This window comes from Mchenga conophoros, linkage group LG17 (genome assembly GCF_057382185.1).
Source record: "Mchenga conophoros isolate Kocher_MC1m ecotype Shallow Benthic linkage group LG17, M_conophoros_male_GT1.1, whole genome shotgun sequence".
Lineage (NCBI taxonomy): Eukaryota > Metazoa > Chordata > Actinopteri > Cichliformes > Cichlidae > Mchenga > Mchenga conophoros.
The window spans coordinates 13,770,002-13,892,656 of NC_140542.1; the positions used below are offsets into that span (position 1 = coordinate 13,770,002).

General features: G+C 41.3%; 3 protein-coding genes across 9 annotated transcripts; 1 reads left to right on the top strand and 2 right to left on the bottom strand.

Annotated features, from left to right (window-relative positions):
* Nucleotides 1-9,991: 9,991 nt before the first annotated feature.
* On the bottom strand, nt 9,992-66,333 carry LOC146555174 (tensin-3-like). Of its 4 annotated transcripts, XM_085251102.1 has the most exons (27): nt 66,226-66,333; nt 61,529-61,702; nt 60,879-60,929; nt 60,673-60,795; nt 60,499-60,563; nt 59,017-59,100; nt 58,645-58,757; nt 57,702-57,762; nt 57,531-57,606; nt 56,805-56,934; nt 56,511-56,576; nt 52,027-52,131; nt 46,425-47,384; nt 42,400-42,527; nt 41,123-41,231; nt 40,968-41,036; nt 18,448-18,595; nt 17,475-17,908; nt 15,669-15,752; nt 15,393-15,521; nt 15,059-15,154; nt 14,749-14,826; nt 13,601-13,678; nt 13,340-13,508; nt 13,176-13,244; nt 12,345-12,374; nt 9,992-11,980 (listed from the first exon to the last, which is right to left on the bottom strand). In XM_085251102.1, exons 2-27 carry the CDS (start codon nt 61,676-61,678, stop codon nt 11,839-11,841), a joined length of 3,747 nt encoding a protein of 1,248 aa, XP_085107228.1. In that variant the 5' UTR covers nt 61,679-61,702; nt 66,226-66,333; the 3' UTR covers nt 9,992-11,838. The 4 variants fall into 4 exon arrangements, with proteins under 4 accessions (XP_085107228.1, XP_085107230.1, XP_085107231.1 ...); XM_085251104.1 differs by lacking the exon at nt 40,968-41,036; XM_085251105.1 differs by lacking the exon at nt 66,226-66,333 and having other exon boundaries at nt 9,993-11,980; nt 59,017-59,095; nt 60,741-60,795; nt 61,529-61,615.
* Nucleotides 66,334-67,861: 1,528 nt separating this feature from the next.
* LOC146555175 (PH domain leucine-rich repeat-containing protein phosphatase 1-like) lies at nt 67,862-90,206 on the top strand. Its single transcript, XM_085251101.1, has 17 exons — nt 67,862-69,770; nt 75,861-76,057; nt 76,743-76,868; nt 78,810-78,958; nt 81,237-81,383; nt 83,156-83,383; nt 83,722-83,924; nt 84,006-84,066; nt 84,168-84,263; nt 85,629-85,784; nt 85,903-86,103; nt 86,377-86,539; nt 86,851-86,981; nt 87,072-87,188; nt 87,298-87,492; nt 87,578-87,815; nt 88,410-90,206. Exons 1-17 carry the CDS (start codon nt 68,195-68,197, stop codon nt 89,553-89,555), a joined length of 5,130 nt encoding a protein of 1,709 aa, XP_085107227.1. The 5' UTR covers nt 67,862-68,194; the 3' UTR covers nt 89,556-90,206.
* Nucleotides 90,207-92,043: 1,837 nt separating this feature from the next.
* On the bottom strand, nt 92,044-103,032 carry LOC146555176 (MARVEL domain-containing protein 3-like). Of its 4 annotated transcripts, none has more exons than XM_085252471.1 (5): nt 102,870-103,032; nt 101,258-101,405; nt 100,539-100,632; nt 95,435-95,547; nt 92,044-93,544 (listed from the first exon to the last, which is right to left on the bottom strand). In XM_085252471.1, exons 3-5 carry the CDS (start codon nt 100,628-100,630, stop codon nt 92,886-92,888), a joined length of 864 nt encoding a protein of 287 aa, XP_085108597.1. In that variant the 5' UTR covers nt 100,631-100,632; nt 101,258-101,405; nt 102,870-103,032; the 3' UTR covers nt 92,044-92,885. The 4 variants fall into 4 exon arrangements, with proteins under 4 accessions (XP_085108597.1, XP_085108595.1, XP_085108594.1 ...); XM_085252469.1 differs by having other exon boundaries at nt 102,777-103,032; XM_085252468.1 differs by lacking the exons at nt 101,258-101,405; nt 102,870-103,032 and adding an exon at nt 101,038-101,247.
* Between the last annotated feature and the right edge of the window lie 19,623 nt (nt 103,033-122,655).

Consider the following 122,655-nt stretch of genomic DNA (forward strand, 5'->3'; position numbering starts at 1 on the left):
GACCACTTTACTCACATTTTTAGCATTTGCTCAAGAATTCATGAGTAAATTCACAAAATTTATCATAAATTTCAACAAACATGAAGAATGAAATGGTGATATTTTTTTCTGTCAAAAAGGTCAAGGGTCAGTTTCATAATAACATCATGATCTGATCATTATTCAATAATGTAACTCAAAAAACTTAGAATGAACTGTTTTCAGTTACCTTTCATGCTCCCCTTGACTTTGTCGTGACTGCAGAGACCTGCCCTTCTGAACTTGTGTGTGAAGGATGTTTTATAGGAGCCTCGACAGACTAGATGTAAACTGCAACTTGATTGACTGGCAGACATACACCTGCATGACGTTAGTTATAGTTTGTGCTCTTTTTCAACTTCCTTTGCTTGTCATCTACCTGCCTCTTCTCTGTTCCATTGTCTTTAAAAAGGCATCAGGATATTGTTTTGAAATTAAGCCCATTTATTCATAGTTACCTTACTTTACGAGGTAAGAGGACAGTCTTTTCACTCCTCTTATCACTCTTTCTGTCTTTTAACCCTGTGTTTGTTTAGTAGTCTGTTCGGTGCTCAGCCAATACCTCTGCCCTCCATCGTCCTGCTGGGCTCATTGTCGACCCGTGGAGAGCGCAGGTGCGCCTCTTCTTTTTCACCTCCGACCCTCGCCCCTCGACCCCACAAAGCCTTTTGTCAACTCTATTTACTGGCAACTCCAATGAAACTGCAGTCCATTACCAACATCTTCTCGCTGCCTTTCTCTCCCCATTTTCTACTCCTCTCAAGAAACTAATTAGCAACAATACAAGTAGGTTAGACTCTCTATTCAGAGTGGGCATTGTTGAATACAATACCAAGAAGCATTGTGAGCTAACAATTAGTGGCAATGGTGCAGTGTAGAGTGTCACTGACGTTGTTGGGAGTTGCACAAGGCTGGGATTGTTCCCAAAGAAGGACTTAGACAGGGGTGGAGGACCAGAGCGAACGGTTTCCCAGGTGCTGAATTAGCCCAAACTCAGCCCATGATCTGCTTCACACAGGACGCTTATCAGTGGCACAGCTCAGGATACAGGAATGTGTCCCTGAGAGGAAGTGTTGTTTTCTTTGGGTGTAGATGTTTATGTTAAAGGTAACTCTACCTGGGTGGGATTGCCTATGTGTGCATGTGTTCCTGAATTTGTGGCTGACTAAATGTGTGAGTTCACATGAGTGAATGTGCATCAAGTTACCTGTTTTTCTGTTTTGTTTCCTGTTTTATGTGGAAATGCAGCTGACTGTATGCAGTCATGTGAGGACTCAGGAAAGGAAGTGTTGGCTGAGGGTCTTCCCTCAACCTTCTGGCCTTGAGGTCAAGCGCATGCTAATGCTAACAGCAGGCTAGTTGCCATATTAGGGATGGTCTGCTGAGAAGAAGCTCCACCTACCAGCTGATTCAGTGTTAGAGGGTCACGACAAGGAGGTCAAGGGTTCAGGCATCATTGTTACACAGCCCATGTGCCTTCCACCTCTAAAAGCCCCCACTGCAGCATTACATCATAGCAGAGTCTGAAGGAGGAGGGCCAAATAGCACTGGGGGACAAAACGTCTGACAGCTGACACTGGCTGGGCTCAAGCTGAAGGCTCAAGTTCAGTAAAGAGAAAAGAGATTTCATCAGTTCTTTCTGACATGATTAGCTGTTCCAGGTAGGTTAGATGAGCTCTAATCCAGAAGCCTCTGATAAGACTTTCTGACACAAATTAGCCATTTCAGGAGTACATTTGGTAATTCTCAGTATTTGATTATTTGTAGTGTTTTGGTGACTCATCTTCCTGTAACACTGGATGGCTTACAGAGGTTAACAAAGTGAAATGACGAGAATAACATCAGCTGAAGATCTGGCTTGACTCATTTTAAACAACCGTTGTAATTACTCACAGTCCTGCGAAGCCTAATTTGAAAACAGTTTGTTTGTTTGTTATTTTAATTTAAAATTACAGTTGTGAAGCAATAGTTAGTGTCACAGCAAGAAGGTTCTGGGTTCAAATCTTCTTGTCAAACTGTGCTTTTCTGTGGGTTTCCTTAGGTGTTTCAATGTCCAAAGACAGGCTTGTTACAGTAGGTGAAGTGGTGATTCTAAATTGACCACAGGTGTGGATGCAAGTGTGGGTGTTTTAATTTAAAGAGTGATTTTAGGAAACACTCCAACCTAATGCAAGTATCAGACTACACACATGTTTATCTTTCCATACTTTTCCTGTGTCACATATGGCTGCTATAGTGCCAGTAGTGTAGGGATCATGACTCAAAAAAAGTAATGTATTACAAATTACTGGTTATGCTTCTTAAAAGTAATGCTGCACATTAATTACTGTTAGATAAAGTAATTTGTTACACTACTCATTACATTTCTTTCTCATTATTACATAAAATGTCCTGAAACACATTGTCTCATAATTACAGATAACAATATAAATCATAGGATTCAGTCCCACACAAATCCCTTCAGTGAAATCGCCACATTGATTCCACCATAGAAACATGTACAGGGTCAGATAAGATCAGTAAAGTCAGGCTCTGGCTGCTGAGCTAGCGTCTGCATACATCATTGTGGGTTCTTTGCTAGCTTTGTATTTGCATACTATTTGTGCAGACGCTTACAAATTTGTTTTAACAATAACGGTTCTGTCCTGTATGCAATTTGCACTTTACCATCGTATTTTTGAAATGTTGTCCACAATTTCTAACAGTTAGCATAGCAATTTACTCACAAAAAATAGTGACAAAACAAGAAACACAGATGATCAGAAAAGTTGCCACCAAGTTTCTGTAATCTGTAATTTCACATGTCTGTCCAAGGTTAAGGATAGACTTAGCCTGTAATTGCATAGGCAGGCCAACAAAAACAGTCTGTCAGGGAACTAAGTCAGGTTCTTGATTAGTTCTCATCATGCCTTAAGTGCAGAATTTGTTATGTTTTAATTAGTACTTTGCATCTGCAGAAATACAAATTTAATCAGGGGTTCCCGAAGGGTCGTTTCTCCTCAGCTCTGCTCTTTTTAACCTCTACACACTCTTGCTTGGTACTATAATAAAGATAATAATGTCCTCCCATTCCTATGCAGATGATACATAGCTGTACATATTTTTCTCTGATGGTGTACAAACTAATGAGCTCCACTGCTTGACATTAACAGCTGGATGTCTTTCTAGAACTGAACAAAGACAAGACATAAATACTGGTCCAGGTTCAGAAAGTCAGAGATAGAAAATGTGTCCATATTTATAATTTATCATCATCTATTTCTCTAAAACACAGCGAGCAGGTCAGGCACCTTGGCATCATTTTAGTCAATGATCTCAGTTCAGTTCAAATGTATTTATATACTGCCAAATACTAGTAACAGTTTTTTCCATGCACTTTATAATATAATGTAAATCCATCCATCCATCCATTCGCTTCCGCTTATCCTTTTCAGGGTCGCGGGGGGCGCTGGAGCCTATCCCAGCTGTCATAGAGCGAGAGGCAGGGTACACCCTGGATAGGTCGCCAGTCTGTCGCAGGGCTAACACACAGGGACAGACAACCATTCACACTCACATTCACTCACACATTCACACCTAGTGACAATTTGGATTATCCAATTAACCTATCCCCACAAGCTGCATGTCTTTGGACGGTGGGAGGAAGCCGGAGTACCCGGAGGGAACCCACGCAAACACGGGGAGAACATGCAAACTCCACACAGAAAGACCCCGGCCTGATGGTGGAATTGAACTGAGGACCTTCTTGCTGTGCGGCAACAGTGCTAACCACCGTGCCACCGTGCTGCCCTATAATGTAAATGCCCTGCAATAATAATAATTATCAATAATTATAAATATCAGTTTTGATAATCATATTAATAAGATTACCAGGATTTCCTTCTATCACTTAAGCAGGTTAGACTACTGCAACTTTTTATTTGCCACATTATCCGAATTGTCATCAGGACGACTTCAGCTTGTTCAGAATGCTGCCAGAGTCCGGACATGTACACAGACATTTGAACATAATACCCCCAGAATTGAAGTCACTTCACTGACTCCCAGTTCAACAGAGAACTATATATATTTTTTTTTTTTTTTTTTTTTATAAATACTTAGATTACTTTGTAATGCTCTCACTAAGCACTGAGCACAAACTGACTACATTCAAAAACAGACTCAGAATCTTTTTAATCTCCTGGTAATAAATGTGTGTGTTTGTGTTGTATGTATATTTGTATTTATACTTGCATTAGATTTCTTTGTAAAGTTTCGTTTTATTATTTTTTTTATTCTCTTATAGAGCTACATAGATTTCTTAATATCTTGTAATGATGGGCAGATTATGTTTAATGCACATTTAATGTGTAATGAAATATGCTAGATAAACAAATGAAATCTGCAAACAGAACCTGGTGCTTGTCACCAAACACATCCTTTTTTCATTTGTGTGGAAGTAGTGAAAACATACTTAAACATAATCTATTCAAGTATCTATGAAATATTTGTTTTATTTTGTTTGTTTGTTTGTTGTTTGGAAAAAACTCCAAACTCCAAAATTATGATAAGAGGTATTTCAACATCAGCTCATGTTGAGCAGGTAGTATGTATGAAGTGGTGACAGAAGGCTGAGGAGGACATGAGCTGATGTTATCATGGCTCTCATCCAGGTGGAATTTAGCGAGTGAATCTCATCTGCTTTATTAACTTAAATTTAAATAGATGTCTCCTGCCGTTCATTTTGAACACCACATTCACTCTGCAGCAGGCCACCATAGTCCTCTACAGCAGACTTCATCACAAGCTTTAATTTTTCAGTTTATCAAATATCACTAAGGGATCCTTACCTTTAAAAATAACTATCTTTTTTTTTAGTTCTTCTTCTTCTCCTGTCCTGTCTTTGTTACATAGTTCTCGATGTCTAAGTTATCTCACATTCTTGTCTCCCTGGGAAACATAGAAGCTGCATCTTTAGCTAATAGATACACTTTGCAACAAACTACACAGAAACAGTTTGTGTGTTTGCTGATATGTTTTGAGCTGTTAGAAATATTGCATTTAAAATGACCTGTCATTTAAAAAGAAAGGTTCTTCCCTTTATGCTCGCTCGTCTTCTCCAATGCTAAGTAGCTACTAAATTACCACAATAAAAGTTCTGGACACCTGCACCAAAAATAACATTCCAGATCATTCCGGCACACTTTAACCCCAGAGTATAGTACAGCACATCATCTTGGTATGTGCGATAAGTACCAATGATGGCTACATCAACAGGATTGTCTTTGTTATTGTCCCTTCTTTTAGCTGAATTCAGTTTGAGGGCTGGAAGGCATGCAGTGACATGAAACAAAAACTTCCCTTATATGCAAACCTAAAATAACAAGTTTGTTATGAAAGTGTAAGCAATAGCAAGCACAGATGATTGTGTTAAAATTTAAGGAATACAAGTTAAAAGTTGCCAGAAAAATAAATGCCTAAAGTATAGAACATATACCTCTTTTTAAGTACAGTAACAAATAGGCATGGCAATCGTAGTCACATTCCTTAGAATTGTTAATCTGCTTGGCTATCGATCCTGTGTGCTACAATCAGCTGATTTCAGTTCTTCTGCTGGAGGAGGAAATTAGTGGCAGAATCTTCAGTGCAGATATGAAAAATATTTTAATTTTAATACACAAAAGTACAAGGGCCTGACGGTAAAGTGAAAACTGCATCAAGGACAGAAACAACTGCATGATGCTGCTAACACAACTTCAGCTCTTTGCAAGCGCCAAGCAAAGACAGCATGCTAATGCTACGCTCGCCAAGAGCCCAAAGTGATTTTCGTATATTTTGTATATTATCGTATGCAGACTCCAGCACAGCAGAGCTTCAGGGGCACACAGTCTATATGTTAAAATATACATCTGTGTGTGCTTCTTAAATTTGCACAGCTGAATGGACACTGAATCAGCAAAAGTGAGTCATCGCATTTAATTAGTGATGCAATAGTGCCAGGAGAGCCGACACACACATTTACACAGTCAGGCATATGGACATAATCCCTCCCTCATTAGGCGTATTGTGGAGATGCTGATGTAATGCAAGTTAATCTGTTGGCCTCTGGTTGGCTCAGCAGCCCAGCGGGAGCTCTTTGTGTGGGACATTACCCTAGCCCCGCCCCCTGGAGACAGGTTCATTAAGACTGACGCTGATACCCAAGTACCAAACCTTTTGTGTGTGCTTGCGTGCCTGTGTATGTGTGTGAAACAGTGTTTCAATCAGTTATACTGGAGACAATGCAATGAGGAGGACAGCCATAAAGGCCCTGTTTTCTCAGCATGTGCCGGAGCTCACGTAGGCCACAAACCTTGATTGTTGTGCAAGTGGATGTATCACTTTGTGTGTGTGTGTGTGTGTGTGTGTGTGTGTGTGTGTGTGTGTGTGTGTGTGTGTGTGCGTGTGTGTGTGTAGCTCATGAGACATGGTTGTGTGAAATCTGTGAAAGTGTGCCACACACACACAAAATACTGCTGCCTGGATGTCTCAGAGTCATAAATCTATGATGCATTCATGTTCTGTGTTCATCAAATGGGAATGCAAAGGGTGCATTGCCAGTAAGCCACTGAATAAACAATATGCAGTTCCAATGACCTGGTTTGACATTTCCAGTATGTGCTTCAGACCGTAACGTCTCTAGTAGTTTAGAGGTGTAAAAAAATGTGAGACACAATTGTTTCAGCCTTCCTTTAACCTGCTAACTTACATGTAAAAAGTCAGAGCGATGCCAGGTTGCCTCCTGAATTTACTGCTACCGAATGTGCAGCCTCATGCAGCTCCAGGCAGCTGAACTGTTGAATCCTTATGGAGTATTTCCCATAGTAAGAAGTCATCAGCTGTGGAGTGAGAAAAGACAACAGTGGAAAATACTGCAAAAAAATAGTGAAATACTGAAGGTCATGTTTAAAAAGTGCTTAAGTGGCAAATCATAGGTCAAGGTTACTGGGTTTCACACTGACTGTGGATGTTGTTTTAAGATACACACTAAAACATTACAACAAGACTGTCTTCCTTATATGCATGCAAGACGCCAGTAACCTTACAGCAAGCTTCTTCTGGTGGTCTTCAGCTCACTGTACCACTTACGCTGCCAAAAACCTGAATAAGGAATGCTTTGTGCTCATGTTACCAGTATAAGGATCCTAACATCCTATAAAAGATACTAGTTTTAATTTCTGCTTCATCATTTACTCTCTACATCTACACAGTGTGGGGATGCCTCAGACAGTTGAGAGTCAGTGCTAGCAATGTTTTACATTTACAGCCGGGTTGTTTGTCCTCAGTTGCAGGAACTGTTAGTGAAGGAAACGGTTTCCAGGGCCTAATCCGTGGATCGACTTCCTTCGAGGCGTGGACGTCTATCAGCAGAGAATGTACCTTCACCTATCAGCAGAGAATGTCCCTTAGTCTGTAACACAGTCAAATATATTCTCAAGCAATATTCAAGCATGCCATTCAGCGTGTTAGTACGAGCTCGGGAGCAGCTTGGGAGAACAAGAAAACAGAGACTGCTTCAGGTTGTCTTCCCAAATTGACTCAACTTTATTCACAAGTACAACAGTTTATATAGAGGGTAAAATTCATGAGACAGCAGATTATCAGTTTAAACCAGTACAGACCAAGATAAGGGAGCGTCTTCCTGCCCTTGGGTGAAGAAGCATCCTTTGTGTAGTTTATTAGTTCAGCTACAATTGTGATTATCTCAGCGACATATTTTCAAGGCACAAAACAAAGAGTTCTTTCATTAGTGAAATCTGAAACAAACCATTTGGCCTTCAACAGGCGTCTAAAAGATTAAGAAACTAATGTAGCTGAGGGAGTGATCTCTGTGGTATTTCAACCTTGTACCAGCCTGTGATTCTCACACATCAATTCTTGGGTCAAAGAGAAAAATAACTAAAACAAAGGGGCCTTATTGAATGACAGAGTTTTCCTGCATAATGTCACTATAAAACAATATCCAGTAAATGCTACCATGGTACTAAAATACCTAACAGTTAGTAAAACCTGGACACTAAAAATGCCTAATGCTTGATTCCTCAAACTGATTAAAGACAAGTTTCTAAATATAATTCTACATTTGAATTATCAGAAAATTTAGTAAGCCAATGTTGTACATTTCTAAGTTGAATGTGTTCCTTATACAATATCTCTATTCAACATGTTACCATAGCTGTCAGATAAAAAACAAAAATAAAAAAAGTCAATATTTAAATATTTAGTCATGTTGGTTACTTGACTTTTTCCCCCTGTAATTAGCTGTTATTATATACCGTCTAATCAGCCAGGGATGATCATGAAATGACACATAAACAAAATCAGCCCATCTTTCCAGTCATCCCTGCAGGCTATATCCCTTCAGCCCTGCTCAAAATAAAAATAGGAGAGGGATTATTTGTGGTGTGGTTTTACCGTGCGAGATGGAGCGTGTGTTTGCTTCCCTGTGCAGCCAGCAGCACACTTAGCATGGGCTTTAAATAGCTAACTCAAATAAAGTGAGACGAGGCTGGGGATCAGAGGCTGAGAGGGACTCTGTGAGGGTGGCATTCCCCAACGGAAGCTGGTCTTTGGATTTCCAAACACCATTCGGGGCGAGCAATGCCAGGAATGTGGTGTCGTCCAGTAGCGGCGGCGGCGGCGGTGGTGGCTACTGTGAAAACCACCGTGCGACCAGGTGCCGGCGGGCTGTCTGACAGGAAGTGCAACAGGAAGTGCAAGAAGATGTCCAGCTGGGAAACAAAATGGCGGCAGGTGACTCAGCAAAGAGGGAATGAGAGCCGGGTTGAGGGTCGCTGCTGTGAGCAGAGTCTATGTCAGGCCTGTCAGAGTGAAAGCAGAGCCTCTATCAAGCCTCCAAATCTCTGAATTGCTGAAAAGGGAACACGAGTCCCCCTTCGACACAGCCTCCTTTTTTACACACTGTGTTAAATTTCTATTCTTTCTCATCCTTTTTACCTTTTGACGGCCTTCTTTGTGTTCAGGCTGTGGGAAAGTTTCCCGTAATGGTGAGGTCATCCACCACCAGCAACTACCCCCACCCCAACACACACACACACCATAACTACCCCAACCCCCCACCCCCACCCTCCATGCTGTCCCTCCAAGCCAGGCAGGACTGCAGGACGGCAGCGTGTCCCACTTCCAGTTCCTCAGCACTCCCCACTGAGCAAGAACTTGAATAGAGCCCGATTCAGAGCTGGTATCTGATGATCTGGCCTCCTAAAGCAAGGCGCGACACACAGACACAGACAGACATCAGTCAATCTATGAGGCCCCCTGAGACCTAACAGGCATGTAAAGCACCCTTTTATGACAAGTGTCCCAAAGATACTCCTCATCCTCTTGAGACACAAGCTTGGACACACACTGGCATCGGCTGGTTTTCAAGAGGGTGGTTCCTCGCGCATTTGTGGACCTGCTCAGTTTGGTCTGCAGTATTCTAATATGAAAACGAGTGCAGTCAGGAAAACGAAACCAAGAAACATCAGAAAATTAAGCAATACTTGAGAGTTCTGGATTCAGTATAAGATATGGCGACTGACTGCTACCATCTGTTGACAATGCTGCAAACTACACAATGGTTTTTAAAATCCTCACCCAAAATTACTGAACATCGTTTTTCACATTATATACACCAAACACACTCTTTCTAGTTAAATAAGTAAATTAAACTAATTCGGGTTACATACATCAATGAAAAATTGCTCTTCCTTTTTTTATAACAACGGTCAAATATATTCATCTATGCGCTCAACTCATCCATAAGGAGGCTTAGTAGAAATATTAATAAATAGTGAATGGCATTTAAATCACCTTATTTAATAGTTTTTTACTGCGCAACTGTTTCTGATCAGTCACTCAATCATTCTCAAAGTGTTAAAAACCAAATTAAAACTTGATTAAACCAAGCAGAGGGAACATTATTATTGCTCCTAAGAATGAGAGGAAGAGGAAGCTCTTGTGGGATTTTATCATATTGTAAAATTCAGAAAAGGAAGGACATGGAATTAATTTTGAAAGGAACTTCAAAATAATAATCACAGTTAACTAGTTTTTGCTAAAAAAGAAAAAAAAAAAGAAAAGAAATTTTAGTCAATAACAATATAGTTAAAGAAGAATGGCATTTCCATTCTTTTATACATTTCTGACACTCATCCAGACTCGGGCAGCTGTAGCTCAGAAGGTAGAAAAGGTCATCTGCTAATTTGAAGGTTGGTTCAAATCCTTCCTGCTCCGGTCTGCATGTCAAATATCCTTGGGCACGATACTAACCCCAAGCTGCTCCCTGATGCATCCATCACAGTGTGAATGTTAGATAGAAAAAGAACAGAAACAAGTGCTGGTGTGAATGAGGCAAGTTCTATAAATAAAGCGCTTTGAGTGCTCATGAGTACAAAAGCAGTGTGTAAGAATCAGTCAATTTACCACTCCACCTTCTCCAGTTTCCAGTCCCCATTTAAATCACTTCCACCTACAGTGATTATAATTTTGCAGTATGGCTCTGATCTAAGACTTCTCTCATGAGGAAACCAGCACAGGGATGACAGTGATTAACTCAGATGGAGCTAGAAAGAAGGATCTGAGGGGAAGGTGGGTTGCAAAACGGCTTGCAGATACATAAATGTAGACAGGCTACAGGAGCTTAAATACTGCGACCTAAATGAGTGAGCCAATGTGATGACACTGAGATCAGTTGATCTGAAGTTACTTTCAGCTTGCTTAATCATAAGGGGTCACTACACCGGGTAGCTCTGCATGTCTGATTGGGCAGAGTTTGAATGGGCAGATAAAACTGTCAAGGGACACGTGTCTGCTCTCAGGATCAAACTGTTAAGCTGCGGTGGACTGAAACGGTACACTCGATTTCTGGCTTTACATCAGAGCGACAGAAACAAACAAAAGTTAATCTTTGACATGCTCCAGTAATTGAATGGAAAAAACCATTTTGTAACATGGAAACAGTAACAATACATCAGAGATTCATCGACATTCATCAAAAGATCCAAAGAGAAAATTTAGGGCATAATAACTGCACACAAACCGGATCAATAAAAGACACATGAACAACTGTATATGTAATAGCTCACTGTGTAAAACATTACAAAGTATTTTTCCACAATTTGCAAGAAAACTCCATAAATTCTTAAGTTCACTTCCTTTAATGCTAATGTACAATATGTGTTAATATACAAAAAATATATGACAAATATATTTTGGGAAAATAAAGACAATGACACATCTTTAAAATGGATAAATATCTCAACCAATACATAAACATGACATAAATGATTCATCTTAAGTACAGGGAAACCAAAATATTGCCTGTCATGCTAAAATATTGTTGGTTTCACTGAACATAACAATTAGTTTACAAAAGCTGATGATGAAACCTGTTTTGACTCTTTTTACAAGTAAAACACAGAAAAATCAGAATTGAAATTGTGTTTAGAATATGTGTTTGTGTGTGGACTATCTAATATTCCTTGATTTGAAATAAGTGTGTTACAATGGGCAGTTTTCACTGTCTGCCACAAGCAAGATCAATGTCATAAGTGTGTTTAGAATAAGTTTCAAAATAAAATTTCAAGAAAATAGCCAAAATGTGAACTGACTTTCATACTTTTGGCTCCCTCTGGTGCTAGCATCCTGCAGTGCAAAAGACAAATGTACTCCGCAGGTAGGAATAGGAGCTGAAAGCGCTGGAGTGTAAGGGTTCAAAGTTTTTCATATTTATATGCCTTTTGGGCAGGATTCCTATAAGTCCAAGTTCTTTACTCCACTGCTCAAGTCTCTTTCTCGCTACTTCTTGTGCGACCCGATCATGACCTTCGAGACAAAGTTGACAATGGCGCTCGCAGGCTGCTCAGGGTCGTGCTCAGCAAACAGATGGCACACGTTTTCAGTCTCACTCTGAGATTTTCTGGCAACAAATCCAAAGATCCTGGAAGAAAACGAGAGAGACACACAAGAGAAATTTACACAACAGCAGGGAAACTTTTCACCTCTCAGAACAGAGACTTAACGCCAAACATGGATTAGATGGAAACGAGCTGTGGTCCTCACCAAAGTACAGTAAGACTCCATTTGTTTGACATTTTTAGCAATAGTTCAAAGATTAAACAAAACAACTGGATTTTCAAAAATGAGTACCACTGATATTGATCGATATTAATATTGATATAGAACCAGCTCTACAGTTTAATCAGCTTTAGTACATTTACAAAAGAAATTCATATGATTTTTCTAATGCACACTCTGATTAACTGACAACATGCACGAGAAGACCCTTTCTAAAGCTGACTTACTTTGCAGTGGAGCCGCTGTCTCGTGTCCACCTGTTTGGGACAGAAGAAATTAAAATCATGACACTTGTGTCAGTTTTTGACACAATATGTTCAGTGAGTTGAGTTTAGATAAGGTAACCCTGATGAATGAAATGAAAGTCTCATTGATGCGAAAAAGGACATTTTAGGTACAAACTGAGGATGTGTTTTTCACCACTTTTCCATGAAACGTCTCCCATTCTTCAGTAATATAACGTGTTCACTTTTTTGTACTCATTTTCCTGTAAACATTGGCCAGAGTCTGTTTCGATTCTTTAAACTCTGTGAATTCTTAAAAATTTGTTTCCTGTTTTGGAAAATACACATTCTTCCCATGCATCCATCCGCAGTAACGTTAGACTATTAGGCTTACTGAATTAAATAACAAATCGTATTTTTCTTCAATCATTTTGAGAGACATTTTCGACTTGGAAGTTATATCCATCTTATATATGCAGTTTATGGAAATGCATATGTGGATATGCACTGATATCCATGCTGCTACCATGGCGGAATTATACTAGTTGTGTTATTCCAAAGCACACTTTCTGTTCATGTTGTCTTTAGTAGCAGTTAGCATCCTATGTTTCTCACACAATGCCTTTAAAGTGGGTCATGAAGGGATGTTAACAGTGACCCAAGAAGCTTTTGTTTCACAGTTTGAAAGCCATGTTTCAGCCATAGTCCTGTAAGTATCAGACGCCTACTTCATGAGTACAGACTGAACCTGGAGAAACCTCTCTTTGTTTTGTTACACAGATGCCTTGAAGTGTGTGCAAAGCTGTATTTTTGTTATCCGTGTCCAGTACTCACTTCCTGCCCTGCGGGTCCAGAGAGCAGAATATGACAGTGTTGACAGCGTAGTGTCTCCTGAAGAACAACCTGCAGAGTCAAACAAAGAGTCTGTGTGAACACATCAGATTTCTTATCGGTGTGTGTTTGTGTATGTTTGGCCTGCAGGTGCAAAAAATGCTCACTTCCGCTGGTTGTCAGTGAGTGTGATTCCCTGCGCTGAGACTTTGAAATGTACGACAGTGGAGGGAGGTGGCGGATCCATGGAGAGCGTGACTGTGGTCGCCTTCTGGACCGCCTGGTGGCCCGTGAGAGATTCCAGCTCTACGGAGCCCAGGTACCACACATTGCACGCTACAACGGCACAAAGAAAGAACAAGTCTGACAAGCTTCTGCTGATAATAAATGAATATTCTGTGTGCACAGATTAATTTAAAATGTCATACCTGCTCCTTGTTTGAGAAGCTCAGCTGCTGAGTTCGTTGCTGTCTGTGTAGAGGAGTCATTCAGCTCCTCTAGTGGATCTGCAAACACAAGATAGTGATGAGCTCTCTTGAAAAAACTCACAAATTACACCAGTGCGTTAACAAAACAAACTGCATTTGTAACCAAGCAGACACGAGGTACGTAACTCCTGCTTCATCTCTAGTACATGGTAGTGTAAAAGTTTGTGAATATTCAGAAGCGTGGGGATAAACCATCTAACTGAAGTATTTTTCTCAGTTTGGGCTTTTTGAATATATCGTAGTCACATGTCGAGACGTTGGAAAGAGCATACAAAGACTGTACATGGCAACATTCTTTAGCCCAATTGTGGCCCATCCAGTTTTCTTTGGGCCACAGTCAGCCTTGACTGATGGAGTTGATTCAGGGTAGGTTTGGTGTAAATGAATCCCTAAAAATACAAGCGTACTGACACGCTGGGAGAATCTGTAACCATAACTGTACAAAAATATACAAAAAGGAAAACAACAATTGGTTGTTGTTTTCCTTTTGGAAAGTCTTGCTGTTTGCAAACGACGTAAAACCTACTCATAAAATTCAGTTCCTAATAACTATGACAAGCGTGTTCCAGATAAAATGATTTGGAAATCCAAGTGACTTTCAAAGACCAGGAACTAATTTGAAAATATTTGTCTTGCATATTTTGGAAAAAGTAAACAAAATGAATATATAAGAAAATATAGATGGAAATAAATGTAAGCAGATTCAGCTCCATCCAAGCAAAGTGTGGAGAGAAATGTAATGGTGTGAGATATGGCCCATGAGTTCTTCAGCAAAATGTATCAAAGCATTTTTCTTTGTGCTACACTCCATTTGGAAATGTATTTAGGTATTTACTGCACTGTTTTGTGAAGTCCTTTTTCATATACAGATGTCAAACAAAGAATGAAAACATTTAGGAAAAGCAGTGACTTTTTATGATAGAAAAAACTTGCTCTGAAAACGCTCAGGGAGTTTTGCACAGTACTGTATTTAAAGCATCTTCATTGCAGTGCCCCTTTTGTAATATCCTGTGCTTAACTGACTGAGGTAATCGATTCCCTGCTCCACTTGTGTTCCCATTCTGTGATATAAATTTATATTTCGTTACCTTTGTCAGGCAGAATGAGTTTACAGGGCAGAGCCAGTGGCGTGATGGAGTGTTGACACACCAGCGCTGTGAGACTTCCTGTCAACAAAAATCATCATGCGTATGACTATTGAAATGAGTCAGCTGCACTCCAGTGTTATGACCAGTAGGGGGCAGCATGGTGCTTGTCTGTTATGACCTGGGATGGACTATAAACAGCTATGAGGAAGCATGCTGCTCTCCTAGCTGTCGTTAGACTTTGATCAGGTCAAGGCTGTTATGTTTTACTTGGGTATTTAATCTGGATCATAGCGTGTGAAATGTTTCTCACCAAAGTAAGGCTCATTGGGGCATCCTTTAAGCCGAACACCTTTCTGTGTGCACTCTATCAGGAAGTGTCTCACCAGCTCATTAGACAGATCTCCTCCTGCAAAACATGGCCTCATGGCTTAGTTTATTCATATCTATAAATTACATCAAAGGTTAATATTTAATTAACATGAACTGTAAATTAAAATAGTGATAAAAGTCCAAAATACTAGGAAGCACACTCCCATTTAGCTGACTCACAGTGCTGAGGTTTGCACCTTTAAATATCATTTTTGCAGTGCTCTCTTGGCAGCTCACAGAAAGTTTGTGTATGCAGAACATGGCATTCAACCCACCTTTTTTGCTCTGTATCACTGTTGGAGGAGGTGTAGCCACCTTCATGGCCAAACCGTATGCGCCACGAAATGAATGGCTGTCTCTGACAATGAACGAACCCGGCTCTTTGTCCTTCAGCACCGCGATGGCTGTTCAGTAGGTCAACAGAAGGAGGAAGCAGAGATAAGCTAAAGTTAGACTCAGTCTGCATTGTACATAGAGGAAACCTTTGCACGAGGGTGTATTATCTTCTCACAAGTGGCCATTAACCACTGTGGTCCAAGACCAATATTTACCTTGGTCTCTGGAAATGTCGGGCTTGTACCAGAACTTGGAAGTGTCCTGAACAAACTTCACAGTGTCCTGCTTACTGCCAGAGTCTGCAAGACACAGATTAAAGCTCTCTGTTAGGTTTCACACCAACTTTGAGCCAAATATGACCAGACTCACAGTTAAAGGGTGAGCACATCGTGTAGCCACACAGACAAAAATATCTTCAGTTAGCCTGATTCGTGATTTTTGGTGCCACCACTTTGCAACTTAGATTAAGATTGCTCTTACTCTTTCTATAACAAAACCTAACTAGTGACCAACGGTAAGTTAACAGCCAACATGTGGTCACGTTTGAATCATGTTCCTAAAGAGCCTTGATCATTTTAACATATTATAATATAGAACATGAAATTAGCTAATTGGATTGAAAAGGCAAAAGACCTGTGAGTGACTCAGCTTTTTCTCCCTGAACTGAGTGACTATGCTGGACAGATAGTAATGGGATATCATTATGAAACAAATTCTGTCTTCCAGATTTGACTCTGAAAACAGCTTTACATTATACATGTATTATACATATATATTTTGGGCTCTTTGTTATTACATTTCAAACACTCTTACACCTTAATTAGCTAGCTGTTCAATTTAGTGATGCCTGTTTTGACATATTTGAGCTTTCGAAAAACACTTCTCATTGTAAATGAGGAGAAGTGCCCATCTTATCTTAAAGACCTCATAGTACCACAACATCACCCCAACAGAGCACAGACTGCTCTCAGACGTCTGGATCACTATTACTGTTGCTCCCTCTATTCCTATGACATTTAAAAGAAGAATGGGAGGCGGAGCCTTCAGCTTTTAGGCCGCTCTGCTGTGGAACCAGCTTCCTTTTTGATAAAACATATAGTCAGAGCTGGATCAGATGACCCTGAATCCTCTCTTAGTTACACTGCAATAGCTGTAGGCTACCAGGGGCTTTTCCTTAATGCAGAAGTGTTTCTTCTTCACTACCTTTCTCACCCACTATGTGTTTACAATCCTCTCTGCATTCATTTATTAGTTATTATTAACCTCTGGTTCTCTTCCAAAGCATCGGTTTTGTTCTGTCTCTCTTCTCTCACCTCCAAGTGGTCATAGCAGATAGCCACTCCTCCTTGAGCCCTGGTTCTGCTGGAGGTTTCTTCCTGTTAAAAGGGAGTTTTTCCTTCCCATCGTCACCAAGTGCTTGCACAAAGCGAGTCATCTTATTGTTGGATTTTCTCTCTATTATTTGTAGGGTCTTTGCCTTACAATATAAAGCACCTTGAAGTGACTGTTGTTATTTGGTGCTTTCCCTGATGTGTGCATTTAGCCTTTTTTCTCCTTTAATTGTTGTCAACTCAGTGAAGCATTTTCTGTTTTACTTTAATGTAAACAAAGATTCTTTTGATATTAGAATCCACCTTCAATCCTGAGGTGGAAGCATAAAATGTCCCACTGGATCAACTTTGTAATATAAATCTCTCCTGTTTTTACCATATCCTGTAACAACCCCAGCTCAATAAACCAAAAGGATAGCTTTGGATGTTTGATTTGACAAGGACAGTTCAAGAAAGCCAATTGGTGTAGTGCACAGTCTGATGTATCTGGTCAAGGAAATGAAAGTCATCTTCAGTTTAGGATGCTTGCTGCATTTGTGTGGTTCTGGTTCAAAAAGTTGTTAATAGTAAGACTGGGTTTGGGGTGGTGAGTTTTACAAAGCTATCTTTATAGTTTGAAATGTTCATGTCAGGATCAGAGAAAATAAATTATCAGTGACACATTCAGAGAATCTATGTGGGACTGTTTACCTGCTCCAGGTGACGAGGCCCCACTGATTCCTCTTAAGGGGTCAGGGGTCATGGAAGATGAGAAAGGGATGCTGAGACTGCTTCCACTACGAGGGCTAGAATATCCACTCAGTGAAGGGGAGCGGGAGCTAAGCTCTCCCCCTTCACCTCCCCTTCTTTTCTCAGGCAACAGTGGAGCAAGGCCCTCCTCTCCAAACAGGTTAAAACTACCAAGGCCCTCCATTGCCTCCAGCAGGCTCTCCTCCAGGCCACCATTCCCCAACAATAATGAGGACAAGTCTGTGCTGTCCCTCCCCCTGTGGGCCCCTGCGGGCCCATGAGGAGAACTGTGGGCATTGGGAGAGTTGAGAGATAGAGGAGGTGATGGCTGGGAAGGATACGGGGAGTTCAGGGAGTTTGAAGTATGGTCGTGCCACACTGGAGGAGGAGTGGAGCTGTGGGAGAGAAGGTTATGATGTGGAATTTAAAGCATACACGTAAAAAAGACAAAAGAAAAACACAAGGTCAGGCAGTGCATCAGTGTGAAGTGTTACAGCCAACATACACTATATTGCCAAAAGTATTGGCTTCTGCCTTCACAGGCCTATGATCTGGAGTGACATCCTGTTCTTAAGCCACAGCCTTTAAAATGCTGTCAACCCACCCTTTGCAGATATGCGAATTTAGGCTTCTTATCAACCAATCAATCATGTCTCAAAAGCCACAATCAGTTTGTTTACATTTAGCATGTATCGTTATTGACTATGTGCATCATGCATCAGCATGCATCAGCATGAAAATGTGCTTCTGTGGCTGGACCAGATCTGAACTCAAAAGAACACCTTTGTGCTTTTGGGGTGTGGTAGGAATGGAGACTTACAGCATTTGCAGCTGTAAAACTTCAGAAATGATTCTACCCAGCATTCATATGGTCATTCAAAACTGCTCGTTGGAAACATACCCGGTGAGTATGGGTATGGAAGTGTCTGTGTACCTGTCTGCGTGTGGGAGGTGGCTGCCCGATGACACTGAGCACATGGAGCCAAAGATCCTCTGACAGGAAGCAGGAACGTCTGATCTGAATATCTCTCCCTCTGTGGAGCTGCTGCCGTGGTTCATGCTGTCCAGGAAACTCCGGGAATCTGGAAAAAAAAAAAGGAATACAAAATGAAGCAACTGCTATTCTACTGTGTTTAGTGTCCAAAAAAAAAAAAAAAAAAAAACATACGAGGGTTCGACGTAGTTCCAGAAACTAGCCCACAAAATCACTGCTAACTGGTGCTTGTTTAAGCTTTTGTTTGGGACCCTACCTTTGTTTGGATTATAGACTGAGAGTTGAAACACACCTGTTGAGGTTTGACAGAAACTGTTCATATAAGGAATAATTCTTTAAAGTATATTAAAGTATTTATTATTTATTTATTTATTTATTTATTTGTTCTCACCTTTTATGGAGACTTGTTTAGATTGTGTAGATTTCCGTTGTTATATTTTATTCTTGGACTCTAGTAGACTAGCTTTGCATGATTCATGATCCAAAATAATTTTTGTTTGTCCTAAACTGAATCTTGCGCACCTCACGTCACACAGTACCGTATATTAAGATCACACAACCTTTAAGCCAACTTTATTCTGATTGGCTGCCTTTTGCAAACAGAAGGTATGAACAGCACTTGGTTATTTTGTTGGACACTCAACAAATCCCAGTTAGAAATCTCTGGGAGAATTCTGCATTGATAAAGAGAAAGCTGACTCTCCTTTTCTTCGCCCAAGACAACCAATTAACAGCTGAACTAGAAAAATATATGAGCCAATCACATTGTTGCACAGACACATGCACACAGCTGAGGTTGTAGTTCACAACAGTTTGGCCAAGATACATACTGTATTTGTAAATGTTCCAGTCTATAGTTGTTGTGCTAAAGATGTAGGTAAGGTCAAACTTGTGGTTTTTCTTGGTTGACTATCGATAATGTGAATTAGCAATTGCTCAGTACTGCTGGGATGGACTATCACCTTGGATTGCTAAATGGCCAGACTATCACAGAAAATGAGGAAAACATAACAGGCCCACATGGCTTCTGTTTTTAATTAAGTTGCTACGTAAAAGAGCTAAAAGTAAAGGATACATGGCTGATGTTTCGGTAGTGCTGACTTTACCAAACTGACCATTTTTTAAGCTCTGTTTAAGAAAAAATTCTGTGTAACCATCGGGACTAACATTCAGTTAAAACTCAAATCGCACATACAGAAGAGAGTTAGGGAGAGGTTATCGGAGCCAGTCTGCCAATAAAGTACATTTCTGTGAATTGACAGTGTGTGTGTGTCTGTGTGTGTGTTCCAGGAGAGATGGGGGTCACTCCAAACATCCACACTGGGCATTCTGATCATGCAGTGTGTCATTCAGCAAACATGAGGGCAGGCTTCCTCAGACTGCAGACAGGACTGTGAACTACGATGAGTCACCGAGAAAATAGTCAGTCACTATAAAGAGCTCCTTGTTTGGCTGGCTGCCCCCCCCCCCCCCCCCACCTCCCCCTTCCTCTCTTCCGCTCGTTCTCTCCATTCAAGTACTGGTAGATGGAGGCATTTTGACTGAGCTTTGTTTGTGATCATACTGGACAAGCGGCATCATCTCAAGTGGATTATATAATCCTACATGCTGACAGTGAGTTAATGAATTCAAAGAATTTGTTACAAATAAGGCCCAGTGTGTAAAGTACACCGTGTGTGTGTGACAGAATAAACTGTGCAACAGTTTAAAGAGTAAAACTTAAAGTTAACTAGCTTACATGTTCTCTGTCCTTAAATTCCTAAGGTTACCTAAAAGACAATATCAACTCTCTGGGTGACAAGTCCTGTTATTATTAACTAACCGTGTCTGGATTCTGGTGCATATCAACAAAAAAAACAAAAACAAACAAAAAACATAGTGGTATAAAGGAACATTTCTAAATTAAATCCAGGAGTAATATAGCAAATAATGAGCGTATTTTTCATCAGCCACTAGTGAAATGCTATGGCTTCTTGCCATGATGCTATGAATTTCCCACAGCTTAATGTTCACATACATTTTTACAGTGCCAACACTCTGTATGGCATAACAAATGTCCTAAAGTTTAAATGTAAAGTGTCAATATAATGGCAGCTGCTGTGGTAATGGCTCCTTTCAAACATATCAAAAAGTTTATTTTGTATGCTTTAAACTAGAAACTGGTGCCACTTGAACTGGCACTTCTCTGATCAGTTGGTGACTGAATTTCTAAACGCGTCTGACAAATAACAAAATTTGAATAGAAGCTAGGTACAGCTACCTGTGCTTCGGCTAAAACGGCTTCCTTTTCTTACAGAGTTTTGAAGGGCTTTTGTTTGTGTTGCAGAGTGACTTTTACAGAGTCATATCTGAATGCTTATTCATCACAGCTATTTGTCTGCAGGTCTTAGAGAAAACAAATGGGTTCTTGCATATGCAAAGATGCTATTTTATGTTACAAGGAAAAGTGCATCACAGTCCAGAAAATATACTAATAAAAGTTAAAGATAAAAGTAGTTCATGCAAAAAAAATAATAGATTAGTGTTATAATATCATTACTTATTGCAAAAGCACCCACATCAGATACTTAGAGTCAAAAGGGACCTCTTCAAATTAATTGTTCAGCACAACTAAGAATTTAAATATCTAAATTATTTTTGAAAAATTAAAAGAATGAAGGAAAAACAGTGAACCCTTCTTCCTGAAAACCTAACACCATGAAATAGTTGGTATGTTGCCTGAAAATTAAGAAACAATCTTCTGTGAATCAGTTTTTGTAGAGGAATAAGTGCGACACCAATCACTGAAATGTGGTGCAGTATCAGAAATATGAGATGGATAAATATGTAAAGAAATGTACTTATTGACAAACACCACATTCCCACACAGTATCCGATACACCAAACAGTAACAGTTGACACTCAAATTGAACTCTCGAAGGTTAAAGGTCAAGAGCTCAGTGCACAAAAAGTTACATAAATAAAACCAGGCGCACACAAACACACACGCACATGTACACACATAAGCGATAATGTGCAGTTCAGAAAGCAAAGATAATCCCGGGCTGTGTTGGTGTCGTTGTCTCTTACGGGGAACACACTGAAGGGAGAGCAGCAGCCATTCCCACAGTCACTGTCTATATTCCTCTCTGGGGACGATTCCAGGAATGCAGCCAATTCTCATCTCCCCACCGTTCCCACGGTCGATTATCTTCACCGTGATTTTTCACATCTGTGGCTCATCTCCCCTCATCCCAGCATGTTTGCTTAATTACAGAACAGCCATACGTGTGGCAACACCAGCTGACCCCAACCTGACCTCTGACCTTAGATTCTGCTCTGTGACTGAATCCACAGCCTGCTTTACACCTTTCACTGGCAGCAGCTATGCTACACAGTATCCATAGCTACACACTTTCAGGAAGGTACAAATTAAAGATGAAAAAAACCCAACCTGTGCTACGCATGAAAATAGAAAACTGATTTTTCATGCAATATATTTCTTTACAAGTTTCTTATAAGACTGCATTGCAGGACAGGACATGTATCTTTAAGAGCATATATATACCTGTGTGTGTGTGTATATATATATATATATATATATATATATATATATATATGCTCTTAAGAATAAAATTCTCCACTTACTGATTCTTTGCTTTGTTCATGTTTGAATGATTCTCAGTTCAAAATAAAGCTTGTTCATGTAGTACTGGGCTTTGGTGAATCTCCTCAGTTGTTTTAAAGATACAAAAATATAACACCTTAGACCAACTGTATTATTCTATTAGTCAAATCATAGGATATAACCTTATGTATAATTACATACAAACAGACTGGATACACCGAAACTACAGAACCCAGAGCACAATTTCCAAGCAACAAAGGTGAGTTAATCTGCATTTATCTTTCCGGATAGACTGAAGTGCATGAACACATTTTTATTTGGATTGTGTCTCATTCAACATGGATTCACTTGAAGCATCTACTGAATAAATAAACATAAGCTAAATCACAGGTGCAGAAGGTATAACAAGAGCAAGCTTAGTGCTAACTGTAACAGAGTGTGTAGGCAGGAGGCTGCTTGAGTGCAAAAGATGCAGGAAGATGATATTTATAAATGTACAATACAATGAATCTTGCCAGTCTAAAGAAGCTTGGAAGAAGGTAAAGCAGAAAGAAACATAACTCCAGGAAAGAGGAGCTGAAAGGAATTATGTGTGAAACATCTGTCCACTGAATTTTGATAGACAGCTTTCATCCAAGTCCAGGAAGATCACAGCTATCATCCAAATAAAGGCAGACATAGACATACAATAGAAAAAAATGTATAAATTAATGGACTGAATGTTGCCAATGAAGTCTAGAGTCAAATATACTCCACAACAAACTAAATGGACAGTGTAACCATCCAGGTTTGCCAGATACTATACACTCTGGTGGTTTAAGTAAAATGATGAAAATTTGATGCTCAAAAAAAAAAGAAAGAAAAAAAAGTGTTGGCATGTAAGACATCAACTTATGTTAATAGTGTGGGTTAAAAGAAGAAGATGATGTTTTGGGAAGGATAGTCATTTCTTCATTTGAAACAGAAAAAGCAACAAAATCTTTGTCAAATCCAAACTGCTGAGCCAACCTCCACTCTCAGCAACCTGTGGTTCACACTGGTTCATGTTTCCGCTCACAGTAAACAAGAGTCATTACTATCAATGGCAGCTAGAAGTCTCAGTTATTTGCTGGAACTAATGATTTAATCAGATTCCTTGTGTCATCCTTACTCATGGTCAGGTGAAAAATGGTCTTTTGCTAATTTGCTAAATACATTAATCAATCAATAATCAAGTATACTTCTGACTAAAATCACCATTCAATAATTATTATTATTATTGTTTTTGATTAAGATGGTAAAATACAGTTATTTACCCTGAACTGCTGAACAGAAAAAATAGTTTTAGTCTTTGAATGTTGTGCTTTATTAAAAAGAAGTCAGGAAACATGTAACTTCTAGCTGCTTAAAGTTTATTTACAGAAAAATATGTTTCTGTTCCTAAAACAGTAGCTCAAGATACCAGAGTTATATTGGTGGGTCCATCACTTTGGTCCAGACCAAAAGAGCTCAAGTTTTCACATGACATTTTGTGTTTCAGTTCCTTCCCTGTTGCACTGTAAATTTGTTCATTTCGTCACTTTCAGCTCTTAGCGTGATATGCTAAACTTGGTTAGTAACCAATTCAGTTGCTGAACAAACTATGCATTGAAACTTTAGGATGATTTTTTTTCCTTTAGCGTTTTCCTGTGCACTGTTTTGCTCTCACTTGAACAAAGCCTCTTCAGTTTACCATTAAACCATGCAAAACATTTTCCAAATGGCACAAGCCCATGTGGGCACAACTGCCAAGCACCTCCACCCCTCCAACTCCAAACGCATGCACACACACACACACACACACACACACACACTTTTCTGATCACAGTGAGTGATGGTTAGGTGGATCAGACTGTGAATGCGTGTACTGTATACCTTCTTGCTTAGAACAAATATGAATTCTATTCAATAAAATAAAACCTGATCTGGAGATTATATTTTCCTCAGACTGCAGAGCCTGCTGAATAAATTAGGTAAGATACAGCGGGCTAATGTTTTATCTGACAAAGAAGAACTTTGTGTGGTGCATTATTAGCAGAGAAGGCTGAGCCTACGCACATACATAAACACAAGGATGCATGCAGCTCTGCTGGAGAAACGGCATGCTGACCACAGGAATGCAGAGTGCAAGTATTCAATACACACACATACACACACACACACACACACACACACAGACTTAGGCTGGCACGTCTGGAGTTTCACAGTATGTTACAGTACAGCTGTTCACTGGGATCACAGACTGCAGCTTCTCAGAGAAACAATGGGGGAGGAAGACACCTGCTGCTACCCATATACCCAGTGAGACTATGTATTATGAAGAAATAATAATGTCAAAAATAGTTTAGCTTAAGTAAGGTTCTTGTTCATTCCGGTGAATTTAAAAGTTAAGCCCTGACAGCAGAAACCTTAATTTTAATGAGAACAAGTCAAACCCCGAGTTGAAGCTTAATTTCTATATAAATCTGCCAACGTGAGTTTTTGGATGATTTAAGTACTGGTTTCCTGTTTATAAACAACTCCAATTCCGAGTGTGCAACAGGAAGGCTGAAAATATGCTGAGGTCTTAGAGATGGACTTTTTCTGTGCGTACACAGCATTTCTCATACTTTTTGCCTATTTGACCTGACAGCATGCAGTCGAATTTTGATGATAAATAGCAAAATACTTACAATCACTTAAAAGACAAAATGAAATCTGCATTTGTTTAGAAATCAACAGCAAATCTATTAAATAAGTTCAAAGTAACATTTGCATATGTAAGTACCAAACCTCTTGTAATTTATCAAAAATATTTACAGACTACATACAATGGATGGTGTATATGTGCAAAAACTACAGCAAATTTTTAAAGCATATTGAACAAAGCACATGAATCACCATTTCCATCTGCAAACTGATGATGTTTAGGTTGGGGGAATAAAAACTGCTGGTGCTAATTCTCCAGTTGAGGAGTATTCGTCCATTACAGAAGAAGGAACAACAATTACTACATCTCTAACAAGACGTCTGTCCTCTAAAAGAAAGGCAGAAGGCATGATGAAAATATCTTTTCAGCTTGTTTAATATATTTCTGTGAAGAATCTCCACACACATTAGATGTATTTTAAGTCAGTTTTTGCTAAGTTGGCTCTTGTTATCTTTTGCTTTTTATCTAAAAGCCAAATTTCAGTATATAGTTTCATATACTCTCATTGGGAGAAATTGGTTGCTGTGCTAAAAACCTGCTAATGTTTGCTTCTGGTGCTAACAGATTTTAATGGTTGCCTATAATTTTTCATGTTTGTCGCCAAACACTCACTCACTACTAGACGAGCAGTAGTAGCACTTGGGAAATGTAGAAGATTTGCCTTCAAGTTAAAAGCCTTCAAGTTAAAAGTTAGCTAATGGGCTTTGAAGCCAAACAGTGTCAATCTGCTGTTCATTTTGCAGTTTTCACTATAGATCAGTGTTTGTAGACAAGTCAGTTTCTTCTCTTCAAATGACAACCACAGCAATGTGCCAGCAACCAACATGATCCACATCCAACTCATCTGGCACATGTAAAACATTTGCTTCTGTTTTTCTTTCTTGATTTTCTAAACTGAACAATACAATTATGATTAAGTCTCCTTACTGTATGGGCAATTTAGCCAGGACCTAACCATCAATGAAGATGATAAGCTGCCAAAAGTATCTCCAAAAGCAACTTTAAACAAATTTAGCCCATTTTTCTGCAGTCGGATCAACTGTTTGTCTGAGTCTGGGGAGAGAAGGGCATGCAGCTTTCTCTTTGGTATCACCTGGCCCTAAATCAGAATGCAATCAGCTGTCTGGTAAGGCCTTACTTGGAAAAAAAAAACTCAATCAATTTGAGTTTCTGCGGTGTCCTCCTTCCTCCTCCTCCTCCTCATCCTCCCATTCAGCTATTCAGAAACTTAGTGTCCAAGTTGTGGGGAGGGCAAACTAGTAGGAGGTTGTATGTGAAACAGATTCCTTTGCTCTCTGTTAGTGTTCAGACTGACAGTTTTATCAACTCAGTAAATTGGCAAAGGAGAGGGAGTGACGAATAACAACACTGTAACAACAGATTTCTCATAACAACACTGGTGAGAAATCAGCTCAAGAGGACGAAGGCAAGGAAGGCAGCAGGTCCGGATGGAATCTGCTCCAGACTGCTCAGGGACTGTGCAGAGCAGCTCTGTCAGGTGGCCCTGTACATCTTCAACCTGAGCCTGAGCCTGGAGAGGGTTCCTGAACTGTGGAAGACTTCCTGTGTGGTTCCGGTGCCAAAAATCGCACACCCCAGGGAGCCCAACCACTTCAGGCCTGTTGCCTTGACTTCTCATCTGATGAAGACCATGAAAAGGCTCATCCTGCACCACATTCAGCCACTGCTGGGCTCAGAGATGGACCCCCTGCAGTTCGCCTACCATTCTGGAATTGGGGTGGATGATGCTGTCATCTACCTGGTACACCGATCCCTCTCTCACTTAGAGCAGGCGGGGAGCACTGTGAGGATCATGTGTTTTGACTTCTCCAGTGCTTTCAACACCATCCAACGCGCACTACTGAGAGGGAAGCTGGAGGGAGCCGGAGTAGGCAAACAGCTGACTGCATGGGCCATCGACTACCTTACCAACAGACCACAGTATGTGAGGCTCCATGACTGTGTCCGAGGTGGTAATCTGCAGCACGGGGCCACCACAGGGCACGGTTCTCTCACCTTTCCTGTTCAGCCTTTACACTTCAGACTTCTGTTATAATTCGGACGATTGCCATATACAGAAGTTCTCAGATGATACAGCCATCATTGGATGTGTATCAGACGGGAATGATCAGGAATACAGGGGGGTCATCAGTGACTTTGTTGGCTGGTGTGAGACCAACGTACTCCGAATCAACGCCGGCAAGACAAAGGAGATGATCATAGACTTCAGGAGGAAGTCACCCCCTACAACACTGGTGAACATCCAAGGGAAAACATTGAGATAGTGGACTCTTATAAGTACCTGGGTGTTCACCTCAACAATAAACTGGACTGGACTACAAATACAGACGTCCTGTATAAGAAGGGCCAGAGTCGACTCCACCTGCTGAGGAGACTGAGGTCCTTCGGAGTCTGCAGAACTCTGTTAAGGACATTCTATGACACTGTGGTAGCATCTGCCCTTTTCTATGCAGTGGCCTGCTGGGGGAGTGGATGCACGGACAGGGACAGGAGCAGGATTGACAAACTGGTGCAGAGGTCTAGCTCTGTGCTGGGATGTCCCCTGGAGTCTGTGGAGGTGGTTGGTGAGGAGAGGATGTTAGTAAAGCTGACATCCATCATGAACAACCCACATCACCCACTGCATGAGTATGTGAGTGGGCTGAGCAGCTCCTTTAGTCAGAGACTGAAACACCCTCGCTGCAGGAAGGAGCGCTTTCGCAGATCATTCATCCCAACAGCAGTTAGACTCTATAACTCCTCTATCACGATGTCATAAGTCACTGGACACTGTGAACATCCACGGTCACCACTTCATGCATAATGGACCTTCCATGACCTTCCAAGCTATATAGTTTATGTCTTCCATATTTCCAACTATATCCATAATCACATACTGTGTATGCTACCATTGTATATAGTGTATTATCTTACTTTTTTCATTGATTGTACTTATTTGTATTTTTGTATTTCCTTCATATATCTGTACCTGAGCTGAGGCGACGCAAAAATTTCCCCGCTGTGGGATCAATAAAGTCTTATCTTATCTTATCTTATTTCTTAAATAAAGTCCAGTAATCAAGACTGTGTTTGAAGGGACTAGACCATCGCTCGGGCTTTTATTAGGGCATTGTCATGATGACAATGATTTTATGGACCACAGTCAGATTCAGTGCTATGGTTTCACTCATAATATAATGACATAACTATGCAAATCAATCATCACATGCTCATGTTATTCAGTTTTAGCTCCCTCAAGATGAAGATGAATATCAGTATTCTTCATGTATCAGTAAAGCATGTAAACAACCCAGATATTTGATCAGTTCAAGTGAAATTCCTCAAACTTGACCCGTCTGGAGAAGTAATCACATGTTGGAGCCTTTCTAACACAGTGGAGACATGCTAACTAAAAAACAACTTGTCAATTTATTTTTTCTGTCTCAAATCACTGTAGGTCAAATAGACATGTTGATAAGTCTAATACAGCCATTCATTCAGTTTAATTCAAATTAAATTCAAATTTAACACAACAAGTAATTAAAATGCTGCACTTTTTTTAATCTGTCTGTGTGGAAATAATAGTTACAGCAAAATAATGAATACAAAATAACTGGATGTAAGTCCTCTTCTGTGAGCATTTCTGCTGCTCCATAAGTCTATATCGTTGTTTAGTTCTTCTGAGAGATAAACCTTACCCTGTTCAAATCTGGCCATAAACTCCACCCTTGTGCAAAGATCATGTCATATGGACTGCCTATAGATTCCATACTTCCTGCTTTGTCATATGGTTCCAAAGTGCAGATGTACTAAAAATGATTGCATCATCAGCATTTGCATGCTAGACAATGTATGCTCTGGTTAGTCTCACATAGCCAGAGCTTTAACACGGACCAGTTGTTGATTAATGGTTGGAGGAACAAAATCCTTGTTTCGGTTTTTCCATCTTGGTGCCTGTGTCCTGAACAGGCCCTCTGTCTGCTCTGTTGTCAAAAGTTTCCATCTTGTGGTTTGATTTTCTCAATCTTTGCCCTTGCTTTCCTGCGCCACAGCAAAAGTCAAACATCTGTACAGTGTCTCTGAGCAGCCTTTGTCAATAAATTTGTCCCATAGGGAAATGGAGCTTTTTTTTTAAACTTCTCTAAATTCTGAACCTGTTATTGACACTGTGCAGCTACTTATGCTAACAACAACTATCTTCAGATTCCTTGATATTTTTGTCTAGTCCTGTTCTGTCTTCCTTCCTTCAGCCCCAACTGGTTGCAGCAAGTGGTCGGTTTGGTGTTAGCTCACAGGACTCATCTAGTTGTTGGGGTTTTCTGTTTTCTCTGTATTGTTGTCCAGTCTTTACCTTACCATATAAAATGCTTTATGTAACTGTTTTTGTGATTTGGCACTATGTAAATACAACTGAACTGAAAATTTAAAAAACAAACAAAAAACTTAGTGATTAGTGATAGTGCTTAATTTTAGTGTGCAGTATGGTAATAAACGAAAAAAAATTCTTGAATTGCTCTACTTTAACCATAGTACTTAATTCTTACTACTTAATAGTGTCAAATTCTCATTGAATACACTTTTTTGGTGATTATTTAGAATTAATTAACTGAAAATAGCTACTTGTTATAGTTATTAGTATTTGAAAAAGCTTCTACACAGTAAAAGGGCTAAAGTCAGAATACTTGAACATTTGAGGGCAGCAAAAACATATTCTGAATGCAACATCGAGGAAACATCATGACACATCCACTTCACCATAACACTCAACCATTTCTGTGGCTGTGGCTTTTATTTCCGCATGTCATGCAAGAGACTTTTGTACGTTGCCAGTGGTAACAAAAAGAAAAGAACCCACCTCCCAAGCAGTGCATAAATGTTGCATGCGACATAGTTTTGGCAATGATGTCTGGATACTGGTGGAGATGGATTTCAAAACCTGAGACTGGTGCAGTCGTTGGAAAAGACACTGTGCCAAAAACTTTGAAACCACTTCTTTCACTTTTATCCTGACTACAGGGCAGTGTTGACATCATGCCAACAATTACCAATGCATCAACCATAACAGCATCATAACAATCGTCATAGAGAGATGACTCTGTTTATTTGTTAGTTTGTAGCTGTTCTTTCTCTGTGGTGTTGAGTTTTCATGTTTCTATCAAGACATTTTGTGCTTTTGGTATTTTACTCTTGTCTGCAGTTTAAAGCAGTTTAACATTTTGTAATGGAATTACACCTGTTCTTTGCCTACGCCTGACAGACTATCTCTCTTTACCCATAAATGTTGGACTGTTTTCATTAACCACAGGTGGGTAACAAAATAAAGGGAAACAGTGACCCTTTTGACCCCTATTATTTAGGGATCTGGTCATCATGCTGTTGGGGGCAGTTTCCTGTCTATCCTGAAGGGACAAGTGAACCAAAACTGCACTACAAATCAACCCAGTGTTGTTCTGAGGGATCACCTTTATTCTGTGCCCAAGGTAGTGCTCTCTTTTACGATATACAATGCCTCCTGTTCATATAGGAACAAAGACTCACTGAAAATCCAAATCATGTGAATCATAAAACTGGATCTCAACATAGTTGATTGCCTATGGGAGACTGTGAACCACTGTGTTTGGAAAAACTCTATAGCAGTAAAATGATGGATCACTTCTCTATGGAGATGTGGAAAATCCAAGTCAAGACACACTGAAGCTGTTCTGGAGGCATATGGTACACTCAAGACCTGAACTCTTTCCACCATAAAGAAGTACCCTCAATGATCAGTTTTGACACCTCTGTATATATAAATAAAGATTTTGTTTGATGATAATTAGAATATTTTTTCTAGGATAGCTGCATAGGCAGAGATCCCCCTCACTAACTTCTGATGTAAACTCAGCCATTTTGTTCTACAAGCTGGCCTGAAATATGGCAAAGAAACCACCCATTTCATAAAAGGGTTACTCAAGGAGTGATTTTGATAATGAAGCAGGTGATTTTCTTTTAATGTGCCACTCTTCTCTAGTTATGTCTGTGCCTAACTTTCCTTCTCTGTTGCAAAGCAGGGATTATTAAGTGTGCCTATGCCAAAAGGCACACTTATTACTATTGCTCGGATTTATTATTATTATTATTATTTTCCTTTTTCAGCCTGACACAAGCTTCATATATGTTATATCATTTTGTGCGGCTGGATCAGGAATGGTGTGCTATGACTTTTGGTGTTTATTACTTCTATAGTTTTTTAAATATGAATATTTTAATGCAAGTTTTTGCCCATTCAAATGAATGGGAACGAACGAAAGTGAAACTTTACTTACTTTGTGGTGTGTTTGCTCACTCACTTAATTTGTGGTGTGTTGGCTCACTCTAGTGGTATGTCCCCGTATTTGGATTACCATAATGACAACAATATGAACGGCGCGCACAGCGTCGGTGCTTTCAGGAACCATTGGAATTCTTAAGGTTGCACGAAGCATTGAATAGTTACGGTAACGGCAAGGGTGTATGCTTGGTGGAAAACTGCTTATCCCACAATTCAAAGCACGCCTCTACCAGTCAAACAATGGCGGCTGCCACTTGGTTTAATATATTCCTCTTATTTGTGTTTCTAGGTCACAAAGTAAACTTTTAAGATATTTTCAGGTGAGAATGTAGGTGTGTAAACGTCAAATATCTGCTCGTTTTGTCAAAACATCCCATATTGGCAACAGATTTTTCACGATGTTGGCTAGCTAGCGCCGCTTCACTCAAAAGCACCCAGGCTTGGCTTTCAGTGAGGCGTCTCTAACTCCTTTCATCCCCGATAGCTCCGCAAACAGTCTTTGTCTTAGCTGGACTTATTTTTCGTTTATATGGGCCGATGATGCTGGTCGATGAGGAAAAACTAACTGAGTTGTTTGGTGGTGGCTAACGCGGAGCTAGCTAGCCACCGGTATGTGTCTCTTTCCCCTCATATGTGGGGAAAGAAACATGTGAGGCGGCCGCCGATCGACCGGTTTTCAGGTGAGAATGTAGGTGTGTAAACGTCAAATATCTGCTCGTTTTGTCAAAACATCCCATATTAGCAACAGATTTCTCACGATGTTGCTGCTAGCCGGCTAGCTAGTTCGGCCGGCCGGCTAGCTAGTTCGGCCGGCCGGCTAGCTAGTTCGGCCGGCCGGCTAGCTAGTTCGGCCGGCCGGCTAGCTAGTTCGGCCGGCCGGCTAGCTAGTTCGGCCGGCCGGCTAGCTAGTTCGGCCGGCCGGCTAGCCGGCTAGCTAGTTCGGCCGGCCGGCTAGCCGGCTAGCTAGTTCGGCCGGCCGGCTAGCCGGCGCCGCTTCGCTCAAAAGCACCCAGGCTTGGCTTTCAGTGAGGCGTCTCTAACTCCTTTCACCCCCGATCGCTCCGCAAACAGTCTTTGTCTTAGCTGGACTTATTTTTCGTTTATATGGGCCGATGATGCTGGTCGATGTGGGAAAAATAACTGAGTTGTTCATATACCGGTGGCTAGCTAGCTCCGCGTTAGCCACCGGTATATGTCTCTTCCCCTCGTATGCGGGGAAAGAAACACCGATCGACCGGTGGTGGCTAACGCGGAGCTCAATCGTGGATAAGGGAAACCCAATGCAGGAGAAGCAGGCGGCTGGTGAACTGAATTTCAGGTAAGACGTTATTAACTGCACTCTATTTGGGTCAGATATAAACCGAGTTTAGGTGTAGTTTATTTTCGTTGTGCTGACAGTTACAATAACTGTACTGCGTGCTAGCTAGCACGACGGAGTTTCTATACAGCTGTGCGCGCTAAGTTACTGATTTTGAACTTTATGACAGCCTCCCCTATTTTCAGGCGAGAATGTAGGGGTGTAAACTTCAAATATCTGCTCGTTTTATCAAGAAGTCCCATATTTTATCAAGAAGTCCCATATCTCTCACGATGTTACTGCTAGCGCCGCATGGCAGCTAGCTGGCTAGGGCGGCTTGGCTGACACCTAGGCCGGGCTGACTGATACCCAGGCCGGCTCACGCTCTCGTTTCACCGCCGCATGGCAGCTAGCCGGCTAGCTGGCTAGCGCGGCTTGGCTGCCACCCAGGTCGGGCTGGCTGACACCCAGGCTGGGCTGGCTGACACCCAGGCCCGCTCACGCTGTCGTGTCACCCCTAGTCTTTCGTGATGACTCTTGGTTGGCTGCTGGACTTATTTTTCATTTATATGGGCTGGTGATTCAGTATGAGTGTCCGGTGAACTGAATGTCAGGTAAGACGTTATGTATATGTAAGGTAGTGACTGGAATAAGTCACAAGGTGTCGCTGTTGAGCTGCATATATGTTGTAAATTTTAGCAATTTTGACCATTTGTCCTCTGCAGGACACCGTAGTTCAGATTTCTCGTTCGCGTGGGCGCCATCTTGGTTCAGTGTTTACTGTGATGTGCAAAGGTAAGCACTGTCAGTGGCGAACTGCATTGGTTTTGTTTAAAAATAAGTGTTCCACTGTGTAAAATAGCGGTTTGTCATTTAAGCCGAGCATATATTTTGTTTATTGAGAGGTTCATGTATTGTCTGATGAGAGTATGAGACAAAGATATACTTTTCTTTCTTACTCTCATATAAAATATTTAGCTTTTATTAAATAGTTATCTGAATCTTACAACCAAAGTTTGTATAATAATACACAAGATTGGCTGTAGACCATTGTTAATCATTCAGAACACTGTGTAAAAATAACAAAACAAAAAGTGAATGAAAAGTGCATAAATATTTATTTTACGTGTTTGATGTGTGTGGCAGGGCGTGGTCTGCAGTGCCGCTGCAGGGGAGGTGGACCCACCTCAGCGGCATCTGCAATCACGCCTCTCAGGTGTAAAATCTGTGCTCTCTCTGCTTTTTTTTTTTTTTTTTTTTTTTTTTTTTTTTGTGTATGTGTCGGGCTATGAGATGAAAAGCTACAGCCGGCTGTGTGGGTACAGCAACTATGTGTGAAAAGTGGTACATAACGTAATGCTTCAAAGTGTGTTCATGCAAACATTGTCGGGTCTGCTTATGAACCTCTGCGCACAGCGTCTACAAATTGGGGCTGTACGAAGTCACCTCATCTTTACACAAAACTGTAAGCTGTCATCTGTGAGGCGCGAGCGGTGTTTGGTTTTACCATAGTTCATGGTGGAGAATGGCTGCTCTGCTGAGTTTTGCTCTCTGTAGCCGTTTGAATGGCAAACTATACTGATTAGCGGCGGCATAGGCACACTTAAAATTTCTTCAGAAATTTTCGCTTTCTAGTTTATTATTATTATTATTATTATTTCCACCGCACTGAAGAAGTCCTGGTGACCAGTTTTGCAAATTTGTATCTCATTTCCTTAAGCTTTTCATATATTTTTGCTTATCAAATGTCCAGAAATAGCGGTAAAATGCATCAAATTCAAAGGATGCACCATTTTGCAATTTCATTTATCCAGTATTATAAAAATATCAAAAAGACCAGCTGTACTTACTCCAAGTTCAAAACCTGACTTCAACACTTAGAAATTAAAACCAAGACAAAGATTGTTCCTGGAGGAAAAATAAAGTTGAAGTTTACTTGTGGCTTATTTTGTTGAGTGTGACATCCCGGGGGAATGCTGGGAGCAATAAGCACCCCAACAAAAATGAAAATCTTCAAAGACTTTTCAGTTCAACCCAGGTCAGTAGGGCAGAAAAAAAGGGGGAAACGGGACCTCCTTCGGTTAACCACCAATACATCAGCCTCCATGACTGCACAACACAGGCCATAATAGCCTTTAAAGGGATGACATCATGAACACGGCAATGGAACAAACCACCTCACCATCCCACCGAGTGTGAGATGTCAGACGGGCTGCACGCTAAATCGTTTTTTCATGCACAAAAAGAGACAGAATGTGGGGTTTTTAAGGAGGGATGGGGGTGGATGAAAAAGGAAAAATTCCAGGAAGTGTTGGCTAATACCAGAGACCTGGATTAGAGAGAAGAGAGGGGAAGTGTTTCTCTGCATGTGCGCCTCCTTAAAAATTCCGCGAGGGACTGAGGGAGAGGTAACATTTCATAAACAAGAGACAGAATATAAGGAAAACTGAGAAAATAAAAATAAAGAACACAAGGAAACCTGTTAAAAGCTCACCGGTGTATCATGACTGTAGGTGGTTGCAGCCGGTGTGTACGCACACTTGTGAACAAAACTATTCAATCATACACAATCATTCAGGCTTTCTGGCATATGTGTGTGTGCACGTACATACCAAGAGATGCAGTCATGACGGTGACACTCTCAGAAGTTGTCCTCCTGTTTGTAGGTTTCCTGTTTACCCCCAAACTTCCAGGATCTCCCCTTCCTGTTCCAAAAACCTCTATCTCTTTCTACTACGCTCTGCCTCACTGTGTGAATGAAAGCCTCCCTGTGACCAAGAATCTCCTCCTCTCTCTCTCTCTCTCCCTTTTTTCACTTCTGTATGCAACAAAGCAATGTGAACTCAACTCACTGGAGGTTTCTTGTGTGTGTGTGTGTTCAGGGGCTGGATAGTTTCGCTGCCATGCCCAATTCCTTTCGTATCCCAGATGGAAAAATGAGCTCCCCTGTTTGTTCCTGGCGTGTTGTGACTCCGCACAACTTCTGGGTTTGTATGAAGGGAGGGACAGAAAAGAGAGGGAGGAAGAAAGAAGAGGTAGGGAATCCCCCCCGCCCTCCCAACCCCCCACTCCCTCCCTCCTACTGACCACTGAGCATTGTTCCTGCTCAGCTACTGTGAGCACTTTCCCCCAATCAGAGTGGATACCAGAGGGGTCAGAGGTCACTTGTGGCCTTTTATGGACCATAGAGAGAGAGGAGGAGGTGGTGGGGTTTGAAGACTTTCTATGAGCTCTCTGTCAGGGCATGTGTGTCCACTCCCACCATCTGCTCACTACAAATGCAAAGGAAAAAGCATGCAGACACACTGACAGCGTCTCCTGCCATGTGTCTAATCTTAGCACCTCGTAAATTACACCATAAAGCTCCTGATGAATTGAATTGTGTTTACTTTTGCTTGAAATGAAGCATGCGCTGCATGCCTGGTTTTGACAGGAAATGAGATGGAATGGATTTTAGTTTTATCTTCATTGTTTGTTTTTTCTTTTTCCTTTTTTATTTGTAAAATGCATGCTACAGAGATGAAGTTGACTTGAATTGCTGACTTCAGTTATTCATCTACACACGCCTTAAACAGCATCAAAAAGAGTTATCGAGTGTTGCATTAGCTCAGGCATGCTGCATAGTCACTCAAGCTCAGCTTGCAAGCCACTTTGAAACCCACCTCCAGCTGCTTTTTGGTGTTAATGATTTAATCTTTGTCATATCTCTTATCAGTGATGACTGCTCTGTTTTGTAATGGGATCTTGCTGTTGCTCTCCATGTGGAAGAATGTGGAGTTTTATGGCCAAATATAAATTACTTCAAATGAGAAAACAGTCTTCTTTTGACTATCAGACTCCAAGCTGAGATGCACTGGGACACCCCAAGTGTGACAAACTAAGCAAAGTACTTTAGTTGCTTTGTATATCCATCTTGTATATAATCGTAACTTCTATGAGACACATGTGTAGTGAGTGAAATTATCACATTATTCATTATGCAAGCTATTTTGCATGACACTGTGCATACTACAGGCAACTTTCAGTCTTTTGTTGACATCTGGATCATTATACTGCATGTCTACACAATGACCGTTGAAATATTTAGCTAAAGACCCTTTAGCTCACTCCTATTCACTAAGCACAACAAAAAGCAACCGTTTGAAGAGGTCGTGCTCCCCTCTGTGCTATACCCTCTGACTTGCTCCCGACCTTTCACCCCTGAGGTTCAGAAAGTCAAGTGTCTATCTGAGCAAACCATCTGACTCTGTTAAACCTCAGCTCGTAACTACATCTACATTCCTTGGCTAAAGCCTGCTTCCGCTGGCTGAGACCTTCTGTATATATATCAGTGTTTATTTTGATTCATACAAAAGTACACACAGAAATTATCATTACATAACACTTGAATTTGAGCTTGCCATCACGAGGATATGAAAGTACACAAGTGCAGAAACCGCAGCAGAGTTCATCTTTAGGTTGATGATTGCCTGGTACTGTAATGTTGGTTTCCCAAAGGCTTAGATGTGAGTCTGCTATCCATTTTAAAAATCTTAGTGTTGTTACTAAACAGCCTTAAAGCATATAGCATGTGTGGGGTATCTCTGTTTTGGTAAGAAATCTCTGTAGGCACTCATATAGTAGCATATACGCAATGCATTGACTGGTTAAAACACTTTTTATAACAACATCCCATATGTTATATGCAATGTTTGAATAATTACCACCTAACTCTGAAATCAACCCTAGTTCTATCATGTGTTTTACCCTACTATCATTTCTGGGTATGGTCCCCAACTTTATAGTTTTGGTTCAGCTTTATGATGCAGCAGCTCTTCTCTTTTGGCTATTTACCTTTAAGAAATAAACTATGTTGTTTTCTGCTTTATATTATACTTTTAGATTTGGCTTTTGTGCTACTAGGGTGCTAGTAAATGCATTAAGTGTAACTGGCAAATTCTGTGACTGCTTTACCTGTTTCACATGTTTTTTTTGTTTTACATTTTTTGTCTTTTCTTTATTAGGAAATGAGAAACACTATAGTTAGATCATTTTTATGGTTAGATAAGACTTTCAAGTTCATATTCTGGTTTATTATCTGTCTAACTCTATATTGCCTATGTGTAGCTGCTTTTTATCTTTGCATACTTTTGCTCAAGTGCTAACTGCCCTCTAACTCCAGAGATATAGAATGAGTAATAGCATCTCACTAAACTCTTGGCAAAGAAGCAAAAGACAATTCCCCCTAATTTATATTTATTTAAATAAAAAGAACTTTCACATGTTAGTTTAATAAACTCAGTTTTCCTTTTAGACTCAAATTAGAGTAGACTTTAAAAAAGTCTATCAAATTCACTGGAATACTAAAATGTACACTATAATTCTACGAGCTTCATAAAAATACCAGCACATATGACACACCAGGATCTGTTGTGAATTAGGGCTGCCACGATTAGTCGACTAGTCACGATTACGTCGACTATCAAAATCGTCGACGACTGATTTAATAGTCGACGCGTCATTTGAAGCTTTGTAAGATCCCAAAAGCAGGAATAATAGCAGGATTTAAGAGTGTAATAACGGACTGAAACAGAAGATGGCAGCACTGCATGTACAAGGATGCCAGCTGCCATTAAACCCCGAAGAAGAAGAAACTGTGTCCCAGAATTCATAGCGCGGCCCAGCACAGTTGTCAACAATGGCGGCAGCTAGTTAGTTTTAATATTACTCTTATTATTCTTTCTGGGTCACAAAATAAACGTTTAACATATTTTCAGGCGAGAATGTAGCTGTGTAAACCTCAAATATCTGCTCAGTTTATCAAGACACCACATATTTTCAAAAGCGCTCCGACGTTTTCGGAGGCGTCTGTTACCCACTAGCTCGATAGCTAGCCGGGGGCCATGAGAGCACCGGACTCCCGGCAGATCGTTTTCAAACCCACCGCCCTACTCAGGTTAAACATATACAAGTCACTTAGATAACTTAAAAATGTTATTGTTTGGCTTTTTTCAGTATTTTATTTGTTCCTGAGTAAATCGGCTGAGTTTATTAAACTCCACCGAAACAATCTGCACATTTAATTAGAATTCAATTAACTATCATCTTGTCTTTATTTTTAGTTAGCACAGACCTTAAACACTTAAAGCTGTAAGCTAATGATAGTTATATAAGAGCAGATGCTGCTGGTGCAATAAGCTGTACTTTTACGTTCAATGGATGATGATCTGATTAGTCGACTAATCGCAAAAATAATCGGTGACTAGTCGACTATCAAAATAATCGTTTGTGGCAGCCCTATTGTGAATACCTCGGTAGTCGTTACTGGAGCGTTAGTGTGTCTGACTGGGTGCGCCGTTGTTTTTTAGCTGCCTGATGCTGTCCACAGCAGTAGCCTAAGGTCAGACTGTGATTACAATAATGACTGTAAACATTAAAAAAATATTTCAAATGTGGTACGTCACTGTTTTGTCCAGACAAGGCAAACTGTTTCCCAGACTGCAGTTTAATTTTAAGTTGGGGAACAGGAAACTGTTGTCTGATCCCCGAGCGAAAGATATTTGGTGTTGTTTGTTAATTCATCCATGCAGTAAAGAAAAAAAAGCCTTTTTTTACATAACTGATGATTACTCTTTCAGCAGCTATTACTCCATCCTGCTGCCGCTCTGCTTTGAAAAACGTGTTTACAATAAACAGGCAGACCCGCTGTTTCAAAGCTCAAACTAATCTGCCTGCAATACAATGCAAAATGCCACCATAAATATCACTTTAATTACTATCTCTATAATAGGATATCACCATTGCAACCAGTGTTCCAAACCGCCTCTGCCATTGCCATCAGCACAAGAACTGTGCACCAGGAGCTTCACAGCATAGTTTTGAATAGCAGAGCAACTCCTGTACATAGGGATGGGTATCGTTTAGGTTTTATCCGATACCGGTGCCAAATCGGTACTTTTGAAACGGTGCCGGTGCTTAAACGGTGCTCGAACCGGTGCTTAAAGAATGGAGAACGCAAACTTTGTCCAAAAACCTCCCATGTTCAGCTGTTTTGTTTTTTTTTGTTTTTTTGTAAAAAGATAACAATGTTAGCCTTTTCTGCAGCTATGGGGCATATATGGTATCACTCTTGGCTGGAAGCAGTGCTTAAACAATGGAAAAAAAAAACACAAACTTTGTCCAAAAACCTCTCATGTTCAGCTGTTTCCCACTTTTTCTTTGGTCATTTTAGCCTTTTTGTCCAGGGTGAAAGGAGTATCTGCCATCAAACAAGAGGACAGCCGCATGTAGCTATGATGATGTTTGCTAGTTCACCTTACATGCATTAATGTAATAACGTGGTTAGCCTACTCAACGTAAATTACACACGAACAACATTTAGCTACTCACGCAGAGAAGAACGGCTGCTGCCATCATCATCCTCATCATTTCTGCTACACTGGCAGGGCTAGGGGCCAGGACTCTATTCTTCGGGTTTTTGGGGGATGTTGCTCCGGGTCCGATAACTGGCAACCCACCCAACGTGCACAGTGTGAGGTCTCGCAGCAAGCTATCAAATACGGCGCATTTCTCGGCTTTTAAAAAAAACGCTATGCGTCGCCAGGTGTTTCATCAGTTTCGAGGTGTTGCCTCCTTTGACAGTATCACAGTATCAGCTTAAAGCACTTGTTGCAGGCTGCTGAGTTTGCATATTTTGCTGTGAAGTACAACCAGACTTTTGACCGCTTCGCCTTGGACATTTTTAATCTGTAGCTCTGCTCTAACTGAACGTACGTACCTGGCCCCGCCTACTATCCTGGGAAACGTAAAATGATTGGCTAGAAGTGTATCACAGCTCAGGAAAAAAAAGCACCGAAATAAAGCACCGAAATGTGCGCTGCTTTTCGGTCTGGTTACTACCGTTTATGTCAGAACCGGACACCGGTACCCATCCCTACCTGTACATATAATGTGCGATTGGCCTTGAGACAACATCACCATGTTGCCTTAGTATGATTAAATGCTCATTTTTACTCATTTCTGACAGCACAATAAACTCCTCCAGCAGCTATGTGGTACGCACCTTCTTAAGCAGGATGTCCCAACAACAAAAGACCCTCCCCTCTCCCCCTGTCCCCTCCCAGAACAGGACATGAGTGGACATCCTGCCAGCAGTGGTCTCTTCCTCTGTTACCGAGAAACTATTATTAGCGGATATCCAGCATCAGCTGTCCTGCATGACAAGATATCGAAATCCTTTTGGTTTACCGTAAATAATATAAAGACATAGATGAAAATAATGAAGACAAAGGTCTAGAAATCAGGCATATATCTACCCTGACCACACACAAATGACCAAAAACAAAAGCCATGCCAGCATATGCAGCTAATAGCAACAAAGCATAGGTTAGGTATGTGTATGAGTGTGTGTTTTTGGTATCCTATGCCAGAAGGACATTCCAGCCAACTCTTGAACCCTGTCCAACAGCAATCAGGAGCTCAAGTGTTTGGATTGAGTGCTTTTGTCAGTAACACACTCATCTATGTTTTTGGTCTCTCACACACTCCTGGCAAAATGTACCTTGTGTCAAGCTGTGTTGGTCAAACTGCCTGCCTGTCCTGAGCTGGGAAAACTCTGAGAAATGTTTCACTGGAAAGAGAAGGAGAACACTGATAAGACTTGCTAATGCGAACACACCCACGAGCACAAGTGTTCATTCTGACATGATCTCTTACCATAAGGCGTTGGAGGAGACACTGGGAAGGCAGGAGTGGGAGGGACGATGTCAGAGCTAACTGTCCGTCCTTGATAGTCCACACTGTTGTATTTATAGAGATGTCCGTGCTATTTAAAAAGAAAGAAGTAAGAAAGAGGTATGAAAAAGGGGAGACAAGTAAAAAGCCCATTTTTCCCCACAAAGTCTTAAAAGATGACAAGACACACACACAAGCAGACATCAGTCTTGTGATCTGTGTGTGGCTGCAGCCTGTGTTTTGGTGTAAACACTTGGGCCATTCATTCCACCCAGCTGTAAGACTGAGTGCAAAACTAAAAGACTGATAATAATAATAAAAATAAGAGCAAAGACAAAGAAACATCAACATTAAGATGTAGACATTGTTTCACAATCAGGATCTCTTTATCTCCTTCTCTGTAACAAAATTGAAAGTGCTACATCTAGTAAAGCCCTGTCCACACAAACATGGGTAATTTGGCCGTTCACTAGTGACGAATGAAACACGTACTTTTGGAAAGAGGGCATTCATGCATTTTATGTGGTTGCCAGCATGTAGCATAACAACCACAGCCACTGGAATAACCCCAGACGTGCTTGTAAAAGAATGGGTCGAGTTTGACTACTGATTGGGCATATGCCTTGCATTCAGAAGGAGACACATTGACTACTTTTACTCAGGCATGCATTTTAAAATTTATAGCATGTTTCTAGGGTGATTACTTCAAAGAATGTAGCTTTTTGAAAGCAGATGATTATGCATGATCCAATGCAATGTTAGCTTTATAGCCAATTTGCTCATGCTTTTAGCTTACCCCTGCTTGATTTTGTGACCTACTGTATTAGATTTGCTGATTCTCTAGCACTGCTAATATTTTCTTTGCATTGTTTCAAATTAGCTGATGATGATTTGCTGCTTTTTGCTTAGTTCCATTGGTGATATTTTAGCTTTGCATATTCCATTTATAGTAATGTGCAAAGCTAACGTGATGTTACCTTTGTGTCACACTAGCTAATGCTATAGCTCAAATATTTTAGCTCTATTCTTGATAGTTTATCTGTTTCATTTAATGCTACATTTCTAATAACCCACTTACCATAGCTTACATCTCATTTCAGATTAAGCTTCTTAACTGAGGCTAGATTGTTGGCAGGTTTGCTGTGTTGTTATTTTATGTGTTATTTTATGTATTAAGGTTTAAATAAAATTGTTTTTACAGATATATCCCAGTATGTAGTATATATTTTACTAAAATGAAACCTAAAAAGTGTGTTTACCTGAGAGGGCAAGGAAGGACTGTATCCTGGGGAACTCCTTAGGCTCTGATGTCCACCCTCTCTCCATACTGGACTATGATGACCAGCGTAATCTGTAACATCAGTGACCTGCTTCTGTTGTATCCAACCTGATTGGAAAGCAAAGTGATAACGAGGGTTGAGGTTGGGGAGGGCAGTGGTGTGTGAGGAAGAAAGGGAGAGAACAGACAGTCAGTCAGATTATGATCTGAAATGCAGTCAACCACAGATTCAAATTCAGTCATTCCTTTTTCTTCTCCATTGCATATGCTTAAAGTTTTGTCTAATCTAATACAAACAACACTGAACAGTAGTTGGACTTTATTCTGACCGGTTGCAAATTAAGAAAGAAAAGCTGATGACGGTGATTCCTCTTTGACGTGTTGCCTCTGACAAAAAGCTTCTATTAGTATACATGTATCAACAAAGCAGGGAGACTATCACAAGGGCAGAGCTTATATGACTAAGCAAGACTTCACTGTGACCAGATGGTGGAACATCGGGGCGGCTTCTCTGGAAACCATCTGCTGAAACAATCAGTTGTTCTCTTTTCAAATATGAGTGGATAGCCCCCTGAGCTGGATCTTATCTAACATCAGAAATACTTAAATGATCTTTCTCAATAAGTACAACATTTGTTGTATGGAACTATGAAGAGAGTATAGTTGATAGCTAAAGATTCAAAAAGAACCAAAAGTCAACCAATTGATAAGGAAGTATGAGATAACTACAATATTACTGTAACTTAAATCATCCTAAGAGCCTGCAACAGTTAGCTTAGTATTGGCCTCGCTGAGTGCACACAGCTTAGAAAAACAACTAGATACGTCCTGAGCTGACTAATCAAATGTAGACTGTATGAAGCCTCTCACCATCGGCTTATTGCTTAGCGCATTCCCCTTATGGTTAACCTTGCAGTTCCAGAAATCACATCACTTTAAGAAACAACAACATCCAACCTACGCACATCTGGATGGAGCAAAAAGGCAGCACTGCTTGGTTCTTTCAATGAACAGCTTTAAAGTCTTACAAAGTATTAGTCTTGCAAAACCTGATCTAACTCCACAGCTTTGTTCACAATGGTAGCGCTTGCCTCCCCATGTGCAAAACTCATCAGCAACCCACGCCACCAACCAACCATTCACTAGGTTCTTCTCTCATGTGTTGTAATAGAGGATTGTATCCCTGTTTTGGGGTTTTTAAATAAAATATTATAACTATAAATCAGTTACCCAAATTTGTTGACAGATATTTAAAGTCAAAGTGGTAGTGCCACAAACTGACATTCATGGAATGTCTACATTAAAGAACACAAAAAGTAAAAAAAAAGTAAGAAACAATTCCCGAGTTGCAAAAACAAAGCCAATGGTGATAGCTTCTGTCTTGACCTCTGCAAGCACTTTTCCTGATGAGTTTGTGGGCTCAGACACTCATTTGGGGTCTTTGTCCTAGTGAGTCAATTCCCATAGGTTCCCATATTAAAATGTATCACTTCGAAGCATTAAAAAGCATATCTACAGCTAAAGAAAGGGGGGACAGAAGGATCATGGTTGTTTTCACTGAAACAGGCACTGTTAAAGTTAAATTCTATAATTTGTATCTTTATATTTATATGTTTATGTTTACAGCACTGTCTGCAGCTTGCTAACATTGCTTAGTAACACTAGTACACACTGAGTACACTCCTTCCTCTCACCACAGCATGATCCCTTCTAGGTATGAATTACAGCAGTCAGAACACTGACACTGAGTCCAGAAATCAGGGTTTTATGCTGTGGAGATTACATCAGTAGATTACACACAGTTCTATATGTTTCAACCAAAGAAGAAAAATATTTTTACATGCAATTGTGACCACAAAGTAAAGGCGGATTTTTTTAAAACTATACTTGGGCAAATATTTTGGGATTATTGTAAGTTATAAAACAGTCTTACTCAACAGCAATCACCAAAACCACACCATAACACAGCAACCACAGACTGATGTGAGTCACAATACAGATATACTGTACATGAGATCACCCTCAGTTGTGGATTCATGTATAAACAGTGACAAGGAACACTGTGAGCTCAGCTTTCACTCTGAGTATTCATCATCTCAGAATCACATGAAAGCAAAGCTAAAGTGGACCAACTGAAACTAATCCAGTTACTGTCTGTCACACACCGGCGGGGCTGCCGAGGGAGCAGTGTCGAGTATCACTTCGTGCCCACCGTGTTTGTGAGAGGGCTATTCTCTTCTGAAGATGATGAGAGGGAGAAGGACAGCAAAGTGTTGTGTCGCAACTTCAAAAGCATTCCTGATTGCTCACACGTTCCTACCTCGAAACATTTCCACAGTAATTAAGCAAGTGAAGTGTTAGTTACAGATCAACCTCCAGCCTACTGATACACTTCATCAGCTACAAACATACATTTTAAGAACTGATATGAACGATTTAGGAGCTGTCAACCTTGCAAGCGCTCAAGTGTTGGGGTGGTCTTACATGAACCACTGGTGGATGATAACATCACTTGTACACTTAAAACCCACTGACCACAGATGACTACCAACTCAGTGGTTGGCTGGTAAATGCATTGAATTCTTTCCCATTCAGATTGCAAGTAATTGCGGCAACCATCTGCTCATATAGCGGTTGAGGGTGTTGCACGTTCAACCTCTGTGCAACCACTTTCAATTGCATTACACAAAGATTTCAGAGTTAAGCATGACAGATATAAACAAGCCAATCAAAACTTACGCACCCATCAAGTAGTCTGCTGAGTTAACCTGTGGGGATAGGGCCACATCAAAGTCTGTAACTATTTAACGACAAGTAAATCAGTAAACCTTAGTCCTAAATCTGCAATAAGACTAAACTGTCTCCTGACAAATGTATAATATCTTAACTTTATCCAAGAGCATCTGACATTCCCGACTGAATTTTGATAAAATTAAATTATGAAAAAGGATTGTTTTGATTTCTTTCACTGGCAAGAAGTCGAGTATGTCTGTAACCACACATACCTTATTTATGTAACCTTTTATTTCTGCCTCTGTATATTTCCATTCAAAATAAGACAGACTGGAGGGCAAACACATCATTGCATAGCAAGCAGTGAGGGCCTGATTTTACACTGGTTACATAGCAAGAATATGTAAGGCTGTTTAATCAAATGCTTCCTCCTTCTCAGGAAATACACTTACAAACACACCTTCTGTAAGAAATGCAGATGTAGCTCACAACCAAAGAGTGCATCGGCACTGCAGGCAGGGTTATAAAAGCTTCCATGTGTTCAGACTGAACTGAGCTTAACGATATATAAAATACAAGTTTCATCTGTCCACAAGCAATTTTCACAGGTGTGGTAATGGTAAATGAACTGAATCTTATATAGCGCTTTTCTACTCAAAGCACTCTATACAACATGCCACATTCACCCAATCACACCCATTCACCCTTCTCTCTTTTCATACAACACGAACAAATGTGTATTGTATTTGCTACATCTGGCTTTTTAAAAATTGTTTTTATCCATCATTCTGACGTCCATCATTTGTCCTCTGATTGCCAAGAATCTCGAGAACAATTTTATAAAATGACCTATTCTGATCAGGTTAATGTTAAAGTCAACACTGATGCTAATCAATATTTTTCACTTTTATAGTAGTATTCGCCACACTTCTATGTGTATAATAAGTAGAATTTCCATTTATTTGTTCACAGAATATATTAAACTTAATCTATGTTACTTGTTAAGCACCTTGGCATACCCTTGGTTTTTAAGTGTGCTTTATAAATAAAGTTTATCATTATTATTATTATTATTAATCCTTAGGGGAACATAGTTACAACTGTGTGGTGGTCTTTCACTCCAACACACAAATGTCGACCTCTAAAATGTCCCTCTGGTGTTGGAGATATCTCGGATATAAGAGAGGAATCGCTAAAATTTGAGGCTTCCCATTCATTGATGAATATATTACTTGTAATAGCTGATGTGCCATGCATTGTGTTTGCTTTTACCTGACTGATGAGTTCTTCCCTTGTTGCTGAGGCCATTGCTGTGTAGGGAAGCAGAGCGAGTTAAGGGGGAATAGCAGGTAGGAACAGGAACAAAGGTGGGATCCAAATCCAGAATCAGCTGATTGAGCTGCTCTATGGACTCATCAATGTCTGTGGATAAAGACGCTAGTTCGTCTTCTTGACAAGCTGACGTTTGTGTGGTATTAGCAGAGTGTATGTTCTGTGTTTTATCTATGATATGTGCATCATTCTCATGCACCAGCCCTCTCTGCACTGCTTCCCTGCTGCTGAGTCCTCGAGGTGGAGTGTCTGGAGCAGCCACAGATGCAGCCAGAGGTGGTGGCCTCCCTTTCTTTATCCTGCTCGACTTCCCATCCCCATCAACTGTAATGAAGTTATCACTGACAGCAGCCTTTTGTTGCTGCTGTACCCAGGAGTGCGTCAAGTACTCACTTTGGGCTAGATTCTGAGTTTTGGGCAGATTTTCGGACGAGAGGGAGCAAATACTACTTGAGTTCGGAATGTCTAGAGCAGGAACTGCACCACTATCTGCTTCATCCTCATCATCCAATATGTCAGTCTCCCTCTCGCTGGACGAAGCCTCTCCATTGATTGTGTGTCCCAATCCAGACTCATCTCTAGCTATCTCCTCCTTTCTTCCACTAGTTGAAGCCAGCTCAGTCATGACTTCCTGAAGACGCTGAGGAAGCTCAAAGTCCACCTCAGAGACCAGCTTCCCTGCTTGGGTGCACTTGTCCTGGTTGGCTTCTCTCTTCAGTCTGGCTCCAGTCAGCCCCTGTGAGGCAACAGACAAGCCAGAATCACTGCTGGCAGATGGAGCTCGGTCACTGCAACTACCACTGCAGGTAGTTAAAGGGAATGAAGCTCCTTCCTCACTACTCGTCTTCCTCTCTCTGCCACTCAAAACAATGTTTCCAGGGTCCAGGGCATGGGGGGGAGCTGTGGGTAGATGAAACAGAATTATACCATCAATTTTTTAAAGCAAAATAAAATAGAAAGTAATTTAGTCAGAGATAATATGGCATTCATATTTCTGACTTTTTTATGCCACTGGAGTTCTTAATGTTTAACTGCCATTACAGGAGAGTACAACAGACAACTGGCTAATTACCTCTTTTGAAGCAGATTTTTTTTTCAAATTGTAAGTTAATTGTAAGTTCTGTATTACGTCAGCAGCACAATCAGAGGACACAGATGTGATATTTCAGCATAAAATGGTCAAAGCTGCACTCGGACAACTGTATTTAAAGCTGAAAACAGCACCTTGGAATTGAACATATTCCTGCTACCGGTGATTCTGTGCCTGCACAACTACTGTACATGACTCATTACGGCAGACACACTCCATGGAGATAAAACAGAGCCCCATTGTGTTTGCTGGTAGATGCATGTGTCACACAAAGGACGTGTCTTTCATAGACGTCTACCTTGGGTCAGATACAACCGATAGCATGGTCACGCACACAGCTTTTCTATCCTTTAACTGGGTGTAGCAACAAGAGAATATATTTGTCTTCCTGCAATTCCTGCAATGATATAGCTTCAGAAATGGGACAAATTGCTATTTTTTGTCATATACGGTGCTTAACAAATTCATTAGACCACCTGTCATAAAAACAACAAAAAACTAATATGTTAGAAATCCTGTGTAAAACTAATAATGACTGAATTCATGTTTTATACTTTGCTGAGAAGTCACAAATTAGGTAAGTAAGGTTCATTCAGGTAGCGCTTTTCACAACAAAAGAGTGCTTTGCAATACAGAATGAGTGTAATTCAGTGTAACAATCATTACTGGTAGTTTTATTTTAGCATTAAAAATATTATTTTGATTTAAGAGCTTATCCATGCTGGTGGATTAACCACTAAAGTATTTAATATAGCATCATATTAGATTTTCAATACTTTAAACATACTTTTATGTATAAAGTATTTATGGTTAGAACATAAAAGCAGTCTAATAAATTTGTTAAACACTGTATATCATATGACAGTAAGCTAGGTCTTTGACATTGTTATAGACCAAATGAAAATATCTGCACATTGTATCCGTGAAACACAGAAAACTAAACAGTGCTGTATAACTAAAAGAGCAAGTTATCTTCCAAAACAGGGTGCTGCACTTCGACAGGACTGCCCTGTATAGTAAATACAACAATACGTACAGTGCATACCAGAGCTGTATGAAGATAGCCTCTTAAGTCCAGAGAGGCAATAAAACTCAAATACCAGACATGCATGGTAAACCCTCACAGCTGGTCTAATAGCTCTCTCACAGAGAGATGCACACAGTTTCCAAACATGCTGCATAACTCCACAATTTACAGAACTTCATCACTTTAATAGAAGTAAATAAATAAATAAATGAAGTCGAGCTTACTTTTTCGACTGCTAGGAGTAAACTTTCACTGGCCCCACTGCAGACTAGAAACAGGATGGAAATGCTTTGCTGAAGCCTAACCACCCGAGTCACAGAAAGAGGAAAACAGGAACAGATGACAAGCAGAATGGAAAGAGACACAGGGACGAGGGTAGAATGAAAAGGATGGAAGTGAAAGCAAAGTGAAAAAAGATTTAGGCTAGCTTCTCTTCTTCTTACAGTGTTTGTAGTCCTCACTGTCTCTCAGGCTGCCACAGGAAGACAAGCAAAGAACATTCTTTCTCTTAAGGTGCTAAGAGCTCTCCAGTGTCCCCCCTCCTACTCTCTCTTTCCCCTCTCTCATGTCATTCTTGCACTCAGTCCCTGCACTATGAATCCCCGCCTTTGCCGTCAACACGTAATTCGCTCTGCTTTGCCTCCTTTTTTTTGCCCTCCCCCCTGCATCCTGTCCAGGCTGCGACAGGTAGGCAGAGAGAGAGTGCACTCATGCATTTTTATGTCCAAAGGGGAAACTGGAGAGAAAGGAAACTGAAGGGTGGATCATTCACTAGACTTGCAATCACACACACACCACACACACACCACACACACACACACACACGAACACACAGGTGGAAAAGTGTGTACAACACACATATTGCACTTTCAAGGGAAAAAAACACACACACCAAAAAAACAAAAACAAAAAGCAAACAAAGCATAAGGACCTTGAGCTCTCCAAATATGGAGAGGGGAATGTAAACATGGAGGCGGGCTTTGGAGAGATTGTCTGGAAAAGGGGGATGGGGACACATTGGACAAATTGCAACCTGTAACTTGAACTTGAAGGTAGAAAGAGTGAGATAGGAGATTAGATAAAGGAGACAAGAGGAAGGGAGAAAGTACAAGAAGATGAGGAGATAAAGTGAGGAGGAGTGTGTGGGAGGGCAAAGCAGAACCGTCTGTGATTGAAAACAATGTTCTTGCAAGTGTCTGTGCGGCTAACTGGCATTGCACCTTCATTACGCTTATGTGTAACGTGTAATGCCTATTTGTTTGCATTCATGTGAGCGTGTGTCTATGTGTGTTTACATGCCGCTTGTAAAAGCTCTATCTAAATTACATGGCTGACCATGGGCAGGTTTAGCAAAACAGCTGGAACCGAAGCCTTAACCTTCCACTTACAAGTGATTGTTTCAGCTGTCTCGATTTTGAGGTCTTGTTTTGTATTGTTTATTTCCTGTGTGTGAACATTTATTCCACCTAATGTATAAAAAAAATTTTAAAAACCCACACCCGCCTCCAAAACACACAGCTCTGGTCTGGCTGCGCTCTCAAAGATTGGCATTACACCCGTTCCCAGGAATGTCAAAGAGGCCTTTGTGACCACAACAGTTGTAAGCTGTCACACTGATGACCAGGCAATTACCCACAAGACTGGCCACAGCAATCTCAGGGATCTAAGGGTATTAACTACTACATAACAGCCAAAGGTACTGTAATGGAAAGGTTACCAAAAAAGCTACAAAACACACACAGATATATAAATATTTGACATATCATCACCTTGTAAAAAATTCTGGGATTGGACCTTAAATTCGAAAGATATGCTTGATGCAAATTTGCCAGGCGTGGTCTCTTCCATCTCCAGATTGCTTGGAAGAACTATGTTCCTTGGACCACTTTCTTAATTGCATTTTCAGCACAACCTTCAGACAGCAAACATCACCTTCTCTTTCAAATTGAGATAAATATTATTTAAAGGGTATCTCTGATATATTCCAGTAGTTTTCAGCAAATGTCAACAAAATACTTTTCTAGTCCATTTTTGATATCAACAAATCAGGGCACCATACATTGGTCCCTTGGGGAAAAGGCTCTTGGCAGGAATATGGCATACAGGGGGTCTCTATTTTGCAGAAGATTCAACTCACATGGTAGAGGCGCAGATAGCCATAAAAGGATTACAAGTACACAATTTAATAGTATGGGCTGTGTTAAAAGCTGGAGACGGAAAAGGATATAATATTGAAGGGGAGGTCATCGAAGTCAGAGAAGTTTTCTTTTAAAAAAGTAACAAGACAAAGTTACACCATTCCATTTGGATAAGCAAGGCCACCAGTCCTTGCCCAGTGAAATCTAACATTGGACATTACTTAAAAACAGATTAAATGAAAGTGATCACTTTTGTTTAACCTCAAACAGGATATTTTTATAAAGCTCCTGAGATACTTGCATACTGCTTTAAATTACTGTTAGTAGCTGTAATTGTGGCTGCAGTTGGCTGCTGTCGAGGGAAGCTGGCTTAACTCTGGCTGCATACAGAGCTACTGCAATCACTTTTTAAACCTCTGTCCTTCCCTAGTAGGCTACTTGAGCATTACTATAATGCTTGCTCTAGTAAAGGGTTATTTCACCAATTGTAAGCTTTTATTTTGCATTTGTTTTTCAACGCAAAAATATTCTTTACAGTCTTTGCTATTGCTATTGGTGTGGCTGTATTTAGGAGGTAGAGCGGGTTATCTACTAATCAGAAGGTTGGTGGTTTGATCATTGGCTGCTCCAGTCTACCTGCCGAAGTGTCCCAAAGCAAAATACTGAATCCCAAAGAGCTCTCTGCTGTGTCCATTGGAGTGTGAACGCTCTACTTGGGTGTAGAAACAAGGGCTTGTACAAAGGTGTGTGAATGGGTGAATAATATAAATCACAAATTCTCACTTTGGACAAAGTTAACCCAGATATTTTTATGCTTTATACTGGTCTGCTTTATTTCACTAAAAGCCTTTGTGTGAACATGAGCACGATATAGAGGGATTATGTAATCCTAGATTTTGTAACATTGGACAGGGTGGCTGTAAAGCAGGTACTAAAGCTATCTGCCCATATGGAAATTGCATCTTTACTGGTTCACTACCTGCTTAGATGTGTGTAACGTTTTTTTTAAATGTATTTATTTTTACTTTTATTTTGCGACTATTTCTCTATCACAGACATAGCTTTATTGTTTTTTTTCTTGTTGTATTTATATATACTATGTTAAAGCAGTGAAGACAAGCTAATCTATCTCCCAAAAGGGGTATTCAGATAAAATGTTATCCTGTTCAACCCTGGGTAATAATAAATTCAGAGGAAGTACAGAAATTCAAAAAACAGGAAAAGAAACTGAAAGAAGGAGAAGAATGTGGGGAATTTCTGATTAAGAAATATTAAAATACACCTCACCTGTTTCTAGACAAGATGTGTCCTGATAAGAGTCTCGTCTAACCAAAGGGTCCAAGGTGTCATAGTCCACTGTCACAGAGCGTCCATTGTGCCATAGCTCTCTGCCTGCACATGACAAACAGTGCTGGTCAGGAGTCAGTGAAACAACAACAAGACACTCAAACACTGGTGTTAGGGCAAATCCCCAACAGCCGATCCTGCAGCAAATCTGCTTCAAATATTGCTGTGAGCCTTATTTTGGGTTAGACTCTGATTTCTATCAGCTCATTAAGATCTGTGTGTCTGGATGTGTGTGTTTGTGAGTCCGGCTGTATATATTTTCCTGTGTGCACAGTATCTACAATCCAAATTCCTGTCAGGTGTGTGTGTGTGTGTGTGTGTGTGTGTGTGTGTGTGATATCTCTGTGTATTGCTTCCTGTTGAGAGGAAAGGAGTGTGACTACAGTTGATGATGGCCAGTTTGGCCGGTGTGGTGTCCAACACTGCCCCCACCTGGCTGACCGATCATTTCATTCACAGGCAATGTGTCAGAGTGTGTTATTCTTCAGTTTGACTCCTGTCTTGTCTGCTTGAATTAAAGACACATTGAAGCCTGGTGCAGCCTTTTAATCCAAATAATATGAATATAGTCTTGCTGCATCAATTAGAGAGGCTACATGTTTGGATTTTTCAAGGTTTTTCACCAAACAAGAAAATAAAAGTCAGAATATCTGAGGGGTATCGCAGAGAGACAAAAACAGTAGTTCTCCAGGCATCTTGAAGGGCATTACTAAGCTCTTCTTTGGATCTTGGGTTCACTTTCAAGTGATAATGTTGAGGTCCAGGCTCTGGGGAGGCCAATCTATGACTGACAGTGTTGCATTGGGTGATTTTCTATCCAGGTATGCTTTTACTGCACTGGCAATGTGTTTGGGGTCACTGTCATGAACCTGAATTCCAAAAGGACCTGTTGCCACTTATTTTTCACTTAAAATTAATAGAAAATTGGCCAAAATCCAAAGCAAAGTTGGAGAGCTATTACTGAAAACCATTTTAAAACTTAGAACAAAGTCCAAATGTTGCCATTAGGTTGCTGACTGACCAGTCTGTAAGCCAAGCTAACTGAAGTTAAGTTATGATAGATATATTTCAGTGCTTAAAGATGGGTGTGATAAGTGACATTTTGGGGCATATCATTGCTGGTATGATTGCCATAGAAACACCCCCAAAAAAGATCTAGCATAGTTTTTATTAGCCATTAGCATGAGCAAAGCTAGCAATCCTTTACTAACTGTACAGCACAGAGCTCATTTTCTTTTTCATTTCCTCTTGGAACATATTTATAATGTGATTTGACTAGCTAACTGCAGCTCTGGAGCAAATGACTAAACATAGTTTGTTTGGATGGCAGCGCTGATGCTTGAAAAAATGAAAATGAAAACTCTAAAAGGTTATCTATATGTCATCAAGGGCTACACAACAATCAAACAAATTACAAGTAGGCATGTTGTATAGCTGGTTGCAATACTTGTCTAAGTGTCTTGTTTTATCATCACCATTGGATTTCATCTTGTCAAATTGTGAGACTTTGCAGGAACGCTTGGAAGTATACATTTAATGTAGTCCTTATGCTAGAGTTTAAGTTGTTCCCTCAGTGCTTTTTCTGTGTGGGCCTTCAGGTTATTCATTCTATAAAGTTCTTGTCTCTGTCTATATCTATTTCACTTCCTCTTTTATTTAGGTAGTCTTCTGTCTTGCATTTTTTGCTTCTTTTGCATCACTGTCTTGATTAATTTCAACCCTGCCTGGTTCCTTTAATTGTGTATTTATAGCCAATTTCTGTTGTTCTTTTTCAGATCATCTGTTAAGCTCTCCTCATCTGCTCCCTGTTCTCTGCAGAATTTTGGATTTTGACTTTTCCCTCTGTGGACATTTGCTTTACTGCATTACAGATTTAATTAAAGGTTAGTTTTTGGTTTAATCTGCTGGTTACCGCATTACCGCATTTGCATTCTTCTGATTCCACACTTCATGACAGCTCACAAACACATATACAAAAGCAAAGAGCTGTTACACAACAAAATGCACAATCAACACAAAGATTACTCATTTTTAGTAATTTAAACATTAAAAATGTAATAATACAGAGTTACTATCTAACTTAACATGGAAACTCTCATCGATATGTTCTTTGTAAAATTCCACTATTTTATTACTTTTATTGGTAATATATGAAAAAAGAATATCACAGTAGAGTATCTTTCATGTTTTTTGGATTATCAATTTAATTCAAGAGTTAAGCTGTATGCTGACCCCAGACAAGCAGCTATCACCTAAACTCAAACAGGTAACAGGTAGCAGTAGGACTTTGTTGCTACCATTTCCAGTACAGTCGCTGTGAGGATGGCTGTGAAGTGCTCTTTGTGCTGCTTTTCAACTTTGCTGTTGGGGTTTGTGTTGATATAGAAACACTAAAAGAAAGACCTTGTGCGCCCTCATCCTCAGGATAGAGATTTGTGTCAGTGTGTGGGACTCTAGCATAATTTTTGTACTGTTAACTAATAATTATACAACGGCGCATTTCATGTCCTGTTACAGAGTAACACTAAAGTAGTGTAAGAAATGACTTTCTCCAGGAAGTAACTGAATAATTTAACACATTAGTTCGTAATAATTAGTAAAGAATTATTACTACAATAATAACTAATGTGTAATGTGCACTTATTTGGAGTAATGACTCCGAGACTGACTCTGGATCTGGCATTAACAATCTAATCTAATCTTTTCTGTATCTTATTACTGATTTAAAGAGTAGCAAGACATATTTTCTCATAGCTAGTGTGGTGATATGCAGTGTGTTCTGTGACCTGAATTATAAATGCCTGTAATAAAGGCTGCAATCAAATACTATTTAAAAAAAAAAAACTTCCTCTGTTTCTGTAAGACACCAAATATTTCATCTCACTTTCTCCATCACTAGGCCAGTGAAATTTAAAAGACTGCAGCAAACAGTGAACAAGGAGCTGGTGATGCTAATGTTATTGGTGCTGTTCCAGAATTATTCAACTCCAAATTTGGAGTGGGGCTGAGTTGCAAAGTTGCTTAAAGGCACACAGAAACTGTGGGCAAGCTAAAGTGATATAGCATTTATTTATTTGTGAAATCCGTTGCAAGGGTACAAGCTGAGCCAAAAGTGTATATATATATTTAAAAAAAAGGCAAATGTGGTTTGGCAATTAAATCAGTGCAGGTGAGCTAGACTAGACTTGATCTAACAGTATGCTTGACTTCTAGGAATCTGTGTATGAGTAATGCTTTCATATGAGTAATTTCTTTCTACCCTGACACTAATACCCATGTGCGGTACTGACCCACTATGTCTATGCTCTTCTAGGGCAACTGTCATGCAGCGTTAACTTGGCACTAGTACATTTGTGAGTCAGATCAAGTTTTATATGAAGAAGAAATCTTTCGCTTGAGACCTGCAAATACATTTCTTTTAAGATACAGTACAATGTATCTTGGTATATAGTATTGCTTTATATTTTCCTTCCAAGGAGCCAAAGTGCTTTAGAGCAATAGTTTTCCAGGCATCTGAAAGCCTTAGAACGTTTTTAGGAGAAAGTCTGACTCATTGGTGGAGGCTCTGTCATGGTTTGGAGCTGCATTTCAGCCAGTGGTGTTGAAGATTCTGACAACACCGATGGAAATATGAAAACAGAAAAGCACCAGCTGTTTTTGATCAACCATCCAGTATCATCTGAAAAGCATCTGATTGGCAACAGCTTAGTTTTTCAGCACAACAATGACCCCAAACACACTGCCAGTGGAGTAAAAGCATACCTGGATAGAAAAACTGAATATTCTCAGTCATGAACTGGCCTCCCCAGGCTGGCCTCCCCACACTGCTTCGATAATGTACTTCCACATTATCGAAGCAGTGTGGGCTCATCTCGACAGAGAACAGAAGTCAGCCAACGTTCAAAGAAGAGCTTTGAATGTCCTTGAAGAGGATAACTATTCCTGGAGACTACTTAAGAAATTACACCCAAGCTTGCCTAAGAGAGCTCAGGCTGCGTTGAAAAATAAGCTGTCATAGCAAATATTGATTTCCAAGCTTATTAGAATTGCACAAACTCAGTTTTTTACCTTATATCCTGTATTTCCATACTTGTGCAAATATTTCAATAAAGCGCTGCATCTTTTTTCTATTTCGTAAAAAAATATAAAGAAATGAGGAGTGGGTCAGGAGTTTTGAACAGTACTGTAGTTATTCTACAAATGGCAGCTGCCAAACGATCTGCTTTTAATGAGTGGTGGAGTATATAAAAATGTTTTATGTTTCTAAACAGGATCAAAAGACTTTAGCTGGCTCAATGAGAATTCTTAATATCCACCAGAAACTGCAACACCTGCATCATATTTTAACTAAAATTATGATTATGCATATACAAGCTTTACTGAAGAACACATCAAAGGAAAGTTTTTTGTGAGAGACAGCCTACCTGCAATTTTTTCAGGACTTTCAGAGAATAGCAGCTCTACTTTTCCATCTTCTGGGAACCGGGCATCTGGAATGTTAAGGGAGAGATCAGAGAGCTGGACAGTTAACTTGGCATTCTGTGCATATTTCCATGTGCCCTTCACACCTGCAGAGCTGATATGGTTCCAGGGTTAGTTCAGGTAGATGGAGAGCAGACTGGCTGATAGATTTATCAGTTACTGATTAAGCTTGATAGTGGTGCTGCACTAAGACTGCACCTGGCAGTGTGTAGGCTGAGGTAGCAGGTCATAAATACCTTCTCTGGCACAGTCAAGGTCCGCCTTTGAGAAAGTGAGGGCGTGTCCACATATGAGGCCCGTGTGAAACTGGAGCCGGAAGACGACCTGACGACTAGCTGACCGGCTGTTTTTGTCATAACAAACCACCTACAAACAGACAGTGAGACGGTAATAAAAACAAATAAAAAATAAAACATGACTGTTCGTTTTTTTTGTAAAGACTTTTAAAAAGTTACATTTAAAATTTAGGCAGATTAAAACAAAGATAGATTTGGGTCTGGCATTAGACAGAATGGTCAGTTCTGTTTAACTTGTCCTGTTGGTGCTCAAGCAAAAAAATGTACACTCATGCATACATGCAGATGCACAAATAAACCATTAAAACCATATATATATACATATAACTGCAAGTGCAATATTCAAATAATGCAACACAGATGTGTCCTCCAATTACAGAAATGTTTATTATTATTAGTAGTAGTAGTAGTAATAGTGCCGGAGGGGTTAGACATGGGGCTAGATATTCAAAAATCAGTCCACAGGGGAGCATTCGATTCAGGTGAAAAGTTTTAATAAACTTTTCATTCATGAAAGTTCATATTTCTTGAAGAATGAAAAATTCAAAATCAACACATGTTCAAAAAATTGTTTACAAAATTAAACAATAGCTCCTTACTCTTGTGTAAACATCTGCTCATCAGTTAGCTGATAAAAATCAAAATATACAGAGTATCACAACTCACCATGATGTCCCCTTTGAGCAGCTGAGCGGGCTGAAGCACAATGTAGAGGCGATCTGTCTCAGCTGCATTAACATGGCTGAGATGAACATGAGATGCACATATTAGTACCTTATGCTTTATGTAAGCTCCACGGTTACTGTGTTTACTGTGTGTAGATTATGTATTTCTTACTAAATTGGAGACGTGCAAACAGCTTGTAGACTTTGGTAGACCCTCAAGAACAGGAAACATCCTGAGACAACATCAACAGAGATATTATAATTCAAGTTAAACAGGGTAGTTTAAGAAAACTTTGACTAAAGATAGACAGATAAAGCAAGTTCACAACAACAGTGACTCCAAGGCACTTTATATAGCAAGGTAAAGACTTAGACCGTCACTTTTCAAGCACTTCACAGTGGACAGCAGCAGTCTTTGGTGTACAGGCTGGGCACACAGCCTTACACTAGGAACACTCAGAGAACCCTAAGAATCCATTTACAGATTTTTTTTTTTTTTTTTCATTTTCTGTTACAATAACATGCAAGGCTCACCTTGGTTTTCACTACCTTGCTGAATTTTGAAATTGTGTCATGTTATGTGTAAAGATCTGATCGAGGTGTTGAGGATCTCTAGATTAAAACAATGGGTATCTTGCTAGGCTCATAAAGGCTCAAATCACATCTCTCCTTCCTCTACATTGCAAGGGAATGTCACAAACTGCAGTTGGTGAAATAACCACTTGAGGCTCGCTCCAAAACAAAAAATCCATAGATTTTCATGTCAAAATGGCTGAAATAAACAGACTGGTATAAAAAAAAGGTTTTGATTCCTATGACTACTTTTTCACTTTCAATGTTTATTTAGCTCACCTGTTTTAATTTTAATAAGCCATAAAGTTATGCACAAGTTTACCTTGTTGAGTTGTACATTCAGTTTTTTGGGGTGTGTCTTAAGTCTGTTTTTAATCAGCTCATATCTGCGTCCCATAATCTTATAGTGAACTACAAATGAGCTTTGCTATCCCAGCTATCCCAGGTTAAATATATGGTCACAACTAATTGAAAAAAAAAAAAAAAGAGAAAAAAATCAGGATTGCATGAGCTAAAATGCCAAACCTGTTTGTGCTGCTTACCTCCATCTGGTCTTAGTTTGGGGAGACTATAAAGAACAACACAGAGCAGGAAAGATGGAGAAGGAGACATCTTTAGTCTGCCTTTTAATATGCTGCCCAGCATCCATACATACCTGAAAAAGCAGAAAGAAAGTCTGTATCTATAACATTATTAGAAATGGAAGACAGTATAGTTAGATTTTCACTGAATTCCCTGGTTCCATTGGTTCTCAGTAGCTTTATTATGTTAACTGTTTCACAAAACGGTCAATCAGGTGATCAATGAGCATGCGATCTGAGGTCAATGGCAGATGTTTTGGTCACAGAGCAGAGGTTTAGAGTTGAACCACAGTTGAACTTTGACCTCCAGGAATCAGTCATGTAAATCTTTACCGTTTCTGTGAAGGGGTCATAAGAGCAGAGAGCGTGTCATTGTAGAACCTCCTCATGGCGAAATGGTCGAGGGAAAGGTCTGCACTGAGAGACAGACACATTTTTAGATAATGTTCTAGTGTTTCATGTTGATGTGTGTGTATATATATGTATAAGAGTGAGGTGTTCAAGTATGGAACACATGCACTGTCAACGTGTCTGAAGTTTCCTCTTTTTCTGCATTTTTTTTTTAGTGATTTGCCTCAAATTGAACTTTCCCAACATGCCATAATAAGATGTGGCAAAACAAGGACATCATTTTAATAGTTCAGCTGTGGACCATAAAATCACACATAAGCTATATGATGATGCTATGAAGGCTCTTGTGTTTGCTCAGAGTCGGTGTAAATGTATTCACTGGTGTCCAACAGAAACAGGATCCCTGCCCAAAAATCAAACATAATCACAGTTCAAAGTCTCTACTGTCAGCCGTGCTGCCCTTTGCCTGGTGGAGACACGCAGCAGATCAGCCACTATTCCCTCTGTCTATTGTTCAATCAGCACTCTTTGATCTGCAAACATGTCCAGCACTAAATGTCACTACTGGCGCAATACTTCACAGCTCCATTTCCTGCACTTTGATGTAATCAGAGATAACATTACCAACATGTGAAGTCCAGAGCCTGAAAGGTTTTTTGGACACAACAACATATGAAAATATTCTTTTTGCATCACTCCGAGAAGTCCATTTTATGAGAATTTAGGATGAATCCTTTGCAAAACTTCAATATCTGTATCAAAATGTAAGGTTATACTCCCAAGAAGAGAAGAGGCCTGTGTTTAGGCCTGATCCCAAATTTTAAAAGACGGTTTATTGATCCAGCTATCCGTGCATAGTTTCTTGATTTATTTCAGAAGCCAAACACCAAAATGAAACAAAAAAGTTTATACTAACACTGTTGCAGAAGGTCTCAAAAATGTTTTAGTCCTGCTTAGTTTCTCCCTTCTCTCTAGTTCATCCAAAAACCAACTTAAGGTTTGACCCTGGAGATGTGTAACACTTCTCTCATATAAAGCCTAGACCGGTGTTGGGCAACCAAGCCTCTGGAGAACTTCAGGACATGTTGAGGTTGTTTAGCCATTTAAATCAGCTGTGTTGGATCAAGGACACATCTAAAACCTGCAGGACACCGGCCCTCGAGGCCTGGAGTTGCCCACCCCTGGCCTATTATCTTACTGTAGGATGAACTCCTTTGAAAAACCTCGAAAACTGACAGCAGGCTACATTTTATAAACAAATATGGCCTGAACCCAGTATGATGACTAGGGTGATCTAGATCCCTTTATATTAACTCCACCCCAAGGACACTAGTGTAAGATGAGACCTAAGCCATGTGATATTGCTTTGTTTTACATAATGGCAGTGCAGTTATTTAGTCCCAATGCACAACCAATATCCAGCACAGCAGAAACTTTCCCTGCTGTTTAAAAATTCAGTGTTACCTGGCTGAGATGGAGGTGAAGTGAATGTAGGATGCCACCAAAACTCCAAGTCGACCTTTTCCTCCCTGTTAGGAACAGTCAAAGGATCAGGATAAATAAAATTTAGGTGCTTACGTACATCGCACAAATGCCTTTAGAGAACATGCCAGTGTCAGTGACTACAGTGATGTTTACCCTGCAGTGTAACACGAGGACATGCTTTAGATGGGCGTTCAGCCAGTTCTCTATTGCTGTGCACACACCGATGATCTGATCCAGGCTGGGAGCCAAGAGATCCACCCATCCTGTGTCCAAAACCTGACGGAAAAAGCCCCAGTTGCGCTATAGTACCTGCTTACAGTTTTACATTGTGACATTTAAACTGAGTGCATTAGAATTACCTTGTGGTTGAGTCTGCTCACAGTGTCATGCTTCCGGGAGAGGTTGATGAGCTGAAAAAAGGGTTGTTTGCATGAGATAAAATAAATCAATCACTTCTGCTGGTTGCATACAAGATTTTTCTGTGGTTTAACATTTATTAACTAACATTTAACCTTACAGTTACCTGAATGTTTGCATCTAGGTATGAGGAACATGATGATTAGGGAAGCAAGGTCAAGTAAGGAACTTTTATAATATTTATCCTAATATAGAGCTATATGTAACTTATAAAACATATCCAGTCATTCAAGGACAGAAAACAAAGACTTACAGAAAACAAAGACAAACATAAGACAAATTATACTACAATGAAAGGAAGAGTGTAATGAGAAAAATGATAAACTAAATAAAATGTTTTAAGTTTCTCATAGTATGCATTTGATTTGTGTTATGTGGTTGTTTTGATGCTTTCCATATTGTTTTGGAATAAAGAAATTAGTAAAACAACTGAATGTACGAACGGGAAGCGTCATAATTGTTTAAATTATATTTAATTTTTTATAAAAGCAGGCCACTGTCTCTCAAATCTCTGAATCAGTTTGGTTTGCTTTTCAATTACCTTTAAAAATAACATTTCTCTAGCTACCTTTATCTCATCTACTTGTCTCACCATGTAGTTTTGTCCATGCTTGGACTGCAGCATGGGAATAATCTCCCATAGGTTCTGCAGATAGATCTCCTCTGGACACCCGGGAGGGGAGTATATGGTAATGATACGTTCAGTGATGTAGGTCAGATCCATTCTATGTGCTTCCTCCATAGTTGGTTTCAGTCACACAGTTGCCTGCAAAGACCCAAGTAGTGATACAGAAGGTGAAAAAAAGAATAGCTGAAGAAAATTTAGAGAAGTGAGACTTGCTTGTGTCACATCGGCTGCACTTCTGCATTTCAGCTTACACAGCATGGGACTGAGTTCAAATGCGATCAGTCTTACAAAGCCTTTTACACGATGTGTTGCTAAAACAAAGCAAGGTCATGGACAACCAAAAGCTTAGTCACCGGAAGCCTTACTGAGCTTGCAACCACAGAAGAGTTAACAATGAGCCACAAACACCAAATCTTAACCTCATTACTCATCAGCACTAAACCTGAAAACACTGATTCTGACAAGACATGGAAAATGTGGCTGAGCTGTTTTCAGTCTCATGACTGGAACAGCTTGACAAAGGTCTTTTTTTAAGTTTTAAGCATTACTGGCCCTATATTTCGAAAAAAGAAAAGTCATATCAGCAGGAACCTTTTGACTAGCTATGCTACTTTGTTTTCTGTTCCGTTATTTAGCTGACAAAGTCAGTCATTTCACTCAGTTTCTCTTTAAAATAGGAACAAGTGGGTACTAAAAATGATAATTCTAGAAAGACAGTAGCACCTCTTAGAGTTTTTAAACATGTTGATATCCATTTCAAGTGTATAAATAAATGTTTTGAACCTGATGAGATTTACTACTAAAAATGCTTTTTGCTAACTAACACTTCACTATGTGGACAGCAACTAATATTCATACTATATTACACATGTAACATTAGTATAAAATGTCGAAGTAGCTTTCTGTCCTTAATAACATGCTTTAGACATTTACTTTTGACGCCATTTTTAGACCATATATAATGTTAACAACTCAGCAAGTCACAAATCAAAATTTTGTCACATTAATGCAAATATTGTAATAAGTTATAGAATTCTTCATCACTTAAAGTTATTGACAGTGATATAGTGGATAAGTGGATATAACCTGTAGTAACAAAAAGGCAGCTTCCATCTTCTACGACATCAGTAAATAATTTAAGTTTATGGGTTTTGCTGTTATTTTCAGGTCAAAGAGAGAACATTATGTCAATTTTCATGAATTTCCAAGAATTTCAGAGAAGAATCATCCTTGACATGCTCAACCAATGAATGTGCCGTTTCATAGTAAGAACTCAAAACAAAAATGTGCAAAAAATATATATAAAAACATGTTAAAAGCAATAGCAGAGAGGTATCGTTTGACTGTGTTTATATATGTTTATATATATATAATATTTTTATTGTCAGTTGTGAAAGTGTGAAAAGTTAAGCTGAAAAGCTGCACATACAAAATTATATTAAAATTAGAACAAAGAAATAAAAGGTCTACCCTTTAAAATCCATTGGATAGTCAAGTTACTTGAAAAAAGTAATCAGTAACTAATTACTGATTACTTCCCCAAAAAAGTAATCCCATTACTCTACTGATTACTTATTTTCAAAAGTAATTAATTACTTAGTTACTTAGTTACTTTTTAAAAACACGATTTACAACCTGAATAGGTGATAAAGCGATAGATCTTTCAGCCCAATTCTACTTTTTCTGCATAATCCATCATACAAAATGTAATCAAATGGAAAAGTCTCTTTTTTAACTTGTTTTATTCGTTTTATTCTTTTAACTTTATGCATCAAACAAAAATTAAACTATAAGCAACATTCTCTGACTTGAATAAATTAGTTTAACATTTAAACCTATTTTCTACACATTCCAGCACATAAAAAAAAAAAAAAATTGTGTTTACACTCAGTCTTTCAAATAGATGCAAGTAAAACACAGCAGAAAATAAATAAAGCCAAAGACTCAGCGGTCCTGTTGCTCTATTTTCACCTGTAAAGCAGGACTGTGGTAGGCGGAGGTTTACCCTGGTGCAGGTGTGCCGCGGTCAATGGAAGAATCCGCGAGTTTCTCTGTGAATTTCCCATTACGTGATAGGGCACTCAGTGCTTGCTCGGAAGTTTAGGGGTTTTTTTCGCTGTAAAAAGAAGTTTTCTTCCCACGCACAACGGACACTAATGTTTTTGTCCCTTTTTATGGAATCAAACTCAAAGTAAGGTCAGTACTTCCACGCTTTAAACGCTGCACGCTCATACTCTCTCCCGCACTCGATATGTGATCCATTGTTGATCTGCACACAGCTGTTGTCACTAACTGCGCACTCGCTTACGTCACTGTCGTGAGACATTCTCGCAAAAAAATCACGGTTTTAGTAACGCAGTGTTCCTAGGGGAAAGTAACGGTAATCTAATTACCGTTTTTGCAATAGTAATCCCTTACTTTACTCGTTACTTGAAAAAAGTAATCAGATTACAGTAACGCGTTACTGCCCATCTCTGATATCTAGAGGAGTGATACCCACACACAGTAGAAGAGAAATTAGTGTGACAAGAGCAGTGGTTGACCTGCTTTTATCTTGACCATGTGACCACAGCAAAGTAAACAGAGACAGGCATTTTCATTGAAACAACATACAGGAATAATCTACTGCAGCAGCAGCCTGCGTCATTAAAGGAACTACATTTTTTTTAATTTAGCTGCCAAAAATTAAGCTCTAAGTTATGTTGTGTGTCCAAGAACTGCGTAAAAAAAAAAGTCTTCAGGACGTTTTGGAGAATGATACAGTTTTTGGGTTTTTTTGTTATTATGTTGTCTCCAATTTTGAGTGTAGTAAGCAAAAAAGACTGGCAAAGGACCAGGATTTGTAAACCTCAAGCTGCTCAAGACTGAACCTGAGAATCTAGAGTTCTTCAACAATGAAAGAAATGAATATGCTAGGATAGCTGACAGCTTTACTGTAGCCTCTAAAGACTAAATGGCAGCAGAGAGATGCAAAATAAGTGCAAACAGACATGAACAAATTGCAAAGAGATGCAAAATGAGCTGACATTGATGCGAAATGACTCCAAAGAGACACAAAACCACTTAAGAGAAGCAATAGGCTGCTACAGCCTATCTCAGGTACCACAGGCCAACAGGTGGGGTACACCCTGGACAGACCACTAGCCTGTTACTGGGCCAACACCTAGAGACAGACGACTTTTTTTCTTCTTTCATTCACACCTGTGGGAAATTTAGAGTCACCAATTAATGTAACCACACTAACTCCATGTGTTTCTACTGCGGGTGGAAGCCGGAGTACCAAAAACTAAGGGGAGAGGACGCAAAAACATAAAGACAGACTAAGAACAACACAAAGACAAAAAAAGGACTAAAAAGAGATAGCTAATGCTTAAAATGAGATACAAATCAGATAGAGTTACAAAATTACTATAAATAGATAAAAAAAAATAAAAAACCTACTCAGCCATAAAGGTAACCAAGAATCATTAAACTACTGCAAACTACTACACACACCAAAAAGACTGCGGGGCAGGGGTGGAGGGGGGGCTTTTACACATCTGTGCTCAGGGACCCGTTGGCCTCAGAATGCACGCATACATATACAGCATGGTGGTTTAAATCTTAACTGTCTGTGAACTGGACTTGTTGCACTGCTGTTTTCGAGTGAGCCCTTTCTGACAGGGTTGGGTAAACACTCTTAATGACTGACTGCTCTCCAATGATGTATTTCTGGGCTGTTTTTCCAACGTTTTAAGACTGCTGCAATCTAAATTTGTCCGCGCTCCGCCTGTGGAAGCAAAACAAACGGAAGTGTGCGACTTAACCGCACACATGCATATACACATGTTGCCATAGGGAGCCCAAACTGGTCACATCCAATTACAGCCTCTCTTTCCCCTTTTAAAGGAAGGCATTTCAAAATGGATTAGCCATCTTTATTTCTCTATTTTTCTCCTCACAAGCGAAAGACTTCCCTCTTAAATGCAGAAGGAGCAGAGCCAGGGTTTGATTTGTTAACTCAGCCAAACGGGCTGTTTGAAATTGAAAGTGTTTTCACAAAATAACACAAGTGAAATTGACAGCGATGTCCCACCATGGTTGTGGTGGTCAGGATCTATTGTCCAATTCTGTGCTCTCCGTTAAAGTCTCCTTTGTCCTGAGCTTTAAGCTAATCTCCATTTAGTCCAACTGATCCCCACAAAGATTTTTTTTATTTTCTTACACATTCTCCCACCCCAACCCAGAGATACACTGAATTGAATCCTGCAGCAACATTTGTATCAAAATCATGTCACTTCACTCAAAGGAATTCTCAAAGCAAGTTGTTAGCAATGGAAATGAGTGGAATTATCACAGCCCCACTGGCAATGTAGGCAAGATTTTAAGACTTAATATAAGATTAAATGACTTAAGACGGACTAAAGCCCAGTGGAAACACGTCTCCTGGGATTCAGTGTCTTAATGTGTCAGTGGGTTAATCTTTGCATCTGCGTGGGAGTGGTAATCCTAGCCCCCCGTTTTGAATTTACCATCCATCACATGCTACCACTAAAGAGATTTGGACCAGCATCAGAGGCTACTGGATTTCAAGGAAAGCTTTCAAGCGGGAAAGCAGGATGTTGGCTAACACTGCCGCACACTTACTGTAACGTGTTAAGAGAGAACAGGAACAGGCTTACCTCGGCCTCTGGTGCTGCAAACAAGAAGTCAAATGTACAGCCTGATGAGTGAAAGTCTGTGTACATGTGTGTGTGTGTGCGTGTGAGAGAGAGACTTCACAGGAGGTGGGAGGAGGGAGGAACGGAGAGCAAGAGAGAGCGTGATAAACTGCACTGTTACAGCACTGCTTGCACTTTGCCCTCTGTTGGACTGCAGTGTGACTTCACTGTGTGTCCACCCCTGTTTGTGAAAAAGACAGCTGGAACAATCCAATCACAGTACTCTTAAAAAAACAGCCAGCAACACACATGGGAGCTGACAAAAATGTTTGTTCTAAGTTATCTCCACTCCAGGGTAACTCTATTCAAATCTACTGCATAATCTCCCAACATTTCAATGTTAACTATTCACATTTTTTTAAACTAGAGAGTGGAGAAACAGAGTCCTCTAAGATATGATTTACCTTGTAACGTCACTTCTTAAATTGTTGCTTGTATGGTTTATGTCTGCCAAGCCCTTTGAACCTTCATGTGTGATAATGGGTTATACAAATAAACTGAGTTAGGTTGATTTGACTTGTAAAACTCAATAGTTGGTGAAAAATGACTGTTTTGCATGCAGTTGAACAGTTGCAATGTTAAATCTAATGTATGCAAGACCCACCACTAGATAAATAGCACAATGTTTTAGCACTGATGTGGCTACTTCAGTGGATGCTTACATTTTACTGCAATAGCATTTTAAACACATATTTTTGGTGCTATTGGACACTAACAAATTTATTTCTATAGGCAGTTTCATACAGATTAAATGCATTTCATAGTGCTTTACCAGAGACTGATCACTGATCGTTATGGTAAATCGGGGTTAGGAGGACAATATGTATAATGAAAAAAACAGTACAACGACTATAACATAGTGTCGGCAATATCTCAATAATAACGTCCATTTTCCACTAGATGGCGCCAGATGACGGGTTATTGATTAATAAGACCCGTACGGCATTTAACACAAATATCATCGACAGAACAATTATAAATGTGTGTTGAAGAATTAAAGATCATTAATACCAGTAAAAAGATACTTTTACTGTTGAAAATTAACACGCCGGGTGTGTTAACACAAAATCAACTAATGTAGCTACAGTTTATGTTTCCTTCACTGGCTCCTACGAAGCGGATCGTAAAGTGAATTAGATGAAAACATTTCTGCAAATCATATAAGAACTGCAACTGGCAATCAATTCCCCTCTTTGTCCGTCTGCTGATTGTATTCTTTTGGATAGTCTTCAAAATATTGTCAGATCCTTTAATCCCTAGCTTGTTTTGTACAAAGCCTCAAACATATAATAGATTTACAAATATTTACTTCTAAAAATAATTTCATTTCCATATTGTATTAGACTAAAAAAAAAAAACTACATAAAGCCAAGTAAATATTTCGTAATTTCGGGATTAAAGGTTTAGGGTGTGGTGTAGAGCTTTAACTGTCAGGCTTTTTTGTTCCTTAAAAGCCAGCGTTGGAGAAAATAGGATTTTCCCCGTTATTTTAACTACGTTGACTGATCGTGAAGCTTTTCGTACGTTCACTGGGAAAATTCCGAGCATTCTGGTAGCAAGCGAATGTGTCATAATTCATATCCGATGAGACCCCGCCCTGTCCACGGTGTGCCTCTGACCATTCGTGAGCAGTCTGTACAGTGGTGGTCGCGCCAGCTTCCATGGCGACCAGCTAGAAATGCGTTTTCTCATCTCCACCAGCCGGTAAGCTCCCGTTAGAGAGCTAACGGGCGTCCGATGTCATGGGAAGATGTAGCGTACTAATTCTTTAGAGCAATTGCGCTGTACATTAGTATGCTAAGCTAATGTTGAGCCGTTTACGTTTACCAGCCTGCAGTGACTAGGGCGAGCTAGCGGCTCTAAGCTAACTGCTAGCGTTTACCTGCGGGCTGCTGCTAACTACTCTACGCTGCTGTTGCAAGCTAACAGAATGGAAAGTGTGAAGGGAAACGAGTGTGGAGCGATTTCGTCTTCTTCGACACTGCAGGGAACACTTGATTCTAGCAGTGACAGTAACTCCGTGAAGCCAAGCGGATTATCGCCGCAGCACTCTGGAAAGAGACCATCTATCGGGGAGGATGACGGAGGAGGCGCAGAAGCGAAACTCTTCGGGAAGGGGCTTGCGGCCACCTCCCTTCTCCAGATTGCGATAAGGAACGGGATTTATCAAAGCCAAGTTGCCAACGCTATCGGTGGAGCGGCCAAAAACGCAACCATGTCCGTTGTGAAAACGGCCAACATTTACAGTCTGACATCGGTGAACAGTTCCACCTCGGTAAACTCTATGCTGAGCAGGAGGCGGCACAGGCACAAGAGGAATCTGTCTCTGGGGGCTCCGCCGACCACCAGTTCGACCGGAGCGTCCTCTGCGGAGGCGGCCAGCCCAGCTCCCTCATCCTCGCCGCTGAGTACCCTCAGTCTTGATCGAAAAACCTTCCTCCGACAGAAGCAGTCGAAGCAGCTTCAGGCCTCTGATAAAACATGGGTGAGATCGGACCTCCGGCGGGGTTGCATTCACGTCCACGACTGGCTCACGCCCTCCTACCCGCGACCAGTGCTGTGTACAGTGGACACTACTTCTAAAGAGGTAGCCTGTAAGCTCGAAGGAAGTAAAGCTGGGGCTGTGTTGAGAATTAACTGCAAACCTACTGCTTTAAGTGACCTCAACGATCTTTGTAAAGATACTAATGGCCATGCTGATGACATGAAAAGTCTCAGTGACAGTGTGGATATTAAAAATCTCCAAAGTGAGGAGAATGAACTCACAAAAAATGTGGAACTGCCTTCTAACTTGCTACTTGATGACAAAACTGCTAGTAATTCTTCATCTGAGGTCTACCTGAATGACATTGGCGTGGATTTGAGTACTGGAGACTGTTATGGAGTCTACTCAGGCTCTGACATAGAGAGCAGCACCTGTGAGGACTTCAGTGCAGGGGGACCAAGAAGCATGGAGCACGGGGACTCACTCAGCGATGGGTTGGGTTTGGGCACCGACTCTTCTGTGCTGAGCCCAAACTGTGACAGCGCTCCAGAGGGACCTGACCCATTTGAGAGCTCCTCTGATGAAACAGACCTCATCTCTTCTCCCTCACATTCAGCTATCTCTCTCTCAGACATCCCCAAGACTTCAAACCAATCCGCAAGACCAAGTGTTGACACTGAAGCTGGGGCTGGTGACCACACAGATACACACATATTAATCAAACCTCCTTCTAAATGCTCCAGCAGCTCACAGGCTCGCCCTCTGACCAGCCAAGCTTCTGTCCAGCCTGAACAAGAGGTCCCTGGGGGGAGCAGAGGATGGCTTGAGCCCATCAATATAAGCCCAATGCCGGCCCTCTACATCCAGCTGCACGGTGGAGCTGTGAGGCGGCTTGGGGATGATGAAAGACCTCTGCAGATCTTAAATGAGTACCTCACTAATCTGGGGTTTGAAGATCCATGGCGAGTGCAGGAGGAGGGCATGAATCCTGAAATTGGCTGCCTGATCCGCTTCTACTTTGGTGAGCACTTTATTTTTAGTGAGAAGGAAAGGCATCTTCTCTCAGTAAAGACAACAGTTGTCCCAATTCTTATTAAAACATCCTGCAGTGTTAGATGTAAGAGCACCACAAACTAATGCAAGCCACTTTAGTTGTGCTTGGCTTGTCTCTACACAGTCATTGTTCTTCTGTTCTCACCATGCCATGAGTGCTGTCATTATGTTTGGTCATTCAGACCGTTAAACAAGTGGATTCAATTGTCCCAGCAGCACAATAAGCTGTGTTGTGCGTGTAAACTGGGTAAGGCAGGGAGACACATCTGGAGGTAACAGGTGTACTCTGTCAGCAAAGACCAAATCCTGATGCATTATAGAATCAGTTTGTCTTCTTCCCTCTTCCTCTTGTTGTTGTTGTTGTTGTTGATAAAAGATCCTGTTTTGTCCACTGTCATGGTAAGAGGATGGAAAAACAGGGACTCTTATGGGATTAGCATTGCTGGATATTGTTTTTTGACCTCATTTTTGACCTCATCAGCAAAGGCTGCAAAATAAGAGTCGGGAGGAAATGATTGGACTTTGATATGTGCTAAAATTCCTTATATTTTAGCCCCCCCCTCCCAAAAAAGAATAAATAATTAAATAGACCATTACACATACCATTGCAACCCTCATAGACACACTCGTGACATGCTACAAAACTGGTTTCTCTGCACTCTGAAAATGCAGCTGGACAGATTCCCCTGCCCGTCATTCTCCTTTTATGTCTCACAGTAGTAACATAACACTAAATAGAGTTGTGCAGCTGACAGTGAGGGCCCTTCTATTAATTCAGGAGAGGACATTTTTGCTCTACGTTTTTTTTTTTTTTTTTTTTTTTTTTGTTTTGTTTTGTTGTCCCGTATGTGTTTGCACAGCACGAGTTGGTTAATTCTGATGTCCCGAGCTGAGCCAAAGAAGTTTGACTCATCTGAAATCCCAGCAGCCAAATGCACATTGACACGTTGTGCTTACGCTAAGAGAAAAGTGACCTTAGTGGAACTCAAATTTCACCTCCTCAGTGTTTCGGCTACCTCTGAGACAGTTGCAGCTGCAGGCTCCTCTTCAGCCTCAAACTGCAGCATCCAGAGGTCGCAGCTTTACTCTCCCAGACTTTACAGCCTTTTTTTTGAGTCTGAATGTCTGAGTGGCATTTCCAACTTGAAACTACAACTCTTATCCAGATTTGGCTAAAATTCAGCAACTTGACACGAGAGGTGGCTCAGGATGTCAGATGCTTTTTTTTTTTGGACACAAGCAAGAAAAAGTTGAGGTCTAGCATCAGTAGGGTGTGGCTGTTGCCTGCTTCATGAGAGACAGGATGTTCCCCATTCAGAGAACTAGACGGACGGAAAGGGCATGTATGTGTGTGTGTATTAACAACCAACATCTTACCTCCTCCGCCTAGGAAAGGGTGGACACACACAATGCACATTCCTCAATGTTGTTTAGTGTAAACTGGGCTCTGTTCATTGTGTTCATGTTTATGTTAATTATATATTATTTTTTGGACTAGATACTGATCAATCTACCAATAATGACAACAATTTTACCAACCAATCATAAGGTTTGTTAGTTTAAACCCAACAGTTCACACAGATCTTTTTCTTCTAAAGCTGCAGGCTAATGAAATGAACTATAGTAACTCTTGGCTGTCTTCTTTTCAACATTCTGTTTCACTTTCAGAGAAACTCTTCTCCTTTATTAGGTTCTAGCTTATCTACATTTCAGTGCACCATTGGTGTCTGCAGAGTCAGACCTCACTGTTTCTGTTTGTAATGAGGAAATGCGCAGAATTTAGAAAAGGGGAAAAGGACATGTTAGTAGATCTTAATTATATGTCAGTCTCCTAAATGATTTCAAACACAAGTAATGTTGAATGATATGTTAAAATATTAGCTATTTTAAATTTTTTTTTTTTTTTTTTAATTTTTTTTAAATATTCAAGACATGCTGCCTCCACCTTCTCTGGGATTTGCTCCTGTTTCATCTGATATTTAGCAGAAAACTGAAATGTTTGGTGTGTAAAGCAGCAAATTAAGTATATAATCTTTTTCCATTGAAAGCATAACGTATTTTACAATATATAATGTTTTGCAGATGGCAAATGAATTGAGTTTCCTCAGATTAGGTGTGTTGCCATGGCCAGCTTTGCATTTTGCACTACAAATGTCTGCGTCAGGTTTTGAAAAGTGTAATAACACCTGAGGTGGCGTTCAGCTTGCCATTATTGCACTGTGTTTTTGTTTGATTTCGCCACACTTCAGAAGTGACATCATGGTGTCATTCTCCATCAGATGGTACTGGTACTAAAATTTTGCTGCTAATTAGGGTAGAGACGTAATTCAGTTGGTACCGTTAAAAAGTATAGAGTTTGGTAACCAACTGATGATGGATGATAAAATTTGATTTGAAAAAACTGATTGCTCCATCAGTTTAAATTGCAGATGATACAGTGACGGTGAAGTTCTGGACAACTTTTTCAGGGTTGTTGTTGTTGTTATTTCTCTTTTTGTGAGATTCTGGTTTTAGCTTTCCAGGTGTGCTGATTTTCCTCCCCTTTTTTTGGTATACTGTAGGGGGTCGGCAACCCTAGGCACGCGTGCCACAGTTGGCACACGAAGGGTTAACTGATGGCACGACCATAGCTGGACTGGCCATCGGGCATACCGGGCATTTGCTCGGTGGGCCGATGATTTTATTTAATTTTTTTTTTGGTAACGGTATAAACAATGAAACGTGGTGGATTGGTGTGTAAAAATAACTCAGTTGTTTGGTGGTGGCTATCGCGGAGCTTCCACAGATTCAGTAACATTAGTAAGTGGTGGAGGCCAGCAGGTGGATGAAGGAGAGGGGAGGCAGGAGGAGGAGAGACCCGAGGCAGCCGCCGGTCCGAGTGTCAGGTGAACTGAACTTCAGGTAAGAAGTTATGACCTGCAGTCTATCTGGGTCAGATATAAACCAAGTTTAGGTGGAGTTTATTTTTGTTGTGCTGACTTTTTACAGTCAGTTACAATAACTCATACTGCGTACTAGCTAGCACGACAGAGTTTCTATACAGCTGGGTCGGTGCTATGATGTTACTGATAGTGAACTTTATTTTATTCAGAAGGTTAGTTAGTAGAGTTGCCAACCGTCCCGTAAAAAGACGGAATCGTCCCGCATTCAGAGAAATTATTACGTGTTTCGTGATGATCTGAGAAGGGTTTGTCTAGGATGGAAAAAGACACAAAGGTGGATTTATTCTGTCGTTACGCTGCACAGCTGCCTCTTCTTCTCTCATTCTCTCCCCCTCTCTCTGCTGTTGCTACTTTAATCATGAAACTGATCAATGATCAGCTGATCGGCTTTTCTCTCCTGTTTGTTTATCGCCCACTTTGCGCCAGAAAGAAGAAACTGCCGGATGTCGCGCTAAACAGCAGCACGTTTAAGCTTGATCAGCTGTTGTTAGAATTTATTTAATATTAATTTCTAGTATCAGCTGATTTTTGCTGGAGCCACAGCTGTAAAGCTGCTGGTCATGATATCGGTTTGTATATCTGGTGAGAGGGAAACATGAAGATGAAACCAGGAGATGTCCTTACTGGATCATCAGAGCAGAACAGGTGATGGAGAAACAGGTTTACCTTTTAGGTGACATGAATGAGTTGAACGGAAGCTATGAACTGTTTCTGAGAGACAAATAACACCAGGATCCTTTTCTAAGTAGCTGACAGCTGGTAACTGTGCAGGGGCGGGTCTAGCAAAGTTTTGCCAGGGGACAAGGTTGGGCATTAACAGGGAAAGGGGGGCACAAAGAAATACTTTCTTATTCTCATTTAAAATGTCTGATAAATAATTATCTGAAGCTTACAACCAAAGTTTTTATCTGACGTAAAATGTATAGAAATCATACATATACCAACAAGATTGTACATCACTGTCACAACAGCATTTGTTTTCATTCAAAGGCTTTATGGCTTTAATACCTGGTGGGCCGGTCTTTAGTCAAGCCGGGCTGTTTTTTTTTGGGTTTTTTTGTCCCAGTCCAGCCCTGGGCACAACACGCAGTGAATTAATCTGAGAAGGTGCATCAAAAAATAAATGGCCGCGCCAGCGGTGCACATCGCAAATCAGCTCGCATAGACACATTAGTTGTGCCTCTTCTTAATGACGGTATTAGCTAACAACCCAAACTACCAGATTCAACTTGTAATTGGCTAAAAATAACTTAGCCTACTGGTGAGAGGGACGTTGTTAGCTTTCCACATTCCAACACTTCAAAAGCTTCAGGAGCTTTCTGCTCAGCACAGCATCAGCACCACGGAAAGACACGGATACATCTGTAAACTCGAGACACAATGCATTTTTGGGACTTTCAGGTGTGTGGACCAATGTTTGATTTTCTGAACAAACCAGAAATCTTTAATGAGCAGCTGGATTTGTCTCGCATTAACTGGCTGAGTTAATGCCAGTTAATGCGACATCGAAGCAGCTGGAATCCACAGCTGTGCGTGTTCATGGAGCTTGCATTTTCACCTGCTGAACATCACTACCTGACAAGTTTGACCTTCTTCAGAACATTGCAGAGGCGTTATTGACGGTATTTGGCTCTACATATCTGTGAGCAGATTTTCTCTCACATGAGTGTCCTCAGGTAGCCGTCTGGATGCTGGACACTTGGAGACCTGTGTCTCTGAGTGGGAGACCAGAGATCACATAACATGTGTGTCTCTGTATTAACAGACATGTCATATTGGCTTAGTTTATTTTTCTTATCATTGTTATGAGGAGACCATAAATAGCATTTGTATTTTCTGTTGTACAGTTCATTTGCTGTTATGGAGTTCTTGTTATGGGTAAAAGGTGTCTTTTTTGTTTCAAAATAGCTGATAACTATTCACTGATAGCTGCCAACATCTGCGAACAAATATAATTCTATAAAGTGGTTCTATATAGTGTGTAACTGTTCATATAGCGCGTTATTAAATTTATTGCTAATGCAATCATATGGCACACTGACTTCTGAGGAAATTTTAAATGGCACTTGCCATCAGAAAGGTTGCCTAACCCTGCTGTAATAGATACAAACCTCAGTGTTAGTGCTGATCATGGAAAGCATACAATTGGAAGATATTGCACTGATATAGGATTTTTAAAATTGATGCCAGTGTTTGGTGATTTAAAAATCCAATATGAATATTGAGGTCTAAAGATGTAAATGATTTTCAAATGATTTGATAAAGAATATAATCTCCAGCAAGGGCAGGAGTCAGTGAGTAATTCATAAGATATATTTTACATGATGATACAGTGATTCTATGATATGTTAGAACACAATAAATCATGATGTGCGTGAAGCTGAATTGGAAAAAGTAGCCCAAATGTTTAGTTTGCATGCTTGAATTAAGAGTCTAAAATAGGTTTAACAAAAAAATAAAAGATTCAGTTTAAGACTCTATATCTGACAGATTTAAATCCTTTGCACTTTACAGATTTCATTCAGTACCATTAAAGCACTGAGGTTCACTGAAGCATTACTGATGAGTCAGCTAGGGCCGGTGAAACCTAGGTGATGTTGTGTGTAAGTCACTGGAGGAGGCAGTAGGGAGGATGTAGGTGCTGGCATTGTAGGACGTTACATAACAAGGTAATCTGATTTCAGGCCTCTCAGTGGCTCAGACTCTTCATGTGTCTCCCTTTTTCTTATTCACTGGTAAGAGCATATAAAGTAACTTTGAGTTTCCAAGAATTTAAAAACCCTGGACAATGTAGTCAGTGCTTTAAAAGACCTAGAATGTATTCTGGCTTATACTGGCAAAAGTCAGCTCCAATTCATTACTGAAGCTAATTTGTGTCAGCAAAGGGTTAATGTAACAAATGATGACTGAGTGACTGCTCTCTGCCAGCCCACAGGCTATTGAGCTACAGTTCTCTTACATAACCACGCAGCTCTCACTTTGTGAAAGAGAAGACCATTGAGAGAGAGTTGATTCACAAAATCCCATAGAGCAAACAACAACAAAAAATACAGTAACCTCTATAATGCTGTTATGAAAAGTCTGTTTCTGTCATACTGTATTCTTTCCCTCCGCAGGTAAACCTCGTAGTGTGGGAGGTTCTGAGCGCGTGCAGCTGTCCGGGGTGTTTAACGTGCGGAAAGGGAAGCTGGCACTGCCCGTGAACCGCTGGTCAAAACGTCAGGTCACTCTGAGTGGAACCTGCCTCATTGTCTCGTCTGTGAAGCATGCCCACACTGGCAAGATGCACATCCTCCCTCTCATCGGAGGAAAGGTACTTTGTGAGACGTTTCATGTCTTTGACACACAACAAGCAAGTACTGTGGCTGGGTATCTGTTTATCAGGGACAAAAATACTCTGCGGTTTAGACCAGAGGTCTTTTTGTTCCTGCTGCATCAGGATCTTCTTTCCTAGGTCTTCGTTCTAGCTTAACTGCAAGCCTTTGTTGAGATTTGGATAATATTGACCTAATGAATCATTCAAGCTTAAAAAGTGTTTTCTACACATAATAGACAACTTGCCAAAGAAACAAGTTTATATTGCATCTTTAGGCATTAGTACTTGTTGCAAAAACACATCATTGGTTCCCATGTCTTCAATTGAATCTACAAAAAAATAAATCCCATAGGTGTGACAAGTGTAAAAGGGTATTTTTTTCATCAGTAAGGTGATTCCTTAGTCTCAGTGGAAGAGTGGCTGTTAAGAAGGTATTTTAATGATGGAAACAGGGAGAAAATATCTTAAAAAATATAGACGGGAAATCGGTGGCAACAAGGTATGGAGTGACGCATCCATATTTGAGATTTTTGGTTTAAATTGGAGTTCAGGAGAGAGGTACAGTTACAGCCATATGTAAAACATGGTGGAGGCTCTGTAATGGTTTAGGGCTGCATTTCATTTGAATGATGAGAATGTCATTGGAAAGATAGATACTCAATAAATGTAATTTTTAATGCAGGTGGAGGAAGTGAGAAGACACAGCCACTGTCTGGCTTTCAGCTCAGCTGGTCCCCAGAGTCAGACCTACTACATCAGCTATGACTCCTACACAGAGTACCTCCGCTGGCAGAGGACAGCCTCAAAGGTACAAAGTGCAATTGTAGTCAGAGGCACATCTGAACATTTAAACAATTTGCTGTCATCATTGCTTCTGTCTGTACTGGTTACTAGCAGTAACTTGCTATGTGCTTTGTATGCAAGTGTAAATCTAAAGCTTCTCAAGTGCAGAATTCCCTTTTTGTGTTAGTATCTCTTCTGCTAAAGAATAATACTGGATATTGAGTTTCAAACTTATGGATGTGTACTCTGTCCACATTTCTAAAGAAAATACATCATTATCTGTGTGAATTTAAGGTTTGAATTTAGGATTAAAACAGTATGAAACTATGGATTTATGTGACTAGTAGACTATGTTTAAGCATTGCAGCTCATGCTTGTTGGTTCCAGAAATATTCTATAATTCCAATTTCATTAATATATAGTGGCAGAATCTGGTTTAGAGATGTTACAGGGTTAGGGTTAGCAGAGTGTTTCTGTGGGTCATACGGACCTATTTACACTTACATACCACCAAACAGTGATCACCATCTTGAGCAACACGTGTCTCAGTTACATGCTCAAAGGACAGTTAAGCACGTGAATGAGAGGAGTCAAAGATGAATCTATGAACTCATTTGACAAATATGAGCATTAGCCTCATAGTTGACATACTTGTTGAGTGTTGTGTAAACAGGAAAAATAATTCCAGTAACACAAAACCGGTTTTGGTGTTGTACGAGCACCTTGCTTTCGTTTTTGAAAGGCTTTTGAATGTTTCCTTTAAATGGGACCGATTCTGCTTTTCATTATTTCCTGTCACACCATTGTTACTGTTACAATATCAGAATTTATTTAATGAGTTTAGTGTGTGTACGAGTAATCCATGTGATCTAATAATAATAATAATAATAATAATAATTTTGTTTATAAAGCGCTTTCAAACAAAGTGCTGTACAGCTATTTGGAAATGAAGACATAAATAAATAAAAGTGATACGTACAAGTTAAAAACACAATAACAAGTTCAAAACATAATAAAAGTTAAAAGCAATAAAAATTAAAAAAAACAAAATGGCATAGAATCAAGACATGCAGGATACGGTAAACAAGTGGGTCTTCAACTTAGCTTTAAAAACCTCCACAGAGCATGCCTGCCTAATATCTTGAGGGAGGTTGTTCCACAAAAATGGGGCACGAAAAGAAAAAGCACGCTCCCCAGTAGTCTTTTTTTTTTCTGGCTCTAGGAACTTTTAAAAGGCCAGAATCCTGGGATGGGAAAGCACGGGATGGAACATAAAGGTGCAAAAGATCAGAGAGGTATGAAGGTGCCAAACCATTTAAAGCCTTGTAGGTGAGCAGCAGGACCTTATAATCTGCTCGAACCTGACAAGGTAGCCAATGAAAGGATTTCATTACAGGGTGCTCAAATTTTCCATTTTTAGTTAAAATGCGAGCAGCTGCATTTTGCACCATCTGTAAACCTAAATACTCACACAGTTTCATACCATTTTGTTTTGTTGTTGTTTTTTTCTTTAGTAAATATTCATTAAATATTCAGTAAATATTCCTAATATGGTCATCTCAGGCACAAAGATGGTTGTAAGCACAGCAGCCCCACTCACTATTCAAACTTTCTGTTTATGAGGGGTAGCCAATGGGAAGAAACTTCGCTGAAAAGCAGAGGAGCTAAAAGCGTGTGTTGAAAACAGAGGATTAAGGGCAGCACCAAGACCTATTATAATGAAAATAAGGATCATTGAAGACTTTGAGTGTATGTATGTTATGTAAAACTAGTTTAATAGAGTCAAAGAATAAAAATTAGTCTGAAATGAACTTAATGGATCCCGATTATGGCTAGTTTGATGGAAGTAACTGCAAGGCTGTTGTCTCTCTCTCTCTCTGTCTCTCTCTCGCTGTCTCTCTCTCTCTCTCTCTCTCTGTCTCTCTCTCTGTCTCTCTCTCTCTCTGTCTCTCTCTCTCTCTCTCAGATCGCCTCTCAGAGGGTGAACTCGGTGGACCTGTCATGCTGCAGCCTGGAGGAGCTGCCTGCTCAGCTGTTTTACAGCCAGGACCTTACCCACCTCAACCTCAAAAACAACTTCATGTCCCCTCACAAAGGTGTTCCAGCACTCACCAGGTCAGTTTCTCACATCAGCTCTCCTGCACACACCGATTCTCAGAGTACGTCTCTCCCTGTGCGTTTAATGATATGGCACGGGGAGGATCTGGTAGTAAACTGTGTGTGTGTGTGTGTGTGTGTGTGTGTGTGTGTGTGTGTGTGTGTGTGTGTGTGTGTGTGTGGTTTCGTGCATGGTTATCCATGGGTGGTGGAAGCATGATGGTTTTTGGGTGTGTGTGTGTGAGTGATTAAAAGAGAGCTGCAGCAGTGATGAGAGATTTGACGTCAGCTGTCTGGCCTCTCGGGTAGAGGGCTTCTCTGTGTTTTCCAGGTCAGATTAGGCGACGTCAGCTGCTGATGTCACGGTTTTATGAGGTTTAGCAGTCTTTCTCTGACTTTCTTTTATCTCTGGCTTCTTTTTTCCACACTACCTTCATAACAAAATATTAAGTATAATGTCTTGCAAAATTGTCTTGCACAGTTTTCCTGGTGTACAAACAAGCTTGTACAAAAGCTTGATTATGAGGTCTTGAAACCCGTTTAGTATCACGGAGGAAAAACTTTCCAGGTCTTGAATATGAATTACATTTACTTCTTAATTACTTTTCAATTGGTTCATCATGGAAGTTTTCATCAGTTTCTCTTATTTATTTCTCGCTTCTGCTATCATGTACAGCAGAAGTGGGAAAGTGAGGTTTGGTGCTTTCATGAATCACAGAGAAAGCACCAAACTTTAAAGTTTGTTTACACAGTGAGATGCAAGATCTAACATATCAGCTGAACAGATAAAACACTATTAACTCGCACTGTAAACTCATCAGGAAAACACTAATAAAATTTGCCTCGCTCTTTAGTCCCTTGCTTTATTCCGTTATAGTTTTTTTGGAGGCTGTTTTTATTTTGAATTTTTAAAAATAAAAAACGAAAAGCAGGTTTTGTTTTTATAACGTCAATTAAAAAAGAAACTCACTGACTAAAACTCAGAATAAGGTAATTGTATAATGCTTTACTCTCAGCAGGGAATCAAAAAGTTGTTTTCCCCAACTGTACTTTGCCATGGTGGTGTGCTGCTCCTGAGCTTGCTCTGTTTAAATAATCCATATAACACCACAAACTGACTGATTATCTGGAAATGCCCTTTCATTATTTCTAGAAAATCACTTAGACCTTATTGTGCAGATAAAAGCATTCCTAGTTTTTAGAGATGTTCTCACTTTACGCTGAGCATCAAAGAGACGTGTTCTCAGCAACTGAGACTTGGTCCTTGTGTCATTTTGTTATCTTGGCAGCAATTTTAAAGACATTTGACCATTCTGTAAGCTTTGATTTGCGACGTAGAGCACGAAAACTTTTCACTTTGGATAAAAATGACAACGACAGGGGTTGCACATTGTTTTTGACATGTGCGTCTTTTCAGAATTGACAGTAGTGGAGGTGTAGTCTAAAAAAGTGTTTAGTAATAGTTTTGTGCTAATGAGGACATCAGTATGAGACAGTACAATCTCTATTTTCTTAAGTTTTGGTACAAAATTTGCATAGATAAGTAAAAATGCCCTGATCCTCAAATATAGCTTACACTTCTAGCATAAACTGTCTGCAGATTGTCTTGTAAAGTGACCAGCGTTACGTTTTATGGTAAAGTGGGTAAGTAAAGTGACCAGCACTGACAAACCTATTATGTACAGTCAGAGATTAGCAGCATTCATCTGAACAGCCTCGTTTTCCTTTCTGTCTGCCTTTATTTTGGCTTCTTGCATCCATGCCTGTCAAGGCAACATGACATCAAAACCTGAAATTTGCCTGATGGCAATCTCTACACGTCATTGTTTTGGCACAAGCATATGCATATCATGCAGTGTTTTAAGGACTGTATCCTTGCTGTGGTGGGCGGGTGAGTCTAACTAAGAAGAATGTGGGCCTGGATCAGCCTTTCACTCTGATTGCTCTGTGAACTGGATTAGGAGGAGAAGAGCGCAATGAATATAAACAATATACACAAGCTTCTTACCTGAAGCACAGGCTGCATTGTTCTGTTGAAAACTTGATACTTTGTGTCCTTGAACCTTTGTATTAGCTTCTTCTGTGCTGATTTTACTTTTTTAATCTGGCAGGTGTTATGTAAGTAATAGTTGTTCACTGTGTGTGTTTTTTGTGTTTTAAAGAAGGCCAGAGTCTTATTATAGCACAGAGATGAATATCTTTGTCTCTCTTTGTCTGGCCCTGTTCCTCTTGCCCTTCCCTCCTCTCTCACACACTCTTGCTGAATACTTCTCTCTTTCTCTCCCCTTTTCTTTAGGTTTTGTAAACTGAGAAGCCTTAGTCTGTCAAATAACGCTCTGTCTGAGTTTCCTCTGGCCCTGTGTGACATCACCTCCCTCACGGAGCTAAACCTGTCTGGAAATCGTCTCTCCTCCGTGCCTGCAGAAGTAGGAACAATGCACAAGTAAGTAAATGACGATCCAAGGTTTGCAGTTTCATAAGAATGAAGCCTAAAATGGGATGTGTCCTCACTGACCTGCATTTTGCTGACAGAGACATCAGTTTGGAGTTGTTGTTAGTACCATTACGGTACATCAGCGTTGATTAATCCATCTCTCTATTGAGCGAACAGCTGGCTGTGCACCAGACTTCTGTCGTAGAAATCTAGAGGTGTTGTCCAAGTGCCCATAGTACACAGTGACACTAACAGTGTCTCTGTGTGATGTGGGAGCTTGGAGTTTCTGCGCATATGCTGGCTTTTTTTTTTTTCCTTTTGAAATTTTCTAGGAATTTCAAAAGGCAAAACACAATTTTTATGTCTAACTTGGAATCGGGGCGTTTATTTGGAAACAGTATTTTACTTTTAATGTAAAATACTCAGCTATGTTCCATAACTGAATATAAAGTAATATTTAAAAGTTCCAAATTAAGCTTGTTTATACTTACAGACAAGTCAGTACAAAAATGTCAGTCCTGTTTAGTGTTTGAAGTCTTTTCTTAACACTATATTTGCATAACATGTTTTTTACACACAGTATCTGTATTACAGTTTTTCTCAAATGTTAAAACACAAAAGCCAATCCTGTAACCCAAATGACCAGTAGTCTAAACACATTTACTAAATGTAGCCACCATATTCCAGTACCATAAACACATGTCACATGAAGACACAATTCACAAAACACAACCCTCTGTACTCATAAATCTAAACACATTTTTCCTTGCTAAAACACATGTTGCAAAACAACTCTGCTCATATTCTCAAATGAAAGCCCATGTGATGCAAAATGCTTGCCACAGTCACCAATCTTTGAACACAGGAACACACCTGGCGTCATTCACTACACACAATGACTCAAAATTGAAGACACTTGTTGCTAATGCTGTACCCACATGTAAAAGCAAGTTCAGAGTGCACAGTATGCTGAAGATTCCAAACAAACACAATGGATGAAGGCAGAGTCAGGGGAAGAGGAATTTGATGCAGAGGAGGGAGAAGAGCTGGCCCTGGAAGAAGAGGAGCAGGCCAATGAGGAAGAGGATTTCAAATGAGAGGAGGAAGAGGAGCGACCAACGAGGAAGAGGAGAAGGCCAACATGGGAGAGGAGAAGGTCCAGGAGGGAGAGCAAGACAACCTCGCACCATCATTACGGACGAGATGCGAGCAACAGCTCAGCGACATGATGCCGCACAGTGATTGTGGTGTGTGTGGTGTGAATAACGTAAATAAAAAAACTTCACACCCTGTTCATGTTTTCAAGATTACTGTTGTGTGCAATAGATTCTGTTTTTGCATTGAGTTGTGTTACAGTAGTGTACGTACATGCAGGATTTTCTATAGATTTATACTACTCATATGAAACTCACAAATCTAAATGCCTAATCCTCTGCAGGGATCTACGACGATCCGTTACTGTATAGTTTCTAAAATATGCATTGGCAGTTATGAAACAAAGAACCTTCTCACAAATTGAGCATTGTGTTTTCAATTGTTTTGCTGTAGTGTGTAATGCTGTGTATAGTGTTTACAGTTTTGACAGCTTCGAGCTGCTCTATTGGTGTGGGAGTTTGAGTTTTGCAGTGGGAAGGTGTGGTTGTGTTTATGTAGCTTTAGAGAAGGGTGTTGTGTTTGGACATTGGGGGACCTGGTGGTAACGTTTGTGACATGTGTTTTTAGCATTTGAGAAAAACTGTAATTACGACTAAATGCCCTTCCCTCTGTTTGGCTCTGGCCAGCCTGCAGACTCTTCTCCTGGACGGTAACCTTCTGAGTTCACTGCCTGTGGAGCTGGGCTCTCTGGAGGGCTTGACCTACCTCGGCTTATCCTTCAATTGTTTCAGCTGTGTGCCCCCTGTCCTAGAGAAACTTGGAGGGATGGAGAGACTCTGTCTGGCAGGGAACAAGCTCTCTGTCCTGGACTTGGCTGGCCTGCAGTGGCTGTCTGCTCGCTACATAGATCTCAGGTAAAAATGTCCGCGCAGTAGCTTACATTTTTAGAATTGCCAATGACAAATACTGCAGTTCTGCATGACTCCCCTTTCATGTTTGGTGGTCTTTGAAATGGCAACAAAGGTTTAATTTAGCCTTTTGAAGTACAAAATAAAGACGGAGACGGTGAAGGAAGGGAACCTGTCGGTTAATTATTTTGGTCAGTCGTACTACGAATGCCTAACAACTTCTTCTCAGGTTCTGAAATGTGAAACGGGTCAGAGGTTAAAGTGTTTGCTTCTTCTGGTCCTTTCTTCCCTCTTCCTTTACTTCCCCCTTCTCTGTTCCTCTCTGTGCTGTATGCCTCGAACAGGCTGAACCAGCTTCAGAAGGCGACAGTGGCAGATGTGGAGCAGCTGGCCCACATTGTTCATCTGGACCTGAGGGATACAGGTCTAGACGAGCTGGATGTCAGCTCTCTCTGCAAGCTGGAGCTCCTCCGCTGTGACAGAAACACTCTTGCCCTCCTCAGAGTCTGTGGCCACGCCCTCAAGAGCCTGCATGCTGCACACAACAGTACGACCACTTAATTTTTTCTAGAGAGATATTAAATCCAGAAAGACGTTCGTGCCATAAAGAGTTGTGTTATGATTTTAGAGCTGAAGCAGCTGGAGGTGCATCCTGTTCCAGAGACTCTGACTGTGCTGGATTTATCCTGGTATAAAAACTAAGAATACTTCACTGTCCTATTTACAATCTAGAAGAACAGAACATGTGCTTGTTGTAAGCTGAGTGCTGACTCTGTTTGTTTTCCTAAAGGAACAAGCTGGGATGTGTCCCCGACTGGGTGTGGGAGAGCAGCAGACTGGAAGTGCTGGACATCAGCCATAACTGTGTCACTGAGCTGCCTGTACGGTGAGCATCGCACAGACACATGATTCTTATGCTTTTCATGAAAGAACAGGTGGGGAAATGACAAAAATCAAAGTGAGGGAAAGCAGCTTGGACGTAACAGCTGATAATAATGCATCATTGGAACTTACTTGATCTTCAATGTGCCTGTGGTAAGGTTCTTAAAATATATTAAATTACATTTAAAAAGACTTAAGAACCAAGCTTGCAAAAATTAAACTAAACTGAAGAAAGTTATTACTGAAAATAAAAACTAATGAAAAAATACAAAACTACATCTCTTTCAGGCAGTTCTTTTTTTCAAATCGTGAAACTGTATGATATTGATTGATTAATTGTATGAGGGATATCACCTAACATTTTTAGCTACAATTTAAACGTGCCCCTTAAATGTATCACATACAATAATCATAAAGTTACTGTTTAGAAAGGAGGACAGCTAAAAGGATCCACTGACTACATGTGTCTGTGTGTCTGTGCACGTTACTTTGTTTAAAACGTGGCTGTGCAGAATGAGGAGATTGTGGGTTGCAGTTTTCTTTTCATCCAAACCACATGAGTGGCTAGAGCCTTTATCACAGGAAACCAAAGATATCAAAATGATGCATTTAAATAAAGCGCCTTGAGCTTTTCTGTGAGAACCAGTTTACATTTTTGCCGATTGGAATTCTCAAAATTTGGAAGTTTTAACTTTTAAAAAAAATTGTCAGCTCCAATTTTACACCTCTTCAGGGGCCTGTGTTAGGGTTAAAACATGTTTTTAAAGTTTCTAATTAGAATTATATTAGATTAGTTATTTTGCACTTATTTGTGATGATTGCAATTATGGGTAAATATGGCATTATTATCAGTGAATGTCTTCACACAGGTAGCAAAACAAACGTGTGTGTGTGTGTGTGTGTGTGTGTGTGTGTGTGTGTGTGTGTGTGTGTGTGTGTGTGTGTGCCTCTCCACATACAGAGTGGAGTAGGCAGCAGTCACAGTGTGAACACTGTGCTTTCAGCCATAATATGAGAACTGCTCATCAAGTCTGGCCTAAAATCACCACTTCATTTATTCAGACCTAGAGCAACACACCTGCCAAGTGTTAAGCAGATCTTATGAATAGTTGTTGAGATGGGTGAAAAACGGATGAACAGACAGATTTTCTTTCATTCGTATGATGTAATCCTGCATTCACAATCACAGTTATTTGGGTTCATTCATGCTTGATGATAGTTTCCAGCTACATGAATCTCAAGCATAGATTAATTGAATACAAAGTGAACTCATTGCACCTCCATGGGAAATCAGATGGTGCTCAGCATGGTGGTCCCACTAACAGATGTACAGCACACACACTGAGTTGGCTGTGCTGTTTGTGTTTAGGCTGCTGTCCAGTGGGAGCCTGAGAAAGCTGCTGGCAGGCTGGAACGATGTGTGTCAGCTGGATGAGAGGCTGGAGCGATCACAGCTAGAAGTCCTGGACCTCCAACACAACCATCTAACTGAGCTCCCACACAACTTGTTCATCAAAGCGCAGAGGTGGACACATCTTTTTCTTCCCTCCTTTTGTTCTTTTCTTGTGTGTTTCTTCCCATCAGCATGTATCCGTTATTTATCTTGTACTAAATTTGTACCCTCTGTTGGAAATTCCTCCCAGCCTGCGATACCTAAATGTGTCGGCCAATAAGCTGGAGAACCTCCCTGCAGCCAGCCTATCAGAGGATGCCTTCAGCAGCCTACAAGAGCTCTACGTGACCAATAACAGCTTGACTGACAAGTGCATCTCTCTTCTGACTGGACACGGCCACCTCAGAGTGCTTCACCTCGCCTACAACCAGCTGCAAACCTTCACTGCCAGGTGAAATACTGCACCTGATATAAACTGAGCTTTAAAATGTGACCATAAAGGCTTCTTTACATCTGGACATGTTAGATTTAACTGTAGGGTTCCTTTATCATTTCTGCTCCACTATCCTCACTCACTCCACCTCTAACCACCAATTCCCACATTCCTTTGCTTTTACAAGGTGTTCTATTCCTAAGTAAATGGTACACATCCTTCATCATCCTGTATAAAATCTGAGCCTTGGTGCAGGTCATGATTACTCCTTTTTACCTCCACGTCCTGCAGTAAACTAGCTCGACTGGAGCAGCTGGAGGAGCTGGATTTGAGTGGCAACAGGCTGAGAGCGGTGCCCACGACCATTCTCAACTGTCAGCGCCTGCACACGCTCTCTGCCCACTCCAACTGTATCAGCGCCTTCCCTGAAGTCCTCCAGCTGCCTGAGATTAAGGTAAATCTTAACTTAACTCTTTTTCACCTAGTAATAGGGAGGTAGCTGTAGTGTACTAATGCCACTCACTGAATTAATGCTTACCTGCCAGAAGTATTATTTGAGAGGAGGAGGTAGCTGTGGTAATGCTAATGCTGGATAGATTATCCAGCGTTACAGAACAGAAACAAAGAGAAAATAAAAGAAATGCAAAAAGAAAATTGAATTTATGCAGTTTATAAAACAAATTGGAAAAAGATGATAAATTAGACAAAAACAATTTAATCTGACTCGTGTGCACATGTCAGGACTGACACTGTGTTTCTCTTCAGTGTGTTGATCTGAGCTGCAATGAGTTGACTGAGGTGACTCTGCCAGAGATCCTTCCTTCAAAACTCCAGGAGCTCGACCTCACAGGAAATCCTCGACTCAGCCTCGACCACAAGAGCCTGGAACACCTGAAGTATGACTCACTCACATAAACACACCACCACCTGAGCTTGGGAATAAAAGAGCAACTGCCTGACCTGTCCTGTTCTCCCTCTCTCTGTAGTAATATCCGATGTCTGAGGGTGGATCCTTCACCTTCAGCTCCTTGTGTGAGTGAGAGCCAAGGAGTCCCTGCAGTCTGGAGTCATGGCTACACGGAGGCCTCTGGAGTGAAAAACAAGTCAGTCTTTCTTTGATGCTTCAGCCTTTTTTGTTTTGTTTTTTATGCCCCATCTCTGGCTTTGTGTCATTGTTCTTGTTCTAAACTGCCTCCGTCTTGCTGTTCTCAGGTTGTGTGTGGCTGCTCTGGCTCTGGACAGCTTCTGCGGCATTCATGAAGCTCTGTATGGAGTTTTTGATGGAGACAGGAATGTCGAGGTGCCTTATCTGCTGCAGTGCACCATGGGAGATGTGCTCGCAGAGGAACTTCAGAGGGGCCAGAGGCAAGAGGACTACATCATCAACACTTTCCTCACCATGCAAAGGTAAACACTGACCTCCAAACGATGTGTGATTTGGAAGGAAAACAGCCTCACCTCACTCAGGATGTTGTGTGCCCATCTCCTGCAGGAAACTGGGCACAGCAGGCCAGAGGATGGGCGGGTCAGCAGCTCTGTGTCACATCAGACATGACCCGGTAGCGTCCAGTGAGCATGGTGGCTGCTTCACTCTGAAAACTGCCAACGTTGGCAGGTGCCAGGCTGTTTTGTGCCGAGATGGCAAAGCTATGCAACTTTCACACATCCACACTGTCAAAGACGAGGCCGAGTACCAGAGGGTTCGGCAGCATAACGCTATTATCACTGAGGTAACGACACGTTTCATATGCTGCACAAAGTGCTGAAACAAGTCCATTTATCGACACCTGTGATTCTCACTTCCAGCTCCATATTTGTATTTTTGGACTCTAATAGAGTTGTTTTGCATATTTGAAACTTTAGCCATGGTTAATATGAACAGCCAGAATTTGCATGCTTATAGTATATAAATGGATAATAGAAAATAAGAAAAAAGGCCGATTTTGGCCATTTAATGGAGCTAAATATTGTCTGGCTTAAGCTGTTCTCTGTCTTAAACCACACCAGTTTTTGGACTACTGATGGGGCGAATCTATTCACAGACTGTTTTGTAATGTTTTTTAAAATAACTGACAGTAAACTGTATTCAATTCATTTAGTTTGGTGAGACCAACAATATAGAGCACACAAATACTGAATCTAAACAGACAAAAAGAAAAATTAACTTTGGAACAAGAGAATATTGGTTTTGTTTTACAGCTTGTTACTGAAACAGTCAGCAGTCCGTTTTCAACCCTACAAAACCATAAATAAATGTCATTATTGTCGAGTTTTTTCCGGGGGGGAAATACAAATGCTTCTGTTTGTCCTTTTCCTCCCTGCAGGATAACAAAGTGAGCGGCGTAACAGACTCCACCAGGATTATGGGTTACTCCTTCCTCTGCCCATCAGTGACACCTCACCCCCATGTTTCCACGGTGGCGCTTACCCCGCAGGACGAGTTTTTTCTCCTGGGCAGCCGGAGACTGTGGGACATGTTGTCGCCCAGTGAGGCGGTGGAGGCGGTAAGGAACTTACCAGATGCTCTGGCTGCTGCAAAGAAGCTGGTGACTCTGGCTCAGAGCTACGGCTGCTCTGATAGCCTCAGTGCCGTCATTGTGAAGCTCAGCATCACTGAAGAATGCTGCTGCTTCTGCGAGCCGCCACCGCCACCACCCAGCCCTGGCCCGGCAACTCAGCCCGGTTTACATCCTTATTCGGGAAGCAGTGATGGCAGCATTCCGCTGCCACAGCCGCCGCCCACCTCCTCAGCAACAGTGAGTGAGTTGAGCAGCGAGTTCAGCACATCTGAGATGAGCAGCGAGGTGGGATCAACGGCGTCCTCGGAGGAACCGCTGCCGCAGGCTGAACCCCCAACCTCTCACCCGAACCTCCCGGGGCGAGCTGGCACGCACAGGCCCGCCTGTAGGGGGAGCAGCTTCCACAGGCAGTTCTCTGGAGCACTGTCTGATAACGGGCTTGACAGCGAGGACGAGGAGCCCATCGCTGGTGTCTTCTCCAACGGTAGCCGTGTGGAGGTGGAAGCTGACGTCCACTGTCTCTTACGACACAACTGTGCTCAGTCTCAGCAAAGCACAGACAGCCCTCCCCCTGTCACGCTGCAGAGTGAGTCTTTGCCTCTGGCCTTCCCTTCCCCATCTGCCTCCCCCGTCCCGCCCTCCTCTCCCTACCTCGGTGGGGAGGCTCGGTCAGGAACTCTGGGCCGGAAGGCTCGAGGTAATGGCTCTGTGGCCTGTCAAGGCAGGAACCAGGACCTCATTGAGGAGGCTGCCGATGCTCCTGTCAAGAAGCAGGGGGGCTACTTCAACGCCCCTGCCCAGCCAGACCCCGATGATCAGCTCATCATTCCCCCGGAGCTGGAAGAAGAAGTCCGGCAGATCATCCAGCAACAGCAACAGCAGCTACAGACACACAGCCAGCAAGCACACAACTACCAGAATCCTGCAGACTACTTCCTCACACCCCTCTGACAGCTGCTCTCCACAACTGGAGTCAGTCTGTTTCACACAAGACCACAGAGTCTGTGAACGAGCTCAGCATTAAGTTCACTCAAGACCTCAGAATACTCTGACCCGGCTTTGACACTGTTTCCTTACAGCTTTTGTTTTGTTTACTTCACCTTGAAACCAATGAAACTTTTCTAACACTCATGTTGATGAAATGTTCACCTGTAAATTCATTTGTTCCACATCTTTGATTTGAAGCACTTTGCTTTGTGTTAGCCTCATTGATTTTATGTTCACTGGTACTTAGAGTCGGACCTGTCTGTTTTTGTCTTAGAGCAGACTGTTTCTCTCCTTGCTCGCCATGGCTGATGGCCTTACAGTTACTGGGGTTAGCAAAACGGTTGGACTAACTCCCTTAGGAGTTGAATACTTTTAAGTGACCTCGTCACTGAAGCGTGCTAATGTTCTCTGAGAGAAAAGATGATTATTTGTGAAGGCTGATATTCCAGATGTTTGTTTTTCGGGGTGTGCAGAGTCTAGTGGTGCTGCAGTGGCTACATGCTGATCAGTGGTTGACAGCTTAATGAATGTTCTCAAAACAGTGTTACAGTTTTCAGCAAACCGCACAAGAGAGCTACTTTTGCTATATAATAAAGTTTTCAGATAACCAAAACATGTCGGACTTGGGTTTATCTGTTAAAATCTTGCTCATTCAGAACCATCCACACAGTATCACTTTTATGTTTTTATGTAATAAGATTAAAACACATCTGCTTCTCGAACTTCCGGTTGTCACCTGCATACAGTCCACACATGCTCACTCATTTCTTTTAATTAATTTAACGTGTGTATGTGTATAGCTGCACTGAGAAGGTGAAATGATTGTATTTCCAGAATTCAACTTGTAGTGCATTTCTTCTACAAGCCTTATTCACCTAATTTCTCTCTCTCACACAAACATACACACACACACACACACACACACACACACACACACACACACACACACACACACACACACACACACACACAATTAGGGCAGGCCAATATGGCCAAAAATATTTATCATGATATATATTTGAAAATTTGCGATAACGATATAACTGACTACATTGACGCGAGGCAAAATACTTTACAACTCCACAACTTTATTAGTGCAAAAAAAACCCCATCAATGTATTTTCACTTAATCAAGCAGCTGTTTTTTTTTATGTGCATTTAAAGCTATATAAAAATGTATCAGTGCAAATGCAAATTCCTTGCTGACTAAAGGCATTTCCAGTGGAAATTGGCTGACATATCCTGAGCATAACGATGTATAATATCCACAAAACTTAAAGTCACAATACGGTAATATTATGTTGAAGCACAGTACATATTACTCCGCCGAGGCTCCTGTCTACGGTAGCTGTAATGTAGTGATGTGCGATACCACTGATTTCCTTTCCGATCCCTAACCCTTCTTTTCCGATAACGACGGCCCGCTTGCATGTTCTACTGAAAATTGTGCTTTGGTGAGTATCTGACGGACGAAAGCCAAACCAGTTCCACACCACTGAAGTTTCAGCATTTTTACAAACAAATTCTGGTTCATCCGTTTCATTCAACGATCTGCTTCCGCCCTTCTCATTCTCCGTCGCCACCATGCTTTTTCCGCCATGTGCGTATGAAAACAAAGGCACTGCGCATGCGCGTTTTACCCATATTCTATCGCGATCTTTCATTTTATCATTGCCTAACATTATACCGGTATTACCGTGAACGGTATTATATGGCCCAGCCCTACTTGCAATGCTTTTATATTCATTTTCTTACATTTACACACCGATGCATTGGGGTCACTCAGGATTCAGTATCTTGCCCAAGGATACATGGTCACCGTGTATTTGAAGATTAAGTCAATAATTGTCTAGAGGTGAAATGACTTTTACTGTTGTCTACCACATTTTTTCCTTCATTTTTAAAGATGGAAAATGCTCCTCACGATTTTTTTATTAGATATATAATTTAGATATTTAATTGTTAATAGCTTTATATATATTTTTTTTCATCACGTCCCTTTGCTGACAACACAGGAAATTGGAGCAGGAGAACATTTGCTTGTCCATCAGTTTCCTGTCAGCTAATTATTTCAGTCTGATATTTAAAATAAGAGTTATCTGCAGCCTTATTATTATTATCATCATTATTATTATCTTAAAACAGGTATGTTGGCAGAGCTGAGCAACCAGAATATCCAAACTTAGAGCATAACCAAAAGAAGAAATTTGTTAGTGCTGCTGTGATGATCAGGCTGTCTAAAATGGTAAATTTAGAAGTCAGGTCATTTTATCACTCTGGGGAATTTTGACAAGTTTGTGTTGTCAGCGCAGTTACATCACTGCTGTCCTTTTGTATGTGTGCGCTCCACTGTGTGACAGCAGTGATGTCATGGCTGGCACAGAACAGGGGAACACAAACAGCAGGACAGGCGCTCAGACTTCTGTTGCCCCCTAATGACAGTCGATCCAGCTTTTAAATGGAATCATAGTCTGTTTAATTACAGTAGATAAAATGCTGCAAACTGGTAGAAAAAAAAAAACATTAAGCAGTGTACATGTTACTATTAGAAAACTATCTCCAACAGTAAAACAGGCCATTTGAAGATTTACTCAGCGATTTAACTTACACAAGCCGGTCATGTTCAGCATTACCTGAGATAACTGACACATTTGAGAACAAAGTTACATTTGGATAGATTTTTTTTTTTTTTTTTTAAAGACACATACAAAAACTTCTACATAAAAATTGACAAAAATGAGAGGGAATGTGCATAAAAAGCCAACATAATACATTTCATTTTCTGAGCTAACTAACAATATGTGGGGCTGATGAATGATGGCTGAGTCTTCACTTTATTTTCTAGTTCTCTCCATAAGTGGAAAAGCTTTAATATTCATCCATGTATTACAGTGCCTGAGGGAACGACATTAAATTCACTAAGTACTAGGCAGGTTTAGTTGTCATACATTAGTTTTAGTGTTCAACTGTACTGTTTTAATCCCAAATGTATTCTAGCTATGCAAGATTTTTCTTTTTTTTTTATCCAACTAAGCCACAGCAGCACATTAGTGCTACCTCACTGTACTGTTTATGTCCCCTGATCCACAGTCACTTTTGGGCAGTAACACAGAAGTAGTTTATACTACAAAGTAGCTGTGTCCATGTGGAGACGATGAAGAGTTGTAAGTTTAAATGTTTCCTGTGATCCGTCTGTCAGTCTTACACATTTGGAGCCAATCCTCTTTGAATCAGTTCAGATGTCATTGTAGCAGAAACTAAAGTGTCCCCTTAACCACAGTACACAAGTCTCCCTCACACAGATGTGGTCTCGGCCCACAGCGGAGCCCTCTGTGGGTTGTTCCGATCCTGCTTTTTCTCCTCTTCCCGCCGCTTTTGTTCCTGTAGGTAACGCTTCACGTGCTGAATGGTCTGGAAAGTGAGCACTGTGCCAGCAATGTACAGAATGGCGGTGATGAGTCCGAACAGAGCCACAGCTGCATCGGCCCCACTCACGTTACAGTTCATCCAGGTGTAGCCGTTCCGCGAATACAGAATCTCCCGCTGCTTGCACACATCTGTGGAGTTGACTTTGATCATGAAGTGCAGGTAGAGGCCGACAGCCACCACATACACCACTGCGCCCACCGCCTGAAAGACCAGCGCTCCAAACAGGAGCTTTCGCGACATCCGGTGGGGGGGTTTGTTCCCAGACACCACAAACAGCAGTGAGACTATTCCAAAGGTGAGGCTGAAGGGGATGCCGCCATAGATGCTTGGTGCCCTCATTTGGTTATACTGCATGTCTAGTTCTCGTAGCTTCTGCAGCTCAGTACCCTCAAAGTTGATGTTGGAGTTGAGGTTGAAGCCGCCCATGCTGGCTGCCGAGGACATTCCCGACGTAACCATCTGAGCTGCGACCACACAGATGAGGACCAGGGCGTTGGTCAGCACAGCGCAGATCAGGATGATACCTTTGTCAGCACACAGAACAGGCATTTGAGTTCATTTTACAGAAAAATCAATCTTTCAAATCATTTAAAAAAAACAAAAAAAAAAAAACAGCACCAGCGTTTTGTGGTGAGGCGTCCTGATTTTTTATTTTTTTTGCCTCATATGATCATTAATTAAATATCTAAGTTTGGAAGTGGTGCGCAGACACATACAGTTTAGGGCTACATTTGATTCAGCTCTTGGCACTGAAACCAATTTAAATCAAATTTTAAAAATACTCAAAATAACCCAACAACAAAAATAACAAACAAGTCTGTCCCTACAGTCACCAAATGTGTTTAATAAGAAATGTCATGAATAGTTGCTACAAACCATCCTAGAGGTTTGTGCTTGGGTGAAATCTTATAATTTAATTATTCAATTACTTAGCACCAGTCATCAGGTATCTGTGCTGTTGTCTGTTTGTGAATCAAGCCTACCAGCAAAAACTCATAACATTAACACTGCCATCACCGTGTCTATGGTCACTTATTCCTCAAAAAGAAAAACAACAACAACGAGGGTCAGGGTGAGAGGCTCAGTCTAAAACCAATATGTGATGTCCATCTTTTATATATAGGATTTCTCAACTACCGCTACTCCCTCACTTTGAGCTTTAAGTATTTCAAAATGTTGCACTGAAGCTTTTTACTCTACGTGTTAGAATTGATTTATAGATGTTAATGCTCACTTTTAAAATATGTCTGTGTGTAGCTCCAAGCTATAGAGCAGTTTGAGCCAGTTGGCAGTCTTACATTCTCAGGTTCTAAGGGCTGAGGCTTAAATTGAAGAGTCATCATACTTGCTTTTATTCTTCTTCTTACTTGTACTTCTAGTTATTGACATTTGAACTTTTTAGCTTCCTGATTTTTTCTCCCGAGTACTGAAATTTTTGATCTAAAATCAATAAGCTGTTATGCATCAAATGGGCTTCAGAGAACTATAATGGTGGCACTTAGACTTTATTTGACTTGAGACCTAACTTCAGCTGTACATTTGAGGTCTTTATTAGTGTTCTCACAGGAGAAAACTAATCTGTGAGGCTCTGATTTCAAGTTCCCAGCTTCCCAGAATAGTGTTCCTCTGCCTAACCTCTGAAAACAAAGTTGAGTAAACACATGAAAACCGGTCAGTGCAGTTTTCATAGAAAGAATGAAGTACACTGAAACTCAAGGCCGCCATTAGACGCTACAGTTTTATTTCACACATACAGTACTGTGCAGAGCTCTTGAGCAACTCCTCATTTCGTCATACTTTGCTTCCAAGAAGCCAGACTTTCTCTAAATGTTTAACCTGGCATCCACATACGTGGACATCACACTTTGGGTTGTCTCGACCAAAATACTAAATTTTGCTCTACAAGGGCCTGATATCCACATACGGGGACGTTATACTACGAATGTCCTGATATGTGGATCTCATTTTTCTCAGAAAAAAAAAAAAAAAATCACGTCATTCTTTGTTCAGGTCTTAGGAGGTTAAAGTGTTCTTGGGCAATAGTTTCCAGGGGCTTTCGGAAGGTATTTCAAAGTTGTTGGTTTTGGGGGTGGGGGTGGGGGGGGTTAAGTTGGACATTAACATACCACAGGAATGCTTTTTATAGAAAGAAACCATTTCTTTAGTTCAATCTATTACAAATTTGGTTACAATTTTACGGACATATAATAGTATATAATAGTATATAATAGTCAATATTTGTGCTCAACAAAATATTGACTTTCAAGCTCATTAGATTTGTACAAACTGGTTTCGTCTTATATACTGTATTTCCATATACACTTCTGGACATGTTTCAATAAATCACTGTTGTTTTTTCCAAGCAAACTATAAAGAGTTGAGGCTTTTGCACAGTACTGGACATCCTGACCTACCTCTTCTGGAGCAAATGTAGTTCCATTTGGAGTCACTGTGATTCACTCGTTCCCGTGCATGACTTGGATGTGAGTCAGCTTCTCGGGGGTAATATGGGGGTGATGAGGAGGACCTGAAAAAGATAACAATGAAGGAAATCATCAACCAACTAATCTGAAACACTGACAGAAAGGCCAATGAGACAGGAACATGTGTTTTTAGCCTTTTTCCGCCTGAGTCCATTTTTCAGACATTTTAAATGTCATAACAAAATTATAAACATGGTTAACTGCAGAAATAGAATATTTTCCCTACTGACAAAATGAATTTAAAACAAGGTGCTTTTAATGCTATTTTGGAGCTTTCAACAGACCTTTCTACAGCATGTAGTTTCCTCATTTAATTTAATTTCAATTCAGTTTTATTTATACACCCCCAATTCACAACAACAGTTGCTCCAAAGTGCTTTATATTGTTAGGTAGACCCTACAATAATACATGCAGAGAAAAACGCAACAACCATATGACCCCCCTATGAGAAAGCACTTTGGCGACAGTGGGAAGGAAAACTCCCTTTTAATAGGAAGAAACTTTGAGCAGAACTAGACTCAGGGATGTCAGCCAGGTACCAAATTTCCTTCCGAGCTGCTTCTGAGAACAAGACTAATTGTTAATAATTATTGTTATTTTTTAATAGTCTCCAAGTATAACAATAATATAAATCTTTTCTATACTAAAATAGAGTGAATCACAATTTGACAACTACTGTGAAAAGGCAGTAATTAGAAAGATAAGTGAGAAACAATGGTAAAACACATCACAGCAGCCCTGCCCTGCAGCCTGGATCCTCACCAGTTTGCCTACAGAGCAAACCGGTCCACAGAAGACGCTGTAGCCACAGCACTCCATGCTGCCGTAACACAACTGGAAGAGCATGGGAGCTATGTGCGAATGCTTTTCGTGGATTACTGCTCAGCTTTTAACATCATCCTTCCACACAAACTGGTGGCCAAGCTATAAGACCTGGGGCTTCTTTACAACACCTGCATGTGGATCAACAGCTTCCTCTCGGGCCGTAGACAGAGAGTCAGAGTTGGCCATCACACATCCTCAGCCCTAAATCTCAGCACTGGCTCACCCCAGGGCTGTGTGCTTAGTCCACTGCTCTACTCTCTCTACACACACGACTGCACTCCTCTCCACCAGAGCAACCTCTTTGTGAAATTTGCAGACGACACCACCGTGGTGGGGCTCATTTCCAGGGATGACGAGTCTGCATACAGAGACGAGGTGGAGCAGCTGTCATTATCGTGTAAGGCCAATAACCTCCTCCTCAACACTTCAAAAACCAAAGAACTCATAATAGACTTCAGAAGGAAAAAGGCAGAGACCCAACCACTATTCATTAATAGGGACTGTGTAGAAAGGGTGGCAAGCTTCCGCTTCCTGGGAGTCAACATAGAGGAGAACCTTTCCTGGAGTGCGAACACCTCCGAGCTGCTGAGAAAGGCCCAACAGAGACTGTACTTCCTGAGAATTCTCAGAAGGAATAACATCATACAGAGACTGCTGGTGTCCTTCTACAGAGCCACCATTGAGAGTGTTCTAACCTGTTGCATATGCATCTGGTACACTAGCTGCACAGTGGCTCAGAGGAAAGCACTCCAAGGGATCATTAACACCGCCCAAAAGATCACTGGCTGCCCTTTCCCCACACTGGAAGATCTACACCCGCTGTCTTAAAAAAGCCCAAAACATCATAAAAGATACCTCACATCCTGGCCACTCCCTGTTTGAACTGTTGCCCTCAGGCAGACGGTACAGAGCAATCAGTGTAAGGACTAATAGGCTCAAACAGCTTTTATCCAACTGCAACAAAAAAAAAAAAAATACTGCTACAAAAAAAATGCCAATCACGCCACTCTTGTATTAATCTGTGTGCTGACTGAAGCATGTATGTGGGAATGTATGTGAATGTTTGTTGATACTTCTTATTAGCACTTTAAGTATTCCATTTATTTTATTATTGAATTTTGTTTTATTTATATGTTGATATCGTTAGGGATGATGCAATGATCGGGGACCATTTTTAATTTCGTTGTACCTGTGACAATGACAATAAAGATTCTGAAAACAAGTCCTGATACACTGCCAAATATGAACTCTGGATTCAGTACTGGAATTCAGATTTTTATGGCACCAGTGGACAAAGTACTCAGAAAAAAAAGGAACAAAGCAATATAACAATAATGAATTACAAGTCAGTGTTCCTCTGAAAACCTTACATCTCTGAGGCTTGAACCATGAGTAAATTGGGGATTGCTTTACTAATACAATAATATACTGTAATGAAACCAGCAAGTGAGAATTGAGAGCAGCATTGGGTTGTACTCTGATGTAACCAGAAGCAAAAGATTCATCAATTATAACAAGACTGCAAACTCTAACTCACAGTAGAGCCCATAGGGATTAATAAAGTCTGGTCCATGACCAAAAGAAAAATTCTTTCAAGTTCTTGGACTGGGCTCAACAAAGTTTGGAAAAGTGGGTTAAAGTCATTTTAAACAAAACGTTTCCAAACTTCAGAATGAACACGTCTAAGCTTGTCCAGTTTCCTATTAAGGTCAGTTTGAATGTTTCTGAGCTGGTTATAAAAAAAAACAACAAAAAAAAACAAAAACGTTTTTATGATTTTTTGTTGTTGTTAAATATTTGTGCAGACGTACAACAAAATATCAATCCTCTGTTGCTTCTGGGGCTCCCCTTGCCACATTCATAGTGGTAGAAGTAGAAAAGACTGAGGGCAGCTGCAACTTTTTCTACAGTGTCCTTCATTACTCACAGGCTACATGTTATCTTTTGATGAAAAGACATGTAAATAATTGTGCTAACAGTACAGCTTACATTTTTTCACTAATAAGGACAAGACTACAACATTCATTTTGACGCAAGAAGTCTGAGGGTCACAATTGTAACGCTTAACCCCCCCAAAAAAAACAAACATTAAACAAGTGAATAATCAAATTATTACAATAACGTCTCATAATTTAATTTAAATGGACATCTTTACATGTCTATTCAAAAGCAAAAGAGTCAAAGGGATATTTTCTGTCTGTACAAATACAAGAATTATTATGAAAATGTCTGTTTTTTTGTTTAAGAATTTCCCAAGTGCTGTTAAAAAGAGCAAGGAATTTTGAAAGAGTTTTTCCAAACATCCTGGTTTTATTTGGAACACTTGCAATATTTTAAATAGAAATACAGAAAGATTTATTTCACAAAAATACAAAACGTACCAGGATCAAAATTATTAGCTCCCCTTGGTACTATCAGTCATATCAGTCATTTCAGTCATTTCCTTTTTGCTAGATAACAGCATGCAGTTGTTTGTAGGAGCTTGGAAAGAAAAGCATCTGGACTTCTTTAAGTTGCTTGAAGACGTTTCACCTCTCATCCGAGAAGCTTCTTCAGTCTGCTGAGCCATCCCAGCTCATTCTTTATTGGTGAATCTCTCAAGCTCTTCCAGATTTGTTGGTCTTCAGTTCACCACACAGATTTTCAATTAGATTCAACTCAGGGCTTTATGCAGGCCAGTCAGTAACATTCACTTGAGTCTTCCGGAGGTAGATCTTCACAGTAGTGAATTATATTTTGGGTCGATGTTGTGTTAGAGAACAAAGCCACGACCCAGATCCAGTTTTGTTGATGTTTGAGGATTTCTTTGGAAATTTTCATTATATCCTTCTTTCCTCATGATTCCTTCCACCTTGACTAGACTCCCAGTTCCAGATGCACCGAAGCATCCCCACAGCTTAACACTTGCACCACTGTGATTCTTTGGGTTTTATGCCATCTTTATCTTTCTTTCATCAGGTTTCCCCAGCATACTTCAGTCTGGCTTAAAGGTGTATCTTCTGCAGAAGTTTAGTTTTTCTTGATCTGCAACCTGCCAGTCCATTCCGCTGCAGGGTTCTACTGATCGTCTTCTTTGAGCTTAAAATTCCCAGCTTGGTCTTTACTAGTCTTTTACTAGTGTTGGCAGTTGTTCCGAGCCCTTCACACAGATCTCTCACTATTTTTTCTTCCAGAGTCTTTGAAGTCGCTCACTTCATACCTCTGCCAGGCTTGTTCTGTACTGTGTGGCTCTCTCTGAATTTCATATTTTTCACTGCATTCTTGACACTTGGAAACACTGTGATAACTTTGTAAATCCATCTGCTCCTTACTGAACATTCACTTTTTTCCCCTCAAGTTTAAACTGATTTCTTTTGTTTTTTGCACTATGCTTACAACTCACACTCTGGCTGAAGTTTAAAGTGGACAGTAAGTCTCAGTTTTAATGATTTTATATGTTTTGAGAATTATACAGTTAAAGCACATCATTGCACAGCAGAGGTTTGTGCTGCAGTTCAAAGGTCAGTGTTTCAGGGGGCAAACAATATTGACCCTGGTTATTGTTGTTTTGTTTCTTGAGATAATTATGTGACCGTGTGTCACAAATAGGTATAATCTATGCTTTCTCAAGAAATCTAGTATGTTTAAAAATGCTGTGTTGAAAATTCACTCCATTAAAAAAAAAAAAAAAAACACTGATAGAGGGGGGTTAATAATGTTATCCTCATCTGTATGTTATATTGCTTGATAAATATGGAGCGAGAGTGACATTTATTTTGTGTATGTCAGTATGTAGGCTGATACTGTTTTAACACATGTAAAACGTGATGTTTGATACAAACAAGTATTTTAATTTTTAAATGTCAATACAGACAAACAAGGTGTCCCTGATATGCCGTCCATGTTTACAATCTTTTACCCAGCAACACCTATGTCAACATGGTTGTTCTCTAAAGTACTACTGATGGAGATTTAAATCCAGATTTAGGGAGGAAAAAAACACTGTGCATTCAAAAAGCATCTCCCTTATCTGAAAACTTGTTTTGTCCTTGGGAATTTCTGCAGAAATGAAGTACCTGCGCTTCTTCCACGGTCAGAGAGAATCCTAATGAGGGTGTGCGGAATAAGTGTATTTAGTTTCTGATCTGAGGAATTACATGGTGAGACAACTGCCCCAGTCGCCCTCACTTCACAGTCTGGGTTTAAAACAACGGTGAACGCAGTGCGCACCTGTTGGATGGTGTTGACCGGTCGCCATTGTGCTGCCGGTGGTCTCCGTTCCTCTCCCGGTGCCCCCGGTTTGATCGCGGCTGCTGGCTCATTCCTGCTGACGGAAAGTGGCACACTTAAACACAAAAACGACGTTTGAAAAGCACGAAAACTGTCCCGCATACTACAGGATGAAACGTATGACTCTAGAGGTTTTTATTTATCTTCTTTAACAGGAAAAAGAAAAGAACAAAAAGAAAACGCTTTAATGTTTTAGCTCCTGTTGGCATGGAAATATAGCCTACAACTGACGTAGAGTCCCCCCAAAGTGAAAATTATGAAAACTACTAACAAATGAAAACTAGGCTAAGAAAGCGTGTAATTTTACATGAAAGCTTAAATTTCCCGTCAAGCACCCGAAGAGCAGGTACTACTTCCAAACCAAAGCCAAGCTTGTGCGATACGTCAGCAAAGTAGCCAAAATGTCTGATTCAATTAGCGTTATCAAAGACAAACTTACTGTAATGTCGATAAAAAACACTTCAGACTGAAACAGCATTACTGAATCCAAATATAGTTATTCTGTCTGCTGTCAGAATCCAGGTAGCAACAACTCCACCCTACGAGGCGGAGGCGGAAGAGGAACTAACAGGTGAACAGAAGAGTTTCTGGTATGAGGTCAAAGCTACTACGAGCTTCGTGCGCCGTCTCTCACGCCACAGAAGCCTCTGTTTACTCACTGTTTGAGGGGGTGTTGTTGGCCTTTCTTTACCAGCACGCTGCAGCGGTGACGTCGAGCGGCACACCATTGGCCAAAAGCTGTCGTCTCCATCTACGTGTACGTACGTAGATCTGCCAGAAGGGGGCACTAAACGATCTGTTTTTACACTGCACAAGATATCAGACTATACATTATAATGCACAAAAAAGAAATAAAGGCACTTTTGCAACAGTTATTTACACAGTTTGAATTAAGCGTAGACTATGTGGGCAATTTAACTTTGCTTACCATTTAAAAATATCACTGTGTTCTCACACACCATTGTTTTCATCATCTTTTAGTAATAAAACATTTAAAAATAAATAGAAAATCAGAAAGTGTCATATTGTGGCCCTAAAATGTGGTGTGTGCGTTCTGATTTCTTGATTTTTCTCCTAATATCTTCATTTTACACCTAAAATAATAATTCAAACTTTAGCATTTATTGTTTCAGGCTTTGACACGGGTATAACCTTAGTACGAGGTTTCAAGAATGATCATCAAGCACCAATGAAGCTCTAACTCAGTTGCATTTCCAGCTGAGCAAGTGTGAAAGAATTCAAAGAATTTAGTTAGTGGCCAGAGGACTGTTTTTAACACAGTGTTGTCTCTGAATTTGCCTCACCTGCTGTAATTGAATTGAAAGCATTGACAACCTCTTTTCATATCTTAATAATAGGATGCTTTTTATCACACATGATTGAGTATCACATACACGCACACACTCAGACACACATCTTCTTTATGCACCATTTTCTATTTGTGGTTTGTTTAGTTTTTGTCTAATTGTTTGGTTTTATCATGTTTTCTGTCCTGCATTTTCATTTTCAGCATGAAAGGGTTCAGTGGCCAGCTACATGCTGACAGCACCAGGTCATTTTTCATAGGCCTGAAGGTCATCCAGGTTCCCATATGAACAAAGCCTCAATTAGTCATGGTAAGATGGCTGTTTTGAATCACAGTTTCAAAACATCTGCACTTCATATGATTGAACAGTGTCCACATGTCCGTATCAAGAATACCAATTTTGCAGCAGTGCGTGAGTTGATGCTGGTGGAGCAGTTTCAGAGTTTTTCCTAATATACAGTGTTGGGAAGGTTACTTTTAAAATGTATTCCATTACAGAATAAAGAATACATGCCCCAAAATGTATTCTGTAACGTATTCAGTTACGTTACTCAATGACAGTAACGTATTCTGAATACTTTGGATTTCTTAATATATTATCATGCTTTTTACAACAACATGAATGTCCTATTGCTGTGTGATTTATTAGTATTACTGAAGGTCCGCGACTCCGAACTGTAGTAAAGGGACTTCTGACTAATACGGCGGGGTCCCTGTCGGCTCGTAGCCGAAAAATAGCTTTACTTTGTTGTCTGGGTCAACTTTTCTTGCGAGAGACAGAGAGAGGCGTTGAAAGACTGCTGCAACGGAGCTTATTGTTTCAGAGGAAAACACGAACACGGTGTACAGTCGAGTCTTAACAGCTTACTTACAACTGGGCTCGTCAGGCACTCTTCTTGGCTGCAGTGGTTATTATTATATTTACATGCTTCCAGCTCCCGTTTTTCCTCGACGACAGCTCGTACCTTTTTCTCCCTCCTCGCGCTCACAGACACATAACGTGTATGGCAGTCCATTCTCCCTGCAGCACGGACTACACTGCCCATGATGCTACATTCTTTAGAGCTATGCTTGTAGCATTCTGCCTGTTAGCTTAGCACAACAACAACAACAACGAAAAGGCGCTCTCTCGCCCAGGAAACACACAGTCGCAGAGAGAGAGAGAGCGTCGCCCTGTAACCATGGCAACCGTAACGCTGCCGCCTGGAACTACAGAACGTAGCTGTCAAACAAAACCCAAACAGTCCTGACCCGCGACAGAATGAAACAGGAAAGTACTGCAGTGTATTCCATTTATTTCAACAAAGTAACTGTATTCTGAATACCACCTTTTTAAACGGTAACTGTAACGGAATACAGTTACTCATATTTTGTATTCTAAATACATAACGGCGGTTCCGTTACTCCCCAACACTGCTAATATATATAAGTAGCTTTATCAAGCATGACATCAGATTCCCCTGAAAAGGCAGTTAACAAATCTGCTTCCACGTGCAAAAGAACCAGATGAAAGTTTTAACTCTTTATCTCCACAGGGAGTGTCAATAACAGGGAAGACTGGATCAACACACAATTACTATGCTGCATGATTGTAGTGATTCACAGTTTCTCATTTTTTCCAGTGTCTTGCCTCTGAGTTGGTGTCATGTTTGCTTGTGAAACAGGTGGAGTAGTGACAGGTCATGGAAAGAACAGAGTCAGACCCAGCTGCTGGCACATTTAGTAGCTGTTTATAATGCATTTCCAGTGAAATACATTCATTTCATCATGGGTGTGACAGCCCTTTGCCTTGGCCAGGCCTTCTGTGTTTTCCTCTGTTCCTTTGTGTTGTCTTGCAGGTTCCTGGTAGGCGGGGTTAATCAGTGTAACTGGGAACAACTGGCCAGTCTCCCTGGAGCACTTGTGAGCTGGGTGCTCTTGACTTTTTTCTTCATTGAAGCCAGTAACAGGGTATTTGTTTGGTTGGCTTTGCCTTGATTGTTTAAGGTTTTATATTTTACAACACTAATAATACTTATAATCAGTGTTGGTCAAGTTACTTGAAAAAAGTCATTAGTAACTAATTGCTGATTACTTCCCCAAAAAAGTAATCCTGTTACTTTACTGATTACTTATTTTCAAAAGTAATTAATTACTTAGTTACTTAATTACTTTTTAAAAACACAATTTACAACCTGAATAGGTGATAAAGCAATAGATGTTTCAGCCCAATTCTACTTTTTCTACATAATCCATCATACAAAAAGGTAATCAAATGGAAAAGACCCTTTTTAAAACTTGTTTTATTAGTTTTAATCTTTTAACTTTATGCATCAAGCAAAAAATTTAATTATATGCAACATTCTCTGACTGGAAGAAATTTGTTTAATATTTAAACCTATTTTCTGCACATTCCAGCACATAAAATATATATTTTTTGTGTTTACACTCACTCTTTCAAATGGATGTAAAAGTAAAACACAGCAGAAAATAAATAAAGTCAAAGACTAGCGGTCCTTTTGCTCTATTTTCACCTGTAAAGTAGGAGTGGGGTAGGCGGAGGTTTAGCCTTACCCAAACAAAGAAGACTAGAATAGAATAGAATAGAATCAATTCCTTGGGGAGGTCCCCTTAGGGAGATTATGTTTCAGAAATTGACTATGCAATTGTATATGATGACTGCTTATGGGCTAAAAAGCAGAACCTGCAAAATAACCTAAATTTAGTTTAGAGGGAAACAAACAGGGGCAAGTGTAATATTTATAAAAGTGTGACCTAAATGCTAAATTTACTGTTCTTATATGGTGCTTTTCTACTCCATGAGCACTCAAAGCACTTTGAAAAACTTACCTCATTTGCACAAGCACTTTTGTCTACACACATTCATTCATGCACTGGAGAGCAAGTTAGGGGTTAGTTTCTGGCCCAAGGATATTTGGCATGTAGACTAGAGCAGACAGGGATCGAACCACCTTAAGGTTAGTAAGTAACCTTCTCTACCACCTGAGTGCAGGGGCAGATCTAGAAGGGTAGCATGGGGTGGCAAGTGCCACTGGCACACATAATTTGTGCGCCATCTTATTGTTCTCTCATTTTAGTTTGAGTAATATTTTTAAATGGTTGTATAAAATTTTTTAAAAAAAACGGGAGGTTGTATTGGCTGCATTTCTGGATAAATAGTTATACATGTTCACAAAATGTGTGCATAAGTTTTCGAAATGTACAATTTGTATTTGCATTTCAAGTTATAAAAATAATTTACTCAACATATCTGTGTGTGTGTGTGTGTGTTGGGGGGGGGGGGGGGGGGTTACAGAAAAAAAAAACTACTACTGGGATTTTAAGTTTTCTGTGTGATTTCAGATCAGTTGTGTTAATACAGTATGTCAATGAAAGAACAAGTAAATTCACACACGTGAGGTTGAGCTTAAAAGAATGATACGAAGGCAAGGGGAAAAAATAAAATGAAACAAGTGAAATACAAATGTAAAATCAAAAGGAGTCAAAAATGGACAGTTATATTTTGGACCTGAGAGGGTTAATCCAACAAATCGTGAAAAATTAGGTTTACATTTTTATTCATGACTGTACAGATTTCTGAAATTTTGTGTAAGTTAAGCAACAATCTGTTTTTTTTCTAACAAAAAACAGTGAAAGTTAGACTTGTGTTTGTAAATAAACCGCCCCATGTTGTGTAGCTTTCTGGATTTTATACTTATTGGGCTACATGTTTATTTATTATACCGGCTATACAGCACATAACATCGCATGTTTTATGCAACTAAAGTGTTTAATTATGTTGGCTACAGAAAATAATTGAGTTATAGACTATATTTATATGAAAAAAAAACACGTGTATACTTACTGCATTTGAATCATTTTAACCATATGTAACAAGCTGCATATGTGTTTGGTAAAAAAAAAAAAAAAGGCTTTGATTTTGCCACCCCATTTGATTTCTTTGCCACCCTCATGCCACCCTAAGAAAATTTCTCTGGGTCCGCCCCTGCCTGAGTGACAAACACTGGAATTTTAAATGAGGAGGAATAAGCAATGCATCTACAAAGGAATCATAGCACTTCACCGCTTGTTTTTCATACATTAGTTTGTGTTGCTCCTGACAGAATGCTGGTTATTGCTGAAGCATACTGGCTGGGACTTTGTGTAAAAATTATAGTAGATATTTTAGTACATGACCCTGCCATTGCCTTGTCATAATAGGTTGTCCTGTGCAGTATAACTGCTTCACATCCTACTGACCTCATGAATGCAAACTTAATTATACAGAACCGTGAATGTACTTTTACCAATAAATGTAGTTCATAGTCTAGATTTAGAAAGCCTGTAAAGATCTATGTTCTTTATGCAGATCTGTTTGTACTAATGGGAAGCAAGGGAACTGAAAAAAAGGAGGGAGGGTGCGGCACTACAACGAGAACGAACAGCTTGCAGTGTTTTGGGTGTATGGGGGCGTGGGCTCGCTCCTGAAATTCAGTTGAATTATTTCCAATTACAGTCAAATGAGAGGCCATGTGTTTGACAGCTAAAGTTAACACAGAAAAAAATATACAGAAAAGGATTGCTTCAAGTTACTACTGCCAAAAATGGTTGCACAAACAACTAAATGATGGCGTATGTTTGGGGGTTTACCGCTTTGAAAATTTAGGCTTTATTTATCGTTAGATTAATAATGACAAATTGTAATCTGTCATATCTTGCTATTCATCTGACGGTGTATTTATCTGATTTTACAACCTGTTAAGGACTAGAGCATTTTTCCTATGAAAAATCTTAGTATTATATGAAGGTGTTATTTTTTGTTTTTTATCAAATATAATATAAACATTACAGCAAATATTATGTTCTTCACAATGAAAACAAATCTTATGTCATTAATTATTATTCTCCGCTCTCTACTTGTTTTCCCCACACAACATAATCTACATGGGCTCTTTAAGAGGCACACTAGAAGTACCGTCTTATATTAGATTCTGTCCTATGTTATTCTAAGGAGGCTCCCAGGCCTCTGGTAGAGGACCCGAGCTTGAAGGACAGACCGCCCGCAGAAGCGAGAGGGGAAGTTTTTTTAATGTACTCCTACTGCACTCTTCTGGAGAGAGATCACAGATGTTGTTCCTGGGATCTGCTGTGGCCTCTCACCTAACAAGCGCTCTAATTACCACTGGGACCGCTTTTAACCTTCACACTCCACATCTTCTCCAGCTTTTCTCTCAACCCTTGGTACTTCTCCAGCTTCTGATGTTCCTTCTCCCTGATGTTGCTGTCATTCAGTGTCACCATGTCTTTCAGTATGGCTCTCTTCCTCTTTGTCTACCACTACTCTGTCCAGGTTATTATATGGGTTTTTTTGCCTGTCCTGGCAGTGTAGCAATCAGAATTATTGTCTGAAGGGCAACAAAAATGCCCAACAGATTTATTTTCCCAAGTGGACTATTACGGTTTTTGCTATACTGGTGCACTTGATTGTCATAGTTTATTAAATGTATTTATTTATTTATCTTTTAATTTGAAGTTATTACAATGAGAATGGACTGGACTGGGAGATGGGAAAGAAAAAGAAGAAAAAAAGAGAAGTTAGGAAAAGAGCTAACAGAAAGAGAGGGAGATAAAAATAGAGGAGAGATAGAGAGAGAGAAAGAAAAAAGACTGAAAATCTGTTTTATCACCTGCAGAGGACCACTGCAGGGGCAATCGTGCCACCCACCTAGAAAAGGAGAGGAGAGCCCCCGACGGAGGTCACCCAGCAGCCACAGTGCAAAAGCCCCAGGGGGCCTGGTGTGATAGACACCAGGCTCTATGGATCTTGATGGTTCTTCCTCTTGCTCCTCTTCTTTCTCAGGTTTCTTCTGCCTGAGGTATTCACTAAGCACACCATTGATTGGCCATCTTCCTGATGTACTCAAGGACGTTTGTTGTCTAATTCTGGATTGTGATTCCAACACTCCCAAGTCACCAGTTTCCTACCTTCCATTTAGCGTACAGTCTGAGGATGCTGGATTTGAGGTGTGTGGCGGAGGTGTGGTCCTGGGCACGGCTGCAGGGGAGGAGTGGTGCAGTGGGCTCAACGGGGCGGTGCTGGAGATGCCGGTGAGAACAGCTGATGGCGATTTGGACTGATAATGGTTTCCTTCCCTTTTTATAGTGAGACGGAGAGGAGCAGAGGGAGAGGGAGGGAAATCAGCTGGGACTGACAGCTGTCAGACTGTGTTCAGTCTGTGGGGATGAACAGAAGAGTATTTGACCAGCATAATATAATCTGCAGTATGATCATTGCTTTAACAATGTAACAGATAGCTTTAAGATGGCCTTAAGATGTTTATGATGATGTTAACTTTGTATTTCAGGTGCAGTTATAACTATTTTATACATATTGCATATCTGTGCTTAATTGAGTTGATGTTCAGGTTCTTTAAAGGTCGTAAGCCTCACTGACGTGACTGTTCAGGTGATACATGCTGAGGGAAAACTAGAGCATAGAAGGAATTGCAATACATGCTTACAAAACACTTATATCAGGTCATTTTATATTAAGGTTTTAGTAGAGGTTCTTGGTTAAAACATTTATTTAGTAGAAGACATACACATAGTCTCAGTGAGCTTCTGGTCTAGTGAGAGGTCAGAGGTGCAACAGGTGAATTGAGAAAGAGCATTTGAGGACGAGACACAGACAGTAGGAGGTGAAGAGGTGACACAAAGAGCATGTGAGGTCAACACGTACACACACATTAGTTAAGATTTATTTAGAGGGGAGATCAGTTATGTCTAGACAAGAAAGAGGAACAATTCATTTTAAGATAAGAACGGAAAGTACCAAGCCATGAAAATAGAAGATGATTTTCTGGGTGAAAAGTCATGATGATGTTGATCTGATCTATGTATAAAATGTACCGGTGACGCATGAAGGGGCGTCAGTAAACAAACCCTGATGTTATAAAATAATTGTTTGTGCCTTAGTAAGTCGAAGATCAATTGCTGTTTTCAGTGATCTTCCCACGTGTGAATTAAAATCTTCGTTTGACTTCACCCGGCCGGACCAGTGTGGTTATTTTTCGATCACCTCTTGTACCCTTCCTCAATTCATGAATCTTAACATTTGGGGGCTTCGTCCGGTGGTTGAGTAAGGGAGAAAAGTGGAGGTGTGAGCGGTGGTCCGAGGTGGTCAGACGGGCAGACATGAATTCCAGTGGTTGAAGTGAGTGGGCATAAGCCGGCTTATCCAAAAGGTAAGGCACTACCTGTTGAATTATTTCCAAAGTGTGCCAAATTGGACATGATAAAATTTAAGTCCACTCACTGAAGTTACTGGTGGATGTCTGTTTTGATTTTGATGAAAATCTCATGAGTTGATGCAGTTAGAGTTCTGCTAAGAAGAAATGAAAGTAGTTAAGAGTCTGATAAGAAAAGTTTAAATACTGGGTTGAAGTCCCAAAGAAATTGAGTTAGAGTCTCAAGTAGTTTGGTAGGGAATTGGTTATTTTGTTGGTTAGAGTCCAAATTTGGTCATAAGAGTGGACCTGAGCGGTCAAATTGACCACTAGGTTGCACCTGCCTCAGTTATACACTTGTTTCGGGTGTTGATTGTTGTTTCAAAGTATTATAAATTATTCTAGAACGGCAGTTCGAGTCTGCTAGGAAGCGCAGAGCCCGGAGGTTACGCTCCCTCCTTGTCGTGGACGCGCGACATTGACCTCTCGGCGAAGAGGGATAGTTCAGTGTGGCTTAGCTGTGGGGTACAGGGCATCCTGGAATTAAGCTAGGAGTTAGAGTCTCCTTACCGTTTGGAACGGTACCTGCGCTTTTTTGGTCAGAAGAAGTTGGACTTCGGGCGTGTAACTTTAACCTAAAACTTCAAAGTTTGGGTTGGTTGACGCTTTTAAATTGAGTTAGGGATTTTAGAAATGAGGCCAGAAACAGTTAAAGTCTTGATACTGGTTAATTGATCGCAAAAAACTCAGGGAGTTTATCGGTTAGACTGTTATGTTAAATTTGTCGAAATTCGATAGGTGTTAAAAGGTTTAAAATCTGTGCAGTTGTAAATATAAGACGTCTCTGTAATAAAAAAAAAAGATCTCTGTGGGTCGAGTCAGCAATGCACTGACTGCCTGCAGCTATTCTTAGATGAAGAGTGTGTGTGCATGCAAATGAGGCAGCTGATGCAGAGCGCATGAGAGGACTATGCTTTCGGTTTTGTGTGTCATTCAGCTCTATAACTATTGTTTGCAAATATGGATAAATGTCTGCAATTAAAATGCTGGCTTAGTAAATAATAACATTGTAAATATATGAATGGTGACAGCGTTTCAAAATAGAATATAAGAATTGTTTGTGTTTAAAACCAACGTTTAGGTAAGAAGATTTAAGGTGGATTTGAAGGCATTAACAAAAAATAAAAGGGTTACAGTCTGCAAGTGTTGTTAATTCATGAGCTGACTGGATGCAGAGTAAGTGGAGTGGTCATCCTGAGAGGATTGAATGATGCTCTAACTCTGTGGTCAAGTTAGACATAGGCTTTAAGCAACCATGAGCCACTAATAAGCGTGACAAATTAATGAGTATGTGTAAATTGAACTTGTTAAATAGCCTTAATAGAAGTAACTCAATGAACACGCAATAAAGTGGACTTTTTAGGGGTAGTTTACCACTGATACCATAAAAAGCAACTTAATTAGTAGTTCAATAACAAATTTTAAAGATAACCTTTGTTATTTGATAAGAGAGAGAAAATTCAGGTTACATATAGTGAATAAATAAGGAAATGTTAATCTCTGCGTCATTCCACACTGAAATTTCAATTGTAGGGGATCATTTGGAGGTGAATTGTGTAGGACACGGGGAGACAGAAGAATCTCCCCATGAGTTTTCGGTGTGCATAGAAATTGAGGAGGCTGAACTGGAAGCCTGCCTGGGTCGTTGTTTTTGTTTATTTGAGGGTCTGCTGGAAGTTTGTGAAAACGACCACCTTGATATGTGGGAGCCTTCTCGGGCAGCGATTTTTTTGTTAAACCTGTGGCAGGCTGTGCAAAATGGAGAAAACTTTGACATAATGACATAAAGGTGATTTCTTGGTTTTAGATTTATTAGTACGGGACAAGTTGAGGGACCCTTGAGGGTGTGTTGCTGTAAAGTATATAAGGGACGCGCAGCGCCGTTAATGGGTTTAAAATAAATGAAAAAACACTAATCCGAGGAACTATTGGAGAGGTAAGTATACGGAGGTGAGCGCGTTGCGCATAAGGGTTGCTGGTGTCATATATTAACACTTTGAGGGCGAATAATTTTGATTGAGTGTCAACGCTTGAGAACGCGAGGACAGCGTCTAAAGTGCTGGGTTAAACTTTGTGTGTCACCGAGCAGGGGAAGAGGAGCCAGTGGTTGCGAGAACAGCGAGACGAAGACTGAAACCGAAAGTTAAGCGTGTCTGGGTGACCTAGACCTAGAAGGTGGAGTCGACCAACGCCATTGGAAGAGGTAAGTCTGTGTTTCAGAGAATGGCTGACAGCTCGGGTGCGACACCTAGTGGGAAAAGGGGATGCAAACCTCTGAAGGATCAGCTTGAACAGCTTAAGAAAGCTATTCGTTTGGCTTCACCTGGAGCATTAAAAGCAGCAGAGAAAGAGTGCCAAGCGATGGAGGTTGAGGTAAGCAAACTTATTACATCTCAACAGAAAGGGCTGGGTGATAAAATAGCTCTGAGCCTGGTGTTAAAAACTGAGGGAGAGAGATGTGAACAGAAATTGAAACAATTTGAAGAGGAGTCCAAGGGACATTCAGTGAACAGGAAAGCCAGAGGAGAAATTAAGGATCTAAAAGAAACTCATGCCAGGTGCTGTAAGTGGCTGCTCCTGTGGAGGGCAGCCTCTTCCTGGATGACTGAGGAGGAGGATGACACAGGAAAATCAGGAGACATGGTGAGTATAATGGAGTCTTTGAAACATTTGAAGGAGGAAAATAAAAAGCTAGAGGACCAAGTGAAGGACTTGACTCCGAAGGTAGAAGAGGCTAACAGGTATTACACACCGAAACTATATCCTTGGGCCGAATTGGCACGTTGTGCACCACCACCACCATATGTCATGCCTGTAATGACCCTTGGAGGGGGACAAGTTCGTGGTCCTGATGGACAGACTGGAGTTGTCCTTGGCGGAATAGCAGATGTTGAATATACTACTACTCCCCTGAATATCCCCGAAGAAGGGATAAGGGCAGTGGAATGTCAGTCCCAAGATATGGGAGGGAGAATGATAGCCTCAGCTGCAGATGAAGGCTCGACCTCGCCTCCCAGTTTGGTGGATAGTGGAAACATCATACGGGCCGAAGTGTCTACAGTGGAACAGCCAAAGCAGGACGGGGAGGCCAAAAGGACCCCTAGAATGAAGGACAAAATACCACAAGGAGTGATAACCAAGGGAGAACATTGGGAAGGAGAAGTGTATGGACAAATGCATGAGCCCCCACGTGCGTTAATAGAGGCATTAACGGTATTGGAGGTTATAAAGCAGAGAGTAATGCAGGGAGGGCCAGAAGAGGAGAATGAAGACCGTGCGAGGTCATCAGAAGAAGAGGACGATGAGGAGGACGAAGATGGAGGAGCTGAGCCCCAACCAAGTACAAGCCTAATTTTGAGGAAAAGAAGTGTGAAGAGAGACCAAGCACAGAGACAGCCCATATTTAGGAGCTCAAAGGGAAAAGGAAAGTTGAGGAAGAGTAGAAAAGTGAGTTTTGAACAAGGAGCTCCTGACCCTGGTTTAAATCTGCCTCTAATAGCAGGTCCAAAGAACGAACCAGTTTATCGCGCCTATAAGGTGAGAGATTTGGAAGCATTGGTTAAACAACTTCCACCAATAACTGAGGGAGGAGCTAGCTGGTTGAGAAGGCTGGGCGCGCTGACCGAAGGAGAAGAATTAGCGCTGGGCGATTTTCGCGCTTTGGCCGGACGTTGTATGCTGGGTGGTGGGTTAGCAGATGTAGAGCAGATAGCTCAAACAACCAGATATGCAAATGACCTACAATACCATGAGGTGCAGAATGACTTAGCAGATGCAGTCCGGGAGAAGTACCCAACTCCTAACTCTGGAGCCATTCCAAAAATTATTTGGGATCCCAAAAACACACCCAGAGAGTTTTTAGCTAAAGCAAAGGAACAATGGTTGTTAGAAACAGGAATACATCCGGGGAAGGAGGGTGAAAGTAGAGCGTGGTTTCGTTCGGCAGTGCTGGCAGGGCTGCCCAACCAGGTTGCAGTTGACTTGGAAAAGAACCCAGATTTTGCCGTTGCAGACTCGGTGCAGTGGGAGAGACATGTGACCCACAGACTTCAGCAGGAACAGGATTTGGCAAACAAACAAAAGAAAGAGTTGGAGGAAGCCCAGGCGCAGCTGGTAAAGATACAGCTGACGGAGGCGAGAAACAAGGCAGGTGACAGAAAGAAAGAGGATAAAGAGAGCGCAAGGAAAATAATGGTGGCAAGGCCTCAGCCCGATCCTGTGCCTGACTGGCCAGATCAGGATCCGGGTCTCTACCCTGATGGCCGTTGGCCCGCCAATGCACCAAGGCAGCGTCAACCAGTAGGGAATTGGGGGACCGGTGGACCGCAGAGAGGGCGTGGTGGATCCGTGAGGGGAGGACAAAGGGCTCGGAATCCAGGGAATCCTAACAATGTGTCTTGGACTGCCTGTTACAGCTGTGGAGCAGAAGGACACTGGTCCCGAGAATGCCCTGAATCGCAGCGAAATTATCAGAGGCGAGGCTATCAATCCCAGGCACGAGGAGGCCCAAGACAAAGAGCTGCTTACAGGGGAGCATATCAAGCTCCAAACCCGAATGCAGCACCAGCCGCCCAGTACCCAGTAGCTGACTGGGGCTGGGAGAGGGAGCAATACTGACGGAGCCCGGAGAAACTGAACAGCGTGGGGGGCGGCAGAACCCATGCTGTCAATGACCGTGGAAGGCACTGAATTGCCCTTCCTGGTGGATACTGGAGCAACATACTCAACACTGAAAGACACACCAGACAGTGCGACACTCTCCTGTCACACAGTTAATGTGGTAGGCTTTTCCGGGATTCCAATGACACTGCCATTGACAGATCCAGCATTGACACAGCTGGGAAAACAGACTTTGAAACACCAATATGTGGTGTCCTCACAGGTGCCTGCAAATCTCATGGGCAGGGACCTGCTTGTGAAACTGGGAACCACAATCATGTGCTCACCAGATGGACTGATTGTTACTCTGCCTGGAGGAAAAGAATTCCCGTGCCTGGGATCACCTTTAAAGACTCAATATCTAGTCCAGAACTCTGAACAACCCACTGCCGAAATCTACTGGGGGAGGCTGGTGGAGGAAGGCATTCTGAGACATTATCAGCTGTGGAGACCCTGGATAATGAGCCTGGCCGTCTATTCCCCTCCGCGAGATCCTTTCCACGTTACACTCTTTTATGATAGGGAAGATAACGATATCTATCGGGAACAGTTCCAGTCTGATCTTGAGGGACAGACGTGGAATGTGCGAACACATAACATTTATGTTGGACCAGAAGGTGTGGCCGCGGCTGTGAAATTTACGGATGAACAACTGCCTTGGTACAATGTGGGAGAGGATTCAGCCCCTCACATTACATTGGCGGTCCACGAGGGTCATGGGCCAAGAGATCTGGGACCAATGGTCAAGCGGGCGCTGGACAACGCATGCTGGCAAAGCACCCAAATTCCAAATGTCTGGTATGCACCAAAATGTAAAATATATCGCATAACTTGTTTGTCCAACGATGCAGTGATCTTAGAACATAAAGAAATCTCCAGAATACATGGCAGGGAAAGAATGGATCATCCTGATGCAGTAGCTGAGCTCTCAAAATTGCCTGATACTTTGTGGTCCGCAGGGCCCACAGATGTAGGTTTGGCTAACTGTTCGCCTGTCCTGTTCCAGCTGAAGTCTGACATACCAATTAACAGACCACAATATAAGCACAAAACTGAAGCAGAAGAAGGTATAGCTGAAACCATTGAAGGGCTGTGGAAAGCAGGAGTGCTTGAGCCCTCATGGTCATTTTGGAACACACCTATTTTGCCAGTGGAAAAACATGGGACAGGGAAGTACCGTATGGCACATGATTTGAGAGCAATAAATGCCATACTGAGGACTGACACTGTGCCTGTACCAAATCCCTACACGGCTCTGACCGAAATTACTGGGGACCAAAAGTGGTTCACATGTACTGACCTAGCGAATGCATTCTTTTGTCTCCCACTGCACGAGTCACTCAGAGACATTTTCTCATTCACATACAGAGGCCGGAAATTTAGGTACACACGCCTACCACAAGGCTTTGCACTCTCACCAGGTATTTTCAATCAGGTGTTAAAAGAGGCATTGTCCCCATGTCAACTGCCAGAGGGCTGTACATTAATACAGTATGTTGATGATCTTCTTATTGCAGCCCCGTCAGCAGCGGCCTGTGCGGCAGCATCGCTCGTGGTGTTGAACAGATTGGCGGAGTGTGGCTTCAAAGTGAGCAAAGAAAAACTGCAGTTGGTCCGGCCAGAGGTAACATTCCTGGGCCGGGTGATCGCACACAGATCAGTGGGGTTAATGAACACACACAGGGACCAAATTTTGACACATCCAAAACCAAGAACTGTGAAGGAGTTGCTTTCCTTTCTTGGCTTGACAGGTTACAGCAGGCAGTTCATTCCGAACTATGCGGGTAAAACTGCCCCTTTAAGGGACCTGATCAAGAAAGTTGGTGTTCGAAATCTGAAGGCTGAATTGCCTTGGACGCCGGACACAGAGACAGCGTTCATTTCGCTAAAACAGGATTTGTCAAGAGCCACAGATCTGGCCACTCCTAACTATGATGAGGCATTTTATCTTGATGTTTCAGAAACAAAGGGAGTTGTGAATGGTGTGTTGTTTCAGAAAAAAGGGGGAGGTAGGGATGTACTTATGTATGTCAGCATAAGATTAAATTCAACAGAAGCAAGGCATCCCACATGCACACAACACGCAGCAGGAGTAGCAAAGATAATTCAGAAAACAGCACACATAGTGAGGGAACACCCACTGAAAGTGCTTACCACACACAGTGTAGTGGCCTATGTGAACTCACAGGTATTCACAATGACTCCACTGACGCAACAAAGGTTGAGCAAAATTTTAGAGGCGCCAAATTTGATATTCACACATGAAGGAATAAATATGGCAGACCTAATGGGGTCAGGAGAACCACATGACTGTATTAAGAAAGCCCAGGTTGAAGGAAAAATCAGGGAAGACCTAAAGGCAGAGCCCATACTTGGAGCTGAGGATTGGTTCACAGATGGATGCTGCCACAGAGATGAAGAAGGATTGAAAGCGGGCTATGCAGTAGTCTGTAGAGTAGGAACTGAGTTTCAGGTGAAAGAAGCAGGAAAAATTGAGGGACAACAGTCGGCCCAGAGAGCTGAAGTGATAGCCCTAACTCGAGCCCTGAGGTTGGCTAAAAACATGAGAGTGAACATCTACACTGACTCAGCATATGCGTTTGGAGCAGCTCATGTGGAACTGGCTCAGTGGAAGAGAGCCGGGTTCAGAACGGCCACTAATGCACCCATCTGTCACAAAAAGGAAATGGAGGAACTGGAAAAGGCCCTGGAGGACCCAGACGAGGTAAGTATTATAAAATGCAAAGGCCACTCACAAGCAGACAGTATGGTGGCAAGAGGAAATCAGAAAGCTGACGAAGCCGCAAAGGAAGCAGCGGGCTACAAAGGACAGAGACAACTGGTGCAGGTAACCCCAGAAGAGGAGGTTAGCACTAACAGCATGGAAGAAGTTAGACAGGCTCAGGAGGAGACATCCCCAGAGGAAAAGGGGGTGTGGGAAAACAAAGGAGCCTGGCAAGATGGCGGTTTGTGGAGGGGGCCAGATGGGCGTCCCGCTTTAACGGCCAAAATGGCGGAACAGAAGGTGAATGAGGCTCACGGGCTTGGTCACGTGGGAGTGAAACAGATGGAGAGAAATTTGTGCCGATGGTGGCATCCTGATTTGAGAAGGATGATATTGGAAAAGGCCAGAACGTGCCTAATTTGTGGGGCACACAACCCAAAGCCAGCAGTAAAACCTGAAGCTGGTAAGTTTCTCATGCCAGAAAGGCCAGGAGAAGAGGTCGTGATTGATTATACCGACATGATTGATACAGGCCCAGGTGGGGTGAGGTATTTGTTGGTGTGTGTGGATGTTCTGACTGGATGGCCCGAAGCATGGGCGACCAAACGTGAAGACGCGAAAAGTGTGATTAAGTGCTTAATCAATCATTACATTCCAAGGCATGGGTTTCCCAAGAGAATTAGATCAGACAATGGTACTCACTTCAAGAATAAAGATTTGCAAGAGGTAGAGAGGATGAACCTAAATTTGAAAAACAAGTTGGCTAAAATCTGTGCGCAGACAGGGCTAAATTGGGTCGCAGCCCTGCCCATTGCTTTGATGACCATAAGATGTTCTGTTAACCAAGCCACAGGTTTCACCCCGTATGAGCTGCTGACTGGGAGACAGTTTCCAGCACCCTGGACAGTGGTCCCGGTGGAGCGGCCCAGGACAAGCAACAGGTCTCATGCAGAATATTTTAATGAGTTGAAGGCTCTTGTGTCCAGCTTTACAAAACAGGTCACTTGTGAGAGATCCACGGGGAACGGAGAGGTCCCGGACGCAAAGGCAGTGTGGCTGAAGGTCATTAAGCGAAAGTGGAAGGAGCCCCGCTGGACTGGTCCGTATGAGGTGACCGCCCGGACGGCTACAGCAGTCCAGCTGAAAGGGAAAGGCGACACCTGGTACCACTGGTCGCAGTGTGCACCCGCACACGAGAGCTTGGTGGAGGAAAATTCGTCTTCAAAGAACGCAGGTGTCAAGGAACAGAGGCAGAATAAACCTCTTCACCTGTGCAACGGGCCGACCAGTAGTCCACCTGGAAGGCCGAAGAAAGAAGAGCAGCCTAGGAGGAGATCGCCGCGCCTACAGAAAGGAGTGGTAACAAATTGAGAGTTTGAAAAGGGGTGGTTTAAATAAAAAGAGTAAAAAAAGGGAAAGTGGAAGGGGCTTGCTCTGTCAATTATGTTGTCTCTATCTGTATTGGTGGGTATTTTGATGACCTGTGGTTGTTGTCTCATTCCTTGTGCCCGAAGGTTGGTAGAGAAAGTGATTGTAAAGGCAGTGGACCCTGGGGCGGTGGCCCCTATGTCCATGATGCCGATGATGGATCTGGAAGTAGTCGAGTGGACTGAGGAGTGAACAACAACCTGTGTATCGACCTCTGGTGTGCCAGAGGTCGAAAGGGGGATTGTGGGGATGAACAGAAGAGTATTTGACCAGCATAATATAATCTGCAGTATGATCATTGCTTTAACAATGTAACAGATAGCTTTAAGATGGCCTTAAGATGTTTATGATGATGTTAACTTTGTATTTCAGGTGCAGTTATAACTATTTTATACATATTGCATATCTGTGCTTATTTGAGTTGATGTTCAGGTTCTTTAAAGGTCGTAAGCCTCACTGACGTGACTGTTCAGGTGATACATGCTGAGGGAAAACTAGAACATAGAAGGAATTGCAATACATGCTTACAAAACACTTATATCAGGTCATTTTATATTAAGGTTTTAGTAGAGGTTCTTGGTTAAAACATTTATTTAGTAGAAGACATACACATAGTCTCAGTGAGCTTCTGGTCTAGTGAGAGGTCAGAGGTGCAACAGGTGAATTGAGAAAGAGCATTTGAGGACGAGACACAGACAGTAGGAGGTGAAGAGGTGACACAAAGAGCATGTGAGGTCAACACGTACACACACATTAGTTAAGATTTATTTAGAGGGGAGATCAGTTATGTCTAGACAAGAAAGAGGAACAATTCATTTTAAGATAAGAACGGAAAGTACCAAGCCATGAAAATAGAAGATGATTTTCTGGGTGAAAAGTCATGATGATGTTGATCTGATCTATGTATAAAATGTACCGGTGACGCATGAAGGGGCGTCAGTAAACAAACCCTGATGTTATAAAATAATTGTTTGTGCCTTAGTAAGTCGAAGATCAATTGCTGTTTTCAGTGATCTTCCCACGTGTGAATTAAAATCTTCGTTTGACTTCACCCGGCCGGACCAGTGTGGTTATTTTTCGATCACCTCTTGTACCCTTCCTCAATTCATGAATCTTAACAAGTCATAACGTGGGAAAATTGTAAATAAATGTGGAACCTGGTGATAAAGACCTGTGTGTGTGTGTACCTGTGTATAGTGCATTTCACAGGGTGAAACCCTACATGCATGGTCAAGAGTTTCCTTGTCTTAATGTAAGTAGCCTCTATGTCTTTGTTTGGCCAGCAGGGTACCTGATCACTAACAATGCGTAGGTGCTGATAGCCTGGGAGCCTTATCTTGGCTCACACCAGGGTGGCTTCCAGCGCGGTCGGCTACCCATCTACTCTGGTCTCCTGGGACCACTACCCTTACTACTATTGACCATGAGTGGGCACCCATGGTCAATAGTAGTAAGGGTAGTAGTCTGGGGCCTCCATCTTTCTCTTGCTTGCAAGATAGATATTACAGAAATGTGTGGCATTAGGTCTTCAGTACTCCTGGGGCTGCAGATAGCCCAGATCTCCTGATCCATCTCTATCTGCCTCTGGCTCCTAGATACATAATCACTCATACTTGAAACTCCCTTACACTCTCTTACGCTTTATCTGACACCCACACACCCTTCCTCTCTCTATGTCTCTCTCAGCTCACACACACACACACACACACACACACACACACACACACACACACACACACACACACACACACACAAACAAAAAAAACATAGGCATGCATCCAAAACATGCATGAACAAATACCTAAAATAATTTCACACAGCAAAAGAGAAAATGAAGGTTCAGTGATGCTTAAAAGGAGATAGTTCTCATTCATTTATATTAAATTTAAAAAGCCGTTGCTTTTTGTTTAAATGCACAATTGAACAAAGGGTGTGGCAAAGTGCACTGCCATAATGATTTGACAAAGGAGGAGATGAGTGTCTGAATGTTCATGTAAAAATATAAAAACACCCAATCCTGCGCTCATCTGTTCAGTATATAAATTGTAGAAGTGCTCTTCAGGTTTAGTATCACAGTCCAGGGAAACTAATCTGACTGTGTTTTGGATAAAGCAAGTGTCTTGTAGTGGAAAGAGACAAATTATGAGGGATATTTCTAAAGGGAAAAAAATCCCACAAACCTTAAAGTGCACTTGAAAAGCTCACACAAGAAGGCTAACATAGCTTACCTTGAGAAGGTAAGGGAGCACGCTCAACCCTCATCCCCAGAAAACAGAAGCTAACCCCAGGCAAGGCAGTGTGATGCATCCCGAGACAACAGGACTGGGATATCTACATAACTGTGTGAGTCAATTGCCTTCAAAAAGTTTATCAATTCACTTGAACCAAAATTACGAACACCCAGTGCTGCAAGAGTTAATAGTCTCATTGGGGCCAAGATATACATTTTATAGTTGCCTGGTATCAATGGTTGTTCATCTGCCTTTATTTATTTATGTATTTATTTATTTAAAGAACCCATAGGTGGGAATGTGAGTTGTCTGTCTCTGCGTGTTAGCCCTGCGACAGACAGGCGACCTGTCCAGGGTGCAGGGTATGGTAGCTGGAATAGCAACATACCCAAGGATAAGCAGAAGAGAATGACTGATATTGTCATGGTTCGGCTGTGTGGCAGGCAGGAGAGGACCCAAACGCAAACTCACAGAGACAAAAACGTAAACTCAAAACACAGCTTTAATGCTGGCATAAAGTGAAACACAAAAAACAGTACTAAACTTAATCTGGGGAGACTAAAGTACAAGGAGCCACAGGGAAAAATCACACAGCTATGAGGGAGACTACGACACAGAACTGAGGGAGACGCAGACCTAAATACACAGAGGGTTAACGAGGGAAGTGGAAGCACATGGGGAACACAGGTGACACCGATAATCATAACGAGACACGGCAGGAGTGAACACAACACCGACGGGAGACGGGTAAAGTAAAACAGGAAGTACAGAGGTTCAGATAGGAGGAGAGAGAACACAGACATAACGGGCAGGGGAAACATGGAATAAACACAAAGAGAGACGAGGGCTCATAAATACACAGAGGGGCACACAGGGGGTAAGAGTCACGAAGGGAAAACACTTAGGGAACAACACAACAGGACAACTCAGGAAACATGGCCTAAATAAGGAACGAAATACAAAAATACAAGGAACTAAGAATACTGGGCCCACATGGCCCGGGACCATGACATCACCCCCCCCTCAAGGGCTGGCACCAGACAGCCCAAACACAGAAAAACAAAACCAAACAGAAAACGACCCAGGGCGGGCGGCGGGGGCCCAGGACGGAGGGCCCGGAACAGAAAACAAAAGATCACAGCAAACACCGGAGCCCAAGAAAAACAACCCAAAAACACAGTGCAGTTCAGGGGGCCGACCATGGGGACGGCAACGGCGGCGGCGAAGGAGACGACGGAGCATTTCAGGAGGCCGGCCGCGCGCAAGGCAACGGCGGCGGCGAAGGAGACGATGGAGCATTTCAGGAGGCCGGCCGCACGGAAGGCAGCGGAAGGCAGCGGAAGGCAGCGGAAGGCAGCGGAAGGCAGCGGAAGGCAGCGGAAGGCAGCGGAAGGCAGCGGAAGGCAGCGGCGGCGGCGAAGGAGACGACGGAGCAGTTCAGGGGACCGGCCGCGCGGAAGGCAGCGGCGGCTCTCCAGTATTAGGTGTGTTGGCCATGGCCCGGTGGGCACAGGACCAGACAAGGCGGGACCAGACGAGGCGGGACCAGACGGTGGCGATGCGGGGGCCGGACCAGGCGTCGCTGCAGAGGCTGAGGCTGGACCAGGCGAAGCAGGAGCTGAGGCTGAGGCCGAGGCCGGACTGGGCGAAGCACAGGCCGACGCCGGACCGGGTGTGGGTGTGGGTGATGCGGGGGCCGGACCCGGCGATGCGGGGGCCGGACCAGGCGATGCGGGGGCCGGACCAGGCGATGCGGGGGCCGGAGCTGGACCAGGAGGAGCAGAAGCCAAAGTCGAAGCTGGACCAGACGAGGACGAAGACTCTGAGGCTGGGCCAGGCGAAGATGAAGCTGAAGCCGAAGCCGGAGCCGGACCAGGCGAAGCACAGGCTGGAGCTGCAGCAGGTGAAGCACAGGCTGGAGCTGCAGCAGGCGAAGCACAGGCTGGAGCTGCAGCAGGCGAAGCACAGGCTGGAGCTGGACCAGTCAAAGACGTAGACGGAGACACGGAGGCCGCAGCTAGCGTGGGTGAAGACACGGCTGCTGCAAACATGGACGAGGCTGCCGGTGAAGCAGCTGGTGGCTGAACGGGCCCCTCGGACCCTCCAGCGGAGACGAGGAGGTGCTGGCCGGGCTGGGCAGAGCCGCCAGCGGAGACGAGGAGGTGCTGGCCGGGCTGGGCAGAGCCGCCAGCGGAGACGAGGAGCTGCTGGAGGGGTCCTCCTGAACCCCCAGCGGAGACAGATGCAGAGCCAGCAGGTGCAGAGACTTCTGGCTGAGGGGACGCTAACTGTAGCTGCACAGGGCACGCAGTCGGCTTAGGATGCAACGGCTGGGGCTGTGCAGGGCAAACAGTCTGTCCAAAGTTTGTCAGCACCACGCAGTCCTCAGCTGGCGGAGAAAGCTCACAAAGGCTTCCAGCTGAGGTTGGCAGTGTCTGAATGG

Coding starts and splice junctions, on each gene's coding strand:
- LOC146555174 (XM_085251102.1), bottom strand. CDS start 61,678: ATGGAGGAAGCACATAGAATGGATCTGACCTACATCACTGAACGTATC. Junction 18,596..40,967: donor CCAACACAGCTTGACACAAG/GTACATTTTGCC, acceptor TTTTTTTTCCAG/ATTCCCGGAGTTTCCTGGAC. Junction 13,679..14,748: donor ACTCATTCTGCCTGACAAAG/GTAACGAAATAT, acceptor TTGTGTTTGCAG/ATCCACTAGAGGAGCTGAAT.
- LOC146555175 (XM_085251101.1), top strand. CDS start 68,195: ATGGAAAGTGTGAAGGGAAACGAGTGTGGAGCGATTTCGTCTTCTTCG. Junction 84,067..84,167: donor ACTGTGCTGGATTTATCCTG/GTATAAAAACTA, acceptor GTTTTCCTAAAG/GAACAAGCTGGGATGTGTCC. Junction 86,982..87,071: donor AAGAGCCTGGAACACCTGAA/GTATGACTCACT, acceptor CTCTCTCTGTAG/TAATATCCGATGTCTGAGGG.
- LOC146555176 (XM_085252471.1), bottom strand. CDS start 100,630: ATGAGCCAGCAGCCGCGATCAAACCGGGGGCACCGGGAGAGGAACGGA. Junction 95,548..100,538: donor CGGTCAACACCATCCAACAG/GTGCGCACTGCG, acceptor TATCTTTTTCAG/GTCCTCCTCATCACCCCCAT. Junction 93,545..95,434: donor CTACATTTGCTCCAGAAGAG/GTAGGTCAGGAT, acceptor GTGCTGACAAAG/GTATCATCCTGATCTGCGCT.